The sequence below is a fragment of the Ursus maritimus genome, unplaced genomic scaffold (assembly GCF_017311325.1).
Source record: "Ursus maritimus isolate PB19 unplaced genomic scaffold, ASM1731132v1 scaffold_2, whole genome shotgun sequence".
Lineage (NCBI taxonomy): Eukaryota > Metazoa > Chordata > Mammalia > Carnivora > Ursidae > Ursus > Ursus maritimus.
The window spans coordinates 87,323,133-87,467,311 of record NW_024424452.1 but is presented as its reverse complement, the minus strand read 5'-3'; the positions used below and the strand labels follow the sequence as shown (position 1 = coordinate 87,467,311).

The 144,179-nt window shown below is 45.2% G+C and overlaps 3 long non-coding RNA genes and 2 pseudogenes across 3 annotated transcripts; 1 reads left to right on the top strand and 4 right to left on the bottom strand.

Moving 5' to 3' along the window:
* Positions 1–33,441: 33,441 nt before the first annotated feature.
* LOC121104017 lies at positions 33,442–88,246 on the bottom strand. Its single transcript, XR_005836394.1, has 3 exons — positions 87,190–88,246; positions 77,294–77,841; positions 33,442–33,842 (listed from the first exon to the last, which is right to left on the bottom strand). It is a non-coding gene; the product is annotated as an uncharacterized LOC121104017 (long non-coding RNA).
* Positions 88,247–88,747: 501 nt separating this feature from the next.
* On the top strand, positions 88,748–110,864 carry LOC121104016. Its single transcript, XR_005836393.1, has 3 exons — positions 88,748–90,015; positions 90,798–90,936; positions 110,420–110,864. It is a non-coding gene; the product is annotated as an uncharacterized LOC121104016 (long non-coding RNA).
* On the bottom strand, positions 93,541–95,952 carry LOC103672432 (annotated as a pseudogene).
* On the bottom strand, positions 93,541–97,546 carry LOC121104015 (annotated as a pseudogene).
* Positions 103,745–105,856, bottom strand: LOC103672434. Its single transcript, XR_571169.2, has 2 exons — positions 105,419–105,856; positions 103,745–104,558 (listed from the first exon to the last, which is right to left on the bottom strand). It is a non-coding gene; the product is annotated as an uncharacterized LOC103672434 (long non-coding RNA).
* Positions 110,865–144,179: the final 33,315 nt, after the last annotated feature.

The window sequence follows — 144,179 nt, the reverse complement described above, 5'->3', positions numbered from 1 at the left end:
ACAATCTTCTGTTTCCTTCTGCAGAACAAACAGCCCCAAACAGATCCCCATGGCCGGGGACTTAGCAACCGCCACACGGGTCCTCTCCGGGGGAGGAGCTGTGCCGGAGTCTGGTCCTGGCCGCAGAGGGCCAGAGATCGATCTCAGGTCAGGCCCTCACCAGGTACACAGGAGCCCGGCGGGCTCCGTGGTTGCTGGCAGTGCCTGACACCCTTTGCCCTCTTGACTGGGAGGGCGATGGTGTCCTGTTCTGATTCTGTAGGTCACTGTGGCCCATGCCAGGTCCATCCCAAACGGCTGTTTTTCAGGCCTTGTGCCTTGCTAACCAATGTCTCTCTCTGTCTCTCTGTCTCTCTCTCTTTCTATGCCATCACCTCTGTGTAGGTACCAGGCTGATCATGCTAGAATCTTGGCATGTGGAAGCAACCAAGGTAGACAGTGACAATTCACTTAATAAAAACACACATTTCCAGCATCTATTGATCCTTATTTGCCTGTAGTTGGGTAGCAACGATCTCCTTTAGAAGGAGCACATCCTCTCCACGGGCTGTAGTCCCCACTAGTCCCTATCGTCTTTCACGCAGAGGTCTCTTCATTTACTTATTTGATTTTTCGGGTTCTTGCAGGCATTCTTTAGGATAAATTCCCTGCTCTATCTGAACCGCCAGCATTTGACACTATAACTATCGCTTGCCTCTCTGCTTCTCCCACTAGACTGTGAGCTCCTTGGGCAGGGGCCCAAGCTGATCACTCATTGATTCATTCACCACCTGCTATAGAGTGCTCACTTTGGGCCAGGGTCAAGGGCTAGTCATTTTGTTAGGGACAGAGTATTTATTATGGGGCTCCCAGTGCCGGGCACTGAGCGCACGCTCTATGTATGTGTTTAGATTGAATGAATGCATGACTAATTTTTCCTGGTGTAGCCTGTTGATCTTGGCAGTGTGGTTCTGTTACCAAATGTGCCGGTGCTTTTAACCTTACGAGAAGGTGTGCTGATAGGGTACACCTTGTTTTGCAAGTAATTTGCATGATCTTGTGTAATGTTGTTGTGCTCACGTATTTCCTTGGTTCAGAGGTATTCTAATCCCCAGCTTACATCTCTGCCTCACTTTTTGCCACTCCCTGCCCTAGCCAGCCATGCTGAATGGCTTGAAGCATGTCTCTGTGCTCATCTCACTCCTGAGACCTCCGTACCCTTGCTCCCACGGTCCCCTGAGTCTGGAATGCCCTTTACAATGTCCTTTACCTTGACTCATTAGCATTTCTCCTGGCCAGCTCCTGGTCACCTCCTAAGACAGCTCCCATATCACCTTCCCTTGGAGCCTCCCCTGAGGCCTCCCGGCTGGGGTAGGGGCTTCTCCTGGCTGTTCTCATTTTCTGTGTGGATGTTTTATGAGTTCATCTCCATCAGCATGCTGACAGCCCCCTGAGGACAGGGACTGGTTCTTTTCACCCTGAATTCTCAGGGTCAAGTACATAATAAGAACTTTATATATATATAGAGAGAGAGAACAATTCAGTCATGCTTGTAAAGGAGACCGTAGTCTGGCTCAGTGCTTGTTTTAACAGCATGTCAATGCACACACACCCTCGACTTGGACATTTCCCTGCAGAGTCCACATTCCTGGCGAAGGATTCAATGAGATTCTTGCTTTGTACAGAGCCTAGCTGACTGTTGACATGTCATGTTCTCTCCCCATTGCAATCATTGCCCAGGCTCTGTGTGTTTTCTCAAGATTTCAGTGTTTGAGTACATGAAATTCTTTTTCTCTTCATATGAAAACAATGCCATCTGTTCACTAGATGGAAATTCTGGAAAGCTTCAGAAAAGCAGCTAGGCTTTTGCTATAGAACAGCCCCAAAATACTTCAGTGAGATCTGGGTGGGAGGCAGATAAGGTTATGACTGGAGTGACTGAGTTCTAGTTCTGTGTGATTTTTTCCCCCGCGTTCTTCCATCTTGAACTTCGGGTCTTTCTTCCCACATCTGCTTTATTGGGATCTATCCCCCAGTGAGAATTAACATCCACCCTAACTCTCAGTCTAGCAGTCCCCAGGGTGAAAATAGTCCCTAGGCATGCATGGGTCAATCCTATGTATTAAATACCACAAAGCACTTGTGCCTACTGTATACACACCTGCTGACAGGTGCTATAAGACATTCACAAGGCTTACCTGGCAGGTGGGATGGAGAGGAGGCAACATGCAAACCACCGTGGCAAGGGACATATTGAAACAAGTGGTGTGATAAAGGGTCAAGCCAGTTGCTGTGGGAAAGCAGGAGGGGCAGTTAATTCTGATGTCACCTGCTGCTTTAAGACCATTCACTGATTCTCCACTGCTTTCAAAGTGATGTCCAGATGCCTTTATAAGGCAGGCAAGGCATTCCGTGATCCAGATTTTGGCTACCCACCAACACCCTTCATCCCTTCGGCACCTCCCCTGACCCACACTGGTGCTCACTGCTGCAGCTTCTGGGACTCTCATCCCCAGTGAAGCATGCTCTTTTGTCTCTCTTGGCATCAGCAGTTTTCTTTGCCTAGAATGTTCTCGTCTTTTCCTACCCCAACTGTTACATGCAACTGAAGCGCCCAGTCCCCAAAAGACCTCTCTGACTGCAGGACTCACATTTCTTCTCTGCAGGGCCGAAGCACCCTGTACGCACCTCCCTTTCTTCTGTGATAGCTCTCTTCCCACCATGCCGTGAGCTTCCTGGGGGCAAGGACTGATTTCCATCTCTGTAGCCTCAGAAAATAAGGAGATATAAGAAACTTAGTAGATATGCATGGAGCACCTGTTAAACATTAAACTTGTTGAATGCATAGTGTGGCAATCAGGGAAATATTATGTGACAAAATCCTGAAAAATGAATTTTATTGTAATTGATAGAGAAAGGGAAAGGGGATTGGGATAGGCTGGTGATGGGTATTAAGGAGGGCACGTATTGCATGGAGCACTGGGTGTTATACGCAAACAATGAATCATGGAACACTACATCAAAAGCCAAAGATGTACCGCATGGTGACTAACATAACACAGTAAAAAATTTTTAAAAAATAACTAAATAGGTAAAAAATTTTTTAAAGGATATTTCAAATTGAAAGAACAACTTACCTGGATATATTTCAAAGGGCTCGATAAATATTTATTGCTGGTTTGACAGAATCTTGTAAAGTTACCTTTACCCTCTGATGCAGCAATTTTACTCCTGAGTATTTATTTACCCAAGAGAAATAAAAACACACAACCACAAAAAGACTTGTGCAAGAATGTGTTTGGAAGCTTTATTCATAGCGGTCCCAAACTGGAAACAACCAAATATCCACCAATAAGAGAATGGATAAACAAATTATAGAATATTTGTGGCATACCACACAACATTGAAAAGGGAACGGACTATAAATACATGCTACAACCTGAGCTAATCTGCCAAGCATGCTGAGTTTAAGAATCTGGCAGATACAAAAGCACATACTAAATGATTGCATTAGTAACGAAGTTCAAGAACAGATTGTTCACTGTAAGGAAACACTAACTCAGCTAAAAAAAAAAAAAAAATCATTTCTTGAGTAGCACCCATGTCCCCAGTACTCTGTTGGGTCCTGTTCTGGTAGCATTCCCAGTGTGGTGGGCGACACATTAGAGAACAAAACAAACAAAATTCCCAGCCCTTCTAGTGCTTATGACTTGATGTGTTCAACGCGAAAGGACAAACTGATATTTATCTCATTGAAGCTGTTGACTTCCTTCAAGGGCTTGTCAAAGCCAAGGCTGGTGAGTGCTCAAAACTCTTAACCAGGTGATTTGAACTGCTTTGCTATTTTGTTAGCAGTACTCAGCAACATTCCAATGATGTTTGCCTTACCTAGTGATAAGCAGGTGTTTGCAAAGGGGATGGAGCACAATGCTTGTTTTATCTCAGAGCATAGACATTAGGGACTATGCAAAAGTGTGCTGTGGAAGGAGGTCCCCTTCCAGGGGCAGGCTCTGTGCTGGGGATGTAATGCAGACTCCATATCGGAGGAGGCCAAGGGAAGGGGTGCCAGGGGCCAGGCATGCAGGTAGAAGAGATGGAGGGGCTAGCTGCCTGTTAGTAGTTCTCACCAGCCGCCAAAATCAGGCATTGAAAACAGAGCCATTTAGCAAAGTGCTTTGTGACAGAAAAACATCATAGTAGAAAGTCAAAATTGCTCCAAGTAGCCGAAGAAACTAATGTAGAAGTGACCATTTTTCCTAAATGAATCCATTTAGATTGAGATGATAAAATCGATGAGTTGGTTTTTTGTTTGGTTGGTTGGTTTGGTCTGGGGCAGATGCTTAGCATAAGAAATTTGGGGATATTTTTAAAATGTGCTTATCCATGATTTACATTCCTAGTAGTAAATCACCACTGCAAAATATACTAAAGGATTGTGCTTTCCAGTACTTGGGCTGGAAGCTGTGCCACTTAAGGAAGTTATTATGCTCATAATTTTGACAACTGCTGATTGGTGCAGAAACCAGCAGTGCTACCCTAGTCTCAGGCAACAAAGGGGATGTGCCTCTGTGGCCTCATACGCAGGCCAGCCCACACCAGTCTTCCAGGGACTGTGCTCAAATCTCTCCCAGGTCTTTACCAGCTTTCCTCCCTCTGTCTATTAATGTCACACTGGGGCCAGCCCTGATAAACGGGGGTGGGATGGAGGACGTGGGTCACGGAACAAGGACAAATCCCATACGGTTCCCAACCTCTTTCTAATTTTTATTCTCTAATGAAGGTCAACATAGCCTGGAGAAGTAAATGCAAGAAGAGCACCTTAGGGAGTTAAGGGAACATGATGGTGCCTGTTACGGGCTGTGTATGCTGTTGGCTTTCTCATAAACCCTTCTAATACCATATCGCCTCCTCCCTCTGTCCTGCTTAGTAATGAATACCTGAAGTGATACTGTTTTTGTGGGTGATGCTGCCCTTTATTATCTAAGTTTAATTTCCAGCAACCCAACTCATTTCGGTCACCCCCTAAGTTATTTTGAGCATGATGGTTTGAAGACCTTTAACAGTCTTTGTACCTTCTCTGCTACTGAACATCGATGTGTCAGAAGTAAGCATTTTAGGAAAACACTGCTTCAGAATGTGAGAGCTCGATCACTGGCATGGTTCATTAGTTTCAAGAATGTTCAATGTAGCTTTAAAATAGCCAAACAATATGGAATAGGTTAACTAATAGAATACCACACAAAAGGATACAAATCAGTCACTGAAATAAAGCTGTAGGTAAATATATGTTGGAATATTAAATGGAAAAGAATGAGACTGTTTGTACACGGTCACCCAGTGCGCTGTGTGTGTGTCTAGAGGAAAACGAAGCAAGTTACTAACATTGGTTATCTTGACAGGGTGAGATTACAAAGTTTTAAAATTGAAGCACTTTTGTTTCTCGGTATTTATTTTCTAAATATTCTATAATGAAGATTTATTGAGTTTTATGATGAGAAAAAAAGTTATTTTGGAAAAAAGTAACCAAATATGTCTTATAAAGTCAATAAGCTTTAGGAGCGCCTGGGTGGCTCAGTCGGTTGAGTGTCCAACTCTTGGTTTTGGCTCAGGTCGTGATCTCACGGGTCATGATCTCATGGATCATGAGATTGAGCCTCAAGCCAGGCTCTATGCTCAGTGGAGTGTCTGTTTGAGGATTCTCTCCCTCTGCCCCTTCCCCAACTTACACATGTGCATGTGTGCGTGCACTCTCTCTCTCCCTCCCTCTCTCTCAAATAAATAAATAAATCTTTCTAAAAAGGTCGATAAACTTTGAAAAAAATAAACTGTGAATGCATGATTCTCCCCATAAAAAGCATTACTAGGGACAGTCTTGGTTTTATTCACTTTTGTTCTTTTTCGTATTTACATTCAGCTAAGTGCGTGATTAAATGTATTTTTATTTTTATACCCCTATATGACTTTCTGTACAAGGTAACTCACAATATAAAATAATTCTTTGACAGGATTGGAATTGTAGCCTTGACGTAGATCACTGCCAGGGAAAACACAAGCTGCTCAGATACGGGCAAAAACAATGCTTTACAGGAATTTTTTGTTGTTAGGGAGAAGTGTTATATATCGACATTTTCTTTAGCCACTGTATTTTGTAATCCAGGATTCAAGTTAAAGATTGCAAAAAAGCTTCCATCTGAAGCATCCCAGATGGAAAATGCTAAATATTTTTTCATTCTTCTGTCCAGGTGAGGTAATTACAGTGTCCGTGTGTTGAGGATCATAGGACCACTATAATCCCACTTCCTACTCACACCTTAAAGGAACTGCTGGAGAGATCCAGAAGTATGGATAGAAAGAGAGTCCAGAAGGAGAGAATAGATTGAAATTTTTCCTCTGAGATCTTCCTCTCAAGAACCCTTTAGCAAGACCCTCTTAGTCCTCAGCAAAACTACATGGGAAGGTATTTGTATTTGTTTTCCCATCTAAAAAGAGCCAGCTATTCCTCTCAATCCTTCAGTCTTACAAATTATAGGGAAAAGAGACTAACACAAGTAGAAATGAGCCTGTGTTGCCATCGATGAAGCATGCAACTTTGGGGATATCACCTCTCCTTTGTCAATCTCTATCTTCCGCACCCTTTATTCCCTAGGTGAAGCCTCAGGAGACCGAGGCCACATGCTGACCAGGGCAGCTGCACAGCACCGCTGTGATGTCATGGACACGGGCGCTTGGATACAGAGTATGTAGTGTCATGAGAAGTTCTGCTGCTTGTGGGACACCAATGTACTTGCAACTTCTCTGAATGGCTTTCCCTATCTTCTTTTCTCCAATGGAGATGAATTTCTCTGGCCTCGGATGACAAACAGCACAGTGAAGAAAGGCAAAAACCCAAGGAAAGAGAAGAGGTCAGCAATCATGGAAGGAGGAGCCAGTGAGTCACAAGGGGAATGTGAAACCTGGACGCCATCTGGAAAGCAGAACATGAAACCATGTATGAGAAGTCAACTTTGTCAACCAAAGGGCACAGTGTATCTGTTTCGGTTCTATTAATTCTTATGCAGTTCCTTGTGAGGAGAGCCTCTGCTCGGGTCTCCTAAAGAAAGTCTGGTCAGTGGGGGAGCTTTACAATATCCATGTCATGAAACTTCTCTGCAAGCTGAGAGTTATTCAGAGTTCCAGAGCAGATGCCCTTCCCAATCCTAACCGCACAGGTTAGCTTGAAATCTTTCTAGAAAGCGATTTCCTGGAACCAGAATGAAAGTTGATTAGAAGTCCCGGGTGGGAACCTTAACTCTGCTAATCACAGGGAGATCATTGACAGGCAGAGAGTGCATTTCCTCATCTGTGAGGTGGGCGGGTTAACGCCACCGTGCCTGGCTCCCTGAGAGTGTGCCCTGAGAACCCCCTGAATGAAGGTGCAGGTCGTAGCACTGAGACCAGCGTCGGCCGTCCCCGAGCATCGTGCAGCGTCTACGATGCTGTGCTCAGGGCAGGCGTGCTGACAGCTTAAGTAACAACCGGATGATTGTGACAAATGTGCTGCTGCCTCTACGTTTGTCCTCAAGAGATCGGTTGCAAAACAGAGATCTTGTTTCAGTACCTGTTTCTTTAAGTTTCAAGGAACAGGATCCACGGCTTCCTTCCTCCGCATTAACCCCCCTACGCCCACTAGGCTTGTGCCTCAAACCCCATGTCTTCTGCACAGGCAGCCTTCGTGGCATCGTTGACAGGTGCGGCCAGAGCCACTGCTGCTCCCATTTCCACTCCAGGGCATGACTACAGCAACCGTCACGGTTTCTTGTGCCTGATGCTCAGTGTTCCCAGCACCTGACACTTGGGAGTACGTGCACCAGAAGGGGCTGTTTGGGGTCTTGAGCACTTATTAGTGTAGTAATTAGAACATTCATGGTTCTTCCTGCCAAGCGTCTGAAGACGTGACATTAACATCTTTCCATTTGGCATTGGTGGCTCAGGAGGTAAGGGCCGCTGGCACATGAGGCTGGAGCGGAAGAGCTGGAGGTCACTGTGACCCCTGCTCCTGGGGCCTTCACCTCCCTGTCCGTGATCATCAGACTTGCATTTCCATGTGAATGAGCCAAGGGAAGAGAGTGTTTCTGAGTTTTATGGGTCTTTCATTCTTTTCTTTTCTTTAAAAAATTGGACCAGAAACCCCAGTCCTTTCAGCCTTCTTCCTCTCCCTGGAGTCCTGCTGGTGCGTATTACCACTAATAGGGCTTTGGGCCCTGCCAACTCAAAATGAAGAACAGGTCCACACTGCATCTGTGGCCTAATGAGGAGCCCTGAATGGAAATGAGAGGCAAACGTGCATTGAAAATATTCAGTTCTCAGCCAGGTTGTCCCTCCCCTGCCCCTTGCCATCTCAGGGTCCTGAGTCCAGTGCCAGCAGAAGGTGACCTGCCAAGCTGATACCCTGTGTAACTTGGGGAAGGGCACCCGAATGGGATCCGAAAGCACACTCTGAACTCCTTTTCTGTCTGCTCAGCAGCTGCCAAAGCAGGGGCCGAAGTGCGGGGGCAAGTGGAAATGGGAACGGGGTTCACATGACTGAGCAAAATGAAAAATCCGGGGGTTGGGAGCAGGAAGACAGACATGGGGTGGCAGCCTAAAAATCCGTTATTAGGAATTTCACTCTACTCTGAGCATTGATTGGGAAATTTGATCAGCATCTCTAGTGGAAAAAGAACAGGGGAGGGGGCATAGCAAAGAAAACATGGTCCAGTGCCTGGCATGGGGACAGGTTAGCTGCAGGAACTTGAGTGAGTTCTGTCTGAGTCTCAGCTCCGTCCTGTGTGGACTGGAGACGGCAGTACATGCTTGACCCGCTGCCCGAGCCCATCGTGAGGACTCTGTGACACACCGTCGGTGGAAGGGCTCCAGCAAATGGGAGGTATTGTTACATTATTAAAGATCTTTTTAGGCAAATGAATTTGTTAGAAATCTGGAGGTAATGAAGTTAGGTAAGCTGCTAAGAAATTGGCTAGGTAGGCATGAAAGTGGGGAACCCCCAAAAGTGTGAGGGTTCAGCTAATAAAATCAACACTCAGTATTAAAAGACAAGCTATTCAGGCCAAACTGAATGGAGCAGAGTGACAGTAGCCAAAGTGATATCCATGCTGTTAAAGAGCGTGTTAACAGCGGTGCATGCCCAGCGTGAAAGCCTGGGGAGTGGAGCATGGACGGTGCGTATCCAGAATGGTCCCGGGGAAACGGTGGTGAGACATTGCTATGTGGAGATGGGCCACCTTGGCTTCATTCCCTCTGGACCATACAGCTCATTCCCTTCCTTGGCTTCCTGTTCACCAAACCTCCTGATCCTGTCCTGGATTACATGGAGATTTAATCTCAACTCAGAGAACTTTGCAATTTTCTGTAAGACATTTTTTACCGTCCTTCTGTATACATCAGCCCCCTATGACTTTGATTCGTATAGATCATTCCCAGTCTGGGGCACCGGCATGATTGAGTTTTGGACCTGCAAGCCTACAGGGGAACGAAAACTCAAGGGTCTGCTAACTTGGACTATTCCTGGGCATCCAAATGGCATCTCCTAGCCCATATACCACCCCCTCTAAAAGACAATAACTTTGATCATCTAAAAGGCTGACCTGAACTGTAGTTAGGGCTGGAGGAATGGAAAGGGAGACAGAGGTTTCAGAAAGCCCTTCTTGATAATGTAGATTTGAGTGGGGCTGAGCAAGAAAAAGAAGTCAGGCCCCAGTGAAGTCTCCAAGTAGTGAACTGCGGTAGGGGTACAGAGGAGAGTGTTCCTGACAATACCGCGAGAACTATGAGGTATAAGGTTGGCTAACATCATGTGTACGTTGCTTTCCCTCCCTCCCATCCTCACAGAGTTGTCACTAATCAGCGTTGGCTCTCTTTCCTTTTGCAAACCATCGAAACCTGAGAATCCTTCTCAACCCCACACATTCCATAAACCACTCTCATAAGCCAGAGCTATAAATCACGAGATGACATCTTAGAGCCGATAGTTAAAGTAATTACTCACCAAATATTAATTGGTTAATTGCTGATAATAACCTTGGGAAAATTAGTTCAGACAAATTCTTGGCTCCAGAAAAAAATTAATTAAAAAGAGGCAGTTGACCTTCTCTGATATTTAATCTCCAATAAGGACCACGATAAAGTATGGAAAGTTAGGACGTTCCCCAGGTATGCTGTGTTTGACCATATTTCCTGTCCTATCAGTGGAGGAGGAGAAAAAAATGTTGATGTAAGCGGAAGCTAGTAATAAGCCCAAAATACATACAAACCTTGCCCATTTAAGACCCAGGTGCCTTCCTAAGTTTAGAAACTCAGGAAGCTATTATATGCCTCTCTGATAAAGATAACCCCTCCCACCGCTTTCATATACACATCTCCATCATTGTCTACCCAATCCAAACGAGGCAGGAAGCCCTCCATGTCTTCCATAGACTCCTGCTGAGAAAGTGACCCCAGGCGTTTCTTTCTGCCTGAATGGCTATGGTTTATATCATTTGTTATAAGAGACAGCAACCCTGTCCTAGCTGATTACAATAGTAACAGGGCCCCAATCAAAGGCAATCAAGAGTGAAATGACTTCGATGCAGAACACTCCCATGTGTAGTCTTGGGGAGAAACTCTCTCCAATATGGGTGAAACTCCATCCTCCATATTGGATAGAGAAAATGTAGGCACATCTCTTGGAGAACATGGGAGATGTTCACAGAGAGGGCAGGTCACAGGAACCACTGCAGTAACTTGAATCATATCCAATGGCTCTACTGCTCCCCTGGGTCCAATCCAGATCTATGGTGCATCCCATTATGATGGCACTGGATCAGTATGTGAGACCCAGAACAATCAGAACTACTGAGCACCTGGCCCACCTCCCTATTTCCCCATGAATTCCAACAATAAACCTCCATCACTTAAGATAATCTAGTTATGTCTCTTTCTTGTAATCTGAAAGAGCCGGACTAATACACCATATGGTGAAATTCAGATCATTAAAAGATTTCAAAGGTATTTTGAGATGTCATTTGAAAATCATAAATTATTCTGAGAATTTCACCCTACAAAATGCATCCAATAATTTAAACCTCACCCAAAGCAATTAAATATTTGGTAAATCAAGTGTATCATGAGAAACCTATAAATATTGATAGGAATTTATATACCACAATATTCCATAAGTACATCTATTTGGTGTTTTATCACTTTGAGGAAGGACCAAAGACTTCTTAGGGCAACATGAGCAGGTGGCATGTGTTCAATATTTCCTTTGAAACATTTATCATATGTGTCACTCCCTTTCCGTTTGTAATAGTACAGCCTGGTTTCAGGCCCTTGACATTGCATACTCTATCTTGCAATCCAGCTGCAATGATTAATTCTTCTGAGTCTAGTCTATGTGTCCTCCAATTTGTCCTGCATGCCAATCATCCTTTAGAACTCCATTCATGTCACTTCTTGGCTCAAAATCTCTCTGTGGCTCCCTATTTCCCATAGTGGCTCATCTATACCCTTGTTTTGGGGTCTATGTCATGCAGTCTTGTTCCTTGCCTTTCCAGACCCTCTCCCATCTCCATCCAGCCAGTGATTCATGAAGATTCTCTACTCGTTCCTTTGTTTCTGCCCTCACTCTTGGTGTTTCTTTCCCTGGACATGGCGTCCATTCATAAATCTATCTCATTCCATCCAAAGACAAACACATGTCCCATCTTCCACATGAAATTTTCCCCTATCGCCTCCAACCCTCGCAGGGCTCCCCCTTTAGGAACATCACAGGACTTAAATCGTTTTGCTCACCGATTTGTTCTGTCTGCTGCTTTTCTGTGTGGGCCAGTTTTAGCTCCTGGACTAGATGGTAAGCTCCTTGATCTGGAGCAGGACAAAACTATTTTCTTGTTGACATTGAGTGAATATCCTGAATGTTAGCCACCCCCTCCCACCAAGGCAGCTTCAGGAAGCAGGGTTGCATTAGAAATGGCGTTTTCCGAAAAAAAGAAAGTGGAAAATTTGTTTTAATCTCCTATGGCCAGAGTCCATCCTGAAAAGTAAAAACTACCGAGACAATTCTTAACACCAGAAGGGCTACTAAAACTGCTGCTGTTAGCTGTAAATAGAATTTGTAACAAAAGCATGCACAAGTCACGGTGTTATCAGGAAACCAGACTTCCCAGAGACCAGACATTAGGGATCAGACCGTGTGCTAGCAAAAGCACTGAACTGGGGTCAGGCAGTCCGGGCAGCTCTGGACTTGCCGCTCAGGAGCCGCATGGTTTTGGTAAAGTCCCTTCACTGAACAACACTTACCCTGTCTGGAAATCATGTCAGAATAGGGACCTCTGAGGTCTGCTTAAGCACTAAACTCCTGGTGTTTGCTACCGCCTGGGCATGACTTCACACTAAGTTAGAAGGAAACACAAGGTTATTTTAGAAAGTGATTGGGACTATGCAGTCTAATTTAGAGGGCCGCCAGCCTTCTGTCCTCAGCTCTTGGTCTCCTATCTGGCTAGAAAAGTGGCTTCCCAGGGAGTCCAGGGAGAGCCGTCAGTTCAGCCCCGCCCTTGGCCTTGGTGTAATGTTTCCAACTGCTGCCTAGTGTCTGTCAAACTTGCCAGTTGGTTTATAAGATTTTTTTATGTGTGTGCTTGTTTCCTTTCATTTGGTTAACCTTGACGTTGAACCCAAATTTGTTTTGCTACGTTCGTTCTTAGCTGACTGCCGAGCAAGTTAAGACTCTCCCAGCCTTTTACTTAGCAGAAGCTGGACTTTTCTGTCCTGGGAGCTGCCTGCTGCCTCCACGTCCTGCCAGTGTGAGCCACAATCCCTCTTCTTTCCTCCGGTAACATGGCAGAACATCTCCGGGAACTACCATGCAATAGCCACACATCTTTTGCTATGAAGTTTAAATCCCACAAGATTATCAGAAAATGGAGTGGCTGAATAACTGAACTCAAATTTAGTGATTTTGTGAAACTGGGGACATTGTCTAGCAGCCCTTGAAGGCATTCTAGATCACGGTAGCTTGAATGATGTGCCTGCCTCTCAAGCTTATGAGGTTGGACTTGAAAGCCGCCACTAGGCCAGCTGTATGTGTGAGCCTGTAGACTCTTGGGAGATCTACCTGCTATGCCTTAAGGAGCACTGGGCACGAAGATGCATCTTACTTCCAGGCATATCAGCTCCACTGCTGACATGGATTCAGTGACCTAGAGATATTAAAGGCAAGTCTGGGGTGTGAGTGCCTGCTCTTGAGAAGAGCTGCTGTGGGCCAGGGGGTCCTGCCCTAGTCAACTTGGGGATAGTAAATACGGGCTTGGACAAGAGCTAGAAGAACATTTAGACCTCAGGAAGGCACTGTCAATGATTGACCGACCCCTGTAACATAACACACCGTCTTCATCGACTAAGGGATTCTCTTTACTGAAAACTTGTCAAGAGAAATAAATGAAAGTAGACTTTCAAGGCAATATGAGTCCGTTGTCAGACAATGCTGATCAATTTCAGCTCTGCTGAAAATTGCAGCGTTGGGTATATGAAGGGTTTGGTGTCAGACATTCTTCTTCCTTGGATACATATATTGAGAATCTTTCTATTTTTTTCTTGGAAGAAAGTAGAATGGAAAGAGAAGAGTGCCAGGTTCTTAGCTTGCAAATCCCAGCTCAAGATAAGAACAGCTTCTGTTTCTCAAGTTTGTCTTCTGCGTACTGAGCACATACCTGGGGTTAAGGTGACTTGCATACATTCTTCCTGATCCTCACGCCAGTGCTGCACAGTGGCTGTTCCGTCTCTGTTTTACTTATGAGAGAAGTGGCGTCCTCAAGGTTGCTGAGTAGCAAGGGCAGAGCCAGGGGTAGACCCGGCTCAAACTGACCCCAAAGCCCTTGCTTTCACTCTCTCCCAACCTTCCATTAGAAGGGCTTTTACAGTTCTGGTTGAACTTAGCTCTAGTATTTGCCAGATTTTTCAAATTTGGAAGTCCACTTGCTCAGCTGCAGTGGCAGCCACACATAAAAGTCAGGGATTTATATTCCAAGAATGAGGTCAACAAGGCACCGCTGCCTGCACTGTGGTCTTGAGGATCTTAGATGGAGCGTTATGGCCTTTTAAAGTGTTGCAATGGCTCTCACTGCCAACGACTGGGGACCTCATCACTGACTGTGACCACACGGACCCTCTGCTCCCTCTGACCGCAAGCCCCTTCCCATCCAACATGCCTTTCTACACATGCATGTCCTTCCACTGGGACAAATCAGAACTCCTAGGTCTGCTGACACCAAATACAAATTCCAGGATTGTGCTGTTGGGACCACCTGTCTAGATGGCTCCCTCCAAGACGGTGGGCTCCTGTTTCTTGCTATTATGGACATGGAGCTATTAAATGAGAACATCTCTGACAGACATAGAGCGTCCCCAAGCTAGGCCCAAGGAAGCAGTTCTTGGCTTCCCCTAAATATATTTGGCAGTTTCTGTGGACCAACAGGATTCAACCTGAAAGACAGAGCAAGGACTGTCATTCTGAAACCCTTGTACCCTCTCAGTGTCCTACTCTCCAGTGACTAGAAGACGTTTCTCTTTCCCAGAGATGGGAATTCAGTCACATCCTGCTTCTCTTAACACCATGGGTTAGAGTAAAACCCTAAGTTCAGACCTCCAAGATCTGCTCTCTATATGTGAAAGGAAACTTTGGAAATCCAAAAACCCTTTATTCCCAACAAATCCTGACTTTCCCAAAGAATTTTTTCCATGGACTCAAAAAAGTCTCATTTGAAACGGAAAGCAGGGCAATTAATTCCCCAGTCCTAGGCCATTTCTACTCAGTGCTTGTCCTGGACTTTGATCTGTTTGTTTACCTGTCTGGGACAATTAAGTACAGGAATTGAGGCTGCTAGAAACTTTTATAGAAACTTGACAGAGAAGTTTTATGTCAATTGAATTCAGAAACATGGTGCCTGCTATATTTATGTTTGTTCTTAATTTAATTTTTCTAGGAATGTATGCTTTGATTGTGTTTTACAAAATGATGGATTGGAAGGTTGTTTTTTTGTTTGTTTGTTTTTTTAAATGACCTTTTAACACAGAAAGTTTAAAAAGCACTGTTCTAATCTATATCTGAACTTCCCCCTTAGGGAAAGCTATGCCACCAGAGTCTCAATGAATGGAACACTGAAAATGAGGAACTAAGTATTTTCTAAAACAAAAAATGCAGGGGCGCCTGGGTAACTCAGTCAGTTAGCATCGGCCTTCAGCTCAGGGCATGATCCCAGAGTCCTGGGATCGGGCCCCACATCAAGCTCCCTGTTCAGCCGGGAGCCTACTTCTCCCTCTCCTCCCCACTCAGGCTCTCTGTCACTATTTCTTTCTCTCTTTCTCAAATAAATAAATAAAATCTTTTAAAAAATGTATTGGTTTACTATCTTAAAAAAACATGTTCATTATGCAGCCATTACACTAATTCCACTGAAAGATAAAAATGGACCTTCCATTCTAAGGGGGAAAAGAGAAGACTAAGTTGTGTATAATCAATAAGGTTTTTCAACCAGCTATAACTGCCCATTGGCCCATGTTATTGGGGTAGGACTGAATCCCAACAGCTACAAGACTCAGAAAATGTTGCATTGTGAAGCACTAAACCAATGCCTGCAGTTTACCCATTGTTAGATGTGTTAGGGAGGACACAGGCTCAATTGCAGAAAAATGAGTCTCAAAAGTATAATGGCTTTTGGGGCGCCTGGGTGGCTCTGTCGCTTAAGCATCTGCCTTTGGCTCAGGTCATGACCTTGGGGTCCTGGGATTGAGCCCTGCGTTGGGTTCTTCCTCAGCAGGGAGTCTTTCTCCCTCTCCCTCTGCCTCTCCTCCCTGTTCATGTTCTCTCCCCATCTCTTAAATAAATAAATAAATAAATAAATAAATAAATAAATAAATAAATAAAATCCTTTTTTTAAAAAGTACAATGGCTTAAACAAGATCGAGTTAATTTCCTTGTCGTGCGTTGGTCCAGAAGTTGGTAGTGCAGGTCAGTGGGATGGCTCTGCCATCCTCAATGAGTGGCATCCTTCACTGTATCCAAAGGAACCAAAGTACTACTCACTATTGCTTAGCCAAGGAAAGGGAAAAGTCCTGGGGAAGTGCATGCGTAATTAATTCTTTTAAGGGCAAGTCAAGTAGTCTTTAGCTAGATGGCCAACTGCTCAGTTAAAATCCTATTTCTATTAATGATGAGGAAAACAGATAAAGAATCTGCCACACTATAGAATCTTAGTAGGCTGAAAATTTTTACAAACCCTGAACTTTTCTGAGCTTGTCAACACCTAGTAACTCGAAATTTTACGCTTAGAAACCTAAATAATTCTCCCAGTGCTTTCCAAGTTAAACACAAATTTGTACTGCACTCGTAATTTTCCAATTTTTCTTGAAAAATTTCCCCCAAATATTTTGATAGTATTCTGGTCATGAGCCAAACGGCAAAGTTGATTCATTTAAAAGACAAAATTAAAAAACCCTTTAATTTACCAGAGTTGGCTCAAAAATATGTCTAAAACCTGGGGCATGTGGGTGGCTCAGTCAGTTGAGCATCCAACTCTTGGTTTCAGCTCAGGTCATGATCTCAGGGTCGTGGGATTGAACCCCCTGTGTGGGGCTCTGCAGTCAGTGAGGAGTCTACTTGGGATTCTCTTCCTCCCTCCCCTTCTGCCCCTCATCCTGCTCTCTCTCTCTCAAATAAAAAAAAAATAAAATCTTTAAAAAAAGAATATATCTAAAAACCCAAGCGATTGTTAGCCAATAAAGAAATAAAATTCCTAATAAAAAAAATCTTCCTACAAAGAAAACCTGAGTCCCAGATTCCTTCCTTAGAAAGTTCTACCAAGTAATCAAGGAAGAAATTATTCCAATCCTATGTAAACTATTCCAGAGAATAATGTGTAGACAGATAATGTGGGGAAGGTCACCCAAGGCAAGAAGAGCATGTGCAAAGACACAAAGGTAGACAAAAATACAATGACTTCGGGAAATAAGTGGTTCAGTACAGTTGGAGCTCAGGGAACTTATTGGAGAGAAGCAGAAGAGGGAGCCGGATGTTCAGCAGAAGTAAATTTTTTTTTTAAGATTTATTTACTTATTTATTTGAGAGAGATAGCAAGAGAGAGCATGAGAGGGGGTGGGGGAAAGGAAGAGGGAGAGAGAGAAGCAGACTCCCCACTGAGCGAGGAGCCCAACGCAGGGCTCAATCCCAAAACCCTGGGATCATGACCTGAGCTGAAGGCAGACACTTAGCCAACTGAGCCACCCAGGCGCCCCAGGAGTAAATGTTTTTAAACCACACTGAGGACAACAAGGAATTCTGTCCTGTCCTGTCAACAATTAGGAGCCAATCAGCAGGTCAGATGAGCCTTGTAGTTACCTCCAGGGAAGGTCTGTGATGATCCTGAGATACCGCTTAACATTGACGCAGGAAAAAACGTATCTACAGAGTAAAACCCAATACCAACATCAACTGAAAACCTTTTGCTAATGTCATAGGAACAAAGACGTTTCAATGACCTCTACAAAGTGCCTTTACAAGGTGTCTTAATCACAATTCTCTACAAGGATTTATAGAAGCCTGAACCTGGGACAGCAGATAGGGCAAGCCCACTCCTGGGCCCATAATATTTATGACAATAATAGCTAATATTTATTGAGTACTCCGTGCCAGATACATTGCTAAGCACTTGGCATGAATTATCTCAACTAACCCTCCTAATAACCCTGTGAAGTAGGTGCTATAATCTATCTCCATTTGACCAATGAAAATAAACCCTGAAAGTGATTAGATAACCTGCCCAAGGTCACCCGACTAATAAGTAGCAGACACCGAACTTGAACTTCTCTCTGATAACAACACCTAAGCTGTTAACTACTATGCTGTCCTGCCCATGCAGATATCACTAACCAATTATGACATTCCTTTTTTTCACTCAGCCCAGACTGGGCCTCCCAACTTTCAGTGTAGCTGCAGACAGATCGGAAGTGACGCATGAGATAGCACTGATCGCTGCCCTTTGCCTACACCTGAGTGATGTCATCCCAGATGCAGCCTCGGAGTCTGACTCCGTAAGGCGCTGTGGGCGTAAACCACATCAAAAGTTGACCTGCCACCACAGGTTGTCCTCCAGCAGCTTTACTTGGAGTCTCTACATTAGAAGGCCCCCCTCGACTGCTTTCCTAAGCTGACGCGTATTCACTTTGTGGGTGTGGAAAAAGGACAGGAGGAATTCAGGCTATCCGCCAGCTGTCGATGAACTTGCTGCCCTTAATGGGCGTTCTCACCATTCTTTAGGAATGTCTCTGTTGAGAAAATTACAGAAGTGATTCCAGAAAGAGGCTATGGCTTTATGGTATATGTCCCACATTTCTGAATTGCGTGAATTAGTATAGAAGCTAGAAGCACCGTGGAAGACTCAGAGTTGATTTGGATTCTAGAAAAGATAAGTGCACTCCTATAACCCATTAAATACAGCTCATCACCCCACGCCAAATGGTAAGAAGTCAAACATCTATAAAGATTTTATAGAGTCCTTCCAGGAAGACAGCCCTACCTTAATGCAACTGCTTTTTCTTTTACGTCCAAACGCCACAACAGTCCCAGTTTGCCACCAAGTCTTTACAGTGCACGAACGGTGTGTTGGCTTCATGTAGTTCAGGAATGAGGAGTGGGAAGTCCAGGGCTGGGATGAGGGGAGAGGTCTGACTAGACCAAGCAGGGGCCTGATCCCTGGTAAAGAGAGGGAGCAACAGGGATGACCGACCCGGATTTCACGCTGGTCCTGGAAGGGCAGCTGGGTGCTCCCAGGGCAGTGTCGTGGGTAGCCCAGCCGTTTCTGTCTCCATGCTGGAGCAGGTAGGCGGGGGGAGGAGCTTCAAAGTCCAGGGGCCTCTGGGTACCAGGGAGGCAGAAGACGATACTGGAAGATATACCAACATAGGCTAGAAACCCAACTCAGGCTGAGATGTGAGGGTCAAGCTCTGGTCCCAGGCTAGACACTCACTGTATGTCTCCTTAAAGGGAAAGATGACTAGGGAGAAGCCAACGACAGTGAGCTCAGGTCAAAATCCCAAACATGTGGACTGGGACAATGAGTGGGAATAGGGGGAGGTAGGGAGAAATTTAAGCAATTTAGGGATAACCTGGGTATTCAGATCCTAGGACATTAGATCCCAGGAAGGGCTAACAGTACAACAGACGTAAGGACCACATGGGAACTCATCTCCCCCAGAATGTGGGGCAAGGGCTTTGATGCATATTTCATTTCTTCTAGGATTGTCTCAGTACCCACGGAAGGGTCTACAACAGGACCTATTTGGTGACAGGGAAGACAGCTGACATATGTCATAAAACTGCCACTGTTGGGTGTTTTAATATCCCATCTTAAATTAATTCTCAAAATACCTCAGAAACGTTAAGACCTGCAGGATCACAACTAGTAGGTGATATGGCCAAGATCTGAACTCACGTACAACTCCAAAGACCTGACTCTCTCTAGCACGTCAAGCTGTTTCTCGCAGGATCTGGCCCCACCCCCCTGGAAAAGACCCAGACAAGAAATACTGGAGGCCCGGCAAACGGCATCTCAATGGTTTTCAACCCTGCCACCCATTAAAATCACACACACACATACACACACACACACACACACACACACACACACACACACACACACGTCACGACCATCCCCAGAGATTCTGCTTTAATTGCTCTGTGATGGGATCTGGACACTGGTGTTTTTCTTTAAGAGCTCTCGTGTGATTCTAAGGAGCAACCAGAGCTGAGAACCACTGACCTTTCTTGCTTCTGACCCTTTAAGGCAGACTGACACACTCAGGCCTGCTGGCCCATGAAGGCAAACCGAAAATCCAAGGCTCAGTTCCTCCCTTGCCTGTTCCTAACTAACTTTTCCTTTGTTCCTATCCCTCTTGGCTGTCAGGCCCCATGTTACCTTGAGCAGACACACCCAGTCCCTGCTCAGGCTATGGCACCCACTCCTTGCTCTGCGCCCTAGACAAACAGGAGCCCTAGGAGCTGGACATAGGCTGGGATGCTGTGTCTCAGAAGCCAGTGGTGCTGGAACTCCAGAAATCTCAAAGAAGGAAGAAGTGCACAGAGGGAGGGGGTCAAGGGGAAAAAGGAATCAAATCCAGGGAGAACATTCCAGAGACTCATCCTCAAAGCAGAGGACCTAGGCAAGGGGAATCCAGGAAGAGATCCAGGGAAAACAGCACAGAGAGAAGGGCTTTGAGCCAAGGTCAGGAGGTGGATCCTGGAGAAGTTTTCTGAGGTGGAGATAAGTATCGTAGCTGCTGCTTACTGGGAACCCGTGACCTAGGGCTGGGTGAGGTCACCACATGGCTCAGCCTGGACCTCCCGGTTTACCTGCCTGAGCTCGAGGAATGTGTGTGCTGTCGTCCTTGCGCTGCCTCACCCTCAGACAAAGGATCTGGCTGAAAAAACAATGCAGGTAAATAAGAGCCTGAAGCAGAACTCCGGACACTAGGCAAGAAGACTGTGGAGACACGTCGTCTCTCAATATCCAAGCTCACGCTGCTTCGGGAAGTTGATCTTGCTGACTGATTGAGATTACCTAGCTCAGCTCCCACCACACACTACTCTTGGCTGTTTCTAAATTACAAGAACTGGTCTTTGGCCAGCAGTCGTGAGCTGGCCAAGGAGGGCTGCATCCCAGGAGGGCTCAGACTGGCAAGGCCCTTCCGGGGGGGGCCAGAATCCAAGTCACTTCTCTGCGCTCGTACGTAGCTTCTTGCTGACTTCTGTCCTTCGTGGTCCAGGCACCTTTCATTCCCAGCCCTGTTTTGAGTTCGACTGACCCCTCCTCCCCATGGAGAAGCCAGGCGATGGAACCACAGAGGCCCTCGGGACGTGTCTAGTCCAGTTCTTCTCAAACCTGCTTATCATCAATGTCTTAAAAACAGATTGCTGTGCCTCAAGAGGGACTTACTGAATAAGAATTTCTGGGGGCTGTGCCCCCACTGACCTGCTGTATTTCTCATCCAAACTGACTAAGGAGAATCCACCTTCTGTATATGGAATTCACAGCTCCCTTTCCTGCCTACAAATGCTTAATGGGATTCTGATTCGGTGCACTTGTCGTGCATAGGCACAATCATAGCCATGACTGCTCTTTGGTGAGCCAACAGTCATTTGTCTCTCGACCTCCTAAATCGTGGTTCTTCATATCAACTTTACAGTAGAAAAGCAATTAAAAGCACTTAACCACCCAGCTGTTGTGTCTGTCTCTAAGACAGAATCTTAAGAGGCGGTAACGAGTAAGGGGAAGGAGACTGAAGTTTGAACCAGAAGGTCCAGGTTTTGAGCCCACGTTTTCTCCATTACTACCAGGAAAACCCTGGGCCAATTCTATGACCTTCCTGAGCTATCAACTTTATCATCGTCATCCTAGAGCCAACATTTATGAGGCAATTGCTGTATGCCAGACACAATGTTAAGCACTTCACTGACAGCATTGGCTTTAATGTTTCCCAAACACCATTCCACAGAAGAGAAAATGGAGTTTCAGATATAGTCAGCCACTCTGGCCACGTGATCGTAGGGACGTCTACCCTGGGTACCGCTCTGATTTGTTGTAAAAGTATTGAGAGACAACGATGTCCTAGTTGTACTGTGTACAACTGTCAGTTACCATAGTTGAGAGGTTCTCTTACTTGTCTTGCTGCTCTGTTACCCAACACCGTACCTAGCACATTAGGAGACACTAAAAAATGAATGAATGATTAAAAAATAAATTAACATTTCAAGAACGCCCTATATAAATGTAGGCCCTATGGATCCACCTACGCCATCAGCATGACGAAGGCTCCGGAGATACCTGAGTGCTATACCCACCACGGGCGCTGGGTCCTGAGGGTGCCTGGCAGGCAGTTCTACTTACACGAGCTCTTTTTTTTTTTTAAAGATTTTATTTATTTATTTGACAGAGAGAGAGACAGCCAGCGAGAGAGGGAACACAAGCAGGGGGAGTGGGAGAGGAAGAAGCAGGCTCCCAGCACAGGAGCCTGATGTGGGGCTTGATCCCAGAACCCCGGGATCACGCCCTGAGCCGAAGGCAGACACTTAACGACTGCGCCACCCGGGTGCCCCCTTACACAAGCTCTTGCTAGGCCTCCTTGGAGAAACAATAACTAGACATCTGGGGAGTGTGTCTGCTCATGAATCTGAGCCGCCTCTGCGGACTTTTAACTTGCTCACTTGAACTAATGCCATGTAGCAGGCCCCTGATTAGAGCCCCAACACCCAGGCCTTGTGCTTCTTCATAATCTCCCCCAGATCTCACATGGCCTCCTCAGGCCCAACCCCTCGCCTCTCTCTGGCTCTTGCTTTGCTCTATGGCCTTGGCCTGACCCTGGCACTCTGGTCCCAGCCTTGACCATCCTCCTGTTTTGCAAAGGGCATTTACCCTTTCGAGTGCATCCAAGGCTGTTGTGCTGAACAAATCCCTTCTCACTCCAGCTTGGCCTCCACGTTCATCGCCCATAAGGCCAATTTTCCCACGGTGCTTGGCCGGGCTCTGTGGATCAGTGTCACACGCCAGACCGAGCCTCCTGGTCAAAACCAGGGAGAAGTCTCTCACCCGCATTCCCAGGGAGGGCTTCCAGGAGGACAGGGAACTCACCCGTGACTGGACAGAGCTGCTGTTCCCAGTCTTAGTCCCCAGATGGGGACAAGACTGGGTATTGGTGGGAGGGACAAATTCGAATGAGATATAATTTTGTGCCACGCTCCCAGAGTCAAACCAAACTCTCAGAAACACGTGCCGTATTCCAAACCCTTCTGAGGAGAGGGAGAGGAAGATCCTCTAGAAAACTGAAAAAGATTCAAATGAAAAAGTTGGTCTACTGGCAAAAAGTTGTAACAAAGGGAACAAGATCTCCCTAACTGGGGGGGCCCCGTGAAAATAACTAACTGGAGCCCAGTTAGTGAGCTGAAGCAGCAGAGAACTGGCCAAGCCTGTGGAAAACAGGGGAAGAGTGATCATAATGTGCGGATAACTGGCAGAGCGGAAGGACAGGTGGACCTCGCAAAGCTGGGCTAGGCGACACTGATTCAGCGGCTGTAACTCATAAATTCCGGCCAAAGTAGCCGTGGGTTCGCAGCGGCGGCCGCCAGGTGGCGCTAGAGTAGAGGCTGCGGGCGAGCAGCCGCGGCTCAGCAGGTGGGGGGAGCCCCCTACCTCAGCAAGAATGGGGGATGTGAGGGGCTGAGGGTCAGCAGTTGCATAGGTGGTGGTTCAGAGGTGAGATGTGAAGACACTGGGGTTCTCACACCCTTGCCTGAGCTGGAAGCTAAAGGGGTGCATGTTCCCCTGGTTTCCTAGTGACAACATTCCCAGCTGACCTCTCATTACCATTTCAAACAAACCGCACTGTTGTGAAATTGGGCAACTCTGGGGGTCCCTAACCTGGGGAAGAAAGGCCATTTGGTTCCGGGTTTCCAATCCAGTGGGAATGCCATCCTGTGACCCCTAACTCGACGGAGTATGTAGTAAGAGCCTTGCATAGAGCCCTGCAACCAGTAAATGCCCAGTAAACGTGAGTTCTCCTTCCTCAGGGAGCCACGTTGGACAGCTTGGCTCCAGCCTCCAAGGGGCTGATCTATGTCCCTCAGAACTGAAGTGCTACTGGCCCTGTAAAGCCCTCAGCCCCTCTGGCCAGAGACCCTTTGTCGCAGCGTTTTTGTTGTTCCAGATTTCTCACTGTGAGGCCGAGGCAGCTGCCAGGGGCCACCCCAGGAGCTGGAATCTCAGCTCACAAACAGAGCATTATATACAGTCCTTCTTCTGCCCCCACCGGCCGCTTGGCCCGGTCCCACGCCCAGCGTCCCAGCTTGCTGCACACCCTGAACCCTCTGCGCCCTCCTGACCCCGCCCCCCCTTCTCCAACAACGTGTTTCTAATCTCCCCCAGAACAGTCACCACGCTCGGTTTTCCAGCCTGGCCTAATCAGCTTCGCCTCCGGGCCTCGGCTCACGCGGAGGTGATCCGATCGCAGGGAACAGGATGTCTTCCTCCCTGCCCCTGCTTGTTTTCTTCAGGGGCAGGGGCCAGCCAGCTGAGCTGGCTTTCTCCTGCTCCCGGCCTCGGCCTGCCGCCCACGTGGTCTGCCTTCCGTGGGTGCTGCGAGCAGCAGAGCTGGCCCCTGGCCGCAGGGAGTATGAGCCCGCGGGCAGGTCTGCCACGGGGAGGCAAGATTGCTCCCACGGGGAGAGTGCAGAGGGAAGGCGGGAGGGGCATGCGTGCAGACCAGTTCTGGCGAGATCTCTTAAAATGTTTTGTTCTTGCCTTGCTGCTGCTGTCCTGGAGGGGGTGGGGTGGCGGCTGCCGGAGGGGAGTTTATTTCCCCCTTCCCCGTGCTGAGCTGTTACTTCTTAGGCCAGCCAGGCCTGTCCGAACTTCTGGTTCCTCTAGGCAGTAAACACCCTGCTTCTCCAGGCCACAGATTGCTCCCTTTTCTCCTTTTCTTACAAAATGCAGTTTTGTAAACACTTAGAAAAGTGGCAATGTCAGTGATCAGGGCGGGGTTTAAATGTTAAAAAGAATCATTAAATACAACGTTTATTGAGCCTGTTCTCTTCTTCAGCTTTATTCTCTCCTTTCTTGTTCTTGGCAGCATTAGAAATCAGCTGTGGGGCAGACACTACCCGAACAATGTTGGCCCTTTCAGAGCAGTACTGAAATAAATATTTTCAATAAAAACATTAAAGAGAGTTAGCAAAGCACAAGCATGTTAATCCCTTGAAGGGGTTGGAGCCCCTTCTGGCCACATCATATTTTCCACAAAAGCTGGTCACAAGGCAACTAAGAGTGCAAGATGGGATCCTGAGGTCGGGCACGTGGGGTGGGGGGATCTTGCCCCGGTACCCCAGCCTCTGCCTGCTGTCATCTGCCACTTGATCTTGCCCAGGGAAACACCAGCCTGCTGACCAGAGACGGCTGCCGGGCATGTGTGGCGCTCCGAGAGCCCCAGGGCCCCGAGCCCCTTTCCAACCACGCCCCTTTCCAACCACGTCCACGTTCCCCCGGGGACATGATTAAAGACTTCATCACTTTCTCTGAAGCTGATTTTCTTACCTCAACCACTTTGCTCCCGAAGAAAACTTTCTAGTTTCACTTTAAGTGCAAAATCCATATTGCTTCGGTAAATTAAAAAAAAAAAGTATAAAAATAGAGAAATGACATGAAACCATGAAAACAAAAGAATGCTATTAATTTTTAATGTCTTGCACGTAGCAGTAAGTCTAAGCAATTTATGAAAATAAGTACCTCAGTGAGAAAAAGGAAACAGTTTACATATGCTCGGCTCAGTGTCCTAAGTTTGTCGGGACTGTGATGTGCTGTGTCTAAGCACAGGGGCCGGACTGCCTGGATGAGTCCCAGCTCCCCGCTTAGGAGCCGGGAGGCCAAGGGTCAGTTTCTCCACATCTGTGTGCCCTAGTTCCGTGTTTGTCAAAAAAGCTAATAATAGCACCAGTCTCAGAGTCGCTTCTGACCACTGCATGAGTGAACACATGCAAAACAGTTATGATAGGCCCTCCCAGCACTTAGTAAGCTCTTGATGAATGTCAGCTCTAATAATAATTAGTAGTCATAGTATTAGCCTTAGCAGGATTCATGGATTTAAAATTCCTACTCACTAGAGTCTAGGGTCAGAAAGATTGAAAAAAATTATTCAACACTTTTCCCTGGTAAGATTGGTTCTACTAGGAGTCATTTCCTTACCAAAACGATGAAAGTGACTTTAGCCCAAGAAACTTCTCTTTGAATAACGCTTTTGAAGCAATTTCCAAAATCTAGTCTTGGAACATGTTGAGTTCCCTGGTAATGTTTGGAAAGTGATGGAAATGGGTTCTTCACCTACTCCCTGCTGAATTCCGGTCTAGAAAAATACTTAGAAAGATATTTTGTTTCATTTTCCAAAGATCACTATATAACATTCAAAACAAGGAGCTAGTTACTCAGATGAGTGCATAACCATATGGTTCAGATAATGACAATATTTTCTGATATTTGCAATTAGTTGAATGCTTGGGTCAGCTTAGAAGACACATTCTTGGGACCTTGGCATATTACTATCTGACACCAGCCACTACTCACTCAGTATTAACTACGTGCTATGTGGAATTAAATCATTAACTTCTCATAATAACCCAGTGGCTTAGGTCCTCTGTCCCCATTTTACAGCTGGGAAACTGAGGCTCAAAGAGGCCAAGTGATTTAAGATTGCATCGTTCGTGCGGGTTCAAGACTGGAACTCCAGGCTGCTGTGCAGAGCCCGAGGCCTGCGCAGTGAGAAAAAGTTAAGAGCATCTCTGCACGCCCCTGCCTCTGTGGGATGTAATCCACGCCACAGCTCTGCTTTAGCTAATTCACAGAGCCTGGGCCTCAGAGCCGGGCACCCGGCTGGGATGTTCTGCCCCTTGTGGATTCCCGCTGGTCTAGCCCTATCTGGAAATTCAGATGGTGAGCAGTGAAGCCTTGGACATGGGTGTGTGTAACCATAGTGTAGGGGTAACCCGTGGACCCACAGCCTGAAAAGAAACCGTAGGGCCCTCTCCTTGGCTGGGAAGTGCTGGCTACTCCTCTCGCTCCCTCCCCGCCTTCTGGCCCCCCTTGCTGTTACTGGGCAAACCTGCCCCTCCTTGGGTGTACCAGCACACCCGTCTCTGTTGGCCTATACGCCATGTCTGGGAAGAACTGAATGAGTACACAGTAGGTCTCTGAGGCAGGTGTATATAAATGACAAATGTACGGGGAGGCTTGACTGTAAGTTCCTTAGAGGTGAGGACTGTATCTGATTTAGCTCTATCTCACTAGAACCTAGAACAATCCGTGGCACGTAGCAGGTGTTCAGAGAGTGTCTGTTATTGAACGTTGGGCACAAAGCAACAGGAGGAAGAAGGCTAAAGAAGAAGAGCTGAGTCTGGGTTTTCTTTTTGGTGCCAACGTTTAGATGTGTTTAAAGGAAAATTCCACCAAACCCCAAATACTTCGTTGAACTTCATCAGCATCTCAGCTCTGAGAAGATCTTACCATGATGTCTCATCCCCTTCCTGATCCTAGTTCATTCTGGAAGTTCTCGGGATGTTGTGGATAGTTCTAAAGGCAGAGGGGTGGCTGCTCTGATGGGCAGGGACGAGAGGCAGGAATGAAGAAAAATGAGGGATGATGCGAAGAAACGCAAGAGCAAGGAGATGCTTGTATTTCTTCCCAAGCACTGCCAGGCTGCCAAGAGAAACGCGAAGACCTGTCATCGGCCCCTCCCACCGTCACCGGTGCCATGGCTGGGGTGAGGGGCTCCAGAGACCTGAGCCATCATGCTCCAGGAAGATTGAAAGCCGTGGTTATTGTTGTTACTCTCAAGGTCACAGTTCTTTCTGACACCATCTGACTTCTTTCAAGTCCTGACTGTTCCTGAGTGCTAATGTTTCTTTTCAAAATAGTTGAGTTATGTAAATGCAGCGGAAGCCTAGGGAGGAGCCCCTGAGAAGCACCCTGTTAGGTGTTGGAGGGAAAGAAGACAAGGGAGCTTCTTCAATGGAAGCATGGGGAAGGGACGGAGGTCTGTTTGGTGGTGCTCTCCAAGGACTGGTGACAGAGGGCCTCCTAGGGAAACTCATCGGGAAGGGTGGACGCTGTTCTGAGAAATGAGCTCACAGTGGCCAGAGAGTCCTGAGGGGTCCCAGCGTCATATTGTCATGGAGAGTCCCATTGCTCCATTACAACAGATTTCCTCAGACATGACAAAAGAGCACTTACAAGGGGAGGAAAGAGCTGGCTCCAGCCCTACTGAGTCACTATAGTGAGCTTTTTTGCTCTCTGTCCACTACATTTCTCTAGAGACACTCAGGACGGTTCCTCACAGCCCAGCTCTGAGTAAATTCTAAGTCACAGAATTCAGCCTTCCAGATAGGATCGTCGTGGCCTCCAGTTTTGGCCGTCTCTCCTACTGACCCATTACTCTCCTGTTTTCCTTGACTCCCAAGAGCTGGGTGCTTTGGTGTTTTTCCCCTACAAACAATTTCAACTTTCTCTTTTCGCCCAAGCCGGCCATGGCTCCCTGTTATTTCAGACTTGGCTCCGTATCTCATTCACTCAGGCCATGTTATTTTAGCCTGGGCCCGCCACTCTCCTAGCTAATTTATTCAGCTCTTGCTCTCAGAAACCTCAAAGTCTCAGCGTAGCCCTGGGGACAAGACAGGATTAGTCTTGGGTGGATATTTGAGCTCAACAGTTGAAGACTTGAAATTCACTCGGATGAAATACACACGTGATCCTGGACCCGCGGTGCTCTATGTAGGGACTGCCCTTGGCTGTGTCACTGAGCATTTTACATGCAGCGCGTGTACATAGAAGGCCCCTTGTGGACGCAAGCTGGGGCATATTTATTGATTCCTCTGAAACCCCGAATTCAGACCATAAGAAATGTCACCCCAAAATGAGCCCATGGCCCATTTAACTCGGGCAATAACCATAGCAAGCCAACATCTCCTAGACAACACCGGTATCCTGTTACGTACTTCTCAAGCATTTTCTTATAACATGGCTATTCTCATAACAATCCTGTGGAATGGGCATCGGTGTGACCGTTTTGTAGATGAATCTGGAACTTAAAGAGACACAGTAATTTGCCCAAGATCTTGCATGCTACAGAAAAGGACTTGAACCCAGATCCATCTGACACCCAAACCCGAGCTTTTAACCAATTACACTCCAGGGCTGAGACATTTTAGGGCAGAGTCATACTCTCTGAGAGGCACTAACCACATTAAGATTGGGATTGGTCTCCCTCAAACACCGTTCTCTTCTCTCGACAACCATGACTGTCTTGTTATCTATAAGTTAATTAAATTCCTCTTGAATCTAAACCTGCTCACACAATGTACTGAGTAAATGGTTCTAATCAGATGGAATGTACTATGTGCGTCCTCTTATTTGAACTAATGTTACTGTTTTCAGTATTTCAGGAGCAGGCCTTAATTCTAACACTAAAAAAAACGTAAATTTTAATTTTCCCTCCTACAAACTTTTAATTGCTTTATATTTATTATATTCTGCTTTAAGGCCTCACCTTTCCACACCAAAATGCAATGTTTTCAGGGTTTCTGTACGGCTGCCATTTCCTACCTCCCTTCCTGACCCCACACTCCAGGCAAATGAACAGCTCTAGGCAGTTTCCCACGACCCTTCCCTTTTATCCACCTGTTCCTTATCTCCTAGGAGCCAGTAATCTACCCTTTACCACTGGCTCAAAGATTACCCCCTCCTGGAAACTTTTTTTTTATTCCCCCCAGATGGAAGTGATTTCCCTCTTTTGTGCTATAACCATGGTACTGTATACGCTGGGATCCTTCATATGGTACTTTGCACTGCCTTTATTGGATTTTTAGTTACACTAAGCATTTCATACTTCTATTTCTAGATTATATGTACCTGAGGGCAGAATCTGTGTCCTAGGGACTTGTACTGCATACTCACGTGTTTGTTCAATGCATAAATGAATATAACAATCTATGGTTTTGCTTGATTTCTTTTCTGGAATATTGCTATTTCTTCATCAGAATTAGATAACTAACTGCTTGAAGCATTCCATGTGATAGATTCATGTGGATTTATACAAGGCTAAGACAAGATTTTGTAGTTTGTATCCAACAGTCTCCAACATTTTATTGATCACTTAAAATTTGAAGTGAACTGAGCTGAAGTCTTCTTGGAAAGGATGAGCCCTTTCCTGGGTCAGAACTGGGAGCTCCGTGCTTGTCATCTCAGGATGGAGTGTGGTTATTTCTCTCATCAGTGCATTACTTTCTTTAACTTTAATCTGAAAATACTCTACATACAAGATGAAGATTGTGCTGGGCACTCTTTCAAATGATATCTTACAGAGTTATTATCATTTGTTTCTCGTGCCATTACTACCAGCAAGATCTCAAAAGTAAAAGATACTTTTGTGCAAAAGAAATTGAGAATCCTGATTCATTTCCCTCGGTATTTAAAATCTGCAGTGGAGAGGCACCTGGGTGGCTCAATCAGTTAAGTGTCTGCCTTCAACTCAGGTCATGATCCCAGATTCCTGGGATCGAGCCCCACATGGGGCTCCCTGCTCACTGAGGAGCCTGTTTCTCCCTCTCCCTCTGCTGCTCCCCCTGCAGCTCTCTCACGTGCTCTCTCAAATAAATAAATAAATAAATAAATAAAATCTTAAAAAAAAAAAAGCTAATTGCCCCTTTAAAAAAATAAAATTTAAAAAAATGAAATAAAATCTGCAGTGAGTTGGCCTGAATTTCTGGCCCTCCTAGAACACAGAACTGTCAGCCATGGCAACACCTCTAATGAGCACTGGCTAAACCTTCATTCCCTGCTCACACATTGTGAATTTTTTTTTAAAGATTCATTTATTTATTTGAGAAGTGGGTGGGGAGAGAGGTAGGGAGAGGGGCAGAGGGAGAGGGAGAAAGAGAATTTATGTTACCCTGCTGACTGTGGAGCCCGACGGACCCAAGGCCGGGCTCGGTCTCACAACCCTGAGATCATGACCTGAACCGAAATCGAGTCAGACGCTTAACCAACTGAGCCATCCAGGCGCCCCTACGTTGTGAATATTTTGACAAACATTATTCAAAACATATTGTGAGTCTGTATGCAGCTGATGTTGTACAGAATATTGAAAGGCACAATCTGCAAGGAATTAAAAAGCCTAAGAGCTGCCTTACAGATCAAAAATTATTCCTCTTAGAGAGACCTGAGTGTGTGCAAAGAAGAAAAAAAAATCATCATCACCCAGCAGTTCCTGCTGCAATCGTATTATGTTATCTATGTGAATACTTCCTTTCTAGAAGATCATAGTGCTTAGAAAATAAGGGCTTTCAGCCCGTTCTAATTTCTTGTCTATTTTCTTACCATTTAAAATAAATTTTCTCTGTGTCCTATAGGTCAGGAGCCAATCTAGGAGCAGCAGAACTCAAAAGTGAATGTCCATAAGGAGTCATCTAAGAGGCTTGTCAAAATGTAGACTCAGAGCTCACTTCACACCTGCCAGTTGTGCATCTCTGGGGCGTGAGTACTGTAACCTGTTTTTTTGTTTTGTGTTTTAGGGTTTTTTTTGCTTTTGTTTTAGAGAGAGATAGAGGGAAGGGAGGGGTAGAGGAAGGAAAGAAAAGATCTTAAGTAGACTCCACACCCACACAGAGCTCAATCTCACAACCCTGACATCATGCCCTGAGCCAAAATCAAGAGTCGGATGTTCAAACGACTGAGCCACCCAGGCGCCCCTGTAACCTGTATTTTTAAAAATGCCCTTTAGGGTTCTTTTTTTTTTTTAGATTTTATGTATTTATTTGACAGAGAGACAGCCAGCGAGAGAGGGAACACAAGCAGGGGAGTGGGAGAGGAAGAAGCAGGCTCATAGCGGAGGAGCCTGATGTGGGGCTCGATCCCAGAACGCTGGGATCACACCCTGAGCCGAAGGCAGACACTTAATAACTGTGCTACCCAGGTGCCCCCCTCCCTTTAGGGTTCTGATCAGTGATCCTGGGACCAGACTTGAGAAAAAGGTGAACCTGGTAAAGGAGAAAGATTGGGAGGGAGCTCTCCCAACAGCTGGGGCTACCAGAAAGATGTTTACTTTCTGTGACTTGTGGGGCCATTGCAGGGCTCCCCCTGCCCTCTGCTCAATGCCAGAACCCCTGGCCAGGGTCAAAATGGTGTACTGGAAACTCCACGGGCTGAACGCACAAGAAGACCAGGGTTCTTGTGAAACCAGCTGTGAGATTTGGGGGAAGCATGTCACCTCTCTGGTCATCGCTCATGAGCTGGGAGAGCTGGGCCTGATAATCTGCACCAGTGCTCTCTCAGCCATGGATTCATTCAGCAAAGGCCCAAGCTTTGCCTCGAGAGCACCACTGTCCCGCCAAGACATAATGTAAGCCACATATGTAAGTGTAGATGTTCTAGTAACCACATTTCAAAAAGTAAAAAGAAACAGGTAAAATTAATAATAAATTGTATTTCACCCAATATATTTGAAATATCATCCTTTCAAGATGTAATCAATATAAACATTATTGAGGTATTTCTTCTCCTTCTTCTTCTTCTTCTTCTTCTCCTTCTTCTTCTTCTTCTTCTTCTTCTTCTTCTCCTTCTTCTTCTTTTGGTATGAAGTCTTAGAAATCTGATTGATTTTCTATTTCAGCCCATCTCAGTTTAGACTTGCCACATCTCAAGTACTCAAGAGCCATCCATAACAACGCGGTTATAGGGCAGGAGATGAAAACTATGCCTATGGACCAAATCTGGTCTGCTGCCTGTTCTCACATGTCCACTACCTAAGAATGGTTCCTACGTGTTTCAATTATTTTAAAAAATCAAAAGAAGAGTAGTAGCTTATGATACATGTAAATGCTAGTAAATAAATTTCACAATCCACCAATTAAATTTTATTGGAACACAGCAATGCCCATCTGTTTACCTACTGGCTATGGCTGTTTTTGTACAACAGCAGAGTTGAATAGTTGAGGCAGAGGCCATAAGACCTGCAAAGGCTAAATATTTGCTCTGTGGCTCATTAGAAGAAAGCTTTACAGACTCCAGAAAGGATGCATATGAGCTGGCTCTAGAGGGCTTGCTCCCTCGGGCCCTGGGCCATTTCCATACAAGCAAGGCTTGGCTAATATTTGGTCTGGATGGCTTAGCAAGCCTCCATCCAGAGACGGGGTGGGGGCTGGACAGTAGAGGTTCAGGGGGCCAGCTAACAATATGGAGTCTTGATGGAGATGCCGTAGCAGAAAGGAAAGTCAGGCAGGCCTAGCACAGGGGTTGGGAGCAAAGTGGCACACTCAGTGACAGGATCCTGGCCAGGGTGGGAGGAGGCACCCTATAGAAGAAGGGGCTCTGAAGATGGACTCAGCCAACTTTAAAATCTGACCTGTTCACCTGTGGAAGGATTCTGACTAAAATGAGCACACCTACTGGCACCTGTCTGCTCTTATTTGTCACGATTCTGTCTTTAAAGTTCTGGATCAAGAAGACATGGTCCATATCTACAATGGAATATTACTCAGCCATCAGAAAGAATGATTACCCAACATTTGCAGCAACATGGACGGGACTGGAGGAGATTATGCTAAGTGAAGTAAGTCAAGCAGAGAAAGACAATTATCATATGGTTTCACTCATTTGTGGAACATAAGAAATAGCAAGGAGATCGGTAGAAGGAAGGGAAGAATGAAGGGGGGGTAAACAGAAGGGGGAATGAACCATGAGAGACTGTGGACTCTGGGAAACAAACTGAGGGCTTCAGAGGGGAGGGGGGTGGGGGATTGCGATAGGCTGGTGATGGGTATTAAGGAGGGCACGTATTGCATGGTGCACTGGGTGTTATACGCAAATAATGAATCATGGAACTTTACAGCAAAAACTAAGGATGTACTGTATGATGCTAACATAACATAATGAAAAATTATTATAAAAAATAAAAAATAAAGTTCTGTTCTTATCTGGTGAGTTCTGTTCTTATTTGGTTATTCAACCTCTTTCAAAGTCCATTACTTGAACTGCATTTCCCACCCACACCCATCCTCTCAAGCTCTGGATTCGAGTCTTGTGGGTGGGTTGATTGGTTTTTCTGTTGCCATGGCTGGATATGTGGATGCCTGAGAGACAGTCTAGCCCATGACCTTTAGTTTGGGGAAACTTTCCAGGGCTGTAATTACCTGGGACTTACCTCCATCAAAGGCATGTTTTGATCCATCAACCCCTTGTCCTGGCCCAACCCTTTCAGTTCCTGTAAGTCACCTTTGGGTAAAATAAAGATAACATGTATTAATTTTTCTCTTTTAAACAATTGGAAAAATATGACCAAGCCTTTGAGGGCGGGGGGAACCTTTCCCTGACCCCTTTGATCCATTTCCTTGTGAGTTATAAATTCCTGGTAGTATTTCTTTAATGTGGTAGCACTTTACGCTGTATTATTCCATAACTGCTCTTAACCCTTTTGACCCAATCGTTTCTGCTTTCATTCATTTTTTAAGAATTCTTTTCAAACACTTTCATGTCCATAAGTTTATTTTAGTTTAAAAGATAGTCCCAAGTTGTGCGAAGGGTGTTATTAGCTCCATTCTTACAGATTCAAAAACTGAAGCCCAGAGATGTCAAGAGATTCGTTCAGGTTCTTACAGCTTATTAGTGGTCAGCCTAAATATAAATTCTTCTGACTGCCGGGCTCATGATCTATGTGCTACGTTTCACTGGCTGCCTATTATTATTCTTCCTCTCTTCTTCCTTTGCTGGTCTCAATGTTTCTTCTTCTCAACTCATTTTAACCTTCATCCACAATTTCTCCACCTTTCAAAGCCCTCCCCCCGGTCCAGCCATAATCCTGCCATGTACTCTCTGAGACAGCCACGCCCACCTCTGGCCTCGACTGCATCCCTCCTTGCTGGACCAAGGGGATCATGTCCTGAGAGCCTCTCTTCTCTTCGTGTGCTTGGTTCCATGTCCTGATCTTTTTCCATAATCTTTTGAGCCACAGCCCACTTGATGATATGGAGACGAAGGTGACCTTTGTCTGCTCTGAGGGAGAGCAGTGAACCTGAGATGTCCAAAGTCGAGGTTCCCAGCCACAATTCTCTTTGGCTTTAGAGCACCCACAGTGAGCTCCGGAGACACTGGGAATTTTTCAAAGAAGGGCCAGTGTTAATTACCCTGATTTTTCTTAAATCAGAAAATGTTAGAGCTGGAAGATATGATCTTTTCCATCCTTCTCATCATGGATGAAGACACTGAGGCCCAGAGAGGTGTCCGAAATTCAACCCCCTTCCCGGGGTTTCAGTATTTGGTAATGAGCATCATAGGATCCTGAAATGATAGGATCATTTCAGTCGTGAAAGAGTTGGGACTCATTGGCTAATTTCTCTCTAAGGCCTTACTGGATCATTGCTTGCCCACATTACTGGAATATCATCAGATACAGTGAAGGACCAGGAAACACAAGAACGCAATTATGTAAGATTTTTCTTCTGAAACTTACCTCTGTCTTTTTTTGAGCTAGGTGGTAGCTCCACACTGAGTTTTGTGTGCATCTCTGCAATGACCCTTAATCTTTCATTCATTCGCTCGTTTAACCGACGTTGGTCAAGTGAGGCAATCTCTAAGTAGCCCATATTTTTTCTAGAACCTAGGTTATTTTCTAGATCACCATCTGCCTGCCCAAAGGGACATACCAGGAGGCACTATAATACAGCCTAAGGAAGTAGGCCCCAGGGTACAGGAAAGCACCAGGGCAGATGCCCTACTCAGACCTGACGTGAACCTGAGTGTGTGTGTGTGTGCGTGCACACGTGTGGGTGGGGTGGGGGGAGGGTAGTCAGGAAAGGTTTACACAAGGAGGCAACTGACTTCTGGATGGAATATGGAGGGATGGGCAGAAATGAGCCACTCTTTCATTTATTCAATAAATACTTACCGAGTACTCTATGGGCCAAGCAGTGTGTTAAGGCATTCCCAGTTCAGAGTGGATGGAAACATTGAAAGTCCCTGATTCATTGGCCCTCACAGTTTAGTTGGGAGTCAGTCTCTGAAAGGTGAACAAACATTACGAAGTGTGACATGCTAGGAAGAAAGGACAAGGGTGCTGAGATAGAGAACAAGGAGGAGAAAGGTTTTAAGAATCAGGAAGGGTCTCACGGAGGAGCTGATGATAGATAAGACCTAAGAGACACAAATGAATTAACCATGGGAAAGTCAGGTAAGAGGGGCCATTCCAGACAGGGGGTCTGGATGTGCAAAGGCCCTGAAGCAGAAAACTGCCAAGCCTGCTTTACTAACTGCAACAAGGCAGGTGTGTCTGGTGCAAGGTGAATAAGAAGAGGAGAGAGGCATGATAGACTGCTAGGGAGCACAGCAGGGACCAGCGTGCATCAGGGTGTAGTTAGCCAAAGTTAAAACCAGTAGCAGGGACTTGCCAAGCAGAAGGAATAGCCCATGCAAAGCCTAGAAGTGTGAAAACGTTGGCAGTTGCAGGAATCAGTAAGCGAGCATGGAGGCCTACAGCTTGGTGGCTTGTACTCCATACACAGTATGAGTTATGCATCTAGAGGCTTCAGTCATTCCTAACCTGGGTCTAATAAGCCTTTCGAACAGGCTAAAGCCCTTGATTGTCTCCCTGGTCATTTGAATGGCTGTCATTCCAGCCTTTCTCCTCAGCAGCTGGAAGCAAAACTCCAGACAGCCCACTGGAGACAGAGGCTCACCCAGTATGCCAAACTGGGTGCAAACAAGCTCGGCAGCCCCATGACATACATAGAAATTCAGAACTGAGAATGCAAGGACAGCTGGCCAGCAGGGAGGCAGGCACGGGGCCAATGCTTCGTGTTTGGATGACAAGGGCAGAAAGAATAAAATGCAAGAGAAAACAAGGACTCTCTCTTCAAAGAGTTGGGAAACACGCTCTGCTTCCCTTCACTTCCCAACTCGGGAGGCCGGCAGCAGTGGGACAAGAGGTCAGGAGGAAGCATTCAGTCCCGGACACCCTGCCTGCTACCAGGAGACCTGCTGGGGTGGATGCCACCGGGCCGGATGCCGGAAAGGGGAGACACAGGATGCGGTGCCCAGGCCCTGCCGATGCCAGGGCCTGCCCCAAAGAACTGGACATCAGTAAACAGAAAACCATTCACACCCTGCAGCAGGCAGGGTTCCTATGGCAACCAGTGGCTCCCCAGCAACTTCACATCCCTTCTCTTCCTGGACGAAACTTTCCATTTGATCTCTTTGGGGAAAGTACAGTTTGGATAAGAGGGGCTGGGAGGGGGTGGATATTGAAGAGGGTATTGAGATGTGACAAGAAGAAGTCTGGTTTTCATATTAAGTTTGAGAATGAAAAGCCAGTGGCTCTCTGGGAAAGAGATATAATCAAATTGTGTGTGTGTGTGTGTGTGTGTGTGTGTGTGTGTGTGTGTGTGTGTATTTAATCCTGACTTTGCTTTCAGTTCTGGCATTTGCCCGAAGCTCTTTCAGAGCCAAAGGCCACTGGTCACTGCTTCCTCCTGGCCCTTCCCTAGCCATCACTCTTGCCGGCTGAAAGAGAAGCTCCGCTGTCTGATACTGTTCCCAAGTCCGAGCTGGCTGAAGTCCCACTGCCCTTCAGGGGCTGACAGATTAAGGAACAGGGAAAGGCACCCTGGGATGTTAAAGAAAGTCGACTCCTGGCCCCCACCTCTGGGATTCGGAGTGGTTAAGATTTAGCGATGTTCCCAAATCTGCGCTTTTCATAAGCACCCTAGTTGACACAGGTTTTGATGGATGCTGAACACATGCTAAAGAAAGACTGTTGTCAGGGTCACCTGATTGGCACATAGTCCAAGTCTGTGGGATAAACAGACTTCCAAGCATATAAGCCGAAATTCAGGCCTGAATGCGGACACATTGGAGAAAATATACCTTTGTGGAAGGACAGGTCTTTCCCACCCCCAAAAATGCGTGCACTCCAGGCCACTTGGAGGTGCTGAGTTTCCTCCAGCATCTTTTAGCGGACACTAAAACTTTGCAAAAGAAGGAGGTTCTAGTTCTCCTCCTAGTGGAATGTGTGCTATGTCCCTTCTTCAAAGTCACTCCAATATCTCCAAGAAATGCAAGGCTTGACTTAAGTTAAAAATGGGTTAGCTGGTTGTCATTTCTGAGTCTAACAACACAAACAAGAAACAGGGGAAGTCACATGAAACGAACCAGAAAATGAACAGAAATGAGCATGACCAAGAAAACTGGAAGGAATTTCCCTCATGTTGGAAATGGAGGAAACGTTTGTGTTGACCTTGCTTTCCTCTTTGGCGATGATTCGTTTTAAGTGCAGTTGTTTTTATTTTTGTGGGCAGTGACTATATTGCGCTCTGAGCCTCATCTGGCCCTCGGTCACCCCGCCATTTAAGGCAAATAAATTAAGAAATCACCAAAGGAATATTTTAATTCTTAAAGAAATCGACAAGGAGTACATAGAGAGGAAAAAGCAGGAAGTGACTGACCTCTTCTCTAGAGACAAAGATGAGTGATAACTTGCAGAGAAAATGTGCCGACATCATTTATTCAAAGTTAACATACAGAAATTTCCCTGAAGGGACCATCCACGGCTCAATACCCACGTGTTAGAAAACTTTCATACTACCTTGTACAAGTTCACAGGGGCTGGTTTTAACAAAGGGATCATGTCATTATTATTATTATTTTTGTATCCATCATACTATGCAGCATGGTTTCTGGCCATCTGGTAGGTACTCAAAAAGTCATTCTTAATTGGTGGACTTTAAGAAGCCATTCGAATGGCTTTAATGCCTCAATAAGCTATTTTCAGGCTACATTTACTAGACATTGCCTCCAGGGTGAGATGACAAAGAAAGAGGCCGGCAGGATTTCTTCTGTGTGCTTGCTGTGCCTGCGATAACTCTCTGGAGAGACTGACCCAGTGAGATCTTTTGGAGGCGCCCACCTGCAAGACCGCGCTTGACCACACGTTAGGCTTCTGAGTTGGAAAAGTAAATGAAACCAGCACAGAAGAGTGCTGAAGAGCGCAGGCTCTGCTTACCGCCGTCTGAGCTGGCATCCCAGCGCTACCATCTACTCGCTACGTGACTCCGTACCAATTACTCAGCCTGTAGCCTGTCCTCATCCGTGACACGGGGATCATAATAGAAATGGTCATAGGGTTGCAGTAAAGATTAAATGACAGAATGTATGTAAAACATTTAGAAAATAGGCCAGTCCACAGTAAGAGTGTATAATATTAGCTATCGTTAGCATTACTGAGTGGTAATCAGAACTGGATTGGCTCATGAACAAAGGCTGAGGACTACAGCCATGGCTCAGCCCCACAGACACACTCAGGTGGGACTCTATCTTGTCTGTGTCTCCTACCCAAGTTGCTAAACATGAAGATTCTCCGCCAACTTTATTCCCAGTCTCATTTCTAACTCCATTCTGTAAAAACGTCCTGTTCACATTCTTCCCAAGCATCTAAAGCATTTAGAACCTGGATAAGTGAGGAAAAGAGAGCAGCACAGAGCAAAATGTTTGCTCCAGAAATCACAGCGAAGTTGCATTAAAAATAATGAGGGCTTTGGCATGAGAGAAAAAGAGGAATTAAAACAGGCCCATTTTCTTGTTTCCCACTCATGACGCTAAAATGAAGCCCTGAGAGAGACGATTCAGTTAGTTTTCAAGGGAAACCAGGTCCTACTTCTGGGGATAAGGATTAGAGGGAACGTGTCAACAGGTTTTGAAGTTTGGCATTCTTAAAAAACAAAAACAGGGGCGCCTGGGTGGCTCAGTCGTTAAGCGTCTGCCTTCGGCTCCGGGTGTGATCCCGGCGTTATGGGATCGAGCCCCACATCAGGCTCCTCCACTGGGAGCCTGCTTCTTCCTCTCCCACTCCCCCTGCTTGTATTCCCTCTCTCGCTGGCTATCTCTCTATCAAATAAATAAATAAAAATCTTTAAAAAAAATACAAAAACATGTCATTCGAATCTTTTCAAACTCCCAGGCAGCATAAGAGTGCCAGAGAGGTCAGCCATCAGACAGTTTTGGCTGTGGGATTTTTGATCCACTATCTCCAGGTTTTCTATGGACAGTAATAGCTTCATAAAATTCTTCCCTCTGCTGCTGGTCCAAAATGAGCATTATGCCCTGAATGCCAAGGGAGAGCAGTAAGTATTTTTAACATAACATCTGAGTATACATACATACGATGGAATATCATTCAGCCTTAAAAAGGAAGGGAATTCTGACATATTCTACAGCGTGGATGAACCTTGAAAACATGTTACATGAAATAAACCAGAAACGAAAGGACAAATACCATAATTCCATTTACGTGAAGTACCTAGGGGAGTCAGATTCACAGAGACAGAAAGTAGAATGGCGGTGGCCAAGGGTGGCCGGGAGGGGCAAATGGGGAGTTGTTTAATGGGTACAGAGTTTCTGTTTGAGATGACAACAAAGTTCCAGAGGTGATGGCAGTGATGGCTGCACAGCAATGTGAACGTACTTCATGCAACTCTACAAGTAAAAAGGGCTAAGACGGTAATTTTGTGTTGGGTCTATTTTACCACAATAAAAAACCATCTGAAGCACGAAGAAAAATGGTGTCCAAGTAATGGAAGAAGTTTCCGCTCCCCTCTGCACAAGCAGCTCTGCTCTGGCCCTGTGATATGACGGTTGCTCTTCGCCAATCTTGTAGGCAAATGTTCGACAGTGTTTTTCAATGGATGTCCTCAGAAGCATGTGGAATCTGCTCTGAGCTTCTGACTTGTCTTACCAGTTCTGATGCCTGCTCCTCCAGAGCGTTCCACGAGGGTGGTCGAAGGAACAGAAGGAGAGCAAGGTGGCTGAACTCCAGAGCATTTTCCTGGAGAGCATATGGCAGCAGACTTCCCAAGAGAAATGTAGGTTCTTGGAGTCTCTGGGTTTAACCAAAAAGCATTTCTCTCCAGTTCCCTAAATAAGCAATAGACTTGCCACCTGCCAACTACAACGGTTTTGGAGACAGTGGAATCAAACTTCGATTTAAAATTTGAGTAGCTTTCAAATTATTTGTATTGCAACCTCACAGCAAGAAATGCATTTGACATCGTGATGTGGTGTGTGCATGCATATTGCTGAATTATATAACTGAAAGAACAGTTTCTCCAAATAAAACTTACCCTTATTACATGCAGGGCATTGCAATATTTTATCTTCCTTTCTTCTTGGGTCTGTTCTACCCTGTTGCATTTTTAAAATATCGGTTGTACTCTATTAAATTTGTTTCACAACCCTCAAATGGGTTCTGATCTGCAGTTTGAAAAATGCTACAATGTGTTGACTGCTCCAGCCACCGGGTTAACACTAAATTGCTCTCTCCGGAAGGTCAACCACAGGTGAAACTCTCTGCTGGCAAGAGGAGGCTTCGGGTCAGTATCTCTTCACTCTCAGAGGGAAAGAGCCTGATGTGGCAACACAGGGACTTATTGCGAAACGAGTGTGCATGGGCCACAGGCCAGAGGCAAGGCTCAGCAGGAGAGGCTTGGATCGTGTGTCTGCCCTTTAGCAGAAACGGTGAATATGCACGTTAGCAAAGTCTACTCTTCTTAGATATCAGCACACAGAATTATCAAATAAAATCTAATTTGGGTGATGGGTAGTAAGGAGGGCACATATTGCATGGTGCACTGGGTGTTATATGCAACTAATGAATCATCGAACTTTACATCGGAAACCGGGGATGTACTGTATGGTGACTAACATAATATAATAAAAAATCATTAAAAAAGAAAAGAAAAGAAAAAAGACAAAAACAAAACTCTGGGGTCTTGCTAAACATTTCAGTAAGGAGAGGAGACCATAGACTATGAGAAATTGAAAGTCAGGTAATGTTGGTAATGTGGTGTTTCCTAGACTTTCAGAGCCTCTGACACCCAATGACCCATCCCGCTTCTGACTGCATTTTTGTTGCTGTATTGTCTAGGGGGCCTGGGAAACAGAATATTGGAATTTCTTGCCTGATTTTTCTGTCTTATATGTTTTGGGGTGGTTTTTTTGTTTGTTTGTTTGTTTGTTTTTCTGTGCAAATCAGAAAGGTCTAGAGGAAGGGACCCCCACTGGAGGAGTGTGTGCTATCTGGCCACTTACAGTCCAATTCAGGATAAAAGGAACTGACATTCATTGAGATCACGTGGGAAAAGACAAATACTGTGACAAGTACCAGGGACCATACAAAAATTATTATTTTTGGCAGATTATGTTGAAATGATTATAGTTTCCAGGGCTCGGACACCGCACTACAACTTCCTTTCAAAAAAAAAAAAAAAAGAAAAGAAAGAAAGGAAGGAAGAAAGAAAGAAAGAAAGAAAAAGAGAAGAAAGAAAAAGAAAAATGATGCCTATCTCTACAAACTCCAGACCCCTCCCTAAGATGGTATAGATGCTAAGAAAGCCGTCCAAGCTACTTTGTTTACCGTGTTCTCAGGCTGCTAAGGTCAAGCTACTCTCTCCCTTCTCGCCTCACCCTCTCACAGATGTACCTAATGATATAAACGGAGGTGGGCTCCTCTGTGCCACTTGGGCAATAAGAGGTTGTGGCTTCCAGGATATAAAATGGAAATTGCCACCATCAGAGTCCGTAGGATGTAGTACGGATACAACACAGTGCAGCTTCCCACCTCCTTTAGTTTCCAGTGACAGAAGGTGAAGCTGGTACAACGTTTAAAGGTCACCTTTTTCCAGTTCCCTCAACACATCATCCCAAGCCCACCTCCTCCAAATCACCGCAATTCATTCTTTCCATTTATTAAATTCCAATAAACATTCTCAGGCCTTGAAGTCTTTACCACAGACTTCAGCGAGTCATTTCTGGGTTTTTTTTCATGCAGGTAGTATTCCATGTTTCTAGCTCGATTGCTCTTTCCCTCTTGGGCTTCCCCCTTGCTTCTTCGTTGGCACATGGCATTGCATTCTAACTGCTTGTGGACTGACTCCACAAGTCTTTACGTTGTGTATGTTTGTTCAGACAGGAACACCGAGCTTAAGAATGTATCTTCTGATCTGAGACAGAGTTCAGCCAGAAAGGAGAAGTGTAAATTTCTGATGAGGAATCTGACCACGTGAAAGAAACTTTGTAGAACTTTTCAAGATATTGCCTGTAATTAGCAAAGGGAGTTGGCTGTGACACTCACAGCTGCCTGAAACAGAAAATGCCCCCTCAGACAGGCTCAGACAGGTTTAAATGTAGTGCATCACATAGCTTAAAGTCCAGAGATATTTTGGGTTCCAGGGGAGATTTGGTCCAGTGCTATTCAGTAATGTCATCAAGGACAGAGGTTATTTCTGTCCTTGCATTCTGCTGCCCTCAGCGCTGGCTTCCTCTGAAGTTTGCTTTTTCTCAATAGAAAAAGATGGCTGCCACTGGACATCAGGCTATGTGCTTCTTGCTCATACCCAGCAGGAGAGAGTGAATGAAAAGTAGCCTCTTCCCAAAGCCCTCTCCTTCAGTCTGATTGGCCAGATTAAGTCATGTGTCTATCACTGGCCCAAAAACAGTTGCCAGGAGAATGCCATATACTGATTGATGTAGATCAAGGTTTCTAGGTAACAACACTATTGATATTTTGGACGGGATTATTCTTTGTTGTAAGGCCATTCTGTGTATGGTAGGGTGTTTGGCAATTTCCCTGGTTATAGCTCTCCATCACCACCAATTATGAGAATTAAAAATGTCTCTAGACATTGCAAAATGTTCCCTAGAGGTAGGGGGAGGTCAAAATTACCCCTGGTTGGGAACCACTAGTGTAGACTAATCAAGTTGCCTATTGGCTCTGTGCCTCAGTTTTCTCATCTGTAAAATGGAAATCATACTAGATTTTTCATATGATCATTATGAGTTAAATGAGTTAATTCATATAACAATGTAGACTATAGTAAGCACTATATAAAAGTTAGCTATTACCTTTATCCACTACTTTTAATGTCAGAGGTGTAGAAGGTATTAAATAAGTATTTTCTCAACGAATGAATGAATCTGGTCGAAAAGTCATTTCTATCCATGTAACACTGAGGTAGTTCAGCAAAGTAACATTCGGTAACGCCACTCCTGTTGTAAATCTCTGAAGCTGGGATTGTACTCTGTGTTTATAGGGCATTTCGTTTCTTCACTTGAGAAGAAACCTAGTGTTCCCACTGGAAATGCCTTCTTATACATGTAAAGGTAAAAGCTGGTGCTATTCAGAATTTATACGACCACTACAGAATGAGAAAGGTGAGCTAGGGTGAATCAGGACCCTTGGATGAAGCTAGGGATCTGCTCATTTAACACACAGAGCAAGTCCTCTCTGCATTGTATCCTGGAAACTCAGCCTGAGAGCATTTCCTGCTGGATGTTGTACTTGGAAATGCAGCCTGAAGTCCAATGACGAACATAATATAATAAAAAATATTATTAAAAATAAATAAAGATGCCGAGAGGAGCATCTTGATGACATAATTAAAAAGTTTATGCATTTTTTTAACTTTGTTACTATTGATAATAATAATGTTTCTATGGGAACAGTGCCCCCCATACAGTGGAAGTTTTAAAAATCACTTTCACATGCCTCTCCGAAGCATTACCGGGTCAAAGGGAGAGTGAATCCGTATCACAAAGAAGTTTTATCGGCGGAAGCTGAGCTTAAGGAGTCCTGAAGGAGAACGTAAAGAGGCCACACACCCTGACCAAAGTTCAAGGCCTGAAAATCACCAGGACTGAGGAAACCAGCTGATGATAATAATAAACCCCTTCACGTGAGGGGGGAGGTGGCACAAGGGCTTCTTTAGGGCCATTTTCAGCAAATTATCACAACTGGTGAGTGGTGAGTGGACCAGGGGCAAATACGATGGTAGAAGTAAGAGCCTCTGGTGAAGCATGGTGGGTTGCAAACATGTGATCGCCACGCCGAAACACTACTGATATGTCAGGGAAAAGATTTAAAAGCCATATTTCACATAAATTACCAAAGACAAAGGAAATGGGACAGAAGGTATCACGAGGTAAGAAATGGGAACCTACGAGTGTGTGTGTGTGTGTGTGTGTGTGTGTGTGTGTGTTAGGGGTACACGCATGTGTGAGGTGTATGGGAATATGGGTGATATATGAGTATATGTAGTGTGCGTGTGAGGCGTATGTGAGGTGTGGATGAGGTATGTCTGCGTGGAAGGAGGTTGTAGGGAGAAACTGATGTCTCTCTCTCACAGTAGGAAGTTGTCTTTGTCTGCTCAGGGTTTCATAACAAAATACCACAGACTGGGTGGCGTAAACAATAGACATTTATTTCTCACAGCTCTGAAGACCGGGAAATCCCAGATCAAGGTGTGGGCCAGTTACATTCCTGGTTGTCTCAAGGATGGCCCCCTTGTCAGCATGTCCTCACATGGCTTTTCCTCTGTGAGCTTTCAGAGACACCCTGGTATCTCTTCTTCCTCATACAAGGGCACTAATCCCATCAGATCAGGCCCCACCCTCATGACCTCACCAGCCTTAGTTACTTACATAAAGGCCCTATCTCCAAATACAGTCACACTGGGGTTTGGGACTCCAACATATACATTTTAGAGGGACACGATTCATTCCATAACAGAAGTCAATAGAAGATATTAAATGGTAACTTCAAGAAATGACATATTATTTAGAAAAATGGTGGTAAATATAACAAGAAATAGCAAAGAGTTAGAAGAGATTGTCCCTGGGGCAAAAAACAAGGGTGCAGAGGACTGAGGCAGGGGATTTATTATTATTATTATTATTATTATTATTATTATTATTATTATTATTTATTCCTGTAGTGCTATTTGCCTTTTAAAACTTGTTACATATATTACCTTTACAAAAATAGAAACTTGATTTAATTTAGAATAATAGTGAAATTGCTGATAATAATTATTATTATATGCCTTTAAAACCCAACTCCTCCATGAATTTTGGTTGGTTAAAGCTGGAAAGAAGAGGGATAAATGGGATACTTGTCATTTATTATCCAAGCTGGGGCACCTCTCAGAATGAAGGGGAACACTTAGCAATTCCCTGGGGATAATAGGTGCAAAATAGGACAGCCTTGGAGAAACTGGGATTTATGGCCAGTCTCATCAAGAGGTAACTAAGTTGGCTTTATTAAAAACAGTGGGGAAGGATTGTTTCAGTGATACAGGGGCAAAGGATGGCTACTCTTCCAGTATTTGCGGATTGATAGGCAAAGAGGTGATCTCAAGTGACATCACCGGGAAGTCTTCCCTGATCCCTCTGCCGGACACCCAGGGCAGAATTCTGTGCCCTTCTATGCTTCCTAAATATCTTCTTTATACCTTTATTGAAGAATTTACTGCACCCTTTTGACACCATGGTTTTCTTGTCTGTGTCCTTGTCTGTGGGCCACCCACCCCCAATGCTGGGCAAAATTTTGAGGGACGAGGACTGTGTTCGTGTCACCTGCTTTCCCAGAGTCTATCATAGTATGATAAACAGGTGCTCAAAATGTTTTTGCTGAATAAATATTGAATAAAAGTACAATGGGGACCATAAAAGCTTTTTTAAAAAAGAAACATAGGCTAGAGAAAGGAGAGCAAGCTATACTTTAAATAACAAAAAGAAATAAAATATATCTAGAAAGTTGACCATGCATGGAATAAAATAACCTACTCAAGTTACTGATTTTTAAAATTCTTCTCTGGGAGACTGTTCTCATCTTATAGCTAGAGAGCACTTGTTTTGTTGGTGCCCACTGGGAAGTTAAGTTTATTTCTACTTATTTTGTGTTATCTTTGGTGGGGGTGAGGATGAAAAATTATGGTGACTACCAATGTTAAAAAATTTAGAAGTAAAAAAATTTCATGAGAAATTTAAGAAATAAAAGTCACAAGGGGGGTGTATGGATTAGAACTATGGGCAGGACTGCGTAATGTGATAGTAAGAAGCAAAGCAAAGCTGAAACTACCTGGTCATTTTGACAGGTGCCAATAGGAATTTGATTTAAAAACTTTAGGAGCGCCTGGGTGGTGCAGTTAAGCGTCTGCCTTCGGCTCAGGGCGTGATCCCAGCGTTCTGGGATCGAGCCCCACATCAGGCTCCTCCACTGGGAGGCTGCTTCTTCCTCTCCCACTCCCCCCACTTGTGTTCCCTCTCTCGCTGGCTGTCTCTCTCTCTGTCAAATAAATAAATATTATCTTTTAAAAAAATTTCATAAACATTCCTTCCAAAAATTTTTAGTAAACTGGACATGGAAAATTATTCAATAATTGACAGAACATTAACATAGACCCCATGTCTGATACCATGTGCAACACTGAAAAAATTGGGATTTTTACATTTAAAGGCTGGAAAGAATATAAGGACATGACTATCCTGATGCTATTTTAACAGTGGCAAGGAGGTTCCAGCCAATGAATTAAAATGGGGGGTAGGAGGTGGAAGAAAGGAGGGTGAAAATTATTTGCAGATGATATGAACCAAAAACCAAAGAAAATCTACTGAAGAAGAAAATATAATAAAACATTTGGTCAGTTTGACCATCAGATAATAGTCAGTTAGAAAACGAATATACATGCATAAAGACTTTGTCCTAGTAGTATCAAATTTAAAAATTTGGTGAAAAAGGTGTCATTCACAGTAAAAAAATTTTAAAAATATAAACTACCTCAGAGTCAACCTCTCAAAAATATGAAACATGTATATTTTTAAAAATTAAACATAAGCTATATTTAAAAGGAAATAGCCAATCAAGAAAAAAATTACAAGTATATGCCAAATCAAATGGGAATTAGAATTTGAACTCTTGGCCTGATAAGCCCACAGAGTCAGCTTTAGGAAATTAAATAGAAATTCTTGGGGGAAATCCAAATAGCACAAAATTAACTGGGATAAGTTGATCTCCTGGATGCATTTAAGAAGAGATTCAAAGGAGGGCAGCTGCTAGGCTGAAATTACTCTTGCACTGATCTGCTGATTAATTTCTTGCTACAGACAGTATATAAATCCAAACCTGCCATGCGCAAAGTCCATGCCCGCTTGCCTAGGGTTTGATAAAAGGCAAGCATGACCTAGAATAAATGCAGTAATGTAGTGCACGTATTCTTTTTCTCCTCTCCATCTTACCATTGTCCCAGAGGTCAGGGAGCCAGGCCTACTCACAGGACGAGGATGAGCTGCAAAGCGTAAATTTCTTTATGTAAAACTTTTAAAAATGCTTAATTTTAGAACCAGGATACAAAATTGTGTGTGCGCCAGGATTGTGTTAAAAACAAGACAACAGGGCCAAATGGGATTGCTTATCCCAGCCCCTGAGTCACAAGGACTTAATTACGGTTTCAGCTCTCCAGAAATTGGAGTCTTAAACAAGCCAATCGGGAATCTCTTGATCAGCACTAGTCAGGTCACCTGCCTGATAAAACCCTGCTATTCCCTCCAGGGAAGTAACCTTGCAGTAACCAATCTGGGTTTTTTTTTGCCTAGTATCACTTCCGGGTTCTTGTTCCCTTCTGCCTGTACAATTCTTTCTTTTATTTTGCGTAGTTCTCCTGAGCTCCCTTCTATCTACTACAGTGGATGCTGATTCATGAATCGTTGAATAAAACCAATAAGATCTTTACATTTTGCTCAGTTGAATTGTGTTTTTTAATAATTGCAACTTTCTTTTATTTTAGAGAGAGAGAGAGAGAGAAAGTGTGAGCGAGGAGTGTGGACAGAGGGAGAAAGAATCTTAAGCAGGCTCCATGCTCAGCGTGGAGCCCAATGTGGGGCTCAATCTCATGACCCTGAGCTCATGACCTGAGCTGAAATCAAGAGCAGGATGCTTGACTGACTGAGCCCCCCAGGTGCACCAACAACTGCAACTTTTTACAAGTATATGTAATTTGAGGAGGAGGTGAGGGACAGAAAGAAAGAAAGAAAAATGCAAAAGGTCCCCTTAGAGTGATGGGATTGTGATTTTTGCCTCCATTTCCCAAATGTTCTGTGATGGTGCATTATTTTTCATACGCTGAGTAGGTAACGTATGGATTACCTACGATGGGCAGAACTCTGTATTTAGCTGTGGGGGAGCAGTCCCTGCCTGCTCAAAGCACGCCATCCAAGAGAGACGTCAATTCAACACAAATTTACAATAAAAAGTGGCCAGCACTCTGCGGAAGGACTTCCAGTCGCCATGGGAGCACACACCAGGAGGACTGCCCGGGGGAAGGAACTTGGAGAAGCCTCCCTGGAGGGAGCGAAAAGGAAGATGAGAGTGTAGGCCCTTGGAGTGGGGAGGGAGGTAAGCATCTTCGAACATTAAAGAGGTAGCAAACTGGTGTGGAGGCCTAGAGACCAGAACCTGGTGTTGGGGCAAGGACAGAGGGAAGCACAGAGCACGGGGCACCTTGACAGGAAGTAATGAGAGAGAGATGGAGGTGAAGCCATTCAAGGCCAAGTGAGCCATGGGACTGAACTGGGCTTTATCCGGAGGGCATGGGAAGCTATGGAAGGGTTCTGAGCCATCACCTTTGCATGGTAAAGACATCTCTTTGTCAATAACGTGGAGATCACTTGGAAGGGGGTATGCCGGGAGAAGAGAGACCAATGGGAAGTGGGGTCATATCCATAGGAAAATGATGTTGGCCTGGATGAGGAGCAGTAGGGATGAAGAGAAGTGGGTGTTCGGGAACTCAGACCAACCTGTGATGACCCGGGTTGGGGAGGATCGGGGAGAGGGGGTAGTGTAGGAGCCTTCAAGGGGTTTGGGCAACAGGACCGGGGCTGGTGCTGGCCCCCGAGCACCAAAGGAAGGCGAAATGAGGAGATTCGGATGAGCAGCCAGAAAAATGGAAAGACAGGAGACGGTGCTGCCTTTTGAGCTAAAGGAAACAAAGCATTTCAGGGAGTAAGGACTGGTTGTAGTGGCATCAGATAAAGGCTGAGATGCCTTTGCAAGGGAGTATTAAAATGGGACATTCATTTTTCACAGTGAAGTGCTAAATACCTATATTGTGCTTGCAAAGAGGTGTCTGGAAATTTTATTTTTAAAGACAATTAGCTCATCAATCCCATACAAGAGACTTAAAGAGGCTGAGAGAGGCGGGAGTGGGGGGAGTGGTAGAGTCATCTGTACGCTATAAGCATAGTGGGTTGGGAGAGGGAAGGAAGTATTTTCCTTTTACTTGAATCAGGTGAGAGGAGCTTCAGTGGAACCACCTGAGAGCTTGGGATGCGTCCTCTGCAGCTTGTAGGGCACAGAGAACTTGGTTCCATGCCTGAGGCATCTAAGTGGGAAGTGGTTGCTAGGAACATCCTGGACCGTGAGCAGAGACAGAGTGGCTCTGTTGGACAGTTTGTGCTCCTAGGATTTGTCAGGGCCAAGAATTGAGTGCTTCCCTGAACCACATAGAGGCCATAGGAGAAAGGCTGGTTTCTTAAACCCCACCCAGGACAGCATGGCAGAGGGGAGAGGAGAGAGGGTGGGGGATTCTAATGACCACCCAGAGGACGCACTTGTCCATTCAAGGGAACTACAAGACAGAGAACCCTCCAATGAAGACTTCAAAGAATCCACAAGGTGCCGCGCGCGAGAGCTAGGTTGAAATACCGCTGCCTCCAGAGAAAAAGCACGGCAATCCATCACTGCCGGCCAAGTTAGATCTCTCCTGACCCTTACCTCTGCCTTGTCCACTTCAAGCTGCGTGGGAGCAGAACCTACAGCTTCTAAGTCTGGGAGCGGGGAAGGAGGACTAAGCACCTGTCCGCAGAGTGAGAAGAGCAGCCAAGCACAGCTGCCTCACCCAAAGGATCTTCACACCTGGACGTTCCCTGACCCCGGAGAGGGGAGAAGACTTAACTGCAAATAAAAGTGGGACTGGGCATTTTCATATTGGAAATGAAGTTATTTGTGAAACTCAGGGTGACCAGAAGGTTTCTTATTATTTAGGAGTGGTCAGAAAAACCATGGACCTATTCTAGATTCAACCAAAGGGTATAGAAAAACTAGCCCCAGAGATCAGGTTTGAAGGGGGCAGTGGGCTGTCAAGGGAAGGGGAGATTAGTTACATCCCTGCGTGATGAACACAGACCTTCCCCAAACGCTTCCAGTGGAGTAATGGAGGAAGAAGCCAGACTGCACGGACCACGCCGAGTTAGGAGGGACTGAGAATGTGTACCCAGCAAAGACACATTTTCAAGAAGTTCAGGAGAAAGGGAAGGCAGAGCTGGGGGCGGGGTGGGTTATGCAGGATAGACAGAGACTTGTTTTAATAAATGAGAAATTAGAGTATGGTTAAAAACTAGTGGAAAGCCAGCAGAGAGGAGGCTGAACCATGCGTGGCCTCTGATCAGAATGGACGGGGAGGAATGCAGGACCAGCTTCAGGCTTGGACAGGAGGTGTGGAAGCTACTGCCATTAGAATAGGAAAGAGAGGGAAAGGGAACGCACAGAGACAGACAGAAGGCTGAAGAGTTTTCATCTGATTGCTTCTCCATATCTTCTGTTAAGTAGAAAGTGAAGGGGAAACTGGTGAGGGTTCAGCCCTCGGAGAAGAGTGGAGAAGGTCTGAAACAGCCATCCCAGGAATAAGGAGAGGCACTTCGTTTGTGAAGCAGTGTTGGATGGCCTGGCAGCACTGAAGGTCCAGCTGAGGCTGGAAAACATATTGAATTGGATATTTATCTGAACTGTCCGCTAGAACCCCAGGAAAGACCCAAATGCAGCAACTTTGGCTGCAAAGTCCCTGGAGTTCAGGAATGTGAGAGTGAAAATGGAAACACGTAATGATAACTCGGATTCAGCACAATTGCTGGTTCTGACAGGCTTGGAGAGCTGGCCCACTTTGAGTCCACATCACCATCTCTATTGTCTTTGGGTTTTTTAAGTTATTTATTTATTTTTGGGGCGCCTGGGTGGCACAGCGGTTGAGCATCTGCCTTCAGCTCAGGGCGTGATCCCGGCGTTATGGGATCGAGCCCCACATCAGGCTCCTCTGCTGGGAGCCTGCTTCTTCCTCTCCCACTCCCCCTGCTTGTGTTCCCTCTCTCGCTGGCTGTCTCTATCTCTGTCGAATGAATAAATAAATAAAATCTTTAAAAAAAAATAAAGTTATTTACTTATTTTTAATAAATGGATGGTGTTTGCCAAGGAGACTTACAACTTGAGCCTGTGAACAAGATGTAAGAGCTCTATCACCTGGTATTATGACTGATGTTTATGCAATTTTTGCCACTGGAGGGATGGTGCCCCCACTCTTGTCTTTTGGAAGGTCAACGACAAAGAAATGTAGGGAAGTAGACAATGACGCATGAGCCACCATGGTTTTGCAACCTTCGGACAGACTAATCTGCTGACGCCAAATACGGCCCGTAGTGGGGTGGGGACGAGGGCTCATGAAATGAGCAAATAGAGAAGAATGAACGACACGCTGTTTTCCCAACTCACCATCTCAGACAAAGGTTTAACAGACACAAATGTTCCTGGAAAATATGGCTGCGTATTTAAAAACGGCATTGTCCGGAAAAGATATGAGTCATCTATCTTATTCTCCGTGGCATCCACATCATCTAGCATGGTGCTCGGTACAGAGTAGGTGCTCTATAAATGATGGTCTAATGAGCAAATGAATGGTGCAGCCGGGTGGGGGGGCACCTGCCTCCCTTCTGCTCTATGCTCATGCACTCATGGAAAGCTGTTTTTCTCCTCTAAATCTCTGTGGGAATTCGCACATTGGAAAAAAGGTAGACTTCTTCCTGGAGAGAATTTGTGAGCCCGATGACAGTAAAGCCAGAGAGATGTTTTAGATGCTGAGCTGAGGCACGGATTCAGTGCAAGGCCGTAGGTACGCTGAGGCAGACAGAGACCCCCAACCTCCCAGGTCGTTCTGTATGTCTGTAAATCAGCTGGAAAGGATTTTGTCCAGTGGGCACTCTCATTAGTCTACACAATGGATTGTGACGGTGAGCAGCTCATAGGAATCCTCTGGTGTGGTGATGGCCAGTAAGTGGTAATCAGGAATTCGCTCTGCAAGAAGGTACAGCTCTGACTAGCTGGCTAAGCCTTGGTGAACACATGAGATGATTTATGCTGTGCTTCCAGGCTGTTCTGTCTTTCCTGGAATTCTTGGCAAACAACTTCTGAAGGATTTTTTAAAACTTTACTTTCTTTTGTTTTTTTAAAACTTTATTTTCTTGTTTGTTGCTTAAATGGAGCCCACACCCCGTGCCAATTGTCATCTATGTTCAAATGCTTGAAACTTCATCACCTTGCCTGTCTGTAATGAGGATTTCTTTTTAATTAACTTGTTCGTTCATCTTTTCATTTTACACCAATGGTCAAAAATGAAATGGTAAGCCCTCTTTTAATCTTCTGATATAAGAAAAAGAGAGCAAACGAACTTTGGTCATATACTAATGTCTGCTTACAACTCAGGCAATGAAAGATTGGATTGCATAAGCATTATTAGTACTCACAGAATCCTGGGTGATGCCTGGGCTCCCCAGAGCATCACGTACTCTGCTGCTTTGGAGGGTGCTACGTGGGAAGAAGTTTGCAGGGCTTGACACATGGGGTGATTTGCACATGTCAACTTGGTTAATCTGGAACTGTGTTTACCAAACTCCCCTCCCTGGGTAGTTCTAGGCTACCGTTGTCCGAGAAAATTTTCTTTTGCGTGAGATTTAGAAGGCTGAAGAGAAAGAGCTCAAGGATCTCTGAGTCACCATGATTCAATGTGGTGACAGACGAAGAGGGGCTGGCAGATTCCAGTTTGTTCTTGTTGTCACCAGCTCCCTATTCTGTTCTTCCAGCGCCCAGCCCTGCTGAGCAGCAGTGGCCCCAGAGTCCATGCCTGTCACCAAATGCTTACCAGTCTCGGAGTCACCGTGACCACAGACCTCCCGTGAGCTTCCCTCTGAGGCTACCCTTCAGCAGGGGGACACGCTTGGCAGTGTTACTGACTCTGTCTGAGCTTTCAACTCCCCACCTGGACCTTCACTTTCTCTTCTCCTCCCATAAGTACGTGAGATCTAATGTTTCGTAATAAATCCCTTATCCCACAATGCATAGTGGTTCTCCTTGCCTGTTTGAATCCTGAGATACCCAGTGGGAAGGGATTATTAATTACTAGATGGTTCCTGTCGGGAGAGGCGCTATACACTAGAGTCGGAGATACTCTGTACCAACCTCTGTTCCACCACTACCAGCTGATTGATTTGGGGCAAGATAGTAACCCTTTCAAGCCCCATTTTCCGCACTTGTGAAATGGGGCCAGTAACATGAGCTACCGCATAGGGTCACTGCGAGGATTAAGCGGCATATTGGATGTAAAGCACTTAGGCTGATAAACAGCAGATGCTCAGTAAATGTTAATAGTATTGAAGCTGCTGAATGTCTGAAGGGGAGTCAAGTAGTAGAGCCTAAAATATATGGAGAGCAGCAAATGATTGAGTGTAGGTGTTTTAGGATTTAGGGAAAGCTGAGGTTGAAGAGACAGACAGGAATCAGCAACAAGGAGGCAAGATGGAAGGCACAGGTAGTTCAGGATAGAAGCTGTGAGTGCTGAGAGTCTAGACACAGGGGCTAGTGGCTCAGAATGGGCATCAACCATTTTACCCAAGGTCCCTCTTGCTAGGAGGGCAGCTCAGGTCTCCCTGGGTTCACTGGGTGGAAAACTGCTGTGTAGAGTCTGAGGGATTTCCTGGATTGCTCTGCCGGTGCACAGCCCTCACCCGGCTCCAGATATTGACGTCAGCCAGCTTAGTGGCACTGGAAGAAACCCAAGATATCCCGAACCCAGTTTGCTTCCATCCTGGAGTGTCATGGGGGCTATGGCGGGGGAAGGAGGAGTTACGCCATACAGAACATAACGCCCCAGCCTCAGTAAGAAGAGCTGAGACTCGGGGTGAATGGGTGTGTGGTGTAACAGGAGATGATAGCTAGGTGGGCAACCAATTCATAAGAGACCCAGGAACCTGCCCAGACTGGAGAATGAATAAGCCCACACCACCCTCCTCCTGAATAAACCAAATGAGGATTGTGTTCAGTTGGGGCATTGCCCATCAGCAACTAGAAACCTTCGAGAGAATGGAAAAAGATCTGAAAACCCCATAGAATCAGAAAACGTGATTGGAGAGAAGTGTGGATGTCCAACTTTCGAGAAGGCTCTGGGGGCAACTAGCAGCGGCCTTTGGGTCTCTGAGTGTTTTCATGGGAAGACAGGTCTGAGATCAATGAGTGGAAATTATGAGAAGATAGTTTTGCCTCAGTGTATTCCTGTCATTAATAATAATTGAAAATAATGGTCAGCATTTATTGGCCACTTCCTATGTACCAGGCATTGTCTTCAGCAATCTACACATATTATCTGGTTAAAATCTTACAATATCCCTGTAAAGTACTGAGGCACTCAGAAGTTAAATAATCTGCCCGTGTTTATAGAATTCGACATAATGGAGCAAGGACTCAGAACCAGGAAGTCTGTCTCCAGATCCTATGCTCCAAACGACTGTCCTCTGATTTACAATGGAGGGAATTCCCGCATCCAGCAGGATTCGGGGCTCCGTTATGTCTGAGCTTTGTTCCAGCTCAGATTCCTTGAGGTCTTTCCAGGGCTAGGTTGGTTGGTATTCAGTGCAGTTCAACAAACACTTATGGAGCACTGCGCATTCACCGGGCTCCGGGCTGGGTACTGGGATAGCAAGATAAGACAAGACCGTCCCATAATAGAGCTGCAGAGAGCTGTGGTCCACGAGATAGAACCACAAACTTCTCTCTAAGAGTTATCAAATTTGTGAAAAAGGCAATCTTTGATTTTGAAACTTCCATCCCAGCTCCTGTCACCCTCTCCTCCCTTTCTCAGTGTCAACCAGCAAACTACACAGGTGTCTCACTGATGAAAGGGTTCCTAGTGTTTGGCACTGAGAAGGCTGAGGGCCGTGTGTGTACACAGAAACCAGACAGACCTGGTTTAAAGACTCAGCTCAACCACTGAGAAGTGAGATAAACCATGTGTTTCAGACAAAGCAATCAACGATATTGGGTCTCCTTCCATGCCGGCCAGTTCATGACTTATTTTCCCCCATTTAACCTAGAACTATCGGATCTGGACGGGAGAATAAAATAGTAATTGGGTAATCTCCTGTGGAAACTTTTATTTTCACACTGTAACATTGTTTATGGAGCAAAGGAATTGAAATACATTTTTGAAGAAGAGAGTAATATTTTTTCTTTTTACTAAAGCTAAAGTAGGAATAAGACATATTTATGATTGTCCCATAACCAAAGATGACATTTATCGAGCTCTCACTATGTGTCAGGCAACATTTATGGGCTTTACCAGCATTAGTTCATTAAATCTTTATCCCAATCATCCGGGGTCAGTGTCCTGGAAGCTGCATTTTGCAGTTAAGGAAATTGGACATGGAGAAATTAAGCATCTTGTCCAAATCACGCAACAAGTAAATGTGGGAGCCGGAATTTGAACGTTAGCAGTTGAGCCCTCAGACAACATGATTCGGTTGCGTCTATACCTGCAATTTAAAAATGAGGCAGGAAAAAAAAAGAAAAGAGGCAGTGAGAAGTTAAGAAATTAGCCTGAAAATCACATTAGTCAGTGAGAGAGCCGGAATGCAATCTGGGGAGCGTGTTCACCATGCAGGGGCCTGTCCCTGTAATTCCTACAGCTCCCAAGAGGCCACGGGAGAGATCCTTCCTCAAATGAACCGTGCTGTCGGTGGCACATTAGGCTCACGGGGCTAAAGGCAAAGGTGTCTGCAGAGCTGCATTCCCTCTATAGGCTTTAAGGAGAAGCGATTCCTTGCTTTTCCCAACTTGAACGGCTACCCTCATTCCTTGGCCTGTGAACCCATCACACTGACCTCTGTTTCCACCCTCACACTTCCTTCTCTGCCTCTTCAGCCTCTGCCTTACAGATTTTAAGGACTCTTGTGATTACACTGGCCCAGTGAGACAGTGCAGGATAATCTTCCCATCTCCAGATCCCGAATCACAACCACAAAGTCCCTTCTGCCACAGTAGTTACAGAGGGAGATAAGGCCGTGAACATCTTGGGGAAATGATTATTCTACTTTCCACAAACCCCAACTGCTGGTGAAAACATAAAGCAACTGGAAGTGTCACACACGGTTGGGGGGGATGCAAAATGGTACGGCCATGTTAGAAAACATGCACACAAAGACTCGCACACAAATGCAACTTCATTCATCACGATCACAACCTGGAAACAATCCAAATGCCCACCTATCAGGTGACTAGGAAAACAAAGCTGTGGTATAGCCATACACCAGAGTATTACTCAGTTAAAAAAATCGGGTACATGCAACAACACAGATGTTTTATATAAATTATACCTCAATAGAGTTCATTAATTGTTTTTTTTTCCTGGAAAGGATATATCACCTGCCCTTCTGAGGAGACTAAATTGCTTCCAGAAAACAGAGTATTTAACCACAGTTGTTTACGGCTGATCCTTGCTGTCACTGAGCTGCTAACATGTTAGAAGGATGGCATAGAAGCCTGAAACTAATCTGACAGAGCAGAAGAAGAAGGGAGTGCTAGCCTATTTGAAAAGGTTCTAGAGTGTTTTTTTTAACCCAAGCCCCTTGGGGCCTTTGTGAATAAACAGAATGATTCCAAAGAAACGGGCTGCAGACCCACCAAATTCCTGATTTATAGAGGAGACATGAATGAAATGCTTTTATAACAATACTTGGAGAAGGAAGCAAGAACATGGCATTCATTCATTCATTCATTCATTCATTCACTCATTTGTTCATTCAATCATCCATTTAACATCCATTCAACACTAAGGAGCAGTTACTAGGCCAAGTCATTGTGCTGGTCCTGGGGTACACAAGACAGATGTGGGTCTGGTTCTCAAAGTCTCACGTCCAAATGATTACCGTTTATCATGCTTTCCCTGTTGTTGGCCAACTTCCACCTCCTGGTCTGGGCCCATTCATCACAGCCTGACACAACCAGCCCTGCCCCTGCGATGACCCTCCAAAACTACTTCCCTGATGGGTGTAGGATGGTAGAGCTCCCTGTGGATTGGTCAAACAATCACTCAGGAAAGAACAAGTCTCCCCTTTCCTGTTCCTCCCCATCCTTTTCGGTGAGCTCTAAGGAAATGGTGAAATAAGGGCTGGGATTTGCCCCAGGGCCCCTTAATAAATTGTTTCAACACACCCCCACTTGCATTTTAATGGAAAGCAAACGGGTGTGGTAGATCTCTTGCACAATGTCAAAACTGAATTGAGTTTAATTCTATAAAATAGATTCTAAATTACATCATAAATAATGGTATGGAAACACAGAGATCTGAGCCAAAGAGACTTGAACAGCCAGTTCGTAAAAGTAAAACATTCTGACGTGCAAACAAACAATAACAAATAAGTGATTAGAGGCCCAGATCCTGGGAGGCTACATTTTCTGGAAAAAGAGGAAGTTCTGGAAAGCGCAGGCTTGACCAGAGATTCAGACTGACATGAGTCATCTGCACAAAGCCTGGCACATAGTAGGTACTATGTGGTTTGCAGCTGTCTTAGTTGGTGACATATGATAGTTAACAGGGACACAATGCTCCGACATTCTGCACAGCTCCTGGTGTATAGTAGGCATTCAGAATTTTTTTTCGAATGTATGAACAAGGTATATTGTGGGAACACTTGCTCCATATACATAGAGAAGATTCCACGAAATCCTATCCGGTTAAACAAACAAACTCTCCCACCAGCAAACATGGTCTTACTAAAATTTGCAAATGCATTGAACTTTTATTGCATTCAGAGCACTATGTTATGGTGAAGACAACAGTAAGGCATAGTACCTGCCTTCTAGAAGCTACATTTTATCGGGTGCATGTATGGGTCCTTACGGGAAGGGCACAGATACAAATGTAATTAAGTATGATGAAAGAATACATGGGAGCATAGAGGAAGAAGACTGATTATTTCTTGAAGAATTTTGAAAGACCTCTTGAAAGAAATGGAATTGAGCTGAACTTGAAGAAGGTGGGAGGGTAAATATTCCAAGAAAAGGGAATTTCAGAACAAAAGTAGAAAATGATGGGAAGAGAGAACATGTTTAGGCAAGGGCCGTTGGACCCTGTAAGAGACCCATAAGCTGTCTGTTTTCACTATGAAGCTGTGAGCGCCCCAGTGGCCAGGAAAGCGAAACTGGTTTAAGACCTTCATAAATCCTAAGAATAGAAATTTTATTACAGTGCTCCCCACACGCAATTTGAGATTTTCGAAACACTAAATTACAAAATGAGGCCAAGGAAGTCCAACAAAGTTGTGACTTTGCCCATTTTGAATAGTTTAATCTTTTTCTTTTAAACTTAAATATCAGACTCTTTAAAAAAAAAATTGTTCCAGAAGCTCTGGTTTGGAGTATTAGTTAGGATAAGAGAAGCTCTGCTGCAGGACAAATGGACTCTGGAAACTCAGGGGATTAATCCGCATGCGTTTGGTTGGGGCAGCACCCTCAGGCAACTCTTCTCCAGAAGGCAACTCCAGGTTCAAGGTTCTTTGCAAGCAGCAGCTCTGCTGTCCACTAGAGCCTCCTTGGAATCCTCCCTGACCTTGCACATGCAGCTGTCCAACTAGCAGGGGGAGGGAGAGATTATGGCACATTGCATAAGAGTTTAGAGGCTAAACCCAGATCGGGTGCATATCACATCCACCCACACCCATGAGCCAAGCTGGTGTCATGGCAACCTACACAATCACGCAGAGAGACTGGAAACTGCAGGGAAGCCCAGGTGCATTCACTCCTGCTGCTGCTATAACCAACTACCTCAATCCTTCGATTGAGGCTTCGAACGGCACAAATTTTATGATCTTACAGTTCCATAGGATAGAAGCCCAATTTGGGTCTCACTAGGCTAACCTCAAGGTCACCAGGATTGTGTCCCTTCCAGAGGCTCTAGGGGAGACTGGTTCCTCACCTTTCCCAGCTCCTAGATGCTTCCCACATTCTTTGGCTTGTGGTCCCCCCCTTCCATCTTGAAAGCCAGCAACATTACATCTCTTACAAAGACTGGTACCTAACCTACTGGATAGTGTTTTGATTCTAAGAGCCAAAGGTTATGTTTTTTTGTTTTATATCTCCATATTTTCACTTCCCCCAGCCCCCATATTTCCAAAGTTAGACTATATGTGGTACTTGGTTGAATTCTACTTAATATGGTTCCCTAAATTCATTTAAAACTTTACCAGAATATCACCCTACATTTCAGCATCATGCCCCATGCACAAAAGGTCATGCAGACACACCTGGCAGAAATGAACCAAAGTTTACTGGGAGAGGAGTGAGTACCCGTCTGCATTTTTTTGGTAAAGCAATTAAGTGCCCTCCAGAGCCGAGTAGAATTTTGTTTTGTTATTGAGTCACGTGCAATGGAATTAGAGGCAGCAAAAACTCTACAACAAAGCAAATATCTATTAGTAATCAGAATAATACACATAAATGTGGTCTCCGTGTTGATGATCTAAATTAATTTATCTTAGGAAATTAAAATTTTACTGTAATATAGTTGAGCCAAACAGCCCAGAATACAAATGTATTACACCCTAAAAAAAAAAAAAAAAAACCCCAAAAAAAAAAAAAAAAAAAAAAAAGCAGCAAAAGTCTAGGTGGAGTAATTTGGTATAAGTGACTTATCTGAAGGACTATGTCTCAGACTCCAAACATGGGCCTGACAAAATCTTCGGGCTGATTTTAAAGAGGAACTGTTTAACAATCCTCAATACAGGGGCGCCTGGGTGGCACAGCGGTTAAGCGTCTGCCTTCGGCTCAGGATCCCAGTGTTATGGGATCGAGCCCCACATCAGGCTCCTCTGCTATGAGCCTGCTTCTTCCTCTCCCACTCCCCCTGCTTGTGTTCCCTCTCTCGCTGGCTGTCCCTATGTCTGTCAAATAAATAAATAAAATCTTAAAAAAAAAAAACAACAATCCTCAATACATAATTTAATTAAGAAGAAAACAAAATATCTGTTTAAGCAAATAGGAAATGCAGACGACACCCAGGTATTCTTTAATAAACTTCAAGTTCAAGGTCAACATTAAATCTGCACAAGCAGTAAGGCTCCCCAAATAACAGCTCTTCACTACAATGTTCTGCATGGCCTCCCGTGGCCAAAAATAAGGGGAATATTTAGGTATTGAATGTGTATGAAGATAAATTTTGCTTTAGTTAGTAAATAAAATAATTTTTGTGAATGTTCAATGTTTCTTTTTTCACCAAAAGCTTTTGTTGAATCAGTGAGGCGATTTAAGGAAACAATATTTGTAGCGACTTACTTGTGACCCCTGTCTCCGCACTGATTGGAACACACCGTGAACAAGAAGCATTGGTTCAAGGACCGCGCAGGTCCTTTCCATGTGGAATGTTTCCTTGCTCCGTAGGCCCTCCCTTGGCGGTGTGCTGACCTCATCTCGCAGTGGCCCGAGAGCCATTGTGCACATTCTTCCCAACTCCATTCAGTGACATCTCACCGGTAATTTAAAATGGTCACAGTGAGTATTTACCCCACCAAAAAAATGGCAAATGCCACAAGTGAGGGCTTCATTTTTTTATTATTTATCTCTGAGACCCGCTTGTTAAGTGTTTACCAACACACGCCGCTGTCCCACACGGGCTTCAAACTTGTCTTCAGGATGTATTTGGCACAATCATTATTCTAACAGACTGTTTGATACTATTGTTTCAGGATGGAGAGACATAATGGGAAGTCCCATCAACAAAAACAATTTGATTTCTACCTATTACTTAAATACTTTTATTTAAAAAATTATAAATAATTAATTTACAAATACATTTAATTACTTAAATGCTTTTCTTGGTTATTGCCTGCTTTCTTTGCTAGAATATAAGGCCAGGAATCTTCCTCCCTTTTATTAATTGATGTATCTTAAGAACCTAACAACACAGGGTTAGGTACTCCATAAATATTTGTTGAAGAGATGAGTAAGATTTGCCTGAAGCAAGGCCCCTGTCTTCCTGGTAGGTGATTCCCCAGGCTCCCTCTGTCATTAGTATGGCAAATTCTGGGTGGGAAAAGAGTCAGATTGCTCTCTATAACTCTTTCTTCTGCATTCTCATGGTAATTATATTTTTAAAAATTTAACATACAGTGTTTTATTAATTTCAGGATAATATAGTGATTCGACACCTCCTCACATCACCAGGTCATCAGGACAAGCGCCCTCCTTCATACCCATCACCTGTTTCCCATCCCCCCAGCCCCTCAACCATCATTTTGTTTTCAATAATTAAGGGTCTGTTTCTTGGCTTCTCTCTCTCTCCTTTGTCCCCTTGCTCATTTGTTTTGTTTTTTAAATTCCACATATCTCATAGTAATATTAAAAATGTCAGTGTTACATGGGGGGGCATTATCTATGTTATTCTAAGTGTTCCTTTTATTACATACCTGTGTGACTCTTCTTCCACTACTATAGCAACTCCAAAAATCAGAGTCAATGTTTCTGTTTTGTTTTATGTTTATTTCCTTTTTGAAAGTAGTATTTCCTTTCTTTTTATTGTTTGTTCTCGTGAATGCGTCACATGGAAAGGGCTTGTCTTTGCCTATGGCCCTTAGCACAGTGCAAAGCCCATTTGCAGCAGGTGTGATGGCCAAGACTGAATTCCACGCCTTAAACCCTCTTATGTCCTCATCAGCCCTGGCAAAAGAGCAGGCTCAATGCATGCTTATTGAAAGAACAGTGCTGACTTTGCCTTTGAAAACTCTGGAGGGACTTCAGCAAAGCTCAAAGAAAGAAAAACTGGATTTCCTCCTAAAACGTTGCACGGACTCTGCCTCCCACACACACGTAGTAGCCAATAATCTTGGTCTCTGCCCAAGTCACCTGTCAAAGCAAATCTTTCTTAAAGAGGCTTAAGTCGGAGGCCAGCCCGAGACTTGACTTTAACAAGAGCTGTAGGAGGCTGACCATGTCCTTGGTCTTGGCTGTCCCATCTGTGACTCAGAAATAACCTGAACTCCTCTGATGTAATCAGCTCTGAGAAGTCCTGCCTGATCGATTGACAAATCTTTTCCCGGACAGCCTGAGACACCCAGACAACATACAAATGGCGTATTGACAATAGGGATCAAAATGAACAGCTCTCCTTAAGCTTTACTGTCACTCCTGGCAGAGGTAATCCTTGAAACATGGGCCTTGGGAAAAACATGCTTGGAGCCGACTTTGGCAGCTTACCGGGGTGTTTACATGTTTCGTTTGTTAAAGGCTTCAAGCTGCTGGCATAAGCACGAGTGTCACTATAGTGTAGTCACTATGAAATAAACAGAAAGCTCTAACGATAGCGGCCAGCACACCCTGAACTGATTTTCTGTGGAAACTCTCTAGAGACCCAGGGTTGCATAAAACTCAATGGGAAAAAAACAGCTCAACACCATCTAAACCCTCTTTACCCCATATAGGGTTCTGCAATTGTTGAGCTTGCCAGCTGCTGCTTGCAGAATCGATCTACCATAAAGACGCCTTGCGGAAAGTTGTTTTTTTATGGGGGCAGCTTCTTCGGGGATAGTTGGAGGTCAGACAGCTGTATTTTCCAGAACCTTCTGAGTTCAGCTTTGGTGCCAATTGGCCAACATTTTCGCAGTCAGTCAAGGCGAAAGCTGTGGGTATTGGTGTAATATATCCGTACAAATGTATTGTGTATTTATGGGAGCCGTGTCCCAGAGGGCCAAGGGAATATGCTGCCCCCTAGTGGGAGAGGGCGGGGAATGAAAAGAAGCCGCCGGATAGGCTGTTCTAGACTGGGCTGCAGGAATTGAAGGGGGTCTCAGACCCAAATGGAGGTACAGACTCTACTCCTTCCTGCCGTCTAAGAATCTGACTCTACGCAAAACAAAAGATCTTTTTCTAAAAATCTACACAGCTTCTCTTGGTAGCCCACTTGAATCCACCAACCAACATATTTTTTTTTTTTTTACAACTTCTTACGTGCTCAAACATGGGTCTAGAATCATAGAGGACACAAAGGAAATAGGCAGGATTTTTGCCCTTAGAAAATGCATATGTAATTCAGAGGGAGAAAGGGGCTTGTGTCTTAAAGCAATTAGGAATAACCAAGTCTTCATCTATGTGGCTCAGTTTATCTGTCAACAGCCTGATACTCCTCTGCCTCTCTCTGTCTGCCCTCGGTATTCAGAGATCGTCATCATCTGGTTTCTCTCTCATACTCCACCTAGTGCATTTCTCTCTTACGGTCTATGTTCTTGGAGTCGGCTTAAGAGGGGCCCCCGGGAGAGCCAACCTCTAAGACTTTCTAACATATCACTGGAAATCTAGCAAGGCATGGAGAACAGAACTGCCAGAACCCCTCAGGGAGAGGCCGTTATGTGAGGTCCTGTGATAAACTGCTAAGGGTCGGGAGTGATATCCTCCGGGGTCACGCTTAAGTAACAGTACAAGATTTCTAAATTGCTTCCTACAGAGACCATGTCCACCTAACTGCAGAATTCTGTTTAACTGAGTCTGGGAACAGGGAATGGACTTGCTTGGGACAGTTGAGAAGAGTGGCTGCATCCTGCCATCACAAGGCTCCTGGCTTCTCTCTAAACAAACTTAAAAGAAACCAGTTGTGGGGTGCCTGGGTGGCTCAGTCAGTTAAGCGTCTGCCTTTGGCTCAGTTCATGATCTCAGGGTCCTGGGATCGAGCCCCGCATCGGGCTCCCTGCTCAGTGGGAGGTCTGCTTCTCCCTTTCCCTTTAAAAAAAGAAAAGAAAAAAAAAAGAAACCAGTTGAAAGGGGGACCTGAACTTGTGGGCTACTGAACTACCTATAGTTCTCAGGATTTCCCCTATTATCATGTCTCTGTGCTTTTGAAGGTTTTGCCTGGAGCCATCCCATTGATATTCTATAGCAATTTAATTTGAAAACTCAACAAAAGCCATTACCTTCTTCAGGAAATCTTCCTCGACTCTATACTGTATTCTGGCCTAGCCTAGTCTGTATTAGATGCCCAACCTTGTGCTCCCACAGCTCTTGGGACGCGTGTCTCACCAGAGCCCTGTGTTATGGTGAGCTATTAGTGTGTCTGGACCCTAGTGAACAGGGCTGCAACCTCCCAGATAGCTGTGGTTTGCGTCTCATTTTTCTGTGTTCCCCAGCATCTCTACTAGCTCCTGGCCATTTTGAATATAGCATTCTTTTTTTTTTTTTAATATTTTATTTATTTGACAGAGATAGAGACAGCCAGCGAGAGAGGGAACACAAGCAGGGGGAGTGGGAGAGGAAGAAGCAGGCCCATAGCAGAAGAGCCTGATGTGGGGCTTGATCCCAGATCGCCAGGATCACGCCCTGAGCCAAAGGCAGACGCTTAACCGCTGTGCCACAAAGGCGCCCCTTGAATATAGCATTCTTTTTTTAAGACTAGGGAAAAGAGGTATTACTGAGCAGGCCTAATTAGTTGGTTTCATAGCAAAAGACTTGGATTGAGTCCCAATCAATAGGTAAGTAGAATTGGAATTGGAAAGGTCAGGGGGACGATCTTCCCGCCAGTAGAGTGATTCTGTGCATGAATCTGTTAAACTGTAAAGGACACAAACCCAACTGTGATAGGCAAAATGTTTTCCCATATATCTAAAAAAAATCAAATGAAGTCTATTTCCTCCTTCTCAGTCCTTCCCAAAATATCAGAGAGATAATTATACATATATTATATTATATATTACATAATTATATTATAATTATATACAAATATATAAATACATAATATAATATATAAATATAATATAGTATAAATATAGTGTATAAATAAATGTATATTACATAATATATAATATATATTAAATAATATAGTGTATAATTACATAATTACATAATATAGTGTTTTATAATTCCATAATTATATAATTATATATTGCATAGTATATATTATTACGTTAATTAATATAGGCAGAAACCTTGGTTGCCATTCTGGCTATGAAATGAAATCTTAGAAAGCTGAATGAATTCAGAGGAAAAGGTCCTTCCCATTCCATCTCTCCCTCCAACTCCCCCCACCAGGTTCCTAAACAGAGAGCTCTTGCTCGGGGGGTATGCACAGCATGAAATTGAAATAGCTACACGTTAACCAGAATAAGTGGGCTCTTAACCTCTCTCCCCTTCCCACCCACAGGCCTCAGCTTCCTATTGGTGGTGTGTTCCTTGAGGCCCAGTTGAATATTATTTTGCAGACAATAAAGGGGTTTACTTCAGAGATTGGTATTCAGGGCTACTATCTGGGTAAGTGGATGGAGGACGGAAAGTATTGAGCAACATTTCCTTTACCAGGTTTGGACATGGTCATTCTGAAACAGAAAGATATCAGATAACTCCACTAGCCAGACTTGAGTTTTCTGTTTCTTGACAAAGAGTGAAATAATAAATATGGCATTGCTGTGAGAGAGTTTGTCTGGGAGAACACCTTTCAGACCATGTTTCCAGACAGAGAATATTATATCCATACTTTAAATGGCTTCACCTGCATCTTCAATTTTGAGCAGAAGTGTTGAGAAAGGCAACCCTAAAGCTACAAGAAACTTAATGATCAAAACCGTAGTCAATTAAATGGATCATAGACCTAAATGTAAAAGCTAGTATTATAAAAATTCTATAAGAAAACATGGGAGAAAATCTTTGTGACCTCAGATTAGCCCAAGATCTCTTAGATTCAACACAAAAAAGATAAATCAGAAAAGGAAAAATTGATGAACTGGATTTCAACAAAAATTAAAAATTGCTCTTTGACGAAAATGTTAATTGTACTGATTAATTCATTCTAAATATTTATTAAATGTCTATTATGTGAGGCACCTGGGTGGCTCAGTCAGTTAAGCTTCCTGCTCTTGGTTTTAGGTCAGGTCACGATCTCAGAGGGCTGTGAGATTGAGCCCCGTGTTGGGTTCCGCCACTTAGCAGAAAGTCTGCCTAAGATTCTCTGGCTCCCTCTCCCTCTGCCCCTCCCTTGCTTGTGCTCTCTCTCTCTCTCAAATAAATAAATAAATCTTTTTAAAAATGTTTATTATGTGCCAATACCCTTCTGTATGCTGAATTATGTCAATGAATTGAACTCTGTAATACTGAACTGTGGCAGAAAAATGAACATTTTAGAAAATTTTTCAACAAAGAAAAACACAAAGAAGAGAAAATTTCATTAACCAGAGCATCTCTACTATATGTTGGAGCTACTGGAGGTTCAGATAGAGACATTTAAATGGACGGGCAGGATCCAATACCAGGAAGTGAGAAATAAGAATGGGTACTGCCATTTGGAATTTGTTGAATCTTGTCCCATTTAAACAAGGATCCTGAAGATTTGGATGTGAGACAAAGAATATTAGAGCTTTCCAGAGTGATCTAAAGCCTTATTTCACTCCATATTATTATATTGTGAGACATTAGTGTCCCTCAGACCACCCCAGATTTGAAGACTACTTCCTTCTACCAGCTGTAAGATTCCCGGCTGATGCAATTGCCTACCTTGTAGAGTTGTAAGGATGAAGGAGGTAGTAAGTGTGAAGTGAATAAGTGCGCCTCAATAGAAACTCCCTGGAGACGATGCTAATGGTGATGAGGAGGAAGAGAGAATCCAATCAGCTTCCAAAAGTTGACCAGGTCCGAGCAGCTCACTTGTTATTTTGACGAAATGTGCCTCCTCCCCCATGATGGCCTTTGGGAGGAATGGGGGCACTTCCCTTCCCCCCCCCCCCCCCCCCCCGTCCAGTGCCCATGACATGTGTCACTAGCCAACCTAGTGTAGCACTCCCCAATTAGCACGGACTGCGTTTCAAATCCCTATCCAGGAAGACACAGCCAATCATCTAGAGTTAGTGCTAGAGATAAAATCAATCTAACATTCCCAGTTTNNNNGTTCAGCAGACAGCTCCAACAGACCAGAAAGAGTGACTTTAGGTTTATTTTTCCTACGAAGGTAAAGGCCCAAGTCAAGACAAAAGGAAGGTGGATGACCAGGGGTTCTAGAAGAAGCTTAGCCACCCTATAGCACAAATTTATTTCCTAAACAATCAGTCACTGATTAATTTGTTTTTTATTTAGTTAAATTATGTCCTTCTGCTCATTCTACATTTGGAAAGAAACTATTAATCATTTACTCAACTCCGGGGGATTTCCTGAAAGTGGGTTTTTGACTTTTCAGATCTTAGAGCCATATAACCCCCATCACACTTTATTTTGGGTCTTTTTGTATGTTTTGTTTTTCCCCACTTTGTACTAAGAGATATTGTTCCTTAGGTTAAGAGCCCCTTAGGCTGTAGCTGAACAGCCAGTAGCTCCAAGAGGCAAAAAGAAAGAAAGCCTCTAAAGTCCACAGTCTGGTGATATGACTCAGCTAATGGCAATGACGCTCAAAGCGGCAGAACCTCCCCGAAGACATGATTCTCACGTTGGCTACTGAATGCAAACAACTGAGCAGTCCTAAAAAAACCTGATGACCAAACAGTGGCCCTGATCAATCACATCAGTGATGGTGCAGAGGCTGCCCCGGTGTCAGTATTTGAACAAAGCTCCTTAGGTGATTTTAATGTGCAGCCAAGGGTGGGAACTATTGTCCTAAGTTGTTTTAGAAATTTGCAAGATACTCCTGGTAGCCCAATAATTGGGGAAGAGATGGTACTGGTGTTTTCTTGGCAGAGATATGGTTTAGATATTTTTTTAATGTCTTATAATGCCTAGGATGGCTCCCCCCCCACCCCCAGTGAAAAATCGCCCTACCTTTTGAAAGTCCTACTAGATATTGATATAGTTGAAAAACTTCTATGATCTGGAACTTAACTCCACCGTACATATAAACACAAAGTATTCTTCGCATGTTTTTAGTTAATAGACACTGAATTTTCCCAGAATGTAATCAACATATAAATCAGGGTAGAATTGTACTTTATTCTGTTTAGAACTTTACTTGGAGTTGCTTACCTTGTCTGATAATCGTATCACCAATGTTCGCACTACTTGTGGTATTTGAGTGATCAGCATTTGTAGCTGAGGTTTTCCTTGTGATTCAATATACAGGTGCAAACATCTGATGATCTCATTATCCTTTACATATTGCAATATATAGTACTTTATTATAATATACATTCATGTCATGCCTCTTTCTGCCAAATTATTGATTTTCAAATATTGTGTGTTAGGGTGGGTTATATAATTTGTAAATTTCATTTCAGGAAAACAAATGCAGCATTATAAAATATTTCTTATAAAAAAGGACTTTAGGGTTGATTTGGGTTGAGAACTTCTGATCTACAGATTCCCTTTGGGATCTGTAATAAGGTAATCTCGATTTGCCTCTCTGTTTATTGAGATGGGCACCCTTGCAAGCCCAGAGATAGGAAGGGGTATGTGCAACTTTGAGCAAGTTACTTAATGTCTGTAAGCTTCAGTTTCCTCATCCCTAAAAATGGCCTAATAATAGTACTTACCTCACAGATCTGTCAGGAGAATTAAATGAGATCAACTTTGAAAAGCACTTCGCAAAGTTTCTGGCAGGCAGGAAGCACTGTTTTGATGATGATGACGACGATGATGACAAGGATGATGGTGACGATGACAAATTAAGTAGTACGACTCAGAAAGAGACCAAAGACGCTTTAATCCCTTCCTCAGTCAAGTATGTCATCTCTACACCCTGCTTCCTCTATTTTCAAGGTAGAACACTGCCCAGAACAGGTATCCAGAGTATTCAATCCTGGATGGAAACACCTCGCATAATCTCTCCTTCTTCATTCTTGTAGTTTTTTCAAGCAGTATCCATGGACAGAAACTCAGGGTGTGTGTGTGTGTGTGTGTGTGTGTGTGTGTGTGTCAAATAAACCCTTACAGGGTTTATCATGGTGTCAGCGTTCCAGGAGCTCAGAGACTTTGCACCTGGACATATGCGACATGGGACACCCTTCGGGTCCTTCAAAATGAAGCCAGGCACCACGATTTCCAGTGTGTGTGTGTGTTTGTTCCACCCCTTTTTACCTCGTTTATCAGCCATTTCTTTCATCCTGTCTGCACACAAACTTGCAAGAGAACTGTTTACTCTTTGGAAAAAATCTAAACTAGATATTCTGTTCTATCTTACGAACCGAAGGGCCAAAACCCTTCTTTCAGGGGCTAGTCAGTAATCTTAAAGCCAGGATCATAACGTTCCCTTCCAGTTTCCTGCCCGACCCTGACTCTGTTCACCTGGAGCATTTGCTAGTGAGGAGACTCCATTCCCCTCATTCAGTAAAGACACTACCTTTCAGAGTCTGTTCAGTCTGTGCCATACAAACACTTGAGATTTGTAAGCATAAGAACCAGGGGTCTCTGTCCAGAGACAGTCTTCTATGTAATTCAGTTGTTCGCTGTGAGGACCTTGAGTCATAGGCTAGGATGTGTGGGGAGGGGTCTATAGCTCGCTGTGGACTTCCAGATGAAGAAGCACTGAATGGGTAACACACTCCACACGCCATACTTTGGGATAGGATGATCCATGAACCATTCCCAATAGAGAAGAATCCATCCCAGCGTTAAGGACCCTCTCAAATGAAGATTCCATAATCAGTAACACCACCTACTATTAGAATTTGTTCTTACTTAAGGAGAGTTAGTATTTATTGAGTACTTACTAATAGCGAGAAATAATAATAAGCCTTTACCTTCATTGTCTAAACTAATTCTCATGAAAGCCCTTTGAGTTAGGAACCAGGAAAATCCATTTTACAGATGAGAAAACTGAAGTTCAGAGACATTCAGTTCCTTGAGCAAGCCAGTGGCAGAGCTCACCTTCAGCTCTAGGCTGTCTCGCTCAAGGGTTCAGGACATTAGCTGCCAGACTTTAGCTATATTGCCTCACCTGGACGAGCTGGACACGCTCTGGCTTATATCTGCTCCTTTGTATTTGCTTCTGGCATATCTGCTGGCATTACTCCAAACCTTGTGTTTTACCAGAGCCCCAGACTAACCAGAACCGCACCGTCCGATGGAAACATAGCAGGAGCTACAAATGTGAGCCACATTTGTAATTTTAATTTTTCAAGTAACCACATTTTAAGAAGTAAAAAGAAATGGGTAAAATTAATGTTACTAATATATTTTATGTAAGCCAATATATCTAAAATGTTACAATTTCAACATGAAATCAGTATGAAAGTTACTAATGAAATCATTTATCCTTTTTTGTACTGAGCCTTGGCGACATGGTATTTATACGTAACGGCACATCTCGGCTCAGACTACCCACGTCTCAGTGGCTCAAGAGCCACGTTGGCTAGGAGCTGCTGAGGTGGACATCACAGATCTGGACACATAGTTCCCAACCCTCTCAATAATCCCAGGGGCTCTTCATAATATGGAAAGCATGGGCGAAATGAAAAGCATGTTTCCAGTTATTTGCTTGATTTACTCTAAGCAACACATGAAGAGAAGAGACTCCCCAATTTCTATCTATAACTAATGGTTGGCTTAGTTGCCCAAGAGCAGATAAGAAGCTGCATGCTGGAATCCACGGCATTACATAACACATATCAGGTGTCCTCGTGCCCTTGGAGGGGCGCCGGATGCAAGAATATCAGGAAGTTCCGGGTCCCTGACCAGAGGCATGGCCCATGAAGCCAGCTCACCGAGGGCTCCTACTGGGGCCGCCATGACTGCCTGGTCCTTCTTCTCCTCACATTTACTCCCACACCTGCCCCAGCTTGAAAGTCAAGGTGTACAAGACAGGCCGAAGAAGCATGGGATAGGCTCTGTCCTTCTCACATTGATTTTGACATCTGCAGAGCAAACCTCAAACCTCTCCTTCCCCGTCCCATGAACAATCCTCTACGACAGGTGTCCACAAACTTCTGCACACCTTAGAAGCACCTAGAAGGCCTGTCGAAATGGATTGCTGTGCCTTACCCCGAGAGTTTCTGATTCAGCGTATCTGGGCTAGAACCAGAGAATGTGCATTTCCAACAAGTTCCCAGGTGAGGCTGACCCTGCAGGTCAGGGACCACACTTTAAGAACCAGGGCTCAATGCTAAAGAAATTAACATATTTAAAATCAAGAACAAATCTAAGGCACAGGCACCTTTCTTACTCTTCATGAGATAAATATGATTTTTACGTAATTGATGTGTTTGGCTATTTCTCCACTGCCCCCCATTATCTCCTCTCATCCAGGAAGGGACGGAGTGATCATGATAAGGGGAGGAAAGACTGATGGGAGGAAGTAATGGAGCAGGGAGGCCGGAAGGAAACAGGAAGCTGGACTGTGATCAATCCCCTGGCATTCAGGGTAGCTGTGTTCAGGAAGGAGAAGGGCAGTAAAGTCACCCCCCAGAGCCCTCAGCTGGGACAGACGCACAGCCTAGAGGCAAATACACCAACCCACAAAGGCATGTCACACAGAGGTTATTTTCCTCTTTGCCTTTTTAAAAAAGATTTTATTTATTTTTTTGGGAGAGAGAGAAAGAGCTCCAGTGGTTGGGAGAGGGAACTGAGGGAGAAGCAGACCCTCCGCTGAGCAGGGAGTCCGGCAGTGGAGCTGGACCCCAGGACCCCGAGATCATGACCGGAGCCAAAGGCATACCCTTAACTGACTGAGCCACCCAGACGCCCCTTCTCTTTGCTGTTGAAGATGGGAAAATGTGGCTGAACCTCACGTGACAGCAGACGGCAGCTAACACACAGAATCTTGGATACCCTTCGTGCACGCTTATTCATCTCTAACCTTGCAAGGCACTTAGATTTTATAAGACTTGCTGAGTTGCAAGCAGCTGAGAATTTGGAATGCATCTCTGGAGATACACATTGAGCCCCAGAACTTCCAAGAAAACTCAGTGGGAGGGGAGGAAAAACAGTGCAATGACATGATGCCTTGTGGGCCCGCCTCGGCTTTGCTGATTCGCCCAGAGATTGCATTCCAGCTGCACTGCAGTGACCCGATGTTCCAGTAAACAAGGAGGGGATGGGATGGACAGGCCAGAGAGACCTCAGATCAGGCTACCCTGGAGCTTTTAAAATAGAACACGGGGGCCCTCTGGGTGGGTCCAGGGTTGGGGAGTTGCCTTTGTGCATTTCCTGGATCGGGAAGACACACCCACACCCCACATGTACACACATCCTCACTTCTGGTGGGTCTTGGAAAATACCAAAACCTCAGAGAGTCTGCGAGGGTCTGCAAGGGTCAGGAACTGCTGACCTCCTTCGGGGCACTTCCCAGGAGCTCCGGAGCTGGAGAGTGTAAAGGGGACACTGACTCAGACCAAGCCAGACCACTGACTAATGGAGTCTGCTCTCTAAGCAATACTTCTGCTTTCCAAATGGACAAAGGGACTGTAGCAGACAAACCCAGTCATTCAGTTCATTCCCCCCATTTGATGTCAGGGCAAAAAACAACGGACTGATGACCCTACGATTCCTCCAGTTTATTGTGCCCTCTGTGCCTCGCACCCACACATCCCTATTTTCTCCAGTCTCTACTTCTGTTTCACAGCCAGCAGTTGGGCCTCAGTAGTACTCAGAGGGGCTTAAGTAAAAGTATGAAAGAGTGTGCTCCTGGCTTGGAGAGCAAAGTTCTGGAAGTTTCTTCTCTGAATGTCTTCCACCTGGGGTAATCTGGGGGTCTGCAGCCCAAACCCATATATAGTTTCCCTCTTCCACCACATCAGTGTGTGATAGTCCAGGTGACGAGGTGACCAAAGAATTTATTATCCACACTGGGACATCTCTGAGAAGGAAGGGGGGTGCTATTGAAAACAATTCTGGGACAAAGCTGTTAACCAGGACACCCAGCCCCCTGCATGACCGGCGGGTCCATTTCTCATCCTGCAAGTCACTGTCACCCTTTCATAAGTCTGCCTTGCTTCATGAGTGATTTTTTTTTTTCTATGACTGATTCGTCCTTTCCCTTTCCTGGTTTTGGGCTATTATTTCTTTACTTTCTTCAATAACAGTCATCTGCAAGCAATAATTGCATCTCTATTTTGAAGTGGTGAAAAAGCGAGTTTTGAAAATTCTCCATGTAAAAAGCTGTATGATCCCATCCTTGGAACTCTGAGTGGTGTGTTCCAATACTCTCAATTCCAGAGTCTTGCTTCATTCGGAATGTTAGTGCCCAACTGAGTATTGTCAGCTTTTACTCACCAAATGGTCACACCCCAATTTTCGGACAAGCAAAACAGCATGAAAACGGATGATGAGTGCTTGAGTGCTCATGGCAGGAAAAAAGCCTTTCTCACGCTATTTCCTTAATCATAATGATAACAGAACCTGCCTCCTGTCTCTCTAGCGTGCTTAAAGCACCACACATATTGTTTCTCATGTTTACAGCCATCTTCATTTTACTGACTGGGGCTGTAAGTTGAGGCCACAAAGAGGAATTAGCCGGGTATCTGAATCCAGATCTATGTGGCCCCAAAGCCCATATCTGTACTCCATCAGCCCAGGCACCTGCTTCGGCAAACCTGACTTGCCCTCCTTCCCCAGAGGCCTTGGAACCATTAGACCCTGTAGATGTCAGCCTTCATCGCATGCCCAGGCCCTCCCACATAACTGGCCACTCCTTGTCAGTCATCTGAGCAGCTTAGACTAACCCATAATGGATGCTTGCTTACTATTCAGAAACCCATTTTTCTTTTCTTTTCTTTTTTTTTAAAAGATTTTATTTATTTATTTGACAGAGAAAGAGACAGCCTGCGAGAGAGGGAACACAAGCATGGGGAGTGGGAGCGAAGAAGCAGGCTCCCAGTGGAGGAGGGAGCCCAATGTGGGGCTCGATCCCAAGACCCTGGGATCACGCCCTGAGCGGAAGGCAGACTTTTAATGACTGAGCCACCCAGGCGCCCCAGAAACCCATTTTTCTTTTCCACTGATGTCCTTTTCCTTTTTGGCTGGTGATGATTGCATACTCCTGTGAGCCTTACTGTCTGCACACTAGACTCAGGCATGAGTCTGCACACTGGGAATGCATGGTAGGGCTTGGGCTAGGGGTCTGGTAATTTTGGCTAAAGTTCAGAGAAGTCAGAAAAGCATGCGCCCAGTAATAAAATGAGATTTTAAAAAAATCAATGAAATGAAAGGCTTAGTGACTTAGGGTCTAAGTGGCCTCCGTGAGCAAGACTGGGGACCAAGCCAGGTCTCCCAAGCTAAGTTCCTACAAGGGCAGCACTCTATGCCTGGAAGGAAGGAGCATGTCTGCTAAGAGTTGGAAGCAAAGTTGGAGAGACTTGGAATGCTTTAATTACCTGGTCCTTCCAAGCATCCGTTCTCATCCCAACTGACTTATCTCTGGATCATTCTGCCAGGTGTATGCATTTCTCTTGCCCTAAGAGACCATTCTTCACAGCGCTTTTCCCTTCTCCTCCTTCCTCACTCCCCCTCTCAAACATAGCATGGCTTGGAAATCAGACACCCTTGGGTTTGCTTCTTATTGGCTGTGTGACTTCGAGTATGTTTATAACTTCTCTGGTCCTCAGGCTTCTCATCTATGAAGCAGGGATAATAAAAACTCATAGATTTGTTGAAAGGATTAAAATAAGTAATCATTCACTTTGCATGGGGTAGGCACTAGATAAATAGTTATTATTGATAATACTCCTGTTGCTGTTATTTCAGGTTGGTGGACATTCCTCCCCCAGAATGAGCGAGCCCGAGAGCCGTGGGAACAGAGAGAATGTTAGAGATAAAGGGACCCTGGCATTCATCGAAACCTACTTCTTCATTTGGGAAGGAACCTGAGGGTCAGAGGGTGTTAATTGGCTTGTCCGAGGTTATAGGCCTGACTAGTTCCAACCTTCCAATAAGGAAGTTAATTAGTTGGAGGCGCGGAAGGAGCTTTGGCTTTGGAGTCAGACACATGCAAATTTGATTCCACCGGCCAGCATGGAGGAGGACTTAGAACTTTCAAACTGCTTCTGCCTCATTTCCTTATCTGAAGCATGGGGCTAGGAGAGCCCCTCTCTCAGGAGGGTGGAGAGGACTTAATGAGATCATGTACCCACTGGGCATCAATGGTTTGGTTTCCCCTCACATCATTGGAACATTCCAGGGCCGGTTAGGACAGGGTAGGCCAGTAGAAGGAACTGTATGGAGATTCAAAATACAGTGGGCTTTGCCTAAAAGATGAAATAGGGACATTTAGGAATAGCTTTTGCTTATCGATGCCCAAATGTGAACTTTACAATGGAGTTTGACACATTAATTCTGGTGAGGCTAAGAGCAGCTGGGGAAGATAATCTGTGGACAGACCTCGAACTCCAAAGTAAGAGAGAGGGAGGAGAGCTGAGGGGGTGGGGGAGGAGGAGTCAGGGAAGATGATCCCGAGGGTTTTACACTGACCTTCCAGAGTACCTTCCAAAACAATTTTGAAAGCACTCTGGTTTCTAGATGCAAATTATGGCAACACAAAGTAGGAGGTGGCTTTGAGATGAGTGACCATTTCTCAGATGCAGTGGTTTTGAAATAAGAAGCATAGATAAGTTTTGTAATGAAAAGTGAGTTCCAAGATGGGTCTGTTCCAAGATGAATATAGACAAGGACACTGAGACACTCCACAGCAGGTCAGCCCCCAAATGATCCAATTACAGGTTTTGAAATGGACCCAGGGGCAGAATTTAGAAACCTAAAATGGAGAGGCAGAGGAGAAGCAATTTTGTAACTAGACAAATGACTGACTCCAAAAGAGTCCTCTAGGGAGAAAGTGGTTTGGAAAATGCTGTGTAGGAAGTTTCTAACTACCCCATGGGAGTTAGAGTGGACTTTCCTAGGAATTATTAGGATAAGGTTGCTTGGGGTCTGAGAGGGGACTATGATTTTGTGCTTGCAATTCACCCAGGAAACTGGATGACCTGTGGAATGGAAAGTGGGAGCAAACACCATCAACAGAAGCAAAGTATGTGGCCTTATTCAACAAACAAAAACAGCAGGGAAATTTGTTCTGAAGTATGAAATCCTTAAGTACTAGGCCTACGTTTTCATCACCTCGTATTCCCAGTGCCTGGCAGAGGGAATACACTCAAAAAATATTTCATCAGTGAATTATGGCTTGGACTGCCTTATAAGATAGTGAGTTCTCCAGCATAGGAGGTATTCAAGTAGTAATCCCTTGGCAGCAACTGTATAGAGGGTTTCAAGTATCTTTTGGATGCGACTGATAATCATTAGGGTTCTTAGCGACCTTAAGATTCTGCGCACCCAGTAGAGAACAGTAACTCTCTAAGACAATTAGTTCTGATTTGAACACGGGGGTCCTCACATTGGCTAAAGGGAAACAAATGAGAGCCCAAGTCCTGACTCAGTGGGAAAACCAGCCATTTTTTCATCTAGTCTCTGGTCTAAAATCCTTCTTTAGACAACATTGGCTTTGCACTCTCACTACCGTATGAACACAGTCTGCTCTAGAGCGTTCTACCTGGCCTTGGCTCTCAGGTGCACTATGGCTGAGGCCACTGGCTGAGCACCAACCCATTCTCTCCTCTTCCCAGCAAACAGTCCTCATCTTCTGGTCCCACTCCAGTGAGCTGTGGCCACAATGGAATATGAGCAGGAGTGATGCACGCATGTCACTTTCAAGGCGACCCATAAATGCCCCCCACTTGGCTGTCTCCCATGCTCTTTCCCCATCTGCCAGCTAGGCGTTGACGCCCAGGACAGGGCCGGCAGCTATCGTTGAAGGTGGCAGTGCCTGTCGCTCCCTGGATCCTGCCCCCTACCCGCCCACCCTCTCATTAGACTGTTGGATGAGATAGAAACTTACTGTGTTCGACTGTTACAGCAGCATGCCTATCTAATCCAGACGTCCACCTTCCTTTGTCTTCCCCTCCTTTTTTCTTTCTCTGCTTCTTATTCTCTGACTTGACAAAGGACTCAGAGAAATCCATGAGGTTATGGCCACGGTCAGGAGAGATGGTGGGGTGGGTGAAGAGAAATGTCTCAAGTGGCTTTAGTCTCTTTCTTCTGCCCGAGATGTTGGTCTTTAAACATCCTCACCCCTAATGCAGAGGAATGTAAGTAGGGTAACCAGGTCCAAAGCGTTGTAACAGGCGAGCAGCAGAGTAAGCTTCAGACCCTCTCTTCTCTGCTGCAGGCTTCACTTGTCCTCTCCTAGCATGCCCTGGGCACCAGCTTCCCTGCCCTTTCCTACAGCTTAGGCAGAGCAGGGGAGGGAGGCAGAGATGTCGTCTTTGGGCTACAGCCATGAGACTAAAGGCCTTGCTCTTCTGACTTCTTGCATTTCTCTCCTCTTCTGGGAGTCACCAGCAATATCACACACAGGAGTGATAATGTGAGGAGTCTGAGTATAACCTGTAGGAAAGAAAGAAAATTATAGGTATATAGTTGGAGTGCAGCTTTGGCCTCTTTAATTTTCTCTCAGCCTTGTTTAGAGATTTTGTAAAAGAGAGTGAGGAGAGAGAGTGCGAACACAAGCAGGGGGAGCAACAGGAAGAGGGACAAGCAGACTCCCCGCTGAGCAAGAAGCCCGATGTGGGACTCGATCCCAGGACCCCAGGGGCATTACCTGAGCTGAAGGCAGATGCTTACATGACTGAGCCACCCAGGTATCCTGTTTCTGTTTTTGTTTTTAAGATTTTTTTTTTAATTTTTATTTGAGAGAGAGAGAAAGAGCACAAGCGGGGCCGGGGGAGGGAGAGGGCAGAGGAAGAGGGAGCGAGCAGGGAGCCCAATGCAGGGCTCAGTCCCAGGACCTCACTGAGATCATGATCTGAGGGAAGGCAGACGCTTAGCCAACTGAGCCACTCAGGTGTCCCATGAGATTTTTTCTTCTTCTAAATGGCTGGAATTCCTTGTTTCCTAGCATATAGTCTTCTTCCTTGTCCTGCCTCCTAAGCCTAGAGAAGGCCCTACAGTCTGTGTTCTCTTCCTGGCCTGACCGTCCATTCCCTTCCATGCCAAGCCAAAGCCTCTGTCTTCCCCTGAAATGATGATTGCTCTATTTGCCTTGCATTTTGGCCAAACTTTAAAACAGGCAGACTCTTAATGATCTTGATTCCATTTTAAGTACTGATTTTCTGCTCTGCAAGTTTTGGGCATTTCTCTAATTAACACTTTTTGTAAAGCCCCCTCTAGAAGAGACTGTTACATTTCATCTGATATGTGTTCTCTTCTTATTCTTCAGCAGTAGGAACCCCACAGCCACCTAGAATAAAAACTGTATTTGGTAGACCCCCTTGCAGGTAGGTGTGTCTACAAGAATACATTCCACCAATGGAATGTAAGCCGATGGCCAACTGCCATCTTGGATCATGAAGTGACCTTGGCAATGGAAGCCATGCTGGGCAGAGCGAAGAGACAGAAGGAGCCTCGTACCCCGTTCTAGCTGTAGATGGCCAATCTCTAGGCTTTCACATGAGAGAAAAATAATCTTGAAACTTGCGGAAGTCACCTTTATTTATGGTTTTCTGTCACCTGCAGCCAAACTAATTCAACTACTTTAGCCTCTGGCATTAAAAGTTAACCTTCCTTCCCCTCTTCTCTTTTAGAATCATATTGCATTAAAATAGAAACGATGTTAATTATTATCTCATCTGAGCCTTTCACTTCACAGCGAGGAAACTGAGGACCCCAGAGGGGGGAAGTGACTGAGCTAAGCAGGCCTGAACTGCTGCCCCGCGTCTCATACAAGTATGAGACTCCCATTTGCACCTCGTTCACTATCCAAGGAAGGTGTTGGCCTACAGCGAGCCTGCACAGCATAGTAAAAGGAACGCTGGAAAGGAAAGAGAGCTTGCTCTAACTTTCATCTTAAAGTGGTGAAATGTATGTATATATAAGTATAGCATATATACAAGCACGCGCGTGTGTGTGTGTGTGTGTGTGTGTGTGTGTGTGTGTGTGTGTATGTAAGCGCAAGGCTCAGTGGAGCAATCACAGTCATGGGAGCTAACTCCAAGACACTATAAATCTTCATCCATTCTATAAACATTAACTGAAGTCCTGTCACCTGGCATTCAGCACAGAGCAAAACAAATGGGTGTCTGACCTGGAAGTTGCCATCCGCAGGTAACCTATAATTACTAAAAGAAATGCCATAATTAAAAATGGTGGTAAATGGTACAAAAGAAAAGTGCAGATGCTATGAAAGAGTATAACTAGGAGTCTAATTTGGAATGGGAGGAGGCTAGAAAGCGATATTTATTTATTTACTTATTTATTTTAAAGATTCTATTTATTTATTTGAGAGAAAGAGACAGAAATAGTGACAGAGATAGCAAGAGAGAGCACGAGCAGGGAAAGGGGCAGAGGGACAGGGAGAAGCAGGCTCCCCGCTCAGTCCAGCACGGGGCTCGATCCTGGGATCCTGGGATCATGACCTGAGCCAAAGGCAGATACTTAACCGACTGAGCCACCCAAGTACCCCAAAAGTGATATTTAACCTGAGACTTAGAGGATAAGAAAGAATTAGCTGGGTGTTGAGCGTTCTGGTCAGCAGGAACAGCTGGGGTAAAGTCCTGTGGAGGGAGAGAAGATGAGAGAGTCGAGTACACCAAGACTATGGTGAGCAAAGGGGGTGGCCAGAGAGGAAGGCACGGCCATATCACACAAGCCGAAGGGGCCACATTGAGGACTTTAGGTTTTACCTAAGAGTAATGGGAAAACAGGAGATTTTTGAGTGCAGTGACCCAATGTGATTTATATTATAAAGGATCCCCCAGGACCAGATGTTTCTGGAGAGGGGCCCCCAACATATATAATCTGGCAATCTGTAAGAACATTCTTTGAAAATCTTTTATGAGTCTAGTTAATATGAAGAATGAATCCCTCCTAGTCACTGGTTGTGAACTAAGCCATAGAAGCATTCATTGCAGATCCCTGGATAAGACTGTGAATTCTGTATTCTAGCTCCACTGCCAAAATAAGCAAGGTGGGAAGAGTTTCTAGAAATATCAGGCCACCATTGGAAGAGGAGAGACCAAGTGCAAATGCAGACAGCATGGTTTTATCACACTAACCAGGAAAGGGAGTTAAACGTAAACCACAACAAAACATCAGTAATAATCCTTGGGTGGGGCAGGTTCCAAGACTTAATGGTTGAGAGCCACTGACTTCGTATGGTGAGTGAATCACACAGTTTCCTAAGAGTTTATTTGTGGCTAACTCATTCCAGTGGCCAACAGGGGAGCCATGTTACTTGGAGCTAGACATTCCAGCCCAGTCTTAGGAGGTTTCATTTTGGCTACGATGACCTGACTTGAAATATTCATGCTGGTGAAATTCTGGAGTTTCTGTTAAGCACAAATTCTAGTGGGTCCACCTGTATTTGAAAGATGTGTGGCCTCCTTCGACATGAGAATATTGGTAGTTTTCTCTACTGCCATAACAAACGTTGACTTTCCCACCCATTCCTCTGGTTTCTGAAACAGGTATTATGTTAATTAGCAGCATAGAACACCTTCCAAAATGCCTAACTTCAAACATCAACTGCCATCAAAAACCTAGTCTCCTTCCCAAATTTACTAAACGTTTGGTTAAGACAGTCCACGAGGCATGAGATCTATGCCCACTTCTAAATATTCTTAACATCTCAATGAACTGCTTTTACTATATTTATGCTTCAGCATGTTTTTTTCTCTTGCTTTTATCAAAAGCTGTTCAATTTCTCTTCTTTATTCACTGCAAAGTTGATATTGAGAACCTTATACCCCTTGGTACCTCCTCTTAGATAAAAAGAATGATTCTATTTCATTCTTTTCCCTCTCTGTCTTCCATTCTTCCTTTTTGTCTCTTTTTCTTTCTTTCACCCTTCACATGTCCAGAAAATCCTGGTCAAGTTTTATATTTCATCTCAGCCACCGCCTTACCTCTTGTGGTGGTTGAAAATTGGGTTTCCTCTTCTTAATTCTGTGTCCCCATTTAAATATCCTTAATTTGATAAACTAAACATTTCTGTTCCATGAAAAAGATGTCATTTTGAAAAAAAAGGAGAATATACATAAATTCAAGGACATACATTTTTCTTGTGTCTCAAGGTACATATCTGCTTTGACTGGTAAGCTGTGAGACAGACCACCAGTGGAAGGTTAGGATGAACGATTTGGTCATCACTGTATGATTCAGAGAGCTGCTTCCTATGAAACCAGTCTGAATACAGCAGGCAGTGTTCTCCCTTCTTAATAAATGTATCCTCAGGGCAGACTCTGCTAAGAACAGAGGAAGAGGAGGCAGGAACTGGATTCTACTACCTAGTGGCCTCCAACGAGCTACTAATCTTGAGTAAGTCCCAGTAGTTTCCTGGAGCTCACTTCCCTCAACTGTAGAAAAAAAAGTTGGACTGAAGATATACTGAGTCTGCTTTCAGCTCAAACACCCTGTGGCTCTCTAGCTTCTTCTAGAAAAGGCATAGAAGAGTGGTTCTTGCCCCCAAGAAGCTTGTATTCCTTCAAGGATATAAAATACAAGCCCATGCCCCATTTGTGAAAAATCACATGTAATCAAGTAGATCTGCATATTGAATGTCTAAGTTTGCCAATATGACACCTGGCCTCTTAAAATAACTATGCCATTTTTAAAAAAGATTTTTTTAATTTATTTGACAGAGAGAGAGTACAAGCGGGGGTGGGGGGGCAGGTGGGCAGCAAGCAGAGGGAGAGGGAGAAGCATGGGGCTCAATCCCAGGACCCTGGGATCAAGACCTGAGCTGAAGGCAGCTGCTTAACCGACTAAACCACCCAGGTGCCCCTAACTATGCCGTTTTTAAAGATGAAGTAGTTAAGAAAGAGAATTCTAGAAAGAATCAGCCACACATATATTAAGCTTCAGGAAATTGAATTTTATAAAATAAACAGAAAAGAGAGAATAATCCTGTGGTTAATGACTCCAGAAGGCAGGACACCTAAAAGGGCTTGGAAAATTACAAAAAAAATCCTTATTCATATAGTCATAAGTCATCCCATCTATTGTGCATGAGTGCCTAAACATGCTGAAAATAATACACGGAAACTAACAATTTGGTCATTCAAGGCCCTCAGACTTTAAAAAGATGAGTGTAAAAGATGAAAGAAAAGGTCCCAAAAGACCAATGTCAGAAAAAGCAGAGATGTGCAAAAAGCCTAAGAACGGCAAAGATTTTTGATTCAGTTGTGTTTGGAGCAGGGAGAACAAGAAAAGACTGAGCTGACTGCTTGAGGCAGATGGTGTAGTCTTACAAACAGGACTAAAGATCTGGAAGCCAATATGGGATCATTAAAAACAAGTCTCATCAAACTCTCCTTTGCTTTTTTTTTTTTTTTAATGAGATTACCAAACAGGTCATGTAACATAGCTTGATCTGAGCAAAACATTCTACCAAAGCTCTCGTTATACTCTCATGGGCAAAATGGGGAAACCCAAGGTGCCTTCTTAACTCACTGAGCAAATAAGCCCAAGAGGCTAAGTGGACCATGTTAGTCTGAACGCCAGGCGTGTCTCAGTGTTGTATCCTCTTCAATACCTGAATACGAAATTTGGTCTGAAGGTGCACATTATTGTACTCACAAATGACCTGAAGCCAAGAGGGATGACTGACATATATATTAAATGGTAGACTCAAGTGGAAGAAATATCTGGCAGGCTGAGGTGAGCAAGGTGGATGCATATCTATGTAGATACCTTGCTTTCAAAAATTACTGGAATTAGTTTGAGATGTGAGAGGTTTGACTTTACAGTTTTCACTTGAAAAGGACCTGGAAATAGTAACCCGTAGCACAACAAGGAATGGATAAGAACAGAGCCTTCCAATGGGCCGCCATCTTTGGCTATTTTTATAGAAATACGGTGTTCAAATTAAGGAAGAAAGTCTTTTCACTGTTTCTGTAGCATACATTCCATATTTGGAGTAATTTTTTTGATTCAAAGAACCAAATTAGAAAAGAATCTTTAACAAATAAAAGGAATTCTCAATAGCAAAGGTCAACCATGTCATCTGGGGATCAGAAAACATGGGGATATGCACCTGGGTGGCTCAGTATGTCGGGTGTCGTACACTTGATTTCAGCTTGGGTCATGGTCTCAGAGTCATGGTCTTGGGGTCATGGGATCAAGCCCAGTGTCAGGCTCTGCGCTCAGCAGGGAGTCTGCTTAGAGTCCTCTCTCTCCCTCTGCCTCTGCTGCTCCCCACCACCCCATGTGCTTGCTCTCTCTCTCTCTAAAATAAATAAAATAAATAAATAAATAAATAAATAAATAAATAAATAAATCTTAAAAAAAAAGAAAGAAAACATGGTGAGAACATCATAAAAAAATGGTGAAAGAAAAGGAAATAATCAGCTTTGGGGGGAAAAAAAAACCTGTAAGAATTCTGATGCTGAGAAAGCTCAGCTCCTTGGAGAGCAGCTTACGTGCTCCTTCTGTCATACCTCCCTGCGTAGTCTTTGTAGTCTTTATTGCCGTCTGAAGTCATCTTGTGTCTCTATTGTCTATTTTCTTTTCATCTAATACAAGATTCACAAGACAAGGGGCCCTGCTTGGCTGTTCAGTATTTTATCTGCAGCACCTAGAACAGTGCCTGGCACATAGTAGACACCGAGAAAGGATGGGACGGTGTCTACACAACTTACACAGGGCCTCCCTCACGTCAAGTGGGTGGGTACAAACAGATCTCTGGGGACTACTTGATAGTGTGGGATCTAGGAAGGGGCCATTCTTTAGAAGGCGTATGGGGATAAAACCCCCAAACATCTCACTCTATGCGGATGGACTTGTAGTTTGAGTCAAGGGTTTCTGCAGACTGCTGCTGAGGCTTCAGGCATGTCTGGACATGTCCAGATAAATGGTGGGAAAGGCTGGATAGAAATCAAATTTACACAAAGACGAAAAATCCTGCTGGAAAAACAACACAAAATGAAAACCTCAAACTATGCCCTCTAGCAAACTTTCAACCTATCTGGGCATGTCTGGTAATTTGGTGGGGTAATCAGTCACGAGTTTACTTGCCAGGAAGGGGGTGGAGAACTGGATCATTCCTGCATTGCTGGTGGCCATGTACAATGGTAGAGGCCTCAAAAAAACTATTCGGCAACCTCTTATAACACTACACATGCGATCACAATACAAGCTAGCAATTGGACCTCTAGCCATTTGTCCCAAAGAAATAAAAACTTGCATTCACACAAAACCCGGTAAAACAGCAGTTTTAGTCATAACAGTGAAACACTAGAAACAACCCAGATATCCTGCAGCAGGTCCACGGTTAAACGGAACACGACTCAAAATCTCCATGAATGTGCAGATAACCAGGGAATTAGGCCAAGTAAAAAAATCAACTCCAAAAAGTCACACACCGTATGACTAGACTTCTGTAATATTCTCTTTTTTTTTTATTTGAAAGAAGGAGAGAGAGAGCACAAGTAGGGGGAGCGGCAGAGGGAGAGTGAGAAGCAGACTCCCCGCTGAGCAGGGAGCCTGATGCAGGACTTGATCCCAGGACCCCAAGGTCATGACCTGAGCCGAAGGCAGACGCTTGACTGACTGAGCCACCCATGCGCCCCTAGATTTATATAATATTCTTGAAATGACAAAATTATAAAAATGGAGAACAGATTCATTGCTGCCAGGGATCAGAGATGGGGGTGGGTGGGAAAGGAGGTGGAGGTGGCTACAAAAGTCCATCTCGTGGTGACGGACGTGGTGACATTCTGCGTCTTGGCAGTGTCGGCGTCAACATCCTGGCTGTGAGATTGTGCTACCATTTTGCAACACGGAGCAAACTGGGTAAGTAGGACACAGGATCTGTCTGTATTATTTCTTATAACTGCACATGAACCTACAATCATCTCAGAATAAAAATCTAATTAAAAAAAGTTTTATTTGCAAGATGGGAACATGGGAAGGGAGTGAAAAATGCAGATAAGCCTCCCAGGAAAGAACTCATCTAAATAAAGAAGGGAACTGGCACTATGATCCTGACCTTCCAGAATGTAAGATCCAAGAGGGCAGGAATCGTGTCCACCTTATTTGTCACTGGATCTCTGGGACTAGCTAGGACACAGTCCGACACATCAGAGGGTTAAGACAAGGGTTCCCCTCTATCCAAATAAGAGCACTTAGATATTGACAAACAATGAGCTATCAAATCGGCTTGATCCCCCCCACCCCCTGTTTTGAACAACAAAGAGTTTATCCAAAAATTCACTGTACTCTGTGTGGTCCCTGAGTTCTGAGCCATTGAAAGACAGGCTAGTGATAAACCCAGCAGTGCAGCTACCAAATGGAGCAGAAGAGAGCTTCTTGGCTGTTCAATGCACCTCTCCCAAGGCCACCCTGACACATGAAACTGACAGAGCAATTAAGTTAATTTCTGCATCTTGCTGCAGGCATAGTAACACCTCTTTAGGAGCCTCTGACCAAGTGTAATTCCTCAAAGAGGGAGCTAGTGTCCCCTACTTCCCATCAAATACCCTTGACAGCCTGTGGACTTGAAATGAGTACCAACAGAAACTGCAGGCCTGGGAGTTGCAGGAAGAGTACAGATCCAGAGAAGCAATGGTCGTGTTGGTGAGTCCCGGGCCATGGCCCAGGGTGGTGTGGCCTCTGTAGGGCCCAGCAGAACTGGGACAATCACCGGGAGCAAAACTTCCATGAGTGGCCTTGTTCCTGAGCTCATGTGTGAAGCCCCTTAGGGATTCCCAGAACTGATCAAGGAGGAATTTTTTGGAGACTGCACTCCTGCATACACAGGCAGGGACCAGAATGAAGTAACTTGGACGACAGATTTTTTAAAATACTGGTGTAACCGTATACCATATTGGTCCTGATTTTCGCTAGAAAGCTGGATTTGAGATCAGAAGACCTCAACCCCCAAGCTTCAGGTTTATTCTCTAAAACTGGCATAATAATGTCTGCTCTGCCTCCTTTACAAGGCTGCTACTGAGAATTATATGAAATGGCGTACTATATATCAGAAAGCTTTTAGAATTATCAAGTACTATATGTATGCAATTTATGGTGTTATTTTAAGAGTGTTTCATTACTTCCATGGTAACTTCCTTCCTTTTATTTCATCTTCTAGAAGCTGCACAATTCCCAAGTCCCCTTTTTGTGCTCCCTATAAAATACCATGGTATTTCAGGTCATGTGTGATCTGGGCTATTTGAGGAGCGCATCTGTGGTGGTCTTTGTCTCTCTGACATCATCTATGAGTTGTCCTGGGACCAGAATCTCCCATGATTCCCTGCACCCCTTCCTAGGGCTCTGCTGAGGGTGTGGTCATGGGCTGTTGGACTGAATGAGGAGGGAGAGGAGCCAATTACCCAGAGGCTAGGAATTAGAAAATGGGCTCCAGAATTAGGTTCATAATTGCCCAATGTACAAAATTTTACAAGAACCATAACCTGGAAATTGAGGAGTGGTAGTGAATCCTGGAAATGAGGGGCTGAGAGCCGAGAAGTCAGAGGTCCCCCATCTGCGCCCCCCCATCTGCACGCTGCCCCACCCACAACCCTGCTTCCACTTCTTCCAGGGCTGATGCAGCAGGTGTGGCTTGTGTTTCCAGCTGAGAGAACAGAGCCAGCTCCTCACTCACACTTGAGGGAAGCAGGGGCTGTAGGCTGGTGCTGCTTCATTCATTCATTCATTCATTCATTCACTCATTCATTCACTGAGCATCTGCAATGTGCTAGGTGGCAGGGATACAGACCTGACTAAGGCAGGGTTTCTTACCTCGAGACCCTCTCAGCAAGCAGGTGCTGCACAGAAGTCTCAGGAGAAAGAAGGAGAGAGCGGTGCTGGAGATGAGTGCACACACCTGCCCCAGGCTGCCGGAATCTTCAGCTCAGGGAGCTCCTCAAGCTGCCAGCAAGAATGAGTCCCACAAAGGAATCTGAAGGTTTCAGGACCTGCCATGACTTAGGTAGGCACAAGGACAGACAGTTGCCTTTGCAAACATGCAGCAAGGACAGTGAGTAGGCACCTGGCCTCTGGTGGCAGAGCGATCTCAGGTCCCACCTTGATTAGGCTCTCACAGACTGTGTGGGTTTGCTGGGAGGATGGAATTACATCACAGCTGTAAAAACCTGAACTTGGCGTATAACCAATACGTGGTGACTGCTGTTCCTTTACTTTTATATCCAAGAAATAAGAATTGCATCCATCAGGATTCAGTGTAGGAAACAGAAATTGCTGTATTTACATTAAGCAGGAAAGTATTTAATCAAGCAATAAGATGTTTACAAAGTGAGTAGAATGGCTGAAGGAGAGCAGGCTCTAGGCTCAGGCTCCAGAAATGGCTCCCAAAACAATATAGAAATGACCCACTGGGAGACTGAGCACCTCTGGGAACATCTGGATTCCCGCTAGAATGCAGAAGCTGGGGCTACCCCTGCCTCTCAGGACCCAAGAAGCTAAAAATGGACTCCAGAGCACCACTACCCAGAACCTTCCCACTCCCACCACTTTGCTTGCTAGCAAAAATGGCTACAATGGGAACAGGTTCTGCCTTTCACTTCTTATCCTGAGTTCATCTACTTGGTGCAAGACAGTCTGCATCTGGAAATCAACACGCAGAAACGCCTGGAGAGCGAGGCGCTCAGCTTTCGGACCTCCTCGCCTAGGAGACTGGGATGAAGGCTGTGTGAGGCAACGCACACAGCCGCCAACATGTACGGACTGCCACGTTCGGGGTACTCCTCTGTGTACTTCGTGCCAGGCCAGCCTCTGAGCAATCCAAGTACTATTTCACCAACGCGGCAACAGAACCCTAAGCAAGTTGCTTATCCTGGGTCCCAGAGTAAGGGGTGAAGGTGAGAGGTGAACAAGTTCTATCTTATTCCAGAGCCCATGCTCTTTTTTTTTTTTTAAAGATTTTATTTATTTATTTATTTGACAGAGAGAGAGACAGCCAGCAAGAGAGGGAACACAAGCAGGGGGAGTGGGGAGGAAGAAGCAGGCTCCCAGCGGAGGAGCCTGATGAGGGGCTCAATCCCAGAAGACCAGGATCACGCCCTGAGCCCAAGGCAGACGGTTAACGACTGCGCCACCCAGGTGCCCCTCCAGAGCCCATGCTCTTAACCAGCGTATTGGACTACTCGTCATCCTGTCTTGCACACCTAACCCACTGCCTGGCCACACCAACTCAGTGCATGTTCCAAGAGTTAGTTCATTGTGGGTTTTTTTTTTTTTTTAAGATTTTATTTATTTATTTGACAGAGAGAGTGAGAGAGCACAAGCAGGGGGAGCAGTAGAAGGAGAAGGAGAAGTAGGCTCCCCGCTGAGCAAGGAGGGCCCCCCACCCCTGCACGGGGCTCGATCCCAGGACCCTGGGATCATGACCAGAGCCAAAGGCAGACGCTTAACCATCTGAGCCACCCAGGCGTCCCTCATCGTGGGTTTAAACAGAAAATTAAATCCAGAATGCTGTGGCCTAAGCATCTTCACCTTCTGGGTAGGACCCAGGTCAGAAGGGCGGGAGGCCTCCAATGAGGGACGCAGAGGAAGTGTGTCCACTTGTGTGGGGGCGAGGCGGAGCTGTGTGGGCAAGTCCGGCAGGGAGCTGGGGCCACCATATTGGGGAAAGGCTGTTTGGTGGATTGGGTGTATGTCACCCCTTCCTGCTTCTGGAAGAGGATCACGGGATGTGAATATGGACAGGGCTCACGAAGAACGACGAACTGATTCACCCAAGAGATGTTTTCTTTTTCTCCCCCCCCCTTTTTCTTTAACAGAGAATGAAAACATGATCTTAGAGAAAACACCCGCCCCCCGGGGATTCCAGCTCTCTGGTGCCTGTGATAGTGGCATCCTGAGTGTCCTGTCGCTGCTGATAACCGCAGCCACTCATCCTCCGCAGACGCGGTCGGCAGGCCCCACGGCCAGGCGCGGTGACGGTGCAGGCTTCCCAACAGCCGCCCGGGGAAGTGCGTCCCCGCGCCCCCTACACACCAAGCCCGGCCCGCGGGGTGCCCGAGAACCCCGTCTTCTGGCACAGACACGAACGCCTGAGAGAGGGGCCCAGGATCTCGATCGACGCGGCAGCAGCCACCACACCGGGTGAACACACACGCAGCACCCACACACACATAGAGACACACCACATCCACGCGCAGGGAGACACAAACGTACACACCATACGTCTGCACACACAAACGCAAAGACACACACACACACAGAAACCTACACACCGTGAATACGTATGTAAACACAACCGGACACCACACACACCCTCACAGATACACAAACATAAACACCACACATACACGTGCAAACATATAAATGTACACCACAAACGTACAGACACACACACACACACCACACAAACATACACACAACACTTATACCATACACACAGAAACACAAATACACATACCACCGATGTATACACACAAATGTGCCCATCACACCACACACGTAAACACTCACCACAACATACGCACCGTGGGCATCACAAGCATAACAGAGCACACACACCGCACACATGTGCGTGCGTGTGAACACACTCTGCTTCTTGAGAAGCGCCTTGCTGTGGTATGGCTGTGTCATAAAAGCTTTAAAGTAAGTATTACGTGGGCTGTGCGTGTAGGATGGGTGTATACAAAACAGTATTGGGAATGGAAAAAGCAGCAAAAATGGTGTATACAAAAGGATAAAAGCTGTTGAAAACACATGCACGATATTTATAGAGTCAGGAAGATAACGTAAGCAACACGAAAACGGATGATTAATCACCTTTGGGTCATTTTCTGTGAATGTATTTGGTGGAACAGTCCATTTTTCCAGTGACTGCTCTTTAGCCCTGACATGCTCACCGTGTGGCCCCTGACTTATGGCCACAAGGCGGCATCTGCTCGGCCTCTGGCTCACCCCCTTCCCTTCTGAATGCACCCCCTGGGGCCGCAAGGCTACAGAGCCCCTGCACTGCGGGGTCGGACTGATGGCAGGGCTTGCCACCCGCTCCCTCTTGTCTTCCAACCTCACCCCCTGCCCAAATCAGGAAAACCCTGGGGTTCTTGCCTGGAGGATTAAAGGGAAGTGCAGGGATTTGGTGCTGACCTCAGTGAGACGCCAGCTTCCAGGAGCCCTGATTTCTTCCAGAGCTGATGGTTTACCTCTGTGTGTCTAGGGGGCGCTCAGGCCCTGAAATTGAAAATGTCAGAGGATCCCCCTGGATATTTGCAAAACCCAGGAGGGAAGGGCAGGAAATTGAAGTTAAGGGACAGGCAGGTGAAAATGATGGTTGGGTGTAGTTGAGAAGGAGAGGATGGGCCAGTTGTGAATATACCTCCAACACCCACTGTCGCACTGAAGTTCAAATCTAAAATAATTTGTACTATCAGGTAGAATCCCTTCATTTCCCGGATGCAGAATCCAAGGCCAGAAGAATGAAGTCAGAACTAATTAGAAGCAAGTCTGTCACAGCCCATGGAGAACTCTCGGGTGGAGCAGCGGCCGCCATTTTCCACCTTCCATTCCACGGTATTGTTTCACTGATTGTGTATGGACTGAGATATTATCGATTATACATACTTTATTTAAGACTTGCCATTTTATGGGTGCCTGGGTGGCTCAGTCAGTTAAGCATCTGTCTTCGACTCAAGTCATGATCTCAGGATCGTGGGATCGAGTCCTACATTGGGCTCCTTGCTCAGCAAAGACCCTGCTTCTTTCTCCCTCTCCTTCCCACTCATGCTGTCTGTCGCTATCTCTGTCTCTTTCAAATAAATAAATAAAATCTTAAAAGAAGAAAAAAGACTTTCCATTTTACTAGATGAATATAGAAGAATATAAAAAGCAGAAATCAGTTGTTTAATACAAGCATGTCCTGTTTTAATAGAGTTGGAAGTCCAAACAGCCAAATTCAAAAATAAAGTATGATTGCTGCATTGCAAAATGTACCATTCAGTAGTCTTCCCCCCCCCCCGCCCCCGCCCCAGGAGGAAGTTCCCACTACATATTTCAACACTGAAGTTTTCAGGGAAGAAAAGGGTGTAAGTCAAGAAAAATGATGAATTATGTATAGTTTTGGCATCCTGATAATTCACTAGTGTGTGTTTTTACTGGGTTTATAAAACAGTAAGAAACAGGGAAGGTACACGGATTAGCAATGGGAGCCAGAGCTTTAGTCCTGCATTTGCCACTAATCCCAAGGCCTTACTGAGTCTCTTAACCTTTGTGAGCTCCAAGTCCCCTCTACAAAGTTAAAGGCTGGGACCAGATGACCTCCACTGGTTCCTCCAAGGTCACAGAGCAGAGCGGAATCGTGCTCAGACACAAGAGTCAGACCAACAAGAGCCCGTTCGTCTCCAGCTGTAACTCTCTGAGCTAGCCACCCACTGAGCTTCTCTGGGCTGCGTCTCCTCCGTGGAGCATAAAACGTGCACTATCTTGAATGTTAAATGAGCTAATGCACGCCAAGTGCCCAGACATTGCCTGCCGCATCAGAGGTGCTCGGTGATTTCCGTTGTATCCCATTGGGTCATTGGATAACCATATAATTTTATAAAGAATTTATGGCCCCCATCTGGCTTAGGATAATGTCTTGGGGACGCCGTAGTGAAGGATTTGGCCATGGGCTTCCATACAAGGCCTTTCACTATCAATGTAGGAGGGACAGAAGCCAGGATGGGTGGAAGGGTCCCTGTCCCAACTCCCCCACCACGGTTGGCACCTTTTGGGAGCAGATTTTTGGCCCCACTGTGGTTTGGCTCCATTTTGTTTTGCCTTCTCTTGACTTTTGCTCATTTGCTCTTTACGGATGGCTTCAGTTTTTTTGAGATTCATTTTTCACCTGCCTCTCCCTTCACTCGTGCTATTATTTCCTGCTTAGATCATTTCCCCAACCTCCCCTCCCCTTCATCTGGCTAATCCTTCAGGGCTCAGCTTTCCTCATGGAAATTTTCCTGACCCATCACCACCCGTGCTATTTGCTTTCATAGCACCCTGTTCTCCTTCCTAACGCTCACCACAATTACAGTTACATAATTTATTTTTGTCCTATTAGTCTATCTCCCTTACAGACAAAAAAGCAACAACCTTTTCTATTTTGTTCCCAGATATCTCCCCAATGCTATAGTGCTTAGCACATAGTAGGGGTCCCATGAATACTTGCTGAATAAGTGGATGGAAAAATGTATAAACTAAGCAGCTCATTAGCAGAAATTCTGTCCCTTTTCTCATTCCATGTTTAGATTTATCTTCACTTTTTCCCTTTGCAGGATTTCTCGACAGCTTCTCCCACTCTCAGCAAAGGAATTGATTTACTAATACTACAAAAAATCCAACCAGGAAGTCTCTGGTAGATTCTAGGGAAATTTAATCTCGCTCAAACTGTGGCTTAAACACATGTCCACCATACCCTCCGTGTCCTCCAGCAGGGCATTTAAGTCTGCTTTGGGATACCCAGGCAATGAGCAACGGAAGCAGAATGGCTCAGGGATCTTACTGATGACAGAGCCCATTTCAGATTCCACTTTGACTTCTGATTTTTCCAGCCCAACCATTCACTACTAAAGATTCTCGGTTCACTATCTTGGGCCCCCCTTTTGCCTCTGGGATTCCCTAAACCCTCACTGGCCCCCCAGGTAATCACATGAGCAGGTGAGCAGGTAGGAGCTTCTTAAAAGGAAGGTGTGTGTTTAAATCGAATGGATGTTTTCTCCTGGAAAGTGACCTCAAGGTCTCTCAAGGAGAAAGCAGACAGTTGGGGCAGAAGAGTGGGTTTCTCCTGAGTTGTGGCTCACACCACTATCCTTATTTTTCTCTTTATGTTTTTCCTCTTTAATGGGATAGCAACATGTAGGCTTCGCTGCTAAGTGGTAAGTAGTTTTCGTCTCCCGGTCCATTCTGACTAAGGATTGGGTCGAACAACCCCAGGCAGCTATGGAGGAAATATTTCCACAATAGTTTTCTGGAGCTCTGCTTTGTTTGGGTCAGCCTTCAGGCTTCCTGACAATATAGCTTTGTCCTCATTTCCTCCTGCTACCTGATCCAGCACTGCGTGATTGGACTGGGCAGTAGTTGAGTCCCCGTTCTCCAACTCCCAGAGGTAAATTGTCATTATGAGGAAACAATAGCCCAAGCTTAGGTGTGGAGGGTATTTATTCAAGGATGCTGTGTTTAATTTCCCTGCTTCCATGAATAGTCTTCAAGATGAATAGCTTCAAGATTCCTGCGATTTCTGTTCCTTTTTTTGTTTTTTTTTTCTTTAAATAGCATATCAGGGTCCCCCATTTCAGCCTCAAGAGTCCCCATGTCAGGGATTCAGACCTGTCTGGGTGTGTGTGACAAAAACATGGGCAAGGGTCACTTTGGAAGGGGTTTAGGTGGCGGGAGCGGGAGGGGGCATCTCGGACGCCAGCAGCTCCCGCGCTTGGCCCCAGGGAAAGAGAAGCCGCGAGCTCAAGCTGCCGCAGCAGTTTTCAAAGCTGGAAGAGCTATAGAAAGCATGATTCTGATGGCAGAGAAACGAATGGTAACTGAAAGTAGGAAGGGGGACGATGTGTCTGCTTCTGTGCTCACACTGGGGCCTTGCCGGCTGAAGTACTGAAGTCTTTGGAAACGGCAGCAGTTCATTGGTCTATGCCGCTCTGGGGACAAAGTGCAGTGGGACACAGACGTTAGCACTGTCGGGAGGGGGCCGGCCGCTGTGGGGCTGAGGGGTCCTCAAGTAGCTTCTCGGGCAGTGAACGTCCGGAAGAGCACGTGGCAGAAGAGGAAGCACACGGCAGACGTGAGCATGTGCAAGAGATCCCTGCGGACTTCCAGAAATAAATGCGGGAGAAGAGGGCGGGGGGGGGGAGCCGGTGAAACAGCCCCATCTCTTGTTGATGTCACCCTGTGGGCCCGCAGTCACCTCAGCCCAGGGAAAGCACACGTTCTGATGGAATGACACAAGCAGGGCTGGGAAGGAGCTAAGAGATGACCTAGTCCAAGTCCCTCATGACACAGGGGATGAAACGGGCCCGAGATGTTAGGCTATTTGCCCCGGTTTCACAGCCAGTGAACAACACAGTTGGGGTCAGACCTACTTTTCCCAAGTCCCCAGCCCATGGCACATGATGGGCTCCTGACATTCTTCAGACACATGGAGGGCATTAAGGGCTTCTGCCATCCCGGGGAAGGAAGTGTCTTCTTGGTGCCTATTACTTCGAGGAAGGTCTCGGATGTGTTGAGTCAAATGGAACTTACGGTGGGGGGTTCTGCATAGGAGGACACCTGGGGAAGTCGCTTGTTTTTTGCTTTTTTTGGAAAGAAGTTTTAGTGAGGCCGCCTGGAGCTCCTGCCCCCCTGGCACCAGTGAGGAGATATGCCAGCCTGCCGGGACCTCTGTGGGGTCAGGGAGGGACCGGGTCCCATGAAGAGCAGTTGAGCCGGGGCTTCAGGTCATTCCCTACCTTGCTCATCTCCTTGTGCCCTTGGGTCGGAGAGGTGACAAAGGCAGGAGAAGGTGGGAGGTGAGGGGAAGGGAGGCGTGGGCCAGCTCCATCTCTTGGTGCAGGCCACGCAGGGAGAAGCCGCTGGAAGCCGCGTCGTCTGGCCGGCCTCTCCTGCTCCTCAAGTGGGACTCCAGCTGCTGCACAGTCAGGCTCAGGCTCATCACCAGCCTCTTCAGCAGGCTGTCCCTGGGTTGGGGGCACTGCTGCTTGTCCAGCACAGCCTTCCCGGCCGCTCGCACAGGTCTTTAGGACTGGAGCAAATCCAAGAAGAGCTTCAATTTCTCCACCACCTCATTCTCTTCCTGTTAGCCCTGCTGGGCAGCAAGCAGTGCAAGTTCAATGACAGGCCTTTCGGTGGTGCCTGTTGAAGAGACCCCAGGCGCTGCTGTTCAGAGTGGCTCCCAGGAGGGGAGCGGGTGGTCGTGTCTGACCCCAAAGCGCTCAGCTTCTTCCGGCACATGAGGTCAGCAGCATTGTCGATGGCACTGGCAGCAATCTGCTCGGCCAGATCGCGAAGCTTGTGGAAGCTGTTGGAGATGTTCCGAATGAGCTCCTGGCTCACGGCAAACAGAGTCTGGATGTCAGCGGGGAGGAAGTCCTTGGCTGGAGGAGACGGCGGCTTACTGTTCATGAGTCATCTCCAGCGCACGGAGCCGAGTCTTTTAACTCCTTCCGCACAGCAGGGCCACTGAAGGACAGGAACAGCCCGAGGGCCACATCCTCGGAGAACAGGGGTGCCAGGCCACCAGCGTAATGAAGCGTCTCGGGGCCGGGCGCTGGCTCGCTGAACTCCGGGTGGGCTCCCCGCAGTCTCTTGGGCGGAAGGGCTGGCACCCCGCGGTAGGGGATCTTCGGCAGCAGCGTCTCGTGGAAAACGGCGAAGTCCTTGCACGGTCTGTACACGGAGGACTTGAAGCGCAGCCTGGAAACCTCATATTCCACATGCTTCTGGAAGAGGCCCTTCTTCTCGCAATGAGCTCCGCCCGCACCGTGTCCCCGTCCAGCAGCTGCTGCGGGGCAGTGCCAGCAGCAGCGGGCTCCCCTGGGGCATCTGCATTCGCGGGGGGTGTGGGTCCCTCCGCTCTCTGACCTGGGCTGTTGGCAGTCCGCCTCCTCCTCGGCCTCCGCCTCAGCTGCCCCCTGGACTGGCGCCGTGCCTGCCACCCCCCCCCAACCTCGGTTTTTTCCACAGTCAGGCTTTTATTGTAAAGCAAATGCTGCTGCAGGACGACGTTGCAGGGAACAGAGGGCCCAGGTCTCCGTGAGTCAGGGGCCCAGAGCCAGGCCCCCCAGCCCTTCTCTGCGGTGAAGCCTGAGAAGCTGATGGGCTGGCAGGCCAGGCTCCGAGATTTATGAGGCAGTGCTGCCCAGTGCTGAAGTCTGGGACAGCCACCACAGTACCCTCTGGTCCTCTGGGCCTCGGAAGATTTTAGAGCCAAAGCTGGGGTGTTCCCGCGAAAGTAGCCGTGAGGACACTCTGGAAAGATGAATGGGTCTGTCTTGTAGAAGGGGTAGCAACCTAGTGTGAGGGGCTGTGGGGCTGATGTGACCACTAGGCAGGGTCCGCTCCAAGATCTTCAAGTGATGCTCCGTGCTACTGGACCGGAAAATGTCACTCACATTCTATCCTGATGTCCGTAGGAATCTGACTCCATCCGTGGTGGCATGGTAGGGATTGGGGACTAACTGCGGTTTGGAGTAGGCAGTGGCCAGTGGGAATATGCAGGGGTGCAGGGGTTGCTGGGGGAGCGTGGAGTTGGTTGGGTCAAATTTGTCTGGCATCACATCCGCAGGTACCAAGGAGCTCAGCTGCAGGAGGATCTCACCCAGCATTTCGACGGCCTCCACGCTGGCTGCCTGGGTTTCTTGGTTAAGTATGTGGCCTTATTGACAAAATCTCTGCTCTGGGTGTTGTGGCTCGGACATTCCCTTCAAGGACAATCCAGGACATGTGAGCAGCTCTGCACTCTTCCCCTCGTCCCCCAGCTGCCCTGTCACCACCTCCACCAGCCACTGGGTGCCCAGCAGGCTATCGCTCCCACCTCCACCCAGGCCCAAACCGGACACCAGCGGCACAAACCTGTCTGTGTCAGGGTGGGGGTGCAGGCTTCTGAGGACCAAGCACAGCAAAGCAGAGGTCCTCCACCAGAAACGTCCCACTGTCTCCCACAGAGCCGAGCACAGCCAGAACTGTCCCTGTGACCAGCTTTGACACGTCAATGGTGCCTTTCAGTTTGACGCACTGCAATTCATCTTCCAAGACCAGTTCACCCTCTGGGGGGATATATTCGCTCCGAGGAGGCTGGGGGAGCAGGTTGTGCTCTTCGCTGATACCTGGAACGGCATGGCCTTGAAGAAGGTCCCCACCACACAGCACCTCTCCCCAGGCTGCAGTTACCACGGCTTCTTTATTTGGACTCCGCCAGCGCAGTGTTGTTGGGCCCAGCTTACCAGGAAGGGCCTCATTTGGAGGAGACGGGTGGCAGAAATGGGGGCATGCTGCCAACTAAAGCCACGCTCCCCCAGCAGGAAGGGCTGGAGGATTTGGCGTAAGTTGACACAGGCACACGGGCAAAGGTGGCATTGTTGGCTGATGGTGGGGAGAGGAGAGCATGGGCCCTGTGGACAGCCTGCTCCGAAAACAGGACCATGCTTGACGTGTCCAGACCACGGTGCCCAGGCCGAGGAGGAGGCAGTCACAGTGCAGCGTTTACTGCAAAAAGGCGATGCCTCAGCCGAGGAAAGGAGAAAGGGTAGACTCATAGAAACAGAACATTAGCTGGATCTCACGGTGTTCAATCTATTTACCTAACTATACCTGTGCCTTTGTGGTCAGATGCTTTTCCTATTCAACACTAGTTGGCCCACAGAGTCTAGATCCAGCCACCAGGGAAACAGGACACAATTTTTTTTTTTTTTTTTTTTGCATCAGTGAATTGTTGGGGTTTTTTTGTTGTTGTTTTTTTAACCAAAATTCTCTCTGCTGCTGTTTCAGCTCATTTACCCTAAATTTGTCCTAAGCAAAATTTTTTATATTTTGTTTTATACTTCTTCATGAAATCTGGTCACCCCTTAGTCTATCCAAAGTGGAACAGCCCAACTCCTTTATCCACTGGCTTTTAGGAAGCTAGGACCAAGGTAGTCTTTTGTTATGGAATGTTCCAGAAGCTCACAAGAGAACCCAACTTTCCATACGTCCTAGCATTCATTGTCAGTTACTCACCTTTATTATAGTATTACTAAAGCCTGCTAAATTTAGTTCTCTAGAGCACTCAGGAGGTATTTTCTGACTTAGCAAAGGTGCATATTACTTTGCTGGGTAATTTAAAACTTAATTTTAAAAATGTACACACACTCTTTTAACTTAAAAACACACATACATTAAAAAATATACACACAGGGGTGCCCAGTGTCTGCCTTCAGCTCAGGTCATGATCCCGGGGTCCTGGGATCAAGCCTTTCATCAGGCTCCTTGCTCAGTGGGGAGTCTGCTTCTTCCTCTCCTTCTGCCCCTTCCCTCTGCTTGTGCACGCTCTCTTCTCTCTCTCTCTTTCTCAAATAAATAAACTCTTAAAAAAAATACACACAATAAAAGTATAGTTCTCTCCTGTGGAAGCTTACTGTGTGGATTTAGAAATTTTGATGTAGAATAAACAAATGGCCACCTGAGCCCATTTCAGGATCATGCAGATACCCCCATCTCTCTGTATTTACAAGACCCCTAGATATTTTTTACATTCTTTCTCTTTCCTTCAACTTCCCTGACCCCACCCATGCACCCTTTCCCCTCACCTCCCTTCTCAGTTTGCCTTCACAAGTGCCCATAAGAAAAGGAGAGTTTGTCTTTGACTTATTTCTGGTGCCTCTCTCCATCGTGGTCTCATAGGAAGGCCTGTATCCGCAGAGCCAGAGCAGTCTGCCCCAAGAGGCCTTACTGACCCTGTGGGAGAGACTCTTTGGAGCCATCGTTTCACTCTGCAGTAAGCCAGGGGGTTACAAAGAGAATAAGCCTTTACTGGGTTTCTGGTTGATCTCCCTCCCCCACCCAGTGCAGCCCAGGACACTCTGGGATCTGCTCACACACAAAACATTCTCTTGGGCCTGTCTGTTTACATTCCTGGACTCTTGCCTAATCTTCCTATAAAAAGAGTCAGTATGAAGAATGTCTACTTCTTCACCCCAAAACTCTCATGAGAAAGTTCGCTCTAAGAGAAGTCCCAGACACTGACTACTAGAACGCACAGGGCTAGATGAAATCAGTGAGAAGAAACTCAACAGAGTTTGGGAAGTTTGCAGAGATTAAAAAACAAAAACACTTTGATAAAGCCTGTCATAAAAGGACTGAGTTTCAAGTACCGTGATGAAGGTAGATGGGGTGTTATTCCCCACTGCAAGTTGTGAGCACCCATCCAACATGTTACATGTCCGTAACAGAGAGGGGCCATCAGCATCAGGCCTGGCGCAGTGATGTCTCTGACCAAGTTCCACAAGGCTGCCATGTCTCAGTGGACATGACTTCATGGCCCTTTGCTGCTCTGTGTTAACCCAATGAGCCAGCTCCTGGCTTGGGAGAGGGATCGATGGTTTTTGACCTCTGACCTCTCACCCCAACCCAGAAGAACTGAGGGTGTGTCCTATACACAGTTGTTTTGATCCAAGATGTATCAACTAGGAATGGACAGATGGCTCTTGGGAGGAAAAAGTCCCCAGCTGTTAGAGGAAGAAGTTTTCAGGTGCCAGAATAAGAGACCCAAAAGATGGGGAGGAAGCACTATGACAGGATAATGATACTTTCCTTCTCCCATCTGGGAAAAAAAAAAAAAAAAGTGAACAACTTTGGAAGGTTTATACCTCTCTCACAGTTGTTTCGTTTCTTGTTGAATTTTTTCAGTGTACTCTCACTGCTCTTCCTCCATGAAGTCTTTTCTATCTTTGAACCAAAAGGAAACCGTAGCTACCTGCTCTGAGAACCTGGGGTAGTTTGATAATGCTTTCCTATGCCTGCCTTCCCCACCAAAGCAGAAACTTCTATGTAGCCGTCTCAAGAGAGCTGAGCCATTAGAAGGTGAGCAGTCAGGGGACAGTAAGAACACATAATTTACAAAATATCCCTGGGCACAAGTAGACAGGCCTTCCTCACCACCATGCCCCTTCCTTTCTGCACTCCAACTCTTGACCTGCTTTGACACCGATCCTATGGTCCAGAGAGCAGAACCCACTGAGGTTGTGAGGGAAAAGGAACTTAGATGAACAAGAGACATGCATGACAAAGCTTCAAGTGAACTATCTAGAAAGGAGCATGTGGGAAAGAAAACCCAATGAAAACTCTCTAGAAGTGGTTTGGCCTTTCTCAGATTTGAGAGGGATGAGGTAGAGGCCTAGAACCACGAGATTCCCTAACCAATCAGTCCTCGGTTCCGCACTTCATAACTCCAGACACTGCCCTGTCTCCTTCAGTACATCTCCTACTCGAGGAAGGACCAGTGGTTCACACCCTTACCTGTGTGTTCAAGGCTAGCCAGCTGGTCTGTATCACTGTCATTAACACTCTCGTCTCTTTGACGACCCCTAACCTCAACATCACCCACATGGGCCTAGTGCAACACAGTTCACAGAGTGTTGTCACATTCACTCCCTTGCCACCTGCTAACAACAGCCCTCCGAGGACAGTTCTGCTGTTGGGATTCCGAGTCCTGAAATCACTGGCTTTGTCTTGGGCCTTGAAGTGAGTTAGAAAAAGTACTGTTGGATAACATAGGTGAGAAGGAGCCTTTATAATAATTTTGTCTTTGAGGGCTGTTTTGCTGAAGTCACCTAGTTGGCACTTCTTTTGGGTTTTTTGTTTGTTTGTTTGCTACTGAGATAGGATGATAACCAAAATAAAAATAAAGACTTTAGTAACAAGGGTTATAATAAAAAAGAATAATTTCCCAAATTGGCCTTTTGTGCAACAAGACTAAGACTCACTGGGTCAAGTTGCACGTGAAAGGATGACAATGTAATAACAAAACTCATACTGAATAAAATCCTACGATATATAAATGTTCAGCTCTTTATAAAGAGCTTTGATCTGATTTGGCCTCACAACTCCCTTTCCCGTTATTTAAATAATCACTATTATCTCCATTTTACAGATGAAAAGGAATCTCAGTTAAATAGCTCACCAACTCGGTGTCAGAAACAGGACAAAGGTCCAAATCGCCTAGCTTCTGGACTAATGCTTCTCCCCATACTGGGCTGCCACTTTGCGTTCCGTCCATCGGCAACCTGGGCTGTCTTAGGACACCTCTAGGACAGTAGCAGCAGGACAGTAGATTGTGTGTGTGTGTGTAATAATTGGCACACCCAATAGGGAATTTGCCCTCCCATTTACAGAACTCAAATCAGAAATATTGTAAAATAATAACCTTGCATTTTATAGTCTAATTTTTCATAATCAACTCACTATTCATACCTGAGATGTAGATTTGATAAAATATTGTGTTTTGAAAGATTCACAGGATCTTTGTTGAATATAGAGACTCATGGGTTGTCACTAAAAATGGACTTTGGTTTACCTGATTTCTGTAGAGCTCTTTTCAATGATTGCTTTAGGCCTCTTTAGGGCCCTCCTGCCAAATGCATGTTCGTTCTTCTGTGGGGATAGAAATTACCTGGTACTAAGTCAAGGTCTAGTTCAGTGGTTCCCTACCAAGGCTGAGCATTAAACCTCCTGGGAGCGTTTTTTTAAAAAGGCAGATGCCTAGCTCCCTCCCCAGAACAAATGAGTCTCAGTCTCAGGAAATAGCCCAGTGTTTACATATTTTTAAAACTCCCCAAGTGTTTCTCATCAAAAGGAAAGGTTTAAAACCACAGATAACCATTATTTTAAGTGGGATTACTCTGATTGTCATCATTATTCTTGCCTGTGGATGCGAGTTTAATTTTGTAAGGATTGTTGGCAGCAAAGGCATTACCCTCTAGGTCTCCCAGCCATTTCTGACTCTCTTTCCCTGAGGCCTTGAGAATTTTGAGGTAGTTACAGAATCAGAGGAGCGAAGTGGTAAGGCTTCTTTAAGCCAGTCTTTCTTTCCATGATAAGGAAATGACCCTTGTTGTTTAAATAAGTTTCTTGAGAGATATCAACATAGTTTTTCATTCTCCCCTATCTGACTGTGGGTAAACTGCAATATTAATAAATTTGATAAACTGAAATGCTTAACTTATGCCACCAATTAAGTGGCGAATTGAGGACTCTCCTTCTCTTCTCCCCCAAAACTTGACCATATTGCTGTAAATGTGAATTTAAGAGTACTTTCCACATATGCCTAGGTATGTTTACTTTAGATCTGTATTATTATTAGCTGAGCCCGGCACATAAAATCACATGGCCTCGTTCAGGTTTCTCAGAAGTCTGTGCCAGGAGGAACTGTAACACAGAGCTGGGGATGAAGTTTCAGAAGCTCTTAGGTTCATGATATGTTCTCGATGCGTGCCGCGTATTTTCTGTCATCCTGAACCGTCAACTTCCCGAAAGGACAGAGTGGCCTCCTAAACCTATGAGGGACCGTCTGAGCTGAGGGAGGGACCCCAGAGAGAAGCCAGGTCAATCCTGAGACAAAAGGAGCCTTCCCCGGGCTGCCTGGGTGGCACAGTCATTAAGCGTCTGCCTTCGGCTCAGGTCGTGATCCCAGCGTCCTGGAATCGAGCCCAGCATCAGGTTCCCTGCTCAGCGGGAACCCTGCTTTTCCCTTCCCCTCTGCTTGCTCTCTCTTTCTCCTCTCAAATAAATAAATAAAATCTTAAAAAAAAAAAAAAAAGGAGCCACCCCCAAGGGAAGGAAAATAAAATCTCACTCCCTCACTCATAAGGCTGAGACGTCAGAGATCATTCCTATGAAAATTAGACTCCAGGAGATGAGCCCATATATAGCCTAACCTCAGACCCTTGCTCTTCTCACACCATGTGGGTGACCTCGGGCACGACTCAAAGCTCTGCTGCTCAGCAGAATTTTCTCTTGGCCCTTCCTCGGTGCCAGGCCTGACTGAGACCATAGCCCAGCTGTCAGCAACATTCACAGGCACGCAAACACCACGCCAATCACCCACAAAGCACGCTTGTGCTTTTTCACCCTCCTTCAGCATGCTGTGAAGAACCACCTACAGGACCGTGAGTGTGAGCTGCGGGAGGGTCACGGACCCAAAGGTGGCAGTGCCATGGGGGTCTGAGCTCTCCGTGATGCAGCCTGTATGCGCCCTCTATTCCTGCTTTGCTCAATCTCAGATGGACCCCTTCGATTCTCTGATGAATCATCGTGAGACCCACCTGAGCTTATTACTTGGTGACAATGAGAGGGGCCAGCTCAAGGTGACCCGTTCTGGAGTCACGGTCACTTGGTGTCACATGCTCAGAAATTCGGCTTCCATGGCGTCGCAGATGGGACAGAGCCTGGGCTGGGGCGCTCTGCAGTGAGCGTCGCCCATCACGGTGGCCCTGCGGTGGGCTGAAATGCTGGGCCTTCCTAGCCCTCCTTGGGACTCAGTTGCCCTTGAGAAGGTCATGGCTTGGGTGAGGCAGCACTTGGCCACCGAGGTAACCCTAAAGGAGCTGGCGTGAGGCTGTCTGCTGACTCACCGCACGTCCCTCACCCTGTCCCTTCCCCGGTGGGGGTTAGGGAGACGCACCTGCGTGTCCGCCACTCCTCCCCGCTGTGAAGTGCGGATGGTGAAATCGGACCAATTTACTTCCCCCTCCCCAAAGGATCAGATAAAACAAGGCCTGTGGAAGAACTGCACAATGCCAACATTATTAAGGTGGAGAGACGGCTACTTCGGTTGTTATTCAGAAATGTATTGGCCGTGGGCAGGGACTTGAAATGTTTACTTTATTTGAACATCTTTATGATTATGGTATTACTTATAAGAGATTTTTACCATAAAACCAAAAGAACCAACTTTTAATAATAGCCCTAAGGTTGATAGATGCTAATTAGAAAACATCTGTCTGTTCAGCCCGAAAGCAAATCTGCGTGGCAAAGGCTTCTTGTGTGTTTTTCTGTTGTCAGTGGTGGTGGCAGTGGGGACAGTGGCTTTTCAGCATTTGCCCAGGAGAAGTCGTGACGAAAACCCTGCCGCCCCCACCCCTGCCCAGCAGAAACTGAACAGCAGCCCTCTTATCTGAAGTACGTGGGTCACTCCCAGGCTTTGGAATTTTTTTTTTAAATACATCTTTAATTTTCTTATCTGCATTAGTCATCTCTTCAAGAAATTCTCACCGTTCGAATTTTATGTGTGTTGAAAAAGAGTGGGCAGGGTGGCTCAGATCACCAAGGCAGCTGTACGCAGTGGGGAGAAGGCAGGAGGAAACCCATTTAGAGTAATAGCTGAGCTCCCTTTAGAAAGACGAATTGTTTGAGCATACATATCTGCAATTGCATTTTATAATTCAGTTATTTCAAGCCTTCTTTGCAAATTAGCAGCGGCCAGGAATGCTCTCACCCTGCTGCGTGCATAAGGGGGACCTTATTAGCATCCCTGGAGGCAAGTCAGATGATAACCCTCAACGGACCACAGTGTTGGGGCCCCAGGCTTCTGACCGGCAGGGCCCATTCCAGGCTGTCATCCACCAAGCTTCTGGCAATACCCAGCTCTGCTCTGCACATTTTCAGCCTCGGGAGGAGGTCCCCTACAGGCAAGAGAAGCAGCAGAGGGTTTTTGGAGTCCCAGGCTCCGATGAGTGACCGTTGGTCCAGGGCCCATATCTGGTTGGTCCAGGGCCCATATCTGGTCCCTGACCTTATTTTAGGCAGCTTCTCATTTTTCCTCCAAATTAGACTGAGCTGCCAGTCTTGCTTGGAGAAGTCACCCACTGGGTTCATTAGATGTTTTTTTTAAGGTAGGGGCTGGGCCCGGCCCAGTGCTTTTGGTGTTAGGTAAGACAGAACCAGAGCATCCCAGAATTCCCAGCTCTCAAGGTGCGTACCAGAGGATCAGAGGTGGCCAAAACTAGAAAGAAAGGGTGCTGTCGTTGGACACGTGCCTGGGTCGATTTAGATAGCTCAGCACATTCGGCCTCGGGCCAGTCTTTCTGTGCTGGCTTTAAAACAGTGCTTTCAGCAAACCCTGGCAGTGAAGCCCAGCCATTTCTAAGAATGGGGCTCGCTGTATCAGGAAACGACACTTGCCAAAGATGTGACAGGGAAAGTTTCTTTCTCTTTCTCTTTTTCTTTCTCTCTCTCTTCTTTTCCTCCCTTCCTCCCTTCCTCTCTCTCTCTCTCAGTGATGAAACTTTTGGAAGGCCGCTGTCTTGGAGCCAGTGTCTTCATCCCAGAGCTCACACTGTGTGTACTAGTTAGCTAAACTGTCACAGTGTACGTGAGCCCCCAGGAGCCCCATCCTGAGTCTTCCAGAGAAGTCAGCTCCGGTTGGTCTATGACCCAGACGTTTCCCTTTTCCCCTTAGAACTAGCAGCTACTTTGTCGCCTCACAAAAACAGACACCCCCCCCGTCACGTGACCTCCCCAGGCCTCCACAGCAACATCTTACCGTGAACCGGCACATTCTAGCGCGTGCAGAGAAAGCCTTGCTTGATGCCTTTCACAGCCAGTATTAACTCTCGGGCTCCCTGGGCGCGTGGAGCCATTAGAATAAAAAGTATCTCCACATAGAGCACCATGGCCACCGGCTGTGGCTGGAGCCCCACGGGGGTGTCCTGTGCTCATTTTGTCAGTTATGGGTGGACCTCGAACTGCTGAGAATGGGGACTCTGTTCCAGCGATGTCCCCAGTCACTTGGATGCTTCTCTTTGCCTCATGAGGCTGCAGAACCAGGCTGGCAAGTGCCCAAGAACAGACCGTCTCATGAGATTTCCTGTACTTCCTGCTGCTTTTGCTGCGGCTGCCCAGGCCACGTGTCCCCCAGAAAGCCTTTCTCATGACAGGTCAGCATTTCTGCTGCCAGTTGTGGCAGAAGCCAGATGTGAGGAGAAGCAGAAAAAACAAAATAGTGAAGAAGAAATACGCCCTCTACTTTTTTTTTTTTTTTTTGAGGGGAGGGTGTCGGGGAAAGAGGTGACAACTTGAAAAATGTACATGTATGGGGCACCCAGGCAGCTCAGTCCGTTAAGCATCCAACTGGATTTCAGGGTCGTGAGATCAAGCCCTGCCTCAGGCTCTGAGCTGGGCATGGAGTCTGCTGAAGATTCTCTCTCCCTCTCCCTTTGCCCCTCCACCCCCTGCTCGCAAGCACGTTCTTTCTCTCTGTCTCCCCCCCCCCCAAAAAAAGTACACATGGGCTTATGGAAAGTCTGCCAAGAAGGCTCACAGTATGCTGGCAGAGGCCCCTGCCATTGTGGGGTTAGCCACTTGGTCGGACATTTAAATGGTAGAGTATGACACCAGTCAAGAGCTCATATCCAAGTTCTTTCCCTGCTTTCAGCCTGCCCCTCCTTCACGAAGTCCTGGGCAGTTCATTGAGTAGGACTGTCTTATATTCAGAAGGGAATCACCACGTTCAGGACAGGAGGCAACAATGACAGGCTGTGATCACCACAGGCAGATGGCCCTGATCGTCTTAGAGGGGGAAGACTGTGATGTGCAATGGTGTACCCAGTGCCCAGGAAAGTGCCTCGAACCTAATAGGCACTCAGTAAATATATGGAGTAAGTGAATGGAGACAACTTCGGTTCAGGTTGACGTAGAGAAAGACAGTTATTTTAAAATAAAACAAGTCTTCTATTTTACTGCCTATAGAATAATCCCTGGCCTTCCTCTTTGTTCACTTTCCTTGAAAGAACCCACAGGTGAATCTCCTGTGCCCCACCCCAATCACACACCCACTCTTAAGTACTTATTTTTTTTTTTAAATGACAGTTTGGACAGGGAAGATCAGGTTGGTTACCACCCTACGGCAAGGTCCCTGATTTGGGTACCTTCCTGAAACCTCAAATTCTTGTTCAGCCAAGGGCTAGAGATGCCCAGGGGGCTGTGGTCAGCCTGAGGTGGCTTTGCCACAGCTAGACTCAGCACTGACCCAAGGGCCTATCTAAACCCCAGGACTCCGAGATGCTCACAGCTATTCTAGATAACTTTTGAAGGCGATTCCTGAGACTTCCAGGGATTTTTGATACTTGATTCTAGTGCATTTGTGGAAGTAACTGACATTTCTCTGGAATTTAAAGACTGGTCTGTGGCTTCTTAGATATCTGGGATTTGGAGTACTTTCCCCATTTTTCTCTGAAGCCATCTTGTACTTTTTGAGGTGGCCCAGGTACAAACACCTGGTGGCATTCCTCCCTCTCTCCTTTCCTTCCCAGAGAGGTGGCTACCTTATTACCATAGAATAGTTAAGAACGGTCTTCAGGTTCCATAAATATTTACTGAGCACCTATTCTGTGCAAAGTCTCCTTTAAGGATTATAGGGAACAGGTAGTTGTATGTCCTTATAAAAGGACTAACAGTAAGAAAAAGATAGAGAAAAATAATTGACATAAAGCAAACATGTAAAGCTTCAGTAGAGACAAAAGTAAAATGATGCAGAAGTTTGGGGAGCAGAAAATTGTATCCATTTGGGAAAATTAAGAAACATGTCATTAATCCTGTGTATAATTTTAAATAGATATAAAAAGAAAGTATATCTGGTAGAAAGAACAAGACAAATAATGGTTTGGGGTTGGAAATTTTAGTTATTCTTTGAAAATAGCAAGAAGATAGTCTGCTTGGTGTATATGAACACGTCTAAAGGAGCCCTGACAGATAAGACTAGGAAAAGCATCTGGAATAACTTTGGGAAGAACTGTGAATGGGGGTAGATGAGTTTGAAGTCGGGGATCCTGGGTGGCTCCGTTGGCTAAGCGGCCAGGTCATGATCTCAAGGTGGTGAGATCAAAACCCATATCAGGCTCCACGCTCAGGGGGAGTCGGAGCCTGCTTGAGATTCTTTCCTTCTCCTTCTGCCCCTTCCCCTGCTTGTGTGCTCTCCTGCTCTCTTGCTCTCTCTTAAATAAATAAATAAATAAATAAACCTTTAAAAAAAAAAGATGAGTTTGAAGTCAAGGTGTCCGAGTTTAAATCCGTAGATATAGGAAGTCACAGAAGGTTTTTGAGTAAGGGGTTCTTCTGGGAAGAATTTGGCTTAGAGGGAGTTGAGGCCAGAGGTGGAGAAAAACATTAAGCATTAATGCCAACAGGCTTGGAGAACATTAATGAAGCATGGAGTAAGACAGTGTCTGTGTTCATGGAAAGTAGGACCCAGATTTAAGGGAAATAACAGGTAGAACTTAATTATCAGTGGGGTTGAGGGAAAGGGGTACCAAGAATGATTGAAGAACTGAGACCGATACCTAGGAAGGTGGCGGAAACCACAAACATGGGCCACGGGAAGATCAAGAAGAGGAAACAGTCCAAAGAGCCCCATTCTTGCTTCCTGTTCCTCTGCCCCACCCCATCTGGGCAGCCATCTTGAGGCCAGCTGCCTGAGAGGTCCAGACTCTTAGGAGAGTGAGAGCCTCTCTATGTAAGAGGCTGGAATATTTTACTCTCCTCTTGACCACAGTACTTCAAGGAATTTTTTATCCAACAGGCCACTTGGATCATACCTTCTGGTTCCTTAACTTCCTTAGGAAAATCTATTGAGAAACAGGTTTTCTAAGTCAACTGCCAAATGTTCCTAGTAGTATAGGCTCCTTGTTCCAAGGAGTGAAAATAATCTGCATACCAGGACTTGTATAAAGAGCTCTGAGACTTGCTAACATGCATCACAAAACCGGGATTACCCTGGTCTGCATCAATGGTAACAAGATTTTTTTTTAAATACAGTCAATCATTATTCATGGGTTCTGTATTTGCAAAATTGCCTATTTGCTAAAATTTACTTGTAAGCCCAAAATCAATACTAGTGGCACTGTTCCCGGCATTCGCAAACTCATGCAGAATGGAGGAAGCTGGGGTTGTTGGACGTACACGTTCCCAGCTAAAGCCGAACTAAGCAGTACTCTGCCTTCGTGTTTCAACTCCTATACTGCAAGCAAGTGTCGTTTTTGCAGTCTATTTAGGGCCACATTTTCACATTTCTGTGCTTTTTGTCAATGATTCACTGTTTAAATGGTCTCCAAGCATAATGCCGAAGTGCTGTCTGGTATCCTTAGGCACAAGAAGGCTGTGATGTGCCCTATAAAGGAAATACATGTATTAGATAAGCTCTACTCTGTTAGTACGTGTTCTAGTGCTGTTAGCCATGAATTCCACGTTAATGAATCAACAATATATACTAAATAAGGTGTTTTGTTTTTTTTTTTTTTTTGGTCTGGATGCCAACTTTCTTTTTTCCCCCTCCCCTCTGAAGTCCTCAGTTTGTTTCTCATAGTCCATAGTCTCTCATGTTTCATTCCCCCTTCTGATTACCCCCCCTTTCTTTATCCCTTTCTTCCCCTACCGATCATCCTAGTTCTTATGTTCCATAGATGAGAGAAATCATATGATAGTTGTCTTTCTCTGCTTGACTAAATAAGGTGTTTTTAAACAGAAACATAAAGCAGGAGTATGTATTGATTGGTTGATAAAAAAAAGTTGTGACCAGCGGTTCCCACAACCTCACCCTGTATGGCCCCTGGAGCAATGGTTCCAGATGCCTCCATCCAGGGTTCGTGACTTTATAGAACACACATACTGCAAACCCATGCCCACATGTAAAAATCCAAGGAGCCAGAAGTCATAGACAAAGTAACCAGCCTCTAAGTTCAGTTGGGTAAGAAAAATCTATGTTGTTCTGTAGACTCCGTGAAGGAGACGTCACTACCCTCGTCCCTCCACTCGTGTTTATGAATGTATGTACTGTTCACCCACCTTCATCCACAAATGGATTTGAAGTGACTTACCTGAAAGATAACATAAACCAGAACTAGGTACAACAAAGAAGTGTTAGAGAGAAAGAAAAAGGACACATAGGGTTGGGTGCAAGATGGCGCCAGGAAAGTAGTTAATACAAAACGCAGGCTCCTAAGCACTTACGAAAGGTCACAGATCTGACCCTAAGCTTTTGAGCAGTGGATGAGAAAGGGATTTAAATGAGTTTAGATATCCAGTTTATGGGGTCCGTGAGATGAATACGGCTGAGCAGCCCAAGTGTGTTTCTAAGCTCTAGCAGCTTCCCCTTCACCTAGAAACCCGGATGCACAAGTCCTTCCCAGACCTTCAATCTCAGCAGCTAGCACACTGGTTTCCACTTTGCTCCTTGAACACACCAGGGTCATTCCTGACTCAAGACCTTTGTGCAATGTGTGTGTGTGTGTGTGTGTGTGTGTGTGTGTTTTCCAGGATGCCCTTTGCTCAAATCGTTGCATGTCCAACTCATTCTTGTTATTCAGGCCTCAGCTCAGAGTCTCATCCTAGATAGATGCTGCTTCTTACTGCCCAGTTGAAAGCTGTCTCCCTTCCTCCCACCCCCAAGGTGGTATTGTTCCACCTTTTTTTAAAAAACACCTAATCACTACATAAAAATTTTTAATTTATTTGATAATTTGCTGATTGTGTATTTCTCCCATTATTTAAGGCCTGTGAGCACAAGGATCTGGTTTGTACATCCTAGGACAGAGTCCGGAACTTAGAAGGAGCCTCAGTGAAAAGTTGCTGAATAACTAAACCAAAAGAGGGACCCTGAGCAATGTGCTGGATCTATCCTTAGCAGTATTCCTACAACAGACCCTGCAAGGAGTCTCCAAGGACTCTTCATTAGGGCAGGTCAGCTCGGAGCAGGGAACAAGGGGAGCCTACCATGAATTGCCCTGTCTGCAATTCCACCCAGTTCTCCTTCATCTCTGACTGCACTCTCTCTTGCTGCAACCAAAGACCACTGTGCCATCCTCAGTATATACAGATAATATTTGGCTGTCACTGTCCACCTAAGAAAGAGACCATTTTTACAGGTGTGAAAAATGCCATCAATTGGCATTTTTGGAAGGAATTAATAAAGAAGTGACATATTGGGACATTTTTGAAAGAAAATATTCATTATTATTGCATAGACACATGGATATAGTTGCTAACACAAAAATCTTCTGGACCTATTCAAGTTATTCAAACAAAAGATTAGGGATTAACTCATAAACTGTTATGTGCAAATTTGTGTTTGCTAAAGTCACTGACTATGGTATACTCTAGTAAACATTAACACCTATTTCATCAAATCCAAAATAGCACCGATTTTAATATCCTTTAAAAAACATATCCTTTAAAAAAAAAGTCTGTAAACTATCATTGTAAGACTCAATTTCAGGATGTGGCTAAGAATCTATGAAATATGGGAAGAGCTAATATTTATTAAAAATTATGATTTGGACATTGTGCTAAGCATTTTACATAAACACTCTCTTTTATTCTCTGCAAAATACAAGAGGATAGATGCCTTCGTGATCCCCTTCCACAGATGACGAAGGCAAGATGAGTTACCCCAATCCACAAAGCTGACTCAGAGCCGAGAGCCAGAGTAAACTCAGAACTGTCCGACCTGGAGCCTGAGCTTCTAGCTGCTACATTGAAATACCTTCTGTGTCTTATTTCTTAGATTAGGCATGTGGAACCTTCTAGGGAAGCTATTTGTCCACCAAAAGAGTCAATCAGGCAGTCTAACAATACATACAAATAAAAAACAAACTGATTTAGTTTCTTCCTAAGATTAAAATTTATAAAGCCCTAAACAAATGTGTTTTTTTTAATTAAGAACATAAAAATATATTCGTCCCAGCAGAGAGATTCCAGAAACTATTCTGAGCTGTGGCACTGATTATTAGAGCAATACATTGAGATAAATGGACCCAGTGAGGCCCAGAACCCATTTGCCCATTGTTCACAGATAGTGCAAATGCAATTTTTAGTTCCAGCTTCTCTGAATATGAAAATTCCTTAATGGTAATATTCTCCCTAAGCGAGAGGAAACTATATTTAAAGGCACCTAAGAATCTTTCATCTTTCTATTGCTCATAAAGAGCTAAGGTAGGGATTTTGAACACATTCCACTAATTTGTGTTTCATAAAATTAAAGTGGGCGACTTCTTCCATGAGTTCAGAGGTTCCTTGATCAGGAATGCACTTCAGAATCACCTGGAAACTTTCTCAAATACATATACCTGGGTCCCTCCCCAAACTATTGACTTGGAATGCCTAGGGATAAGCTGAGACACACATATTTCAAAAATCTCTGTTCTGGATAATTCTGATGCCAGCTCCAGGTTAAAAGATCTGGTGGAAATTTCCACCAGAGCTGAATCTCTAAAGAAAGTGGTGCCCAGAGATGGTGTGGAGCTAGGAGTCAAAAGCCCTGGCTTACTCATGACCTTTGACTGCGTCTGTTTCTCTGCTTGCAAAATTTAAAAATTATCAATAAACCTATTGACGATGGTTCAATATATCCCCATAGTATGCTCAAAACTAAACTGTAGTCTGGAAACCACTGCGCACCTGTGTTCTCTCTTCTGCTTAATGACCTGGGTCTCCGCTGAAAAGGAGGAGTCTGGTAAATACATGCACCTGCCTCTGTGGCTATGCCTGGCCAAATTCAGCCATGGTCTGCCTTTTCAGCTTTATCCCAGCTGCAAGCTCCTAGACACGAGAGGAACAAGAAGCAAATATACAAATAAATATATAATAAAATGTCAAGTAGTGATACGCATTATTAAAAACTAGAGCAGGGGCGCCTGGGTGGCACAGCGGTTAAGCGTCTGCCTTCGGCTCAGGGCGTGATCCCGGCATTATGGGATCGAGCCCCACATCGGGCTCCTCCGCTATGAGCCTGCTTCTTCCTCTCCCACTCCCCCTGCTTGTGTTCCCTCTCTCGCTGGCTGTCTCTATCTCTATCGAATAAACAAATAAAGTCTTTAAAAAAAAAAAAACTAGAGCAAGCTCTTTGGACAAACGGCTGATTCTAGGACTGGGGCAGGAAATACACAAGATAAGCCTGAAACAATCTTGTAGTGCCAGAAAGTAAGGAAGTGCTCAAAAATAAAAACAAAAACAAAAAACCCCACACTAAAGGGAGTGTGCCAAAGGGACACGGGAGGAGAATGAAAGCACTTCCAATGGCCCAAATTGGAATAATTTTAGCAACCAGATAAAGTAGTATTGAACTATAACCCAAGGTGTAAAATACATATCTTTGAGTCCATAGTGATATAAGTAAGTGACTGAATAAATGAATGGAGACGAGACAAATCTCCCATGCAGAGGGATTCCAAATCTTTTATGTAAATGATTCTCCCTTGAGGAGGAGGAACGTAACGCTCACGCGAAAGTGTGGGCTGTGTGTGCTGATTCCTTCAAGAGGCATGAGGCAGAACAGGGTTCTGTGCACGCTGGGCTCACCTGCCCGAGGGCTCCTCCTGGCACTTCCAGACGGCAGCTGTAAGACCTTGGGAAAGTCACTCACCCTCTCTCTTATGGAAATTCCTCATCTATAAGATGCACATGCTACTAGAACCTGCCTCAGGTGGTCGTTATAAGGATTAAATGAGGTAATGTATGTGAAGCACTAAGATTCCTTGGCTTCTATTAAGTGCTATATAAGTAAGTACTGTATGGTGAATAATATAACAAAATAAAAAGTATTAAAAAGTAAATTAAAAAAATTAAAAAAAAAGATTTTAGTTCTTTTTTAATTTATAATAATATTTTTTTATTATATTACATAAGTCACCGTACAGTACATCCCTGGTTTTTGATGTAAAGTTCCATGATTCATTAGTTGCGTGTAACACCCAGTGAACCATGCAATACGTGCCCTCCTTACTACCCATCACCGGCCTATCCCATTCCCCCACCCCCCTCCCCTCTGAGGCACTTAGTTTGTTTCTCAGAGTCCATAGTCTCTCATGTTTCATTCCCCCTTCTGATCACCCTCCCCTTCATTCTTCCCTTCCTTCTCCTGCCGATCTTCCTATTTCTTATGTTCCATAAATGAGTGAAACCATATGATAATTGTCTTTCTCTGCTTGACTTATTTCACTTAGCATAATCTCCTCCAGTGCCGTCCATGTTGCAGCAAATGTTGAGAAATCATTCTTTCTGATAGCTGAGTAACATTCCATTGTATATATGGACATCTTCTTAATCCAGTCATCTGTTGAAGGGCTTCTCGACTCCTTCCACGATTTAGCTATTGTGGACAATGCTGCTATGAACATTGGGGTGCATATGGCCCTTCTCTTCACTACGTCTGTATCTTTGGGGTAAATACCCAGTAGTGCAATTGCTGGATCATAGGGTAGCTCAATTTTTAGTTGGTACAGCCACTCTGGAAGACTTTAGTTCTTATATGGAAAGTCACTGGAGGTGCTAAGCAGAAGGTGCTAAGGGCTCATATTACTTCTTTAAGGGATCTCTCTGTGCTCTCTGTAGAGAATAGATTTGACGGTAGCAAGAGTAGGTCAGAGATGTCCGTTAGGAGGCCAAAGGTCAAGGGTGAAGGGCAGAGCGATGGTAGCTTAGACCAAGGTGGTCATAGTAGGAGTGATAAGAAATAGTCAGCTTCAGGGTAAATTTTGAAAGTAAAATTGACAAGATATACTAATAAATTGGAAATAAGGTGTCAGCGAAGGGGAGAAGGAACCATGTCTCCAAGAACTGTAGTTTGAGTAATTGAGTAAGTGGCCATGCCATGTACTGATATGGGGAACCTTGAGTCAGGAGTGTTTGTTTGGGTGTTTTTTTGTCAGTGGTATCAAGAAACATTAAGAGGAATGTTCTGGTGAAATGAGAAGGTCTCAAAAATTCAACTCTGATAATATAATTACAAATGATACCAATAAGGTGAAAGAGGATACTGTCTGAAGACACTTAGGTAGTTATAGGGTTTTTTATTCAATGAACTCAGAGTTTTTAATTCAGAAAGTGTGTCTGGGTGACTCAGTTGGTTAAGCATGGGACTCTTGATTTGGGCTCAGATCGTGGTCTCAGGGTCGTGAGATCGAGCCCCGAGTCGTGCTTGTGCTGGGGGTGGAGGCTGCTTAAGATTCTCTCTCTCCCTCTCTGTCTTCCCCTACTCCCCCTCTAAAGAGAGATGGAATGGCAGAGTACTACACCCACACATGGCACCAATGTCAATTTCCTGGTTTTGATATTATGTTACAGTTAAGAAAAGTGTAACCACTGGGGGAAACTGGAAGAAGGGTACTGAGGACTTCTTACTATCTCCGCAACTTCCTGAGACTCTATCACTATTTCAAAATTAAAAGCTTAAATAATTACTCTTGTTAAGGAGAAGGAAATAACAGTATATATTCTAGGGTTTTTAGGTAACCACAGCTGTTGTGAGTCAATAGTGTGATGTGGTTGACAAACTAACGTTGTTGTGGTCAGGATTAATGGAAGTGTAACATTCCGAAAAGGGACTGTAGAAATACCACTTCGTTTTGCTCAGGTCAATCCACATCTGAAGCGGTAAAGTCAGCTCTGGATGCCATACTTCCAGATTAATGAGCACACTTAATGACAGCGAGACAAAACATCCAGAACCGGGCAGCCCTGGCATATAAAAAATAGCTGAAGGAGGCGAAAATATTTAGCCAAGAAATTGCAGACTTCCGTGAGACATAACAGCTGTCTTCAAATACGTGACAGATTGTCAGTTGGTGATCAAATTTAGATGAGTCTTTGACATCACTTTAGAGGCAATAAACTTACAGTTGCTTTTCACAAAATGCCAGAAGTATTTTTAAAGAGTGCTTAGAGAAGCCATTTTAGCAGCATTAAAATCTCTGATATTTATTTATCTGTTTTTAATAAATTGTGTTATGTTAGTTTCCAGTGTACGATACAGTGATTCGGCAAGTCCATGTATCACCCACTGCTCCCCATGATAAGTGTACTCTTTTTTTTTTTTTTTAAGATTTTATTTATTTATTTGACAGAGAGAGAGACAGCCAGCGAGAAAAGGAACATAGGCCGGGAGAGTGGGAGAGGAAGAAGCAGGCTCCCAGTGGAGGAGCCTGATGTGGGGCTCGATCCCAGGACTCTGGGATCACACCCTGAGTTGAAGGCAGACGCTTAACGACTGAGCCATCAGGCGCCCCTGATAAGTGTACTCTTAATCTCCTTTACCTACTTCACACATCCTCCCACCCACCTCCCCCCTGGTGACCATCTATTTGTTCTCTATGGTTAAGAGCCTGGTGTTTGGACGGTTGTCTCTTTTTTTCCCTTTTGTTTGTTTTGTTTCTTGAATTCCACATATGAGTGAAATCATATGGCGTTTGTCTTTCTCTGACTGGCTTATTTCACTTAGCATTATCCTCTCTAGCTCCATCCATGCTGTTGCAAATGGCAGGATTTCATTCTTTTTTATGGCTGAATAATACTCCACTGTGTGTGTGTGTGCGCGCGCGCGGGCATGCAGACGTGTATGGGCGTGCACGTGTGCACACCACATCGTCCTTGTCCATTCCTCTACAGATGGAGCTTTGGGCTGCTCCCGCATCTGGGCTACTGTAAATAATGCTGCAGTAAACATAGGGGCGCGTGTATCCCTTCAAACTAGTGTTTTCATATTCTTTGGGTAAACAAGTTGCTGATTTGTTAAAACAACTGAAGCGAAATAAACCTGGAACATCAAAATGTTCTCTCAGTTGAGCCTTAACTGTTACTTTGTTTGGTTTGACAGTGAGTCACTGATTTTAAGGAGTCTGCACTTTATTTCCCTCACCTTCAACCATCTCCTCCTGCCACTGTCTCAAGAGCTATTAGGATACAAGATCTGTGATTTGGACTTAGGGATCAGAAATCTGTCCACCTTTCAGATAGGACCAAGAAGTTTTAAATATTTGCCTTGACTAGTAAGGAATGGCCACAGTACCTTCCCTATTTTTGCCCTTGCTCTATGGATGGAAAGGAAGATGATTGCAATACTGCAAGGTTAATGTTGCTACTCTTAATATTAAATTAAAATTGATTGCTGCCTCTTAATATTATAACACTGCAATGAAGGTTAGACAATAATTTAAAAACAAAGAAATTTCTTGGCACTTCGCTATAAGAAAAGGCTATAAAAAGGATGAGAATGAAACCCAGTGAAAAGAATCTTGCAGACACTCACTTTCATATCCTGATTATGATATCCTTCCTCGAGCAGTCTCACTGCTGTGCCTATTCAGTCTGCCGAGGAACTTTTCTGTTTATGACCCAGCAGAGATGAATATACTGCTTTGGCCAAAAGGGGCAAACAAAATGCTGAACATTATTATGAACCAAAAACAAAACAGAAAATACTATTCTTTTTTCAAACAAAACCAAAATCTCGGTATGCCTGGAATAGAGAGGGCATGGGGTTCTGGCTGCTAGCTGTCTGGAAAGACGCACACAGGGCAAACGGCTGGAGGAAAGAATGAAGCCAGGAAGAGGCTTTGCACACTTAGGATGTGCCCAGTTTTTACTGAAGGGGACTGTGATAAGGGGTCATTGTTTGCACTATTTCCTGTGAGCCTCACAGACACCCTATGAAGTGTGGTCACACTACTATTTTCATTTTTCAGATGAAGAAACGAGGGCTTGGAGAGGTTAAGTAACTTGCCCAGGGACACCCAACTAGAAAGTGACAGGGTAGGGTTCAACCACAGTGATCCATTCAGTGACCACTGAACATGAAGCTTTAGCATTGAGTCCATTCTCCCCATCTTCCTCCAAAGAATCAGGGGTTCAGAAAGCTGAGGAGACTTGCCTAAAGCTGGCTTATGGCAGAACAGAGGCTTCAACCAAGGTCTCCTGACCCCCAGGCCAGGATCTTCCTGCCATGCCATGGGATCGCTCCGTCTGGAAGGCTAAGACCTGAGCAGGGATATCATCAAACTGGAAATCACAAAGGATATGAAGAGCGTGAATAAAATCTTCTAAAACCCAATAGTGTAAAAACACTAGGACAAGAAACCATTCTGGAAGCTTGAGAGAGACACATTTAAAACAAGAGGAGGAAATGCCACAGTATATATGCAGCTATGAACTTACAGAACTCATTGGCCCTAAAACGCAATAAAGGCAGAGAACAGGCATCCAAACAAGACATTAGGCTTTAGTTTAATTAGTTTAACACCCTGTGTTCTAGGTGCTTGTTACGGGCTGAATCGTGTACCCCACCCCCATCCCAAAAGTCACATGTCGAAGCCCTAACCCCCATGATCTCAGAATGTGACTGCATTTGGAGATAGGGCCTTTAGAGGGGTGATTAAGTTCAAAGGAAACCGTTAGGGTGAGCCCTAATCCAGCCCGACTGGTGTCCTTATAAAGAGAGATTAGGACACACACAAAAACACCAAGGGCTTGTGTGCCCAGAGGAAAGAGCTTGTGAGGACAAAGCAAGATGGTGGCCATCTGCAAGCCAAGAAGAGAGACCTCAGAAGGAAAGAGCCATACCAACACCTTGATCCTGGACTTACAGTCTCAAGAACTGTGAGAAATAAGTTTGTGTTGTTTAAGACCCCTGGTCTGTGGTACTGTGTGTTGGCAGCCCAAGCCAGCCAACATAATGCTTTGCAAATACGCATTGGCTGATCCCTGCAATAGCCTTTTGACATAGAAACTATGATTATCCCCATAATACAAATGAAGAACCTGAGGCTTGGGGAGTTTACATAATTTCACCCGTGTTACTCACTAGTAAGTAGCAGAGCTGGGATCCATTCACGCGTCACAGGACTCCAGTGGATTATGAAAGAAGCTAGGGTCCTGCCTCCAACCTTAGCCGTCGCGGACTTCAAGACAGACACATCTCATACACCCTTTTACTCGGTGCTTCTGGACCACGTGGATGGAGGCCACAAACTGATGTGACAATTTGTGCCGGCTTATGAAATGTTGAGGAAATCACCTGAGAAGAATGCACAGTGTGAAAGGTCAGAGCGCTAGATGGGGACGCCAGGACACCTGAGGTCAAATCCAGTCCCCAGGGCTTTTCCGGTGCCCAGGTATTCTTGAGCAACTTAATCCCTAAATCTGTTTTCTACTCTGTGAAAAAGGAATAATACTACTGCTTTTTGGTGTTGCTTTAATGACGTTAACATTGTATACTCACGGTGCTGCATTAGAGCTCTCCACCAACACTTTAGCATCACCAACACTTAGCACAGTTTCCTTGCGTATACTTGGCCCTCCAAAAGTGCTCAAAGAATGAAGATGGAAGCTCTCAGCAGAGTGTGCAAACATGAAACACCCTGGTTCATACGAGGGAACATCGCTGTATCACAATTTCTTTTTTTCAAGCCTTGGTAACCTTAAAGGGGGGACAGCTGATGAGTCAAGAAGAAAAGCCAAGGGTCCAGGTAGCTCCAAGGAAGATGACAGAAGAGAGAACTGCAGTTTGCTCTTAAGGGAAGAAAGGGATAAAGAAAGGGGGGGGTAATCAGAAGGGGGAATGAAGCATGAGAGACTATGGGCTCTGGGAAACAAACTGAGGGCTTCAGAGGGGAGGGGGTGGGGGAATGGGATAGACTGGTGATGGGTAGTAAGGAGGGCACGTATTGCATGGTGCACTGGGTGTTATACGCAACTAATGAATCATCTAACTTTGCATCAGAAACCAGGGATGTACTGTATGGTGACTAATGTAATATAATAAAAAACATTAAAAATAAACAAAAAAAAAACAAAAAACAAAAAAAAGATGTAGGCCCTGACCTGACACTTTGAACCCCTCACTTCCTCCTCTTCCGGGTCTGAGAGACAGCTGTTTGCACGCCACCTTCATGTAGATCTAATGCCTTTGCCCGGAGTCGTTAAGATCAGCCAACTTGTACAAAGGAGCAGGAGGGAGCTCTGTAAACTTGAATGGAAGCCTTTGTTCATGTCTTTTACGGGAGGCCACCCAAAGTCCCTTTCCAGAGAGCCCTAATGGGTCGCTAGGAGGAGAGAGGCTACCTTGCCTTCCTCGCCTGCCGTTTTACCAAGGGAGGAGAAATGTTCCACCCAGAATAAACACTCACCAGACATTTTCCCATTGATTCAGAGGGTGTGGGATGAGCTGCTAGCAGTCGAACCATTCTGCCACAAACAATAGCAGAGTCGTGCCGCCACTTATTTGTTTATTCACCAATTCATTCATTCATCAAATATTTATTGAGTGTCTTCTGTGTGCCAAGCACTGTTGCAGGTGCTAGGGGTACAACAGAGACAAAAACCCTGCCCTCGTGCAGCTTGCATCACCACGGGGAGGAGGCAAGAAACAAAATAAATAAGTATAAGATAAAGCTTGTTCGGTAAGATGTGTTATGGAGAAAAATAAACTAAGAAAGGAGATTAGGAAATGCTGAGATAAAGCCCTGAAGATGAGAGTGTAAGATAAGCAAAAACCAGAGAGCAAAACAGTTCAGGGAGAGGCCTGGGAGTGTATCTGGAATATTCTAGAAACAAACAGAGGCCAGCAAAGCTGAGGTAGAGTTAACAGTGTGACAAGTCACAAAGCTAACAGGAGACCGTATTATAGAGTATTCTGAAGGCCACTTCAAGAACTTTGGCTTCTACTCTGAGAAGGCGAGTCATTTGGGGGTTTTGGGCAGAGGAGTGACCTGATCTAAATTAGTTTTATAGGCTCCCTCTGACTGCTGTGTTAAGAATTGAGTAGACGGCGTCGGGGGAGCACACAGGTGCAAGCAGAGCAGTCAGGAACGGTTGTAATAATTTAGGTGAGAACTAATGATGGCTTGTGGCAGGGCGATCACTCATTGCGGTGGGAAGGGATTGAGCTCTGGGAAACTTTCTTGACTGAGGGCGCAGTCAACAGGATTTGTCAACAGCTCTGTTTTGGGATGTGAGAGTGGGAGAAGAGTCAAGGAAGGCTGAAGCTGCCATTAACTGAGATGAGGAAGGCTATGTGAGAGCAAGTTTGGAGGACGGAGGACATCGGTCCCTCCCCTGGGGGACGCTTCGCTGGATATGCCTTTTGATATTCAGTTGGAGATGACAAGTGGGCAGTTGGGTATATGAGGCTAGATGCCAGGAGTAGGTCTGTGCTCGAGAGGCACATTGGGAATGGTCAGTATCTAGATGGCCCAAATAGGCATTCGACTAGATGTGAGTGAGGGCGAGTGGGGACAGCAGAGAGATGCAGCCCACTGACAGAGGGGAGGCCACCGGCACTGGACGTCAGAGTAAGAGGACCCAGGGGTAAGGTCGCAGGAAAGCTGGGACAATGTGCCTCCTTCTTTTCTCGTCCTGTTCTCTATCCACCTCTCATTTTTCTTTTCTACTCTCACTCCACCTCTCTCAGCTTTATTCTTAGGTAAGCAAAGAAGCTTTCCATCAAACTGCATGAGCCAAGATCCATATTTACCGCGCAAACACTACGCTTCTAGCTGCGTGGTTCTTTTTCAAAGGCATACAGATCGCTGTGCAGTGTGTCGTTACAAGATGTGGATCGGCAGGAACATCCAGTTACTCAGCCCCGGGTTCTGCGGGCTGCCAGCCGAGTCGTGTTGGAGATATTCTCCTTACTGGTGCTGTTGCTGTTGTTCAGGCAGGCTTTGGCCCTCGCCGCGCCCTCCCTCCTTCCTTCTCCCACTCCCCACCCCCTGACCAGAGGGCAGTGAATGCTCACATCATTTCACTTTGGTCCAGCTGCCAGGCTGGGGAACAGATGTTGTATTGTTAACACAAAGAAGAAAACAAACAGCCCCACTCCTCTGTGTCCTCCTGCCTCTCCCCTCCATCCCCATTTTAGCCCCCCGGTGAAAATGGGCAAACAGTGTTGGGGAGAAGAGAGGATGGGGCTCCAGTGAGTAATGCCATCCTCCCCAGCCAAGGTTGAGCCCTAACCGGAGGTGCACAGAGCGTTCTCCCCAGCCCTGTTTACAGCAGACACGGGTTCAGTCAGCTGAGAGGGCTGGCTCGTGGCTGGTGACGTGAGGATGCTCTCACTGAGAGGGGCATTGAGAGAAGGAAGACAATGGCCCTCTTCTATGTGGCCCCAGGAATGAATCTACCTGCATTTTATGGGCAAGAGCTATGACCAAAAGACATCGGGGCAATCCAAGGAGCAGAAGGAAATGATGTCTTGGCTGGGGTCTATCTTTGTATGTTTGATTATTCCTCCTTTGAAAGCTTTTAAGAGATGGGGGAGGAGTGGTCATTTCTTTTCTGGAGACCACAGGTTTAGATTCTTCTGCCTTTTCTTTCACTTCTCATGCAGACCTTTCCTCAGATGGGGGGGTGGGGGAGCTGCAGGGGTGGAGTGATCACTGAAGTCTATGTGAAGGTTAGAAGTGAAGCTGTGCATGGAGATGAGGAGGCCAAGAGTGTGCAGGGCCTTGTCAGCTAGCCTAAGTACTTGAACTTCCCTCGAAGTTATTCAGTGGCAATAGAAAGATTTTTGCGAGGAGAGTGACATGTAGAAGCAGCTATACAGCTCTATGAAGGATGCCTGGGAAAGGAGAGCTCATTTTTTTAAGTTAATATTTTTTATTTAAATTTAATTAATTAACATATAGTGTATTATTAGTTTCAGAGTAGAGTTCAGTGATTCATCAGTTGTATATAACACCCAGTCCTCATCATATCACATGCCCTCCTTAATGCCCATCACCCAGTTACCCCGTCCCCGCACGTCCTCTCCTCCAGCAACCCTCAGTTTGTTTCCTATGATTAAGAGTCTAATGGTTTGTCTCCCTCTCTGATTTCATCTTGTTTTATTTTTCCCTCCCTTCTCCCATGATCCTTTGTTTTGTTTCTTAAATTCCACATATGAATGACATCATAATAATTGTCTTTCTCTGATTGACTTATTTCACTTAGCGTAATACCCCCTAGTTTCATCCACGTCATTGCAAATGGCAAGATTTCATTTTTTTTTGATGACTGAGTAATATTCCATTGTATATCTCTACCACATCTTCTGTATCCATTCATCTGTCAGTGGACATCTGGGCTCTTTTCCTAGTTTGGCTATTGTGGACATTGCTGCTATAAACATTGGGGTGCAGTTTCCCCCTTGAGATCACATTTGTAACTTTGGGGTCAATACCTGGTAGCACAATCGCTGGGTCATAGGGTAGCTCTATTTTTAACTTTTTGAAGAAACTCCATACTGTTTCCCAGAGTGTCTGTACCAGCTTGCATTCCCACCAGCAGTGTAAGAGGGTTCCCCTTTCTCCACATCCTCCCCAACATTTGCTGTTTTCTTGAGTTGTTAATTTTAACCATTCTGACTGGTGTGAGGTGGTATATCATCGTGGTCTTGATTTGTATTTAACTAGCTAGTTAAAGGCTGCTATAGCAATCCAGGTAGCAGACAGCAAAAGCCCTAAGACAACATTAGAGATGGCTCAATTGTTGTCAAAGAGACAAAATCAACAGGGCTTAGGAACCAACTGGGCATGGAGGGGAAGTAGCTAAGGATGGCCAGAGTTCCAGCAAGGACTTAATGGTTCTAAGCCCTGAAAAAGTTATGCCCACCTCCTTTCTATATCATTCAAAATAAAAGTAATATCTAGCAATAAAATAAGTGTAAGGAATTCCAAAAAGTTTCCGTTTTTTTCTAGGATGGCTGCTTTGATATCTTTCTAAGCACTAAATTTTTTGAAAATAATTTTTTGGCACCCTGGTTTTGTTTTCTTCGTGTTTCGACCATGGATATTTTTATGATTTTTGGATAATCCAATACTGGGAGGGAGTTGCAGAATTCATGGGTGGTCCACTAGATAGATTACATGCCTTTCACAGAGAAGGGGGATGTAGGAAGAGGAGCAGTGGGAGACGGAGTGGGAATGATGAGCTCAGCCTTGGATGTGTGAGTGTGAAGTATCAATGGAGACAGACACTGCCAGAGGGCAGCTGATTAGATGGGTCTGGAGCGGAGATGGTAGAACTGGGTATCATCAGCACTCATGGGTGGAGGGGGTGGGGTGAGAGTCATAGGAGAGGATAAGGTCATCCAGGGTGAATGTGTAGAAGGAGAGGGGAAACAGACTGCAATAAAACCTGCAGAAATTTGGCATGTTAGGGATTCGGCAGGAAAAGCAGGCTGCTGAGGAGTATCTAGGAAGTTTGACGAAAATTCAGGAGAAAGTGGAGCCCCAAAGACTGAGAAGCAGCAGAATTTCAAGAACAAGAAAATAATCAACAACATCAAATGCTATAGACCCATTCGAGTCAGAGAAGAGGATGGGCGGAGCTGAATAGCACCAATGCATGCGCCATCAAAGACGTTCCTGGTGGCCTTGCTATTGACGGCAAATTCTGGAGAGTTGTATATGTGAAAGGATGAGTGAGAAGCAAATAAGAAGATAAGCAAGAGGTAGACAGTTCACACTATCAGTGGTAGTATAAAGGAATGGAAGGTTGAGGGATGATTTTATGTAAACATGGTAGAGAACACACTGATATCTCATTTATGCCTGCCAGGCAAAACATCGAGTCCTACCAGATTGGGGGCAGGTGAGAGGGCTTTAATACATCAATAAGTTTTAGGGGAATAATTCCCTTTGTATTACCTACAAGCTACAGGGAGTCAGCTGAGGCAACAATTTTATTTGGCTTGGATGTGGTATTCTGGAAAGTTGTACAAGCACTTCTCAGGCACCTACTCTGTGTGCTGGTTCATGTACGAGCTGCTGTGGGGAATTCAGAAACAAGGAGCTCAAGAAGCTCGTCGTGTCATGGAAAGAAAACTTATATCAGAGGCTGCAGATCTACAATGTGAAACACCCATGGTGTTTGTGCTACACCGTGTCTTTATAAAATTGAACCATCTTTTTTTTTTTTTTAATCACACAAAAGTCTGGATATCTGGCTCTTGTTGAAAAACTGGAAGATCTGTGACCCTTGACCTGCATTCCTGACAGGCAGCAATGAACTGGGGGAAAGGTACAGCTGCCAATTCCTGAGAGCACCCATTCTCCCCATCACTCCTGTCCTCGGGGCTCTCTATGGCAGACTCGTGGAGAAGACTGCATTCACATTAGCTGCCTAGTGCTTGGGAGGCATGTATGTTTGTGACCACACCTAAGGACAATCTAAGTCATGAATTACTACATGCTAGAATGTGTAAGGCTGACAGCTGTGCCGTAGGTATTCAAGAAAAGGAGGAATCAGTAGAACTCAATAGTTGACCATAGTTTCTTAGACTTGGCCTTGACAAGTAGGTAGGATAAGGATACGTGGTTGGATGCATAAATGAATAAATAGATGAAAGAGAGAAAAACATTTCCTTTAGGTTCTGGGATGGATTTAAGACATTTGTATGGCAGGTGATGGCTGGAATTGAAGAAACACAGATCTAGCATTTTTCATTTAAAATCTGAAAATTACCTGTTTTCAGAGCAGGGAGAAGACATTTCAACTTATTTGTTGACAGTGTTATCTATAATTTCTCTATTCACCCATGACTGTCCTGTTGCAGACAACTTCCTAGTCAACAGTTGTAATCATATAGTGATATTGCAAGAAGCTGTTCCCTTGAAAGTCAAATACAAAGATCATATAGCACTAGGATTTTGTATCTATCCAAGAGTCCCACTCTTGCCTGGAGCAACTGCATCAATCCCAATGCCATGCGTAGTCATCATACCCATGTAATCTTTCTTTTAATCCAGCTGATTGTTTGTGCCCATCTCCAAAGAGGGTGTTCTTTGGGCTCAGTGAGCTGAAGTTCCAACCTCACATCCCGTTCTGTTTTGGAAAGCATCTGAAATTATCTCAAAGGGGTAATCACTCATTAACCCCTTTGATGATTTCTAAAGTTCAAGAATGAAACAAAGTCTCCCTAAATGAAAGAGGGGAAAGCATTGAACATTTACCATACTAATCCATTGCCCCCTGTTTCAAGGATTTGGGCTTTGCACTGCATTTCCGATCTTCCAAATACAACCAGGTGTGTGTGAAAAAACCCAATTGCCACTAGATGACCCTAATTTCACTCTTAAATAAGAACTAACAAGTAGGAAACATCAGTACTGAAGAAAACCCTTTAAGATGAAAGATGGAGATAATAACAAACAGTAACAAAACAACCTGGAGGAAGCAGAGGCAATTCAGAAAGCAGCAAACTGCCATGAATATGTGATTAGTATCTTCAGAGAGGTAGAATACAGGTTACATCTATGAAACAAGAATCAGTTACAAAAACAAGAACAAAAGGAACCATGAGAATAAGAATAAGTGGTTTATTGCAGAAGTTTATTGTAAAGATAAATTTTGATATTGTAAAGATACAATAAACCCAGTGGAAGATGTAAAAAGGTTGAAGGAATTTTCCAAAAGTTATAAAAATGTGTAAAGTGATGGATAAGCAGATTAAAAATCAGAGAATCACTCTGCAGTTATTTTCTGACCAATGATATTCCAGAAAGAAAAAAAAAAGCAACAGAGAAAAATAATAGAGAAAACATCATAAAAATACAAAAAATTGAAGAACACAAAGTTCTAAACTAAAAAGTCCCAGTAAGTGACCAACATAATAAATAAAAAAGGACCCACTCTAAAGTACATAGTCATGTAATTTTAATACCCAATGGAAAAACAGAAACTTCTAGGGGGAAAAATACCTTACAAAGAAATGAGGAATAAGAATAGCCCCAGACTTCTCAATATCAGCACTAAAGGCTAGTTGACAAAACAATTTTTTTTCAAGGAAAATTATTTTTATCTGTTCCCAACTGAAAGTTCCAAATAATGTGAGCATCGAATATGGACATTTTTATACAAGCAAGATTTCAAAATATTACTTACAGATATTTTCTCAGAGAATTGTTAGAGAATGCGCTCCAACGAAATGTATTAAACTGATACAGGGGAAGGTATGGTATCCAGGAAATAGGAGGTACAACATAAGAGAAAGATGATGCAAATTCCAGAGATGACTATGAAATGAGGTCCCATGTGGACACATTTGCAGTAGGTCAGGAGAACAAGCCAAAGAGGAGCTGGAGGACAGGGGTCCCTGGAGAAAGGTCTGCAAGAAAAAAGAAAAATGGAACTATAGACATAGCAGGCTTCAAGATAAATGAGAAATTATCTCCATACCCCACAGACACCAGTTTTGACCACATAGAAATTGGTATAGAGAGGATGTTGAATGCTGTTAGGGAAATTTAGCCATAGATACAAAGATAATGAATAGAAGAAGAAGAAAGAGGAAGAAGGGGGTGGGGAAGAGGAAGCAGGCAATCATGAATTACTGGAAAAAAACAAGGTTGGAATTGTAGTCCACTACTGGGCTTAGCACAAGCAATCTTTCAGCGATCATAATAATCTAAACACTGAATATAGCTCGAATTCTCTGTTGGAGAAAGTGGAAGCATGAGAGGAAGAAGAGGGAATACAAGAGATCTAAAATTTCATCTGTGGTAAAATTTTAAAAATAATGTCAAATTATTAATCAATGGACAGTAGTATGAGCATATTATTTAAAAATATGGAAGTACATATGATAAGAAGGCGCTGGAAGACCTGAATGTGGTTGCGTCTGAGGGAGCCAGATATGGGGGAGGTGGTCAGCCGGCTAGTGGACTGCTGTGTTGGTCAGTGTTTGTAGCACAGTTGGCTTGTTTCAACTCAAAGCTTGCATCGCTTTGATTGAAATTAACATTAACTTACCGTCAGAAATAAGTAGTAGTCCCCAAACAGTTTTAGAATAACTATGCCCCTACCAAGGTGAATACTTGGAAAGATAACAACTCACTTAGATACATCGTTTGTGCTTCTGGCATTTTGGTAAGCACTTACAACCTGGAGTTACAGCTCCCTTCTGCACAGTCACCCGTGCAGACCCCACTTGCCAGGTGCACTCAGACAACAGCTGCTTCCGTGGGTCCATGTTTCAGGAAGAAGGAAAAGTGGATGAGTTAAGCAAAAATAAGTGTCTGTGTGGGCTGGAGCCGTTTTCACCCTCCCCTTCCAGCCTGCTACGTGTACATCTACTCTAACAGGAGTCTGAATTGTGAACGGTGTTGGAGCCAACAGCTATTCCCAACCTCATTTGGAGAGATCTGGACAAAGCTACAGAAAAACAATGAAATTTGCCAAGTTGCTGAGATTTCTAGTAGCACCCCCTAACAAAAGCTATCAGCTTACTCTGAAAAAAAAAAAAAAAAAAAGGTTCTACCCAGAGGTGCTAGAATGCTTCACACTGAAGGGACTTTAGAAATCATCCAGGTCAACTATCTCATGAGACCCAAGGAGGCAAAGGGAAGAACATGCTCAAAACCTCCCAGCTTACTTGCGTCAGAACCAGATCTGGAATCCTGGATGGCACTCCGTACTGCCTACCACAGAGACTGACCCGTTGCCTTCAGACAGATGAATAGGTGTAGATGTTAGAGCAAGGTCAGAGTCTGCACACAGTTGTAGTTCTGAGACCTGTGATCCGCTCACCACTCCAAACTGCCTCACGCAACAACAACAACAAAAGGGGGGCTGTACAATCCAAAAAGTCAGAGGCCTACCTCTGCCCGAGCTGCCGACTTCAGGGTTTAGGTAGCCCAAGCATTCGACAGTGACTTATGGAGCAGCCACTGTGTCCCGAGGGACTTCCAAGCAGAGGTGTCTAGTGGACAGGTAAGTGCTGGGGGCTGAGAAGAGATTCCAGAGTCATCACATGTAAGTGGTGATTGCTGTCATACTGAAGAATGAGATTGCCCAGGGAGACTGAAAACACTGAGAAGAGATGATGTTCCCCCACAAAATCCTAAGGAACACCAACCTTAAGACAAAAAGAGTAAAGGAGAAGACAAGGCTCCTGGAACCTACACCTGCCTCCAAATCGCTGTCTTATGTGTCTTGAAGTAAGGTATGAGAGCTTCATTGTTTTCCTCTCAAGTATAAAAAATGTGTTACAAGCATGCACGTGCAGCCAATGCTTGAAGTAACAGAAGAAAGGAAGAGGGAGGATTTACAGTGAGCAAAGGCATTTGAGGTTCATCCTGGAGAAGCTGGTGGGACTGTTTCTGAACTTCCTGCAGAGAAGTAGGCTACTGCCCACGCTGTCCCCAGCACCGTTGCCACTAGCACAGGACCAAGGGGAACCTGGGGAGGACAGGTGTTTCCTGGAAGGGTCAGTAGAAGGCCACCCACCCTCTGCTATGTGGACTTAGTCCAGATCAGAGCATGTGCTGCTCAGAGCCATGTGGTATAAAGGTTGGGTAAACATGCACTTTCTTTGCACTGAGGGCAAAGACCAATGAGACTGGGATGTGACCATAAAGGTTATCATATATGAAAAGTAAAGGGGAAAAGGCAATGACATCCACCTTTCACCTAGTTCAATATATTTCTCAGAGAAACGCCATTTTGGAAAAAACAGAAATTCCAAGTAGGAAAGTGTTGAGTTGGCCTAGAAGGGGTGTTGGTTGATTGTTAGCTTGGTATTGGCCCAAGATCTAGGAGGTTTTATGAGCGAGGATCTCCTGATCTCTTCCCCCGTGTCCTAATTTTACTAGGCCCTCTCTGGAAGCTCTTCCTGGCTAGGATTTCATACCTAAAGGGAATAGAGAGAGCTGGAAAACACTGCAGTGGAGAAGATAGAGCCCAGGCTTTGGAGCTAGGTGGCCTAAGTTTGAACCCCAACTTTAATGGTTATTATCATGTGACATCAGGATTATGTAAATTTCATGAGTCTTAGTTTCTTCACCTATAAAATGGGAGTAACACTTACTGCAAAGTATTGAATGAGATAATACTCACAAAAGGTATGAATAGGGACCCAGTAAGGGCTCCCTCACCTCCTACCCCCTCCTGCTCATCTTACCCTTGAGAGCCACTCTTGAGTGAGCAAGATAACACTTCATCTTAGCTTCCTTCAACTCCTTGCAAATTAGACACATTATCTACACTGACAATGATCTCAGCATTTTCTCCGGACCACCAGTAGGTAGGGTGCTACTATTACGTCATCAAGTTATGCATCCTAGAAATCGCATGCTCCGATCATTGGGTAGGAGCTGACGTGCTTTTGTAACTCTCAGCTATTTATATGATTCTTTGAAAAAACATTTCATTTCTATAAGCCATTAGAGGTAGAAGTTTGATGGTCATCTGTCATCTCGAAATCCCCAGGATGGCTCAAGCGCCTTGGTTAAAGACAAACCCCCCACCAGCACTCCCACCCCCCTCCCACCCCAACACACTGTGATATAGCAAAGCAGCTGCTGCTGGTCAACACTAGTTGACCTTTTTTCCCTCTTTCGCTATTGTGATTCACCAGCCATGGGTACTGTCCTTTCTGGTCTCTCTCCCTGGCATATAAGTGGTTCCTCATTTGCACTGTTTTTTCCATGAAGTTCATGCCCTCAAGCACTTCAGGCAACCTGGATATATTTAGCTTTGCTCAGGGACCTTTGCTGACTTTGTTCCATGACTGATGAAGGTTTGGTTGCCCCCCAGAAAGAGTTACAGTCTGAGTCCCCTCATTGGAGGTCTCATCTGGCTCTGGTGACTGCTGTGACACTTGATAATTGGTCATTTGAGTCACCTCAGACCCTACTATTTACTTTGAGCATCAACCAGTTAGTGCTCTTGGAAGATGAAATTCTTCATTCCAGCTTCTGAGCCCTTGGAACTCCTTCTCTATCTTTTCCTTGCCCTGAACAACCTGTGGCTACTGCTCTTAGCTCTCATGGTCATTTCCCATTAGGGCTAAGAAGGAAATTAGTGATTGGCAACTAATTAAGGCTTCTCAACCCTCTTTTCCAGGAGCAGGGCCACAGATCCCATAACCAGGATCCAGCAGAGTGAGGTGCACTTAGCAGATACTTATTTAATGTTTACTAATTTGAATTGTTCTAACTAAGCATAAGAGAAGCTAGAGTCAGACTGCCTTGTCAGCAACTAAATGGAAGAGAAATGCACACAAAGGCCATTATGTGTTTAGACATGCTCACTTTTCAAGGATCCAAAATAAGGCTCTTGGATCATGCTGAGCCTTTTATCATTTTAATGATTATTGTCTTCTCTTTAATATAGACAGCAGATAAACCAACCAATCAGCAAACATGTATGGATCACCAACTTTGTGCAAGTAGCCATGGGCATTTCAGAAGTGAATGACAAAGGGGAGATAAGTGATCTCGGGAATGAGAGCGGCCTTAGGTAACGTGTTCAAAGCATGAAAAGAATCCAGCATGGAGTCTGCCCTCTTGGAGTTCACAGACTCCACAAGACACATAGACTGACTCACATAACAAGAACCAGGGCAAAACTGTGAGGAAACACAAGGGAACATTCTGGGGAGGCTGTATGGAGGACGGAGGTTGCACTGGACCTTGAGGAATGATAAGGATTTGAAAAGATACAGAGGAAAGGGAAGGATGTATCAGGAGAAAAAGAACAGCATGAACACAGGGAACATAGACCAGAGGAGAGAACTGGTGTAAGGTGCATACATGTACATGCTGTGAGGGCTGTATGTAAAGAGTTAGTCTTACTCCAGTGAAAATATGTGTGAGGGGAGGAAAAAAGAAAAAAGAATCTGAGGATAGTCAGCATCTGCTGGGCCTTCAGGGCTAGGCTATGATCCAGGCAACCAACCAGCTACAGACTCTCGTTACCCCCTCATAGAATGAGCAGGCTCCTGTAGAAGAGGGGAGATTTTGCCCTTGTTCCTTCGAGAAACCACTAGATATGGCTTCTTTCCAGTCTCATATTCACTCCCATCCATTTATCTGTTCTTACTTCATGGAAAACCAGGTTTTAAAGTGTCTGTAGAACCAAAGAAATCTACTCCAGATGAGTGAGCCCATCCATGCACTTGCCCCACTGTGCGGGTCTCTAGCGGCGTCTGGGGCAGCAGACACTCATGTGAGGACTCTACCACTTGGGCCACCAAAGGCTATGGCTTCAAGAGACAGTGAAATGAACAAAGAGCTGGACCGCAGATAGACAAGAAACCCACGCATTCCTGATTGGCCATTGTCCTGACACATGAGTGGAACCAATGGCCGAGTTGTCACTGTTGCCATCTTAGTTGATCCACAGAGAAGAAAGGTCTATTTTAAGAATCTTTTTGACTGGTCACATGGAAAATTGCTACTCAAAAACAGCTATTTACTGGGTAAGTAAAGCTGCCTGCAAAACAAAAGGTTAGTATACTATCCCCAGTAACTCTTTAAACCAAAGCAAACATCCAGGCAGGCCGTGTTTGCTCTGCATAGTACTTGCTTTCTGCCCTCAGTCACCTGATTCCTAAGGTTCCTGGTTGATTTCCTCCTCGGGACTAAGCTGAGAGAGAGCAGCCGTGATATCAAAGGACGGGGTCTCTAAAGAGTAAGGGAATTAGGGGCCCATAGCAGTTCTTTTGTTATGTGATGAGACTTCAGTTGCCTTTTTCAGGGAAGTCAAGGAGCTGGGCAAGCAAACCTAAAAGAATCTGGAAGGTCTAAGACCCTTCAACAGAAAAATGTCCCCTCCACTTATATCTGAGGAGTCTATTATTTATGATTAATGGACAAGAAGGACGTCAATATGGTCTATAGAGATACTGCTCAAACTGGAGGGTCACATCATCAAGGTAATACCAAAAACATTAAAATCAACATTGCAGAGACTAAATGTGCTTATTATGGTGCCTCTGCAGTGGCTGGGACTTACTGCAAGCTGTCACAACAGCGTGATCACAGCTTCTCCATGGGTATCCCCAAGCCTTCTTTACCTCTCAGCTTTGACGATATGCTACCATACTGAGTCATATCAAGTTAAGGAAATCTTTATGTGACCTATCCTATGGAATTTACGATCTTGCTTAGGGTATAAGGTGACACATATATCGAAAGAAAATAATACAAGGTAATATATAAATACTAGAGGGCCACCTGGGTGACTCAGTCAGCTAACATCTGCCTTCAGCTCGGATCATGGTCCTGAGGCTCTGGGATTGAGCCCTGCTTCGGGCTCCCTGTTCAGGGGGAGCCTGCTTCTCTCTCTGCCCCTCCCCCCAGCTTATGCTCTCTCTGTCTCTCTCAAGTAAATAAATATACTCTTAAAGTATATTTAAATATACATATATATTTACTAGAGAATAAGTGGCATAAATCAGTGTGGGGGTTAGGGGGCAGAGCAGTGTGGCCTAGAGCACCCAGTGAAAAAGACAATGCCTATAATGGAAATTGAAGTCCCTAGCTTGCTTTCCAGTGCTTTCCAGAATTTGGCCTCAACTTGTCCCTCAACCTTATCTCCCAGGACCCCTCCTCTACAATCAAACTAGACAGTATCCTAAGGTCACTTTGTTCCGTGGCTGTTTTACTACTCAGCACAACTTTTTCTCCCCTCTCTGCCATGCCAAATGCTAACCATGCTTGAGGTCTGGCTCACATTTCTCCTGTTCCTTGACACCTTTCCAGCAACCTCCCATCCCCCGCCAGCCCTCAGTGACCTCAGCCTGCTCTATGTCTCCCAGCAAGTCATGTGCGACTCACTGTCTGGATGCTCCTTCATTCATCAGTTGTAGACAGCCTCAAGATGGCTGCAGACGAGTTAGCTCAGACTATGCCTAACCTTTGACTTCTTTGCATATCATTCCCCCAATATATTATTCTGTCTTTTAGAGCTTACGTCTTGGACATCCCGCATTACCTAGCGCAGGACATAACACATAGTAGGTGGTCAATAAATATTTGTGAAATGGATGACAGAATAGAAAACCTTTTGATGCACAACGACCTTTCCTGATTTATGCCACTTCAGAGGGTAAGAGAAGGGGCTACACTTCATGAGGGTCTGTCATGGGTACTTGTTGGGCACTTTCTGAATATCACATCATTTAAACTTCGCACGGAGGGCCAAGAATATTATCTTCAATTTGCATATCATGAAAATGAGGATCAAAGATGTTAAATAATTTGTTCAAGGTCAGTCAGCAATAATGAGATGGCACTGAGAGGCAGACCCTGGGACGCCTGCCTTGGAGGAGCACACTCTTCTGGCGGTGCCACACTGCCTCCCACCTGAACATCCGTGGGAATGTTGCTGAGCTTCTTGCTGTGGGTCTCTCAAGTGATCTTCCCATGACTGTCACTTCGTCACTCCGTGCATGCCCCCTCCCTTTAAACCACCCCGAATAGTTGTTTTCCCTGCAATGCATTGGTGCTTTCAGATTTCCCTACAATTCCCTTATAATTCCCTTATCCTGGAAAACATCCTTCCACATTTTCTACCTGAGAAATCTTACTTATCCTTGAAGGGCCCACCTGAACTGCATCCCTCTTTCATGAAATTTTTGGAATCCCACCCTAGAATAAAATTGCCCTCACTTCTGAGTCCCCATGGCCACACTGCCTCTTCCACAATTTAGGACTCACTTTATTCTGCTTCAGATACCGGTCAGTCATTTGCCTTCTGCCCCCTCTCCTAGGCTGCAAGCAACCTGAAAGCAAGGAGGCATCCTCTTCATGGCTATAATTCCGTCTTGCAGGACAGCAAGGTCTCCCAAGGGTCTTTGATGGTAAAGACAGGTGACGACACAGAGAGTACTGATTCAGTAGTGGCACCAATACCTTCAGTGATTCTGCACTGAGCCATTGGAGACATATCGAAGCCAAGAAAAAGAAACCCCAAGCAGATTTCCCATGTTTGTGCCCAGCTCCCAACCCAGGGTTTTCACCCTGGAGGCAATGCAAGTTCCCAGTTTCAAGTGATTCAAGAATGGTTCGACCTCCCTTCTTAATCTGGTCTAAGATGGTTTCCAAGATAGTTATATCACAGGGAGAGGCTGACATAATGGTTTTCCCTCTGGTTTCAAGTACTAAGGAAGAGAAATGGCTAGATATAACCTTCTTAACCATGTAGGAATAAGGTCTAACCGCTAGGTTTAAAATATGAATGAACAGGGGCGCCTGGGTGGCACAGCGGTTAAGCGTCTGCCTTCGGCTCAGGGCGTGATCCCGGCGTTACGGGATCGAGCCCCACATCAGGCTTCTCTGCTATGAGCCTGCTTCTTCCTCTCCCACTCCCCCTGCTTGTGTTCCCTCTCTCGCTGGCTGTCTCTATCTCTGTCAAATAAATAAATAAAATCTTTAAAAAAAAATATGAATGAACAAATAAATGAATAAATTAAGGATAAACATTCCAGACCCTATTTGAATGAATATATGACATTTGTTTGATTTGCCTTAGAGAGTTGCAAGCCCTCCCCAAAGTTCTTGAACACACTCCATCTAAAGATGGAGACTGGGTGTCCTCCTGGAGAGCCAGCAGCCAGCAAGAGATGGTAGCTAGGAAGCCAGCCTGGTGGATATGGCCAGTATGGTATCTGGAGCCCCAAAATCTGTATACAACCTTCAACTGCACACGACTGAAGCCTAGGACCATCTGGATAGTCCAAACAACAAAGGTTTTAAAGCAATTACTACAGCAGGGGTCTAGGGAACAAATCTGTAGCACACTCTCCCTTGAAGTCAGGGCTTGAAAGTGTCGAATCTTTTAATTTTTTTTAAGATTTATTTATTTATTAGAGAGAGAGCGAGAGCAGGGGGAGGGGCAGAGGGAGAGGGAGAGGGAGAGGGAGAGAGTCCCAAGCAGACTCCCCACTGAACATGGAGCCCCACATGGGGCTCAACCTCATGACCCTGCGATCATGACCTGAGCGGAAATCAAGAGTCAGACACCTAACGGATCAAGCCACCCAGGCGCCCCAAAAGTATCAATTCTATGTCCCCAGTAGCCCAGAGCCTATGACACAATAGATACTAATATATATTTGTACATGGATGCCATCCTCGCTCTTCTCTCTCCTTTTATCCTCCACTTGCTCCTCCTTTCTCAAGTCTCCTTCCTACCCATTCAGAACCTGTTGAGGCCCTAATTACCTTTCCCTCTCTACCTCACCTCTTCCCCCAGGCAATACATGAATGCTCTCTATGAAATATTAAATATTAAATTCTATCTTCTTTCGAATTGGTGGTTCGCTCGTCTTCTGGATGGCCAAGCACTGATAGCCGGCCTCTTGGGCAATTAGGCCCTGCTTCTCTTCCTTTGTTTACCCTCATTTTCAATCTTCTACTCCCAGTGGTGTCAGTCCCTGCAGAGTCCAGGTGCTGACCCTCAAAGCTGAGAAAATTGGCCCCCAGAGCCATGGCTCGGGAACTCTCCCTTGAAGAGTTTCTTTGAGGCGGGTTCACAGCTGCTGTTGGCTATCCTTCCCACCTACACCCCATTCTCCTGTCCTCTGCTAGCCCCCAAGAACCCAAAATATTACCAGCAACCGTGCCCCTGTTGGGGGGCACATAGGCTGTGCCAGTGGCCTTTTGGGCTGTACTAGCCACCATCTCCACAGAAAGGGTGCATTTCTTCTGGAGTGTGTGCCTGATTAAAGGCAACCCAGGAAACCAGGAAAATAAACCAAGCTGTAGGAGGATGATGTCAGCACTCCCGGGAGAACAGATACACTCTCTGGCCTAATCCAGCTTTATTTTGGCAGAGTTCACATTGAATTGTTTTGAATGCGCATCAAGACATACACCCACGGAGTTTTGAGCCCTGGTCCCAGCTGTCAGGTAAGTGGTTCACACTCTATCCCAAAGGAAGCTCTCTGGTCAAGGAGTGGAGGCTTCAAAAGGGGGAATGAACAGCTGTCAACAATCCACTTGTACCCACAATTTCCTGAACCTCCAGCCTTCCACTCCAGCCCAAGCCCACAGACCCCATCTGGAGAGCCTGCCCCTCATAGTGAGGGGTGTTTAATCCACCTGCCTTCCTGATAAACTTTCAGAGGGGAGAAGTGTGGGCCTGTGTGTGAGTGTGTATAGTGCTGAGTGGGAATGTTAATGTCCTCAATACCAATTTAAAGCTAATTCCTGGATAAGAACACTGTCTTAGTCTTGGAAGGCAAATATCTGTTCATTAAATCATGACTTTGGGTGAATTTTTATCAGGGAAATACTCAAAAAAGAATGGCAATGGGGAAGGATGCTTGGGTGGCTCAGCCAGTTAAGCGTCTGCCTTCAGCTCAGGTCATGATCCCAGAGTCCTGTGAGCGAGTCCCACATCTGGCTCCTTGCTCAGAGAGGAGCCTGCTTCTCCTTCTGCCTGCTGCTCCCCCTGCTTGTATGCTCTGTCTTCACTCTGACAAATAAATAAAATCTTAAAAAAAAAAAAAAAAAAGAATGGCAAAAGGGGGTAAGAAAGCTGGCCATCAAATGGCAGATATCATGTATTTTAGGCGGAGATGGAGACAAAAATAGGCATTAAATAACAGTAGAAGGAAAGGTTCCAGGATTTCTTTTCCTTAGGCACCTGTGGTTCTTGGTCATGCTCTTTGAAGAATGAAGAGGTAGACCAGACAGAGTGGTGGGCAGCAAAGCCAGGTTTATTGAGCAATAGCGAAGTGAAAGTACAAAGCCCCCAAAGAGGGAGAGGACCCAAGAGGGTTGCCACCAGAGTTTCTAAGTCTGGGATTTCTCACGGGCTTGTTGGCGGGCTGATTTAATCTGATAAAACCTCCCTGCGCCTGTCATCCAATCAGGCTTTTGTCATCTATCTATCTATCACATGGGAAAGGGTGCAGGACTCCTTCCAGGGTGGTGTAAGATCCTTTGAAGGGTGGTTTCCTCTTAAGGGGGGGCCCCTTGTCCCTGCCTGCCTGCCTTCCAACTCTCCTCCATCAGAAATACACCAATATGCCAGAAGTTTTTTCCAGGTTGTGAAGTTATGGGTGATCTTAGCTTTTTTTTCCCCCTGTATGTTTCTGTGCTGCCCCAAATCTTGTTGTTTTGTTGTTGTTGTCATGGTTGTTATGTGTTTTTACCATGAGCAAATGTGACTCTAGTAATGTTGGATGAGAGGAATAATTTTTTAAATTTGATTTTCAAATGTAGCTCACCTTGCCCCAACTCATTCTCATCAAGCGAAAGCTGAGCACAAAGGCCTTTGGGTCTTCTGACCCCATGGCTCCACCCTCCTTCCTGTGGCTCAGCACAGCGTCCACACATTACCCTTATCTGAGGGCAGAGACTGAGGCGAAAGCCACCCAGGAGAGGGAGCTCAGGCAGGTAGATTCTGCAGGAACCAAGATCAGTGATAGGCCTAGAGGCCACCAATGGCTCCCCAGCTGAGCCCTAAACCCTAGCCTGCCCCAACCTTGCTCCAGAAAAATTCATTAGCAAAACGGGGAAGGGAGAAATCAGGAATAGGAGGGGAGTGAGGCCAAGGAGCCAAGAAGGGGATTTCTAATAAAGAATTGAAACTGCTCTGCTCACAACCTGGCACATTTCCAAGGACCTCTAAGGCTGGAAAGAGAAGAGCGGGGAGACAACCAGGAAGAGGAGGCAAGGTTCAAGACAGCTCAGGGAGGAGGACCCCACCTCCTCCAGCCCCAACATAGTCTACTCATTGTCGGATCTTCTACATTCCCTTTTGTGTTTCTCTTATCTCCTTCACCCAAACTCTAGCTCCCACCCCCACCCCCAACTTTATTCTATCCTGGACTAACAATCTGGGCTTGTTGCTCCAGAGCCTGCAGCTCCTACGGGAGGGGGTGACAATCACACCCCAGCTCTTATAGAGGAACTAGCTTGAGAGGTCAGGGAGGAAGTGGAGGGTGGGGCTGGTAGTGGCAGAGAAGAAAAGCTTGGAGCGGACCTCCCAGAAGTGTAGAGAAGGCATCTGAGCTCATGCAGCTCCATGCCACCCCCCCACCCCCATTACACTCTTACAGTGGTCTGACCCTTGAGCAGCCCTCAGTGTTGAGTCCAGAGTGGGTGACTGGCCAAGAAGGAGAAACTATGGAAGCAGAGGGGAAGAAAAAACATGCACAGACGTGTGGTGGGGTGAGGTACAGGAAGTGAGGTATTGCCCACATTTGCATTTACCCGGTAGGGCCCTTTCTGGAAGTGAGAATAGGTTGACATTTGTTCTTTAGGTTCTAATACCAAATAGATTGCTTGACAGTAGTTTCACAATCACACCCAAGGATGTGTGTGTGTGTGTGTGTGCGTGTGTGTGTGTGTGTGTGTTGGTGGTGGTGGGAAGCAGTGTGAGGTAGTCGAAGGCAGTGAGGGAAGCGTCCTTCTGGAGAGTGCAAAGATTAACTCTGCATTCCTGCAAACTCCTGGGGGAAGGAATTGGATAACAAGTTCAGAAAAGTTATTAAGTCTTGGAAAATTCCGAGCCAATTTTCCCACAACAGGATATGAGCACATCTGTCCTTCAGTCTTCTTTGTCTCTAGTTTTTCTTTTGAAAAATTGATTGCTTTCGGGTAAAAATGTCTGTATTCTTGAAAAACATAACCCATCACATACGATTTCTATAGCAATGCTACTTTGCCACAGGAAGCCGTGCGGGGTAGTGTTAAGTACCTGCACCTCAGAACGAAATAGCCTTCAAAAGCCTGGCTCTCAGAGTTACAAACTGGGTGACCAGTCTGATTACCTGTAAATAGACATGCTCCTAGTTCCTTCTTCACAGGGTTGTGGTAAGAAATAATTGAGAGAGTACTGAGCCTGGCACTCAGCAAGCCCTCAGGAAGTTAGGCTGCCATGATGATATCTTTAGGTCAGCACTCTCCACATGGCTTCACTCCCAGTAAAGCTACTCAGGGTAGCAGAGTAATAGACTCAGCACTACAGCAGGGGTAGCAAACTATGACTACTGGACCAAACCCTACCTGACACCTGCTTTTGTATGGCCAGAGAGCTAAGCATGTTTGTTACATTTCTAAAAGGCTGGGCAAAAATATCAAAAGAAGAATAATATTTTACAGCATATGAAAAGTATATGAAATTCACATTTCAGCCTCCATATGTTCTTCTTTCACACGGTCTTGCTCATTCATTCACATATCTTCTATGCCTGCTTATGCCTATGAAGAAGGCCTAAAATACTTAACCATCTGCAGAGAAAGTCAGTCAGCCCTGCATTAGAGGATCAGTTGTCCAGTTCCAGCCATGCTTCCCACCTCCCAAACAGATATAATTCCACCCCCTCTTCACCAAAAACATGCCCACCAGCACACGCATACACCATTTGGCTCACTCACCATGATGTTGTTAACACCAGCTGGCCTACAGTTTGGAAAGTGTAAGAAGGGACTGGCTGTAAAGCACTACTGTTATTTTCTGAGCTAGCACTTGGGGGTGGTGCAATTCCAGTCACCCCTACTGAAAAAACCTCAATGTGTTCTTTGTTCTCTCAGCCCTTGATCTTTCACTCTCGTTACTATTTCTCAAGGCCTGCTGTGTCCATTTGCACTTGCTCAGCTGGGAAAAATATGAGTTGGGCTTTGTCTACACCTTTAATCAGTTTACTGAAAAGGGGTCAGAAACAAAAGAGGGAGGAAGCATTAAAACATACACATTACTGAGTGCTTACTATCCACCAGGCACTCTGCAGATTATGATGAGGAATCGGGAGAGGCCCCGGGAGAGGAAGACACAAAGAGTGAGGAAAAGAGTTATAAAACCCTGCAGTAGCTGCTGTAAAAGAGGCAGGTACAAAGCACGGAGGGAGCAGAGAAAGTGATTTATTCTATTGGGGTCCTGAAGATAAGCGTCAGGAAAAGTCACAGAGAGGAGGCAGCTTTTAAGAGGGGAGAAGAGTGTGTTAGATGTGAAGAGAGGGTGAAGCCATGAGGAACAGAACAGCAAGGGCCAACGCAGAGGTAGGCACCACAAGCATGTCTGTGTGGAAGGCGGAATGCAGGGCAGACCCTTGACAAACGAGCCGGGACTCGACTGTGGATGGCCCTATGAACCACAGTCAGGGGGTGACACTTTATTCTGGAGCTGACGAGGAGCCTTCAGGGACTTCACGGACTTCAAAGAAGGGAGAGAGCTCATCGAATGTGTGCTATAAAAGTGATCATTGGCAACCATGAGGAAGGATGCCCTGGCATAGAGAAATGCTAGCTTGAAAACAAGTCAAGGGTGATGTAGCAGGAAGAAAGATCTTGGCTATAGACTTAATAGGACTTCGTGACATTGAACTCTTAGGTTAGGAAGCTCAGTTGGTTTTTCGTGGGCAGCAGAAGAAGTTGCTGGATTTGCAAAAGGGAGTCCTTGATGAGATGAGCAGGAGTGGTTTCAGTAGATTAGTGGGAACACAGGCATATTCCCCCGGTATCAGGAGTTAGTGGACCTGAAGAAGTAGGAGCAAGGAGCGCAGAGTGCGCTTTCAAAAAGTGACATTTCTATAACTCTTCCTCCCCTTACTCCTCCTTCTCCTTCTTCCTCTCCTTCTGCTTCCCCTTTCCCTCCCTCTCCTTTCCCTCTGGTTCTCCTTCTCCCTCTCCTTCCCCCTCTTCTTCTCCCCCTCCTTCTCCCTCTCCTCCCTCTTGCTCTCCTCTTCCTCCTTCTCCTTGTCCTTCTTCTCCCTTTCAAAAACCATTGTCTGTCCTGGAAAATACCTCTGCTTTCCAATTCATTAACCTGAGCTCTGTTCTGGAAAGAGATGAATGGGCTTTTACAACTCTCCAAAGTGACATTTACCCTTTCACAGAACTTCAAGTGGGTCTTTTGGGACCCCATTATTTGAGGAATTTTTGCTTTTTTCTAAAAAAGTATTTCTAGATAAAATCAACAAAAAGCATCAAAAAGTCTTGCTTTGGAGGTAAGCCCTGCAGGATGGGTTCCTCTGTTAAGGTGTCTGCCACGAATCCAAGTCAGGCCGCCTCTCTGTCTAGGATACAGAAACCAGGAACCAGGAAAGAAGGGAAAGGCGGCCAGCTATGCTTTTGAGCTTCCCATCCCACATCGAGTTCCCTTTTCACTCTCGTCCAAGACCGACAAAGAATAGACAACTTGAAGGCTAGTTGGCAGGCAGGCAGGGAAAAGGGGCCCTTACACTAAAACGAAACCACCCTTAAAAAGATTTTATACCACCCTGGACGGGTACCTCCACCCTTTCCCATGAATACATAGGTGACAAAAACCTGATTGGATGACAGGCACAGCGAGGGTTAATCAGATTAAAACAGCCCTCTAAGCAGCCCACGGAATGGGAGAAGATATTTGCAAATGACACTACAGATAAAGGACTGGTATCCAAGATCTACAAAGAACTTCTCAAACTCAATACGCGAGAAACAAATAAACAAATCAAAAAATGCGCAGAAGATATGAACAGACACTTTTCCAATGAAGACATACAAATGGCTAACAGACACATGAAAAAATGTTCAAAATCATTAGCCATCAGGGAAATTCAAATCAAAACCACACTGAGATACCACCTTACGCCAGTTAGAATGGCAAAAATAGACAAGGCAAGAAACAACAATTGTTGGAGAGGATGTGGAGAAAGGGGATCCCTCCTACATTGTTGGTGGGAATGCAAGCTGGTACAGCCCCTTTGGAAAACAGTGTGGAGGTCCCTTAAAAAGTTAAAAATTGAGCTACCCTATGATCCATCCTCCACATTCTTGCACACTCTTTCTCAAATAATAAAAGTTTTTAAAAATTTAAATAAATAATAAAATAATCATAATAAACCCAATGCATGTTTTTTGTGAATATGTATTTTTCCAAATAAAAACACTTCTCCAATAATGCTAAGTGAAATAAGTCAAGCAGAGAAAGACAACTATCATATGATTTCTCTCATCTATGGAACATAAGAACTAGGATGATCGGTAGGGGAAGAAAGGGATAAAGAAAGGGGGGGTAATCAGAAGGGGGAATGAAACATGAAAGACTATGGACTATGAGAAACAAACTGAGGGCCTCAGAGGGGAGGGGGGTGGGGGAATGGGATAGACCGGTGATGGGTAGTGAGGAGGGCATGTATTGCATGGTGCACTGGGTGTTATACACAACTAATGAATCATCGAGCTTTACATCGGAAACCAGGGATGTACTGTATGGTGACTAACATAATATAATAAAAAATCATTAAAAAAATAATAAAATAAAATAAAACAGCCTCTAAGAAGCCCATTACAAACCCCTAGACGTGGAAACTCCAGTCCCCTTCCTCCTCGGGAGCTTTGTACCATCACCTTGCTATTGTTCAATAAACCTGGCTTTGCTGCCCACCACTCTGTCTGGTCTACCTCTTCATTCTTCTAAGCGGCGTGACCAAGAACCACAGGCACTGTCAGAGAAAAAATCCCGGAACAGTAAGGGAGCAGCCCCTTAGAGAGCCGCATTCTAGTTCTGACTCCACTTCTTATCCCCGGGTCCTACCAAAAGGAGACAGTTGTCCCTATTCCAGTTCGATTTGCTTAAAATACACATATGATCAATGTATTTGCTTAACAAAACCTCCCATGGCTTCATCGTACACTAGGATAAAATCCAGTGTCCTTAACAGGGCAAACAGAGCCTTGCCCACTATCTAACACCTCCTAGATCTCTCCTCAAACTCTCTCGTCTGACCCACTGGATTGTCTTTTTTTCCTTCCAAAGCAACATGTAGCTCTTTATTCTTGCAGCTTTGGAATGTGTGAACCCCCTGTCCAAATGGCCTCCATCGTTCCACTTTACCTGGCAACCTTAAACTCTTCTTAAGTTAGATGCCAGGTGCTCCAGGGAACTCTTCGACGTCCCCTAAGCTAGGCTGGACCCCTTAGGTCAAACTCTATGTCCCCTTCTTAGCACTCCTGTACCCGTACTTGCTTAAGGTCACTCTATCCTACTAGAATATTAAGCCATCAGACAGCAGGCCCATAATACATGGGAAAGCTCTTTGAAAGGTCTAACAAAAGATCCAAATATTTGGATATTTTCTACAGAAAATAGCAAAGTCAATGTAAATCAAATCAACACTCCTGAAAAAAACCTCAAAATATTCTACATATTGTCCTTCATAATCAAGGACAATACTATTATCATACACACCTCAAACAAGTTTTTTTTAATCATATTGCCTTTATAATCACAGGATATTATTATTACTGCACATGATCTCAGCCAATTCATTATATCTTAGGACCAGAAGGGATCCAGAGGTCCTCTGATATTCCTGCAGACAGTATCAGAATGAATCAGATGGGTGAACACTGGAATGACTGAATAAGCTGCATTCTTCAAACACACAAATGTAAGCAAAATAATGCTCTTTCAACTTCTATTATCAATGAATGGTAAAAATTACAACTCAAATATTTTATTAACTAACATTTTTTCCCCTTAACTCTTTATTGAAGTAACGTCCAAACCTTTGAGTGACACTGGATCAATCTTTACAAACATATACAACCATAAAGCTACTACCCAGATCAAGCTATACCAATGTTCTCTGTACCCCAGAAGTTTCCTTCTGCCCCTTTCTAGTCAACCCCACCGCCACCAAAGATAACAAGGATCCCAACTTCTTTCACCACAGACCAGGTTTTTCTGTTCTTGAACTTCATATAAATACAATCATACAGTATTTTCTCTTTTCTGTCTGGCTATTTTCGCTCAGTATTACGTGGATGAGATTCAGATAT